The 121,896-nt window shown below is 41.1% G+C and overlaps 2 protein-coding genes and 1 pseudogene across 2 annotated transcripts; 1 reads left to right on the forward strand and 2 right to left on the reverse strand.

The window, feature by feature from the left end:
* The first annotated feature begins 13,406 nt into the window (after positions 1-13,406).
* Positions 13,407-20,288, forward strand: LOC129074720 (40S ribosomal protein S15a-like; annotated as a pseudogene).
* Positions 20,289-24,870: 4,582 nt separating this feature from the next.
* ROPN1L (rhophilin associated tail protein 1 like) lies at positions 24,871-42,348 on the reverse strand. Its single transcript, XM_054578204.1, has 6 exons — positions 42,270-42,348; positions 41,925-42,079; positions 38,277-38,400; positions 36,845-37,006; positions 27,907-28,082; positions 24,871-25,044 (listed from the first exon to the last, which is right to left on the reverse strand). Exons 2-6 carry the CDS (start codon positions 42,053-42,055, stop codon positions 24,981-24,983), a joined length of 657 nt encoding a protein of 218 aa, XP_054434179.1. The 5' UTR covers positions 42,056-42,079; positions 42,270-42,348; the 3' UTR covers positions 24,871-24,980.
* A 4,631-nt stretch (positions 42,349-46,979) lies between these two features.
* On the reverse strand, positions 46,980-114,865 carry MARCHF6 (membrane associated ring-CH-type finger 6). Its single transcript, XM_054578331.1, has 26 exons — positions 114,612-114,865; positions 101,508-101,604; positions 100,519-100,592; positions 98,106-98,249; positions 91,373-91,445; positions 87,443-87,611; positions 85,550-85,739; positions 84,073-84,134; positions 83,232-83,264; positions 81,034-81,085; positions 77,217-77,275; positions 75,890-75,970; positions 75,571-75,639; positions 75,417-75,491; positions 74,445-74,579; positions 72,512-72,631; positions 71,427-71,527; positions 70,305-70,442; positions 69,092-69,296; positions 65,451-65,520; positions 62,129-62,310; positions 60,372-60,506; positions 56,595-56,684; positions 54,296-54,428; positions 53,077-53,212; positions 46,980-50,933 (listed from the first exon to the last, which is right to left on the reverse strand). The coding sequence occupies exons 1-26, from the start codon at positions 114,628-114,630 to the stop codon at positions 50,843-50,845; spliced, it is 2,733 nt and encodes a 910-aa protein (XP_054434306.1). The 5' UTR covers positions 114,631-114,865; the 3' UTR covers positions 46,980-50,842.
* Between the last annotated feature and the right edge of the window lie 7,031 nt (positions 114,866-121,896).

The following is a 121,896-nucleotide window of genomic DNA, read 5'->3' on the forward strand; positions in this document are numbered from 1 at the left end:
CCACTGCTCCCGCAGCTCCTACACTCACCTTACTCTGAAGGTCTCTAATAGAGTAAGCAAATGATTCACTTTGGCCAGTGAAGGTTTTGCCTGGAAACAGTAGTTGTAACACCAGGAATAAAACTCTATAAAGAAAAAGTGTACTCTAGGCTGAAGCAGCCTCCTGAATTATGACATTCCCACCTTTAATGTTCATTCCCTTAGTTAATATGTTTGCTATTGGGAATCAATTAAACCCTTGTTTCTCTCTGAGAAAAATGGTTTCGGTGGTCCCGCTGTTCTTCCAGGATGCCAGCTTCAGGTGATTCCAAGCCAGAAGGAGTCGAAGAGATGATGAGGGCTGGATGGAGCAGCTCTTACTGGCGGCCCACTCTGCTCAGTCAAACCCCTCCCAAGCCACAGGGCTGGCATTGCTCAGAAGGACACTGAGTCTCTCATCCAGTTGATGTGACATAATCAGTGCCACACAACTCATCATCATCCAAACAGTAAATCCAACCTGACAGATCCCAGAGCCCACTTGCTTCCCACTCTGTCCTCCTTAATTCTATAATTAGAGACAATAAATACGGACCCCATCCCCAAAGGAGGATAACCCACGGACTTAAATTTTCATTATTGCGTAAATGAATGACATGAGACCTTCTCCTGCTAGAAGGTCTCCTGAGGTCAGGCTGAGCGCAGAGCAGGGACCATTGGGTCCCTGAAGTTTGAAGGGAACCACAGACAGAGGAAACGGGATAGTGCATGTGTATTTCATGATATTGCCAGGGGCTGGCCCTTTATTGGCTGTGAACCAGGTCCCTTTTTGAGGGAGTTGGGACAATTCAGAGGCCACATTCCACAGATACTTCTATATTGCCCAACTGCCTTTCCTGGCCCATTTTGGCAGAATCCCCTCAGTGAAATCAATGGCATCATGGACTGAAGGCTAAGGATCTTCCAGTCCTGTGGTCCTCAAACTCTGCTGCCTGCTTCAGTCACCTGAGAGCTGGGACAATTCCTGATGCCCAAGCCACTCTTCCCCAATTAAATTAGGACCCCAGTGGTGGGACCCAGGCATCTGTCTTTTCAAATTCCCCAGTGATGTCGACATGCAGGGGCCTCCTTGCTCTGTGGTCTAGCACTGAGTCCCATATTCTAATGTGCATTCAGGTGACCCAGGGATCAAGTGATTGGGGTGGGCCTGAGATTCCACATGTTGGGCGAGCTCCTGAGCTTAGAACAATGTGCAATGCTTGGATAGTCATCACCTGAGAGCTGGTTAAACCTGCAGAATCCCAGGCCCTGCCTGGGACCTACCTACAAATCAGAATCTGCATTTTAACCCGGCACAGGTGAGTCGAATGCATGCTCAGGTTCCGGACACTCTGCTCCAACCCTAATGAGGAAAGGACGAGAGCAGGGCCCGGCTCCCCACAGCTACTCGAAGCAAAGAGCTCTGGGAACCCGTGCTTGCCAACCATCCCACCGTGTGATGATCTCACCGAGGAGCATGGATGTTCCTGGCATTTTTCTTTCAGGCAATGTATAAAATTTTCCTTTGCCATTAAATTTAATTCAGGCACAAAACCAAACAAAACCCAAAAATGTAGGGAGGACAGAGCAGAAATATGGTGAAGAAGATATAAAAATGGGACAGGAGCAAGGTGCATTTTTCACCTGTCTTTGATTACTAGCCTCTGTTAACTGGAAGCCTGCAGGCAGGGGACTGAAGAAACACAGAGGAGGGGAATCTCAGTGGAAAGTTTTGGGTCATTCCTGTTGGGAGCAGAGTCAGGAAGTGAGCCCAGCCCAGGGGAAAAAATGTGAGCTTCCTTTGCCTCCCTCACCATGGACTAGCTTCAGCCTGGGAAGAGAAGGCATTAAACAAACGGAAATGCTCATTTCCTTTCTTTCCAAGACCACAAAGAGGTGCAGAAGCAGTTGAAGCTGCTTGGTCAGAGGCTGATTAGTCAGAGGCAGCCCAGATGGGAGCCACCAGAAAAATGTGACGACTTTCTTAATGTCTCCTAAAGGGCAGCCCTTCACCTTTCCAGCCTGGAGTCGGTGTTTGGAAGTGGACAAAAGTTACTTGGAATCAAATCAGGTGACTGAGGTGGGGAACCAACTCAGTTACACTTTAGGAGACAAATTCAAAATGTGGCCGTAACGTGACATTCCTGGTTTTCTCATGTGGGTTGTTGCCTGGTTCTAAAGGCAGTTCCTTACAAAACTCCCAGCCCGGATTGGGGCAGAGACAACAGCACAGGGGAAAAGCCTGGAGTTTCCAGGTGCCTCCTTTGAAGAGCAAAGTGTTTCTGTCAAAAAGCAGGTCCCTGGTTATCATCTAACTCCTACCTCACCTTGGTTTGCTAATGGTGGTCACCCATTTTCAGGCACAGTACAGGGGGCTGTTGTGGGTACCAAGGAGGGAGAGAGGGTCACCCCTGGGGTTCTGGCTATGGCAAGGGGTGGAGGGTCAGCAAAGAAGGGGTTGAGCATCGCGGAGGGACGCTAGGTCTTGTAGCCCTGGGGTCCGGTGGATTTGGGGATCACAGAACGTGCTTAGTAAATATTGTGGTTGGAGCATCCAAACTCCATGAGTGGCTTTTGAACTCTGTGTCTGTGAACACCTTGCGTTTCAGTGGACATTTATGAATACTCGCAGGAAGGCTATACACTGCCTCTGCACCGCAGTCTCCAAATCTGTAAGAAGGGGGACCTCGTAAGTTTCACACCATAAGCTTGTCCAGACGAAACCTTTAGGACGGTGCCTGGCATCCATTGTAAGCCTCTCAGGGGATCTGCTTGATTATTTACATTTTCTTTCCTTCCCCCAACATCTCTTCCTTTTTCTCACCTTCTCCTCTTATTTCTTCACACCCATTCCTTGTCTCTCAGCGGAGGGGATTACTAGACACCACAGGCACCTGTGCCTGCCACGGGGGCAATGCTGGGGGCTGCCCATTCAGCAGCTGAGATCTGCTGAGATGCCCCCCAAGTAGAAAAAAGCACCCCCCACAACTCTACTTGTCCATTCTGCTTGCTTCAGTCCCCCGCTGCCCTCAATGTGGAGCCTATATCCAGCCCGGTGACCCAGGGTGCTGATGCCCTTACCTTCCAGACATAATCCTCGCTTTATCCCCTGCGACTGGCAACCCTAAGACCCTGTGGCAGAAGCTCAGCAGCTGTGATGTCTGAGGGGATCGGCACAGGAGTCTGTCCTGGCCCCTGAGTAAGATCTCCCCTTGGAAGATGAAAAGATGCATTTTCTTCTGTGCAGTATCTTTTTGGTCTGACTACTGTATCCCTCCAGTCAGATTCACTTAGTAAATATTAACATATGAATAGTCATCGCTATCCTCTGTCTCCAAGAGGACAGGTGGGTCATTAAATTGCCCTCAAGTGGGCAGCCCAGGGACCCCAAGTCCAGGCACTGCTCAGGGCAGGGCCCTTCCTGGCGGACCCCCAAAGTCAGCAGTAGACCACACATCTAGAATATTGCTTTTTCGCAGCTGGGTCATCCTGCTTAATCTTACCACGCTTAGCATTCAAAATGAAATTTACTGCTGTCACCCTGGCGTGGGGGGACTGCCACTGGCGGGGGGAGGGGCACATGGCAGAGATGTGGAGTACCTCCCCGTCACATGCTTCTGGTATTTTTCCCTGCCTGTATTTCTGTCTGCTCCCCTTAATAACAGCATTCTAATTTGCCTTAGCAAGGACCCCATCCCTGTGTTCGTTCAAGGGTACGAGTGGGACCCAGGTCTGGCCACTCAAAAGGCCTCACTTCCTCCCTGCTGTGACCCTGGAGGGGCAGGTCCTCAAAGCCAGGCTACAGAGAGCCTCCTGAGCTTGAGATACCAGAATCTCAAGTTGAGCTAAGAGATGGAGAAAGGAAGGTTCTAGATGACTATTTCTGAATGACCAGATCCAGCTGCTTCTGAAGCTGATACCCGCGGACCAGTTCAGATCAAGAACCACTAAATGCTCTGGGTAGCACAATGGGCTGGGCCAGGGCTCCTGACCCTGCAACGAGGAGCCCTGACTACTTCCCTCCCCGTCTTCACGTCTCCATTCCTTCCCAGACTCGCACATACTAGTCTCCTAGGGCCACCCTAGCAAATCACCGCAGTCTTGGGGGGAGGCACTTAAAGCAGCAGGAATTTATTCTCTTACAGCCTGGAGGCTAGAAGTCCAAAATCCAGGTGTCAGCAGAGCTGTGCTCATTTAGAAAGCGCTAGAGGAAGAGCCTTCCTGCCTCTGCCAGCTCCTGGGGGCTCTAGGTGTTCCTTGGCTTCTGGCCACATCACTCTGATCTCTGCCTCCGTCTTCATCTGGACTTCTCCCCATTGTGTGTGTCTCTCTGTTTCCTCTTCTCTTCTTGTAAGGACATGATTTTAAACAGACATTATTCGCTAATTACATCTGCAAAACCCCTGTTCCCAAATAAGGTCACATTCATAGATTCCAGGTAGACAGAACTGGAGGGGAAACTATTCAACCCACTACCATGCCCCATTCTATACCCCCAGGGTCCTGGTCCTGTGATCCCCCAACTTTGCCTTCATGCTCTTTGAGGTCCCCAGCACTCGAGCCCATTTGGCTCAGGGTCCTCACCACACGAAAATCTCATCCCCCATTCCAAGTACTCCTATATACCACTTTAAAATTCCAAGGGTTTACGGGAAAGAAATGTATGTAATAATGATGTTATCAAAAGGTCATAAAGTGGCACCCACTTCTATCTGTCCCCCAACCCCTGGAGCAGGTCTTTAATAAACCAGGAAGGCCTGATGAGAATAACAGAAGAGAATAACAGAAGCCTTCAAAAAGGTCTGTCTTTTAGGAAGTTTTTGGTTTTGTTTTGTTTTTGTTTTTAATTGCGGTAAAATACATATAACATAAAATTTACCATTTTGGCCACTTATAAGTGTACAGTTCGTTCAGCGGCATTAAGTCTATTCACATGTTTTGGAGCCATCATCATCACGTGCCTCCGGAGCTTTCCGTCTTCCCAAAATGAAATTCTATACCCATTAAACAATAACTCCCCTGTCCCCCAACCCCTGGCAACCCCATTCTACTTTCTGTTTCTAGTCATTCAACTCCTCTAAGTACCTTTGTGAGTGGAATCATAGTTGTGTTTTTGTGGCTGGTCTCTTTCACTTAGTATAATGTCCTCAAGGTTCATCCATGAACCTTGTAACAAGCGTCAGAAGGCTAAATAACATCCCCTGTTTTATGCATAGACCACATTGTGTTCATCCATTCATCTACTGATGGACACTTGGGCTGCTTCCACCCGTTGGCTATTGTGAAAAATGCTGCAAAGAATGGAGTGTACAAATAACTCTTTGAGACCCTGCTTTTAATTCTTCTGTGTATATACCCAGGACTGGGATTGCTGGATCACAGAGTAATTCTATGTTTAATTTTTCTGAGAAATGACCGAATTGTTTTCCATGGTGACTGCACCATTTTCCATTCTTACCAACAGTGCCCAAGGGTTCCAATTTATTCACATCCACACTAACACTTACTAATTTTTGCTTTTTTTCATTAGGGCCATCCTAATGGGTGTAGAGGACAACCAGGAGGTGCCTGGCTCTCCAGGAATGCCAGCACGATGGGTCAGTCCTGAACCACATGCTCCAGGTCCACACGGGACAGCCTGCACCAAGAACAACCAGTCTGGTGGGGCTCTGAGCAGCCAGGCTTCCAGTGATGTGACATTTCGGCGAAACCCACAGAGAACAGAGTGTTTGGACGTGCAAAGATAGGAGAGAACATTTCCCCCAGGCAAGGCTGGTGAGTATCAGGGCAGCCTCTATCCGGGCAGCCTCCAGGAAGCTCAGGGATGCCCGGTGAAGGCCAAAAGACTGACGTGAAGTCAGGAGACCAGTGATGTGGACGTGATGTTGGACACGGAAGCTAGGGTGAAACCGTGGTTACTATTAACCCACCGCCACTATGCGGGAAATTCTGTCCTGCCCACATCATCTTGTCTGTCCTCACAGGAGACTGTGGGCAGGTGTTCTGTTCTTCCATTTACAGACGTAGGCACCAACACTCAGAATTAAACCGTGAGCTCATGCAGCGGCCTGGATTCATATCCAGCTCTCTCTAAAACCTAGGCTTTTGACTCTAAGACAGCCTGACCTCTGTGAGTGGGGACTTCTAGAACTTATTTTTTAGTAATTAAAGACAAGGTGAAGCATCAGTTTCAAATCTCACCAAAGGGAAAAACGCCTCACATTGCACATGTACAGTTTACGGAAGTACTAGCAAAAGCAGGGAAGGCGACATTGAAAATACAAAACTTCCATTGACTTCAAGCTGAACTGAAACCCTTTGAAGGGCCCCTGAGCCTTGTCGGTGCAGGACGGCAGCGTGGGTAAGCAGCACTAGGTTCCCCAGGAGCCTGCCGCACGCACAATGAGCCTGCTGCTGTCCAGCCCTGGCATCTGCTACCCTAGCCTTCCCTGCCCCTTCGCTCCCCGAGACTCCTGTATTTCTGGAAGGAAGGAGGCCCCAGGCCCCCTAAGCAGCATCCAAGAATTGCTAAACCAGGAGATGAAATATTTTTGGCAGCAAAGTTTTTTTCAGAAAGGTACAAATGCTGAAGAAAATTTCAGTTTGTGTCAGTTTACCACAAGGATGAGTCGCAGGGCTTCCGGCACTTGCACTTCTGTTCCCCCTGCATGGCCCCTGGTACCCAGCATTCCTGAAGGTTCTTGGTGACCCTCTTCATTGCTCTGAGTCTCGGCTTTTCCGCCTTTAAAGCCAGAGGTGGGCTGGTTTGCCTGAAACCCATCCAGCTCACTCTGAGGGAAGGTCACTGCAGGCATCCCTCTGTGGGGGCAGTAGCTACTGTCCAGTAGAAGGGAGTGTCCAGGGCAGAGACCGGCATGTTTGCTAACTGCCCGTTAGAAGTGTGTGCGTCCCCTGAGCTCGGGGCTCCCTGCTGCAGTGCAAACCCACGCGTGGCGCCCTCCTCCATGGCAGCCCCGTGGGACTTGCGGACATGGGAACCAATGCGATCACTGAGTTTCTACTCACCACCTTGTATTTTTAAGACATTGATGCTGTGACATCTGGAGCCTTGCTAACCCTGGAGGGACCGCCCCTCCCAGGGCCAGCCAATTCCTAGACATAGTAAATGTCTCTGCTACGAGCATGCTATTCCAATACAAACCAACCACTCCAGAGCTGACCCCTCGCAAGCACCTCTTTTATGGGGGTCCCTTACTCCAGGCCATTATCTGCCTGCCCTAATCACCCAGGGCCAGGTACCAGCTGACTAGGGACACCCCTGTGCCCCAGATCCCATGGGAGCTAGCAAAGCAGCCAATCCTAAACCGGCTTACCCCACCTCTTCCTTCCCATAGAAACCACAACTCATGCTCTTCTTACATTTTTCCATGGCTCTCTCTGCCCCGACCTACTCTGGTGCTTCCCTAAGTGGTGCATGTGATGTGGCACATTCCCCATTCCTTGGGAACTGGGAACAACAAACTACCTCTCTGGTCTGTTGGCCTTCCTATACCTCCAATTTTCTATTAATAGGCTACATTTTAAAGCTTATGCTTTAAATGCTTGTGCTGCTTGCTGTGCTCTGAGTAACAGAGTTTTCTGTCCCTGACCCGGGAATCCTGTGTCATCTGGCAGCATCTATGGTGCTAACAGACCAGGCTACCTTGTGAACTTGGAGGCAGGAAAAATCTCAGACTCCTCAACGTTCTGACAGTACCCAGGCCTGATACACAGTGGGTTCACAGGCGCTGTGGTGTTTCAGAGAAGAAACAGAAGATCTGGGAACAAACAGGACGCGTACCCCAACCTTGTGGTCAAATTGGATGCGAGAAAGAGGATTCTCTTGAAAGATCAGTGATCGGAGAGCAGGGTTCTCTGACGTCTCCAAAAGGCAGAGGGAAGGATGAGGCCAGAGGGGATTTGTCAGTCACAGCAGCGGCCGCTCTCTCTAGGGCAGGCCCTCCCAGCCTTTAATGCTCACACACGAACCCCCAGGGGGCTTATGAAAAGGCATTTCTGATTCAGGAGGGCTGGGCTGGCGCCCGAGACACTGCAGGTCTCACGAGCTCCCATGCTGCTGCTCCTCGGACCACACTCGGTGCAGGGGTCTTGGGACCCAGCCATCGCCAGTCTCACATTTACCTGTATGCCTGGAGGGTGGGGACAAAGACTTCCTTAGGCCTCCCCCACATTGAATCCCGCTGCCCCCCTGGCCGCTTACGGCACACACAGCCTCTTTTCCAAAGCGTGGATTAATTCAGCAACCGAAATGGGACACTGGAGGCTATGACTCCCAGGGGGCCGCAGCGATTTTCCAGAATGGAAGATGGGGTTCTCACAATGGCCTTGATCTCCGTTCCCAGGAGAGTTTGTCTCAGGCGAGCTCTCGTTTCTCAGAAGTCTGTATGCTGAATCAACCCCTTGATGGTAGATTGGGTCTAAGAAATGTTTTTTGAATTAGTAAAAAATCTATCAATCTGTATTTGTGTATTTTGTAGCTCCAGGGGGCAGCTGAAAGAAAACTCCCAACAGAGTAACGACATTTGTTTATGTCTTGTTTGTTCATTTATCTGCTCTTTTGGAAGCTGAGAAGTTCCTATTTTTAGCACCTCCCATACTCAAGCATGGATTTTCTTTTCCCCCTTCAAGTTCCTTTCAAATGTTTACATCTACACAATGGAATACTACTCTCTGTAAGACAGAAGGAAATCTTACCTTTTTTGACAGCATGGATGGACCTGGAGAGTATTATATTAAGTGAAATGAGCCAATCAGAGAAAGATGAGTACCATATGATTTTACTTATATGTGGAATCCAATGAACAAAATAAGCAAACAAACAAAATAGAAACAGACTCATAGATACACAGCTGTCAGAGGGGAGAGGGGTTGGGAGGCTGGGTGCAAAAGGTGATGTGATTAAGGGAAAAAAAACCCCTCATAGACACAGACAACAGTATGACGCTTACCGAAGGAGAAAGGGTCTGGGCGCAGGTAGAAGAAGGTAAAGGGGAGATAAATGGCGAGGGAAAGAGACTTGACTTGGGGCAGTGAACACACAGTATTATTGAACTGTACTCCTGAAACCTACCTAATTTTCATTAACCAGTGTCACCCCAATGAACTCAAGTAAAAAAATTTCAAAATCACCTTTCACATTTAAAAGAAATTGGCTTTTCTTTCCCTGGCCAGTGTAGCTCAGTGGACTACCGAAAGGTTGCTGGTTCCGTTCCCAGTCAGGGCACACGCCTGGGTTGCAGACCAGATCCCCAGATGGGAGCGTGCGAGAGTCAGCTGATTGGTGCTTCTCTCACATCAGTGTTTCTCTCCCTCTCTTTCTCCCTCCCGTCCCCTCTCTCTAAAAATAAATAAATAAAAAAATTTTAATTGGTATTTCCCACCTTTAAACTGTAAAGTCATGTCATATCATGTCATGCATTCAACAGGAGGAGGCAGCGGGGGCGGCAGCTCAGGGTAGAGGCCTTCTTTCCCACAGTGCCTAGGAAATGTTCACAAGACAGAAACGGGGGATGAGGGCAGCCCCGAAGTCAGCAAGCCTGTCCCCGAAGCGCTCTCCCAGCAGAAGTCCCAGCATGTTAGGGGAGACGGGCGGGGGGTTGGGGGGGTAGGCCCCACCTCCACACACCCTGTCCTTTTTCCATTCCTAGAGAGAAACGTGTAGGTGTTAACTGGAGAGCCTCCTCCCTGGCCTTGCCCCTCTGCCAAGTGAACTTGACCAAATACTAGTGTATAGCCCACTCACTAAAAGACGCAGTGCATGTGAGCGGAGTGCGAACCTGCATTGTACTCCTATGAAAGTATTTGACAGAGGATCCTTGTTGCAACTGGGGTCCGGGCTCAAGATTTTTCTAGCCCTTACTCACTGGAAGAACATGGGCAAGTTGGAATTCTCTAGGTCTCCATTTCCCCATGAATGACATGGGAACCATAAGTGTATCATATACATGCACCCTACATACTCCTGGAACCTGAAAGAACCATTGCACACTCCAAGTGACTGATTTATAGCTTAATCATTCATGAAATCTAATATATCCACACAAGTTACAATAATTGTAGCAGCTCCCTCAAAAACGGGAACACCAGGAAACCATAATAACAATAATGCAGTACTAGAACATAGAAGTTTTCCAAGGCATTAATCTTCATAATGCCTGTGTGAGGACCAGGGGTGGCAAATATTAGTGTAAATATAAATATCATTGTGTATCTTTAACATGCACTGTGTTGTCTTTACAAAACTGAAAATATTCTACCATCTTTTCTTACTCCTGAAATAAGTAGAAAAACTGCTCTTTTTTCCCCCTCCCAATGAGAACATTTTTAGGTGTGAAAACCTTGCAATATTTGGGTGGGGAGGTATAATGAGTTGAATCGTGTCCCGCCACCCCAAATGCACATCCATCTGGAACCTCTGAATGTGACCTTATTTGGAAATCGGGTCTTTGCAGATATAATTAGTTAAGATGAGGTCATCCTGGAGTAGGGTTCTAAACCCAGTGTCTGGTGTCCTTGTAAGAAGAGGAAAGGACACACCAGTGTACACACAGAGGAAAGAAAAGGTCATGTGAAGAGAAAGACAAAGGATGGAGTGACAAAGCCACAAGCCATGGTACCTGCTGGCATCCTCCAGACACTGGAAGAGATGAGAAAAAATTCTTCCCTAGAGTCTTGGCAGGGACCCCAGCCCACAGACACCTTGGTTTGGGCTTCCTACCTCCAGAACTGTGAAAGAATATATTTGTGTTGCTTTCATCCCTCAGTCTGTGGTCCTTCATTATGGCAGCAAAGGGCACTAATACAGAAGGGGAACGAGGAACTGGAACCAGAGGCGCAGGAGGGAGCTTGCAGTGGCTGTGCAGACACTCAGGGGCTGCCACCTGGCACCTGGAGAAGACCCAGGACTCTCTGGTCCCCTCTGATCCACCACAGGAAGCAAACGCTGCACACTCAGAAAGCCAGGGTGGCTCCAGTCCTCTCTGCCCTCTCCATCCGACAAGCCGCCAGCACCCCCGTCTCTGCTTATACCCGTGGAAGGAGAAGCCTGCTCTGACCAAGCTGATGGAAGGCCGGGTGAGGAAGCAGTGAAGCTTCTTCCCCACAGGCTCACTTTGGACCAAACCTTCCTTCAGCTGTGAGTTCTTTTGACAGGAAATTAGGGAGACGATCAGGCACAAGCATCCTTTCCTCCCAATCGCCCGTACCACGCACACTCCCTCTCCTCTCACTCCTACAGCACTTGCCTAGTGACTTTTCCCCCATTTTTCTCAGATCCTATGAGCACCTTGACTGACAACCCAAATTCTTCCTGCCAGTCCATCAACAGTTCTCAGCACTGGTCCTCATCAGCTGCAGGTCCCAGTCCTGCCATTTTGTGGGGGCACTGCACTTCCTTCATCTACCAAGTGTGAATGACAGTACGAGGACCTTCCTCCAAGGCGAAGGTAGCCAGTGCGGGGAGCAGGAGACAGAGCACGGAAAGTCTTTCGCAAAGCACGTCTGGTACAGACAGCACTCAGGAAGTGCTTAACATCTTTAAGATTCTGTAGGAGTCAAGGTCAGTGGCGTAGACCAGGAGTCGGCAAACACCCTGAGAGCTAAGAATGGTTTTGACATTTTTAAATACTGAGAAGAAAAGAACATTTTGTAATGTGAAAATTACATGAAATTCCAAGTTCAGTGTCCCTAGGTAAGGTCTTCCTGGGAACATACCATACCCATGCATTTCCTCATCGTGCGTGGCTGCCTTTGCCCTTCAATGGCAGAGCTGAACAGCTGTGACAGAGACTGCATGACCCACAAAGCCTAAAGTATTTACTAACTGATGATTTATGGAAAAAGGTGGCTGGCCCCTGGCACAGACTCTAGAGCCAAATTATCTGACTTCAAATCCTAGGTCCACTACTTACTAGCTGTATGATTTGGGGCAAGTTATCTGTCTGCCTCCAATTCCACATCTCTAAAATGAGTATAATAGTCCTTATTTCAAAATATCTTTTGTGGGAATTAGATGAATTATCATTTTTAAGGTTTTAGAATAGCGCCTGGCACATAGAAGAAGCACTACAGATTAGTTAATATATTTTCAGGTCTTTATTTTAATCCTCAGTCTCCCTAAATCCTTAAACAGCACCACCCTGCATCAGAGTAAACTGTATAAAAATTCACAAGCCTTTGTGCTACTTGACATACAAGGGTCCTTTAAACTTACTCTTTTCTTTACCTTTTATTATTGTTTCATAGGCAAACAGATCCGGGAAACCTTAGCTCAGACTTCTCAAATCCCAGATGGGTTCTAATTTGTTATGTTGGAGAAAAAAAATTGTATTCCCCAGCAGATGCACAAGGACTGTGTTGTTTGTCACAACTGCCACCTCCTCACTTTTCAGCATTAAAAGACATTTTTGCCAGTGCTAAGAATCTTGACTCGAAAAACAAAAGAACAGTGAAGCCGGGATTTCCCCCGTGGACAAGGATGTTTTCCTTCTTTAACTACTGGCAGCTGGGGTGCCATGTGGCGGAGGCCTGGTTGAGGGGAAACAGGCATGGCGGACATTGGTCCTTATCCCCCGCTATCCTCTCCCTTCTTCCATGTAAGCAATTGTGGCTGGCCATGACTCCACGTCCCAGCCTCCTGTGTACTTTGGTGTGGTCCCGTGATTAAGCATGTCTTGCGGGAATGCAAGTGGAGGTGACAGGCATCACTTCTGAGCCTGCGCCTTAAGGCACCGAGCAGTGCTCCTCCATACCTCCACTTTCCTGTGAACTGCAACCACACAGATGAGGGTGATACCCTAAGTGATGTCAACGCCACAAAATGGACAGAACCCTGAATGGCCATGTCGGGCAGAGCAGCCTGTCACCTTGAACTCTTCGTGAAAGGACACTTACTTGAGAAAGAGTAAACATCTGCATTCTTTAAGTCACTCTGTCACAGCAGCTTAGCTTGTACTTTAATTAACACAAGGCCATGAAGTCCACCACCTTCAGGTCACAGATGAGGGGACTGAGTGCCGGGGTGACCCCCCCCCCAATCGCTACTCATCTGCAGAACCAGCCTAGAGACAGCCTCTCACCTCAGAGTCCCGTGCTCTGTCCACCTCACGTGGGCGTCATGTTTGCTCCTTGGAGACAGGCCCATGTCATCTCAGGTCTTTGCAGTTACCCACTCAGCGCTTAGTACCCAGGGCCCAGGTGCCGCTGAGAATAGTGCCTACATCTGGGTCCAGTCACAAGGTAGAAACCATGCAGTAAGTCACGCAGGGAAGTTTAAGCAGGAGTCAGTAACTATACCAGGACTGGGGAACAGGCTGGTAAGAAGTAAAGAGAACACTAAAGAACGTATGATAGGTATATAAGGAGCGGCCATGACCCTCAAGGGCAGGGAAGTGCCCCCCAGTGCTGAGATCCAAATCTCCCTGGGGAAGGTGTGGCTGTGGTTAATGAACGGCAGAGAAGTGGCGGCACTGCCGGAAACGCTCTTCGTGGAGGGACAGCTCAGTGGACGCACTCTGCCGTCAAGCCAGTGAGGGGCTTATGGGGGACTCGGCCGGCCACACAAAGAGCAGTGAACAGGCAATAGCCAAGGACATTTAGGACACATTTATGTAAACACAATGATCAACTTTTGCTCATCTTTCAAACTTTTTTAAACTAATGTGTGATTCATCTAAAAATACAACTCAAAAATACATGTCCGTTTTTAACATAGATCCATAAGAAACATAAAATCCAGGCTCAAGTTCAATGGTGTCTGTTCATTTACAATTTGGGAGAAACTTTGGTCAGAAACTGCCGCATAACACATCATCACAAACTTAGCGGCTCAAAACAATCCACATTCCTTATCTCAAAGTTTCTGTGGGTTGGGCACGCAAGGTGAGTCCTCTGCTCTCGTGGCAGAGGCGCATCATCGAGTTGTGGGCCGAGGCTGCGGTCTCATCTGACGCTCAGGATTCACTTCCAAATCATCCAGGTTGTGGGCAGAATTCAGTTCCTTGCTCTCATAAAGCTGAGGTTCCTATTTCTTTGCTAGCTTCAGCTGGAGGTGACTGTCAATACCCAGAGGCCACCCACATGTCCTCGACACCTGGCCCTCTCACAATGACAGCAAAGTTCTTCAAAGCCAGCAGAAAAATCCCTCTCTGATCTGCCACGGCTGGGTCTTATATAATGTCACACAATGCACAGTGTAGCTCTCCCATTATTCTCACAGATCTACCTGCACTCAAGGACAGAATGTTACACAGGGTGGATACAGCAGGGGGCAGAATCTTGGAAGTCGTCTCAGAATTCTTTTTTTAAAATTTATTGGAGTTACATTGGTTAATGAAATTATGTAACTTTAAGGCGTACGGTACTATAATACATCATTTGTATATTGTATTGTGTGTTTACCACCCCAAGTCATGTGTCTTTCCAGCCTAACTGATCCCCCCTTTACCCTCTCCTGCCTCCTCCCACCCTCATTTCCCTCTGGTAATTACCATACTATTGTCTATGAGGTATTTTGTTTTGTTTTGTTTTGTTTTGCTTAATTTCTTTATCTTTTTCACCCAGTCCCCTACCCCTGCCCCTCTGACAGCTATGAGTCTGTTTCTAGTCTGTTGGTTGGTTTATTTTGTTCATAAAATTCCACGTATTAGTGAAATCGTATGGTACTTGTCTTTCTCTGACTGGCTTATTTCATTTAGCATCATATTCTCTGTGTCCACCCATGCTGTTGCGAAAGGTAAGATTTCCTTTCTTAAGGCTGAGTAGTGTTCCATTGTGTAAGTGTACCATAGCTTTTTCATCTCAGATTCCTGCCTGCCCCCAAAACTCAGAAGGTTTGTGAAAACTGGGGACTTTATTGAAAGCAAATCTATCTTATTCCTATTCTAGAAATCTCTCTGATCTTTTAAATGAGCCGAGATTCCCTTACTGCACTTCAACTTCCACCATTTTTCAAGCCCTCCCTCCTCACTTCTGGAATCCGTAAAGGGCTTTCATCTTTAAGATACACAGAAAACCAAGCCTAGATCTTGTTTCAGATCAAACCAGAGCTCTACTCCATTTTTCATGCCCCTTTGTACTCTGGGAAATAAGATGTATTTGTCTCCAAGGTGGCTTAAAATAGCAACAATCTATTCTCTCACAATTCTGGAGACCAGAAGTTCAAAATCAGGGTGTCGGCCAGGCCATGCTTCCTCTAAAGGCTCTAATTGAGGATCCATCCTTGCCTCTTCCAGCTCCTGGTGGTGGCCAGCAGTTCCCTTGGTTTGTGGCAGCATCGCTTCACTCCCTGCCTCCATCTTTATATGGCCTTTTCCTCTGTGTTCGTGTCTATGTCTCAAATCTCCCTTTGCCTTTCTCTCATAAAGACACCAGCCTTAGGACTTAGGGCCCACCATAAATCCAAGGTGATATTATATCAAGATTCTTAATTACACCTACAAAGGCCCTTTCTCCAAACAAAGCCACATTCATAGGTTCCAGGATGAAGACTTGGACTTATCTTTTGAAGGGTCACTTACATGGGTGAAAGTATAAATGTAGAAGTCCAGTTATATCGTTGCAAAGACCAGATGTTTTCCTTGACCTTGAAAACACACGGCAGGAGCCTTGACTGCTGAGTATTACTAATTTGAGAGCCTAGCGGAGGTGGTGCTGCCTTTAGGACCAGGGTCCTACCCCCAGGGCCCTGCTGCTCAGCCTCTCCCATGCACTCATCCCCACCCCAGCGTAGCGAGGGCGCTCCACACTGGGGCACCTGGCAGAGGGGAGCTCAGGTGCACACAGGTGGCCTCTGCAGCCAGCTGCACAGTGTTGGACCAGTTATTTAACTTCCCTCTTCCTCACTTGTCACATGTACAGTATGAGGTCAATAACAGTAACACGCACTTTATGGGGTTACTATGAAGATGAGTTGAGTTAATGTACACAGCATAGGCAGAATTCTAAGACAGCCCCCAAATTCCCACCCCACTGGTGAACATGCCTGCATAACCCCCTCTCCCTGAGAGTGTGGCATGTATAGGTTGCACTAGATGAAATTTCCTTTGGGAGATGAAAAATGTAGTCTATCAGTAACTTATGTGTTTAACAGAATGTAAGTTATCATGTAATCGTTAGTTACTATTATCAGATATATCTCTAGATCCACATCCTGATGGCTCCTCAGCCACAGGAAAGGAAACAAACCTCTCTTCCTCCCAGCTCCAGACTGGGCTGACAAGCTCAGGAAAGTCTCCGATTGACTGAGTGTGGGTCATGTGCCAACCACCTTTGACAGAGCACTGCGGCCAGGAGGGGGACACTATGATTGGTCTAGCTTAGATCACACGCATGCCTCTATTGGATGGATGGATTGAATATATAATAAATGCACACGGTAAATATTAAACAGTAGATAAAATTACACAATGGAAAGTAGGCCACTTCTCAAAAGTTTCTACCAGTTTCTTTTGTGTGCATAACATTCCAGAAATGCCTGTAACTTACACACATGTAAGCATGCATATAAATATATAGAGATACAGATATGAATTTCCCCACTTGTTTTCATACAGATGATTGCGTGCTGAATATTTTCTACGTCTTTGTTCCGAGCACTCCTCTCCTTGCTCCAGCCTGCTCCAGGCCTGAAGCAGCCGACCTCTGTGTCATGAGGATTCCTTCCCCGTGGCTTCTGGTTGTGCTTTGCCAACAGGAGGCCCTGGCAGAAGCTCAGAGGGTGGGAGGCAAATGAGAGGAGCTGGTATTTATTCCCCCACCTGCCTACATGTGGGGTTCTGGAGGGTGTCTACCCTTCTACCAAATCCATATCTCCTGCCATGTCTCTGAGCCCCAGTGAGAGCTCCCCACTACCCATTCTGGCCCGGAGTCACAAAGCCCCCACACAGCTGGCTCAGATTCCTGCACCCTCTCTCATGGGCTCCCCTTGGCCCTTCCCACACTTAGGTAAAGAGTTTTCTATGAAACCTGCCTCTCAGACTCTGTACGAGTGGCCCACACAGGTGGCCCACTATACACTTTTCACTTGAAAATCAAGAAACAAATTCTCCCTAACATCCTTTCCCCAAGAACCACATCCCTCTTTACTCTTTTATTCTCGTAGAGGCTCCCCAGGCTCTGAAGTCCAACTGCCAGTGTTCAGTCACAGCCCAACCACTTTCCACCTGAGCAACTTCAGGCAAGGCACTGTGTCTTCACGGGTAAAAGGCAGGTAATGATAGGAGCCTGTGTGCTGTTGGTGTGAGATCGGAATAAGATGTAAGGCCCCACCAAGGGCTCAGGCTTAACAGGTGTTGGATGAATGCATTTTTATCTGAGCTGGAATGTCATTCCAACCCAAATGTCCCTGAGCCCCACTGAACTGTGTTTGCTGGGGCACTTTGTGCCTGCTGTCTGGCCACCTTAGTCATGTCTCTGGCAACTCCACGGCAGGTTAAGGTTGAGCATGGGGTTCAGGTCTGGGGTGCGAACTGACTAGAACGTGTACTCAGAAGGAAGCCATCCTCTATCCCAGGCCAGCTGGCTCCATCTCAGCACAGGGAAGTAGGGGACCCCTGATCTATGTTAGTGGGGTCACATACCAAGAGCCCCTGAGGCTTCTGGAAAAACCCAACCATTCCAAGAAAGATTGCCCATTAACACATCAACACCAGTTCAGTTTACTTTGTGTGTTGGGTCTTCTGACCTCATGGAAAGCCAGCAGTTGGAAAATGGGGCAGATACTGGAAATATTGTTTGATGTGGAGAGAGTCCAGAGGGACGGAAGTGTGAGGTTAGCGGGGCGGGCCTGAGCTCTGGGCCAGGAAGGGGACCCAAGATGCCCCTGCCCTCTTAGTTCTGATTTAGTCCCCTGGAAAAGGGGATTAATTATACTTCCATAGCCCACATCTTGGGCCTCTGGTGAAAATCCCCTTTGATAACAATGGAGAACAAATTCTGCAAAGTAACAGAGTTAGGATTTTCCTTAGGGAGTGTCCGAATGCCTTTCTTTCTTTCTTTCTTTCTTTTTTTATTGTCACTCAGTTACAGTTGTCCCCATTCCCCCCCTCCCCGCTTGCTCTCCCCTGCCCCATCCAACCCCTGCTCCCAAACACACTCCCCACCCCACTGTCCTTGTCCGTGGCGCAGAGCTTCAGGCCTACCGAGTGCTTCAGGGGCCTATGAAAATGCTTAAGGCTTGAGAAAAAAAAAAAACACCAGAGGCTGCAAATTATGGAAACAGCAAAATCAGAATCAATGATTAATTCAAACGTTTATTCTTTGTTCATTGTTAAATTGAGTATGCATAAAAATGTCGCTGCATTTAAAAACCATTTGTAAAGCTAGATCTTCTTGCAGCGCGAGAATTCACAAGTATGCCAGAGATTGCCAGGAAGTAACAGCTAATAGTAAACAAAATGAACGACGTACAGCCAGCTTATCTCCTGTATGAAATAATCAGCCCAGCCCCGCCTTGGGAACCCCCGTCAAGCCAGGTAATTACCTGATCCCAGTATCACCTGTGTTTCTGCTCTTTCTTCTCCTTACACCTCATGAACGCCAAGCAAAACAAAGCAACCACTTTCTTTAAAGGTGAAAAACACAGAAGCTGACAAACAAGAGTTAGGTTGAAAGCCAAATAATTCACTGGTTGCTGCTGCAAGGACCAGGACTTTGGACATATACCTCAGTGGGGCAGACAATTCCTACAGTCATAGGCCAAAGTCGCCATTGGCTGATTCGCATCTTATGGCTTTTGCAATCCTGTTTTCCTCTAAATCACTCCCCTGGATCAGAGAAAACAGATTATCTTCCAAACTCATACCTCACAAATGCTAATGATTTTTTTTTTTAATGCTCAGTCTCCATCATTGTCAAAGTCTGTTTTTCAAGGCATGTTAATTTGAAAAGTTTTATCTTTCAAGGTGCTGAATCCATATGGTCTATCCTCTTCCCCCAGTGAGTGCAGAACAGAGCTTGGTCCCCCAAACCCGAGCCCCTGCCTGTCCCGTCAGGTCCCCCATCGGGTCCTCATGGACCCCACCTCCGTCTCCCAGCAGCAAAGAAGTGTTTTTGCTGGTCTCCCTTTCAAGTTCCTTTGTTCAAACATTCCAGTCACTTGAATGGTTTGTGTTCTCCAGCACTCTGATTAGCTAATAATACTTGCAACAAAGCTTGTGGTTATTATTTAAACCATTTGAGTGAGCTTCCCAAAGACAGTTAAGAATTCGATTGAAAGCCAAATTTCCTATGGCTATTTGTAAAAGAAATAACTGGGTCTGAAGGAGAATAAAGATGATTCAACTATGTCCCAGGAAGAGTCCAACTCAGCATGAGGAGGGAAATGCGTTCTCTTTAATGAGAGGAGGCCCTCTGCCCGAATATTAAACATCTCATTGATGAAGGGTAAACTGACCAGTTTGGGCACAGAGCCACAGAGGACCTTAATTAGGTGGTAGAACAAGATACTACAGGCTCCCTGACACAAATGGGTCAGAAAAGCGCCTCCCCCGTTATGCTTGGTTAATTACAAAACTGGTTCATATTTCACCACCACAGAGCCCAGCCTCAGTGGGCACCAGGGACCCCAGTGGTGCCAGTCAACAGAAAGGCTCAGCCTTCGGGGCTGGAGCTAAGCTGAGAGGGACCCAGAGGCAGATTCCACACTGTGCTGTGGGAGGGACCGCAGGCACAGAGCCCCAAGATCTCAGTGTGGGGTCAGACCTGAGGGGCTGCCTCCATATCCCTGGCAGGTGTCAATCAAGCGTAAATGAATCAGGAGGCTTTTCTAAACTCAAAAAATGACCGTTTCTCTTTCTGCCATCTTTTCGTGCCACCAAACTGGCACGTGTGAATGTCCTGGCTAATGCTCTCAATAGCAACAACAATGCCAAAAAGAGAGCCAAATGCCAGGTTTTTGTCAGGCTGTGCTCCAAAGTCCCCGTCTGTTTCTAACTGTGATGATGAGGCATGGTCACATTGGTGAACTTGAAATTACTGATGTCCACAGAGCTGGAAAAATTGTTGTAGACCTCACAGATGGATTAAACAAGCATGGAGTAATCAGCCCCAGATTTGAAGTGCAACCTGAAGAGCTAGAAAAATGGCAGAACAATCTGCTTCCGTCCCCTCAGTTTGGTTTCATTGCACGGACAACCTCAGCAGGCATCATGGAAGCAAGACAAAAACATTCAGGAGGGGAAATCCTCAGATTCTTTTTTGAGGGATGTAATACTTATGTGCAAATAGAATGCCTCTGTGGACAAAAAAAATGACCATTTTATTCAAGGGCCTTAGGATTTGCAAATCAAAAATGCTACCAGGTAACACCCACAGTGGTCTGAAGAAAAAAGCTGAAGGTTCTTAGAGTAAAAAGCACATTATTTAGAACAACTTGTCCTGCATGCTTAGGTCCTGGGTTGGCTGGAGATAGGGATCGTCCAGATGCCAGGAGGTCTGGGCACATGAACACTCTTTCGTAAGCCCTTCAGAGGGTAATCTAGAGGAATTTATATATCTCTATTGCATTGCTGCACGGATGAAAAGTTCAGATTTTTAAGTTCTCAGGCTAAAGTAAAATAAAATCATTTCCTCCTGCCTTGGCCCATTCGGTCTGAACCAGTTTTTCCGGCTTGACTACACAGACTCCATTTTAAGTCAGCTTAGCTCCACTGACTCCATCTTGTTTTCTTCACTGGACCAGCCAGTGGGCCCCCATTAAGGGGACAGGATTGGGGCGGACAGCCACCTCTAACTCTGCTGATCCAGCGTTGACTCTAATAACATTCTGGAAACTTCGCTTGGATCCAGCTGTGGAGTTGTGTGTTCTTCCTCTGAAAAAGAATTTGCATTTTGGCCCCACCCTGACCCCACCCCACAGAGATGACCTACTGTGTTCAGGCGGCACCAGCTAAACAGAGGCCAGTTCATGTTTCTGTGTCAAGTTCTTTTTGAATTTTAGGGCCCTCACAGGACTTTAAATCAGACCAAAACAATTTGGGGGACTCCAATTTTTTTAAGCGAATTCCATTTCCAGTTCCATGGCCGTCACTCTTAAGAAAGATCTGCCTTTTGAGACCAGGGACCAATACCAGAGCCTGTTCGCCAAGAGGGCCTGGTTTACTCACACCGTAGAGTATATTCATTCTTCACTCTATACTCCTGCACAGACACTTGCACAGCCTCTCCGACTATCAAACTCCCCACCAGGGTGGTGCATTTGTTACAATTGATGAGCCTACATTGACATATCATTATCAACCAGAGTTCATAGTTTACTTAGAGTTCATCTTAGTATTTTTCATTCTATGGGTTCATACAACGGTATAATGACATGTACCCACCATTATAGTATTATACAGAGTATTTTTTTACTGCCCTAAAACCTCTGTGATCTGCCTGTTCATCCCTACCCCCTCCCCGCAACCACTCATTTTTTTACTGTCACCACAGTTTGCCTTTTCCAGAATGTTAGGTAGTTATGTAGTAGGAATCAAACTGCATGTGGCCTTTTCAGATTGGCTTCTTTCACTGAGTAATGTGCATTTAAGTTTCCTTCATATCTTTCCTGCTTGATAGTGCATTTACTTTTAGAGCTGAATCACATTCCATTGTCTGGATGGACCACAGTTTATTTATCCATCACCCACTTCATTTTCTTTCATTACCGAAACACTGTATGATTTTTTGATAGAAGGAGATGGTGCTCTGACTTATGTTTTTTGAAGTTCAAATGCTCACATTAGCAAGTTTATTTACAACAATGTTCATCTATTCTCATCTAATAAAAACCCATCCAAATATATCTTCTTGACCTAAGCCAGTTTGGCCATTCAGCAATTTGATGAGATTCTTTGGGTGAATGTGAGTGGCCTCTAGTTACAAGAGGATGAGAGGGTCTGTGTTCCTCCCTTATAACCTCCCTGAAACGTCATTAAAATGAAAGCAAGTCTCATCCTGATTTCATGCCAAGTGAACCAGGACAAGAGGAGGCTCCTGGCTCCTGGGGAGTGATTACACTTTCCTCCCTGAAGCAGAGTCTGTTAAAGACTCATGGACCACTCTAGAGAGTATATCTTGAGATGGAAATGGAGAAAATGGAGTAAGCCAGGATGGCAAGGCATGTGCTTGCTGGTTGCAGGGCAGTCAAAGGGATCCCCAAAGAGCAGGGCCCATGGAAGTTCATTCAACTTGACCCCAAGTCTTTTTGACATGAACCTTGATTCTAGTGTGACACAATGTTCGGGGCCTCATCTGATACATTCCCGACCCCAGATGCCGAGTCAGTCCTGCATCAAGGAGTCCCTGGCTCCTTTCCATGGAGAAGGGCACTTAGGGCCCACAATCTGGCTATTCAATGTGCTCCCTCAAAGACTGGATGGGTCGCTGTTCCTGCACTTTTCATGGGACAGAGACCATGATTTCATGCAGATACTCGCAGTCACAAACCAGGACTATTGGATTTTGATTTAACCTTATCTAATTTACTTTGTATCTTCATTTTTCCATGCCAAAAATCCAGGGTAATGAACCAAAATAGTTACTCATATTTTCTGTTGCAATCAATAAGGATGACTGAAAGAAATTTGGGATTTTTAACTTTTTTGTAACTTTTTTTCCTGAACATTCCACCAGGAATATTCAAATTACTGTGCTTTAAAGTCACTTGGAATAGTTCCTGTGGAGACGCCACCAACTGGATACACAGTTAAGTTCACTGGTTTCATTTTACTTTCAATTTTCAGTGACTTCTTTTAAATGTGATTTTGTTTATGATCATGTAAAATATTTACAGGATTCCCACCTCAAATCAACATAAAGGTATGTTCAGAGAAGTCCAGCATCAAGCTCTGACTCCTGTGTCCCACGCCTCCCTCCTCCTACACGATAACTCTTCTTATTTTGTGGTTTAGCTTTCCATTGTCCTATTTATCTACCTGTTTATATTTAGGTATTTAGGAAGGTTTGTATTGTATTTTTGCTGTAATGATTACCATATGTATCTTTATGTAATATCTTTAGTCTTTTCTTTCTTGGCTGCTTTATGATCAAAAATGAAATTTCCCCTACATCTGATGTAAACATTGCTTTAACAGATTCTTTTCATATAGCCATTGCATCCTCTGAATTTTTGACAGATGTACCTACATGGTCAGAGCATACATCCATTATGCACTATAGCATAACCCTTATAACCATCAACATGGTCTTAGTTCTACAGTAAACAATGTTCTGTGCTCCCTACTGGCTCTTATGTCAATCTCTTCCACATTTCTGGCTGCCTGGCTCTCTTTCTGTAGCACATTCCCCAGGAAGGGTTTGTTAGGACATATTCCCCAAGGACTTGCTTGTTCAAACGAGCTTCTTTGTGGCCTTTATGCCTCAGAGCTCTTTGCCAGCTAGTTCCACATTCGTCTTTGGCAACTGTCCAGCACTAGAGGGACAGGCAAGGGGAGACGGGCAGAACGCACGTCCTTTTCAGCTTTAGGCTTCACCTTTTGTTCACCCAGGGAACCCAGCAGACTGAGAGCTCCAGGACATCTCTGCACTGCAGAGTCCAGGTCCGGCCTTGGAGTTGGGGAGCTCTCCCAAGTCCTTGGTTCCTTCGCTGTCCCTCCTGAGCGGAAGCTGTTAAGTCATTATATTAAATTTTCCCTTTTCTGTCTCCTGATAGGCCGGGGTATCTTCATAAAGTGAAAACGCCTCATGCGCCCCATGCCACGTGTTCCCCTGAGGTGGCTGATTTTCTGGCTTAAATGAACACGGAGCCCTTTCCGTGCCTTCCGTCAGGCCTGCGGCCAGTGGACGGGAGCAGCTGGGCACCCTGTGGTTTTTCTGCAGCATTTCCCTCCCCCCCCCGCCCCCCGGCCCTGGCACATCCATTCACTGTCTGATTTACAGCTGCACTTACATCAACTTGGGGGTTTCTTTCCTTCTGATCCTCATGTATGACACCTCACAGTTAGGAGGAAAATACTTAAAATCTTTGGGACAGTCAAGTTTTTAGAAGGTTTAAAGCAATTTAAAAATTGTAAAAGCTTTTGAAAACTCTATAAGCTATTTATAAATGATAAATAATCTCTATGTGTTGCCTATTTACTGGGAGGGTGACCAAAAGTCCAGGCAAATGAGCATCTCAAATAAGGCAGTTAAGTATCCAGATGAAAATATTCTTTATACATCTCAGTGCAAAAAACAACTCTTATAGCTAACAGGAAACCATTTTTCCTAACTTTGGGTTTTTACAAGTCTTGGAACACCGATGGCATTGATCATGGTGGCCAACCTGCAGAGAAGCAACAAACCTAACCATTCACGAGCTCCCAGAAAAATGATCCAAGATGCATGTATTTCCTTACATTCAGCACTCTGCTGGTCCTTATGCTGTGTAGAGGCTGTATCTAAGGGACACAAGGAAGGGATCTTGGATGCTTACTCCTGTTCAATGGACCGACAGCTTGTCCAGTTTGCTTCGTAGCCATGGCTGCCCTTCAAGCAAGCGCGAGTTCCTAGGCCCCCCATTCCCAGAGAAGACCCTGATTCAGCCGAAGACGCTCTTCCTGGCCGGTCTTAGGTGCACCTGCCAGAGAGTAAAGAGCACCTTCATCCTGGGGCCAAGTTTCCAGTGAAGAAAGAGGACAGTCATTCTCAAGCTGCCCATCCCCCTGCCTTACTCTGTTGCTTCCAAAGAGACCATCTGACTCAAACAGATCATTTTACTGTTAGAAATTATTTGCCTTTACGTTCTGACAAGAACACAGTGAAGAGCAATCGTTAAACAGACTCCGCCCCTCTGTACGCACTGGTCACATTCCATTTCCATTACCAGAAAAACTCTCACAATGAATGTACGTGGTTAATGACAAGTTGTAATTGGTGCCAAGGTTTTAAAAAGCACTCTTTTGACATTAAAATGTGTTCTTCTCTGTATTAATGGCATGTCTTCTGAGTTTTCTTCTTGAGGTTTTTTAAGTTTTCCTCTTTGCAATGAAGAAATCTGAAAGTCCTATCATGCCATTCTTTCTAGATTCTCTAAAATGGAAACAGACAAAGACACATTAGTAATTTCTCACAACACAATATAAATTTTAAGAAACAATACGATTTAGTATAAGTTAATTTAAATATAATTTAAATGCAATGTAACTTAAAAGTATTACTTTAAAATATATGGTCTCTAATCAGTAATTCTTACCTCAAAAATTAAAACATTCTATTTTTTTTATACAAAAGTGGGCACTTATTTCTAGGTGAAATAATGAGGATTATACTTAAACACTTTTCTTTATTGACAACTCAAATTTTAGTCACTAATTAACAAAGGTATCCTTCTATTTAAAAAGTTGGTTCAGTGAAATTTAAGAACTGGGTTAAGCCTATGAAACTTTGGCACTGACAAAAGTATCTTTTGATTCTTTTCTTTATCTTTAGATATTTTTATTTCTTAAAAGATGGTAAACATGAGTAAATTTCTACTGTCAGCTTCAACAGATACACTGTAAAATTACTGAACTATAACAACGTTGATTTTCAATGTCAGTGGCAAAAATGAGATCTGTCTTTAGGGCTCATGTTTTAAAAGTAAAAGGGACACAGTTAGGAGTGGTTCTAAACCGTATTTTACTGTAAAAAGCAACCATCTCCTACAGGCCCCGGGGAATTACACTGTGGAACGGCCTCGGGCGGCTGCTCAGAGAAGAGTGGAAGGCCGGAGAGCGACGCCTGTCACCGCGACGCCTGTCACCGCGACCACTGGCCACCCTTCTCCCCAAGCTGCGGAGGATGACGGCCAGCTGGATGGAGCTCCTGTCCACAGCTGGGGAGCCACCATTTACCAAGTGATGAAAGAAAATCACGGAGTGGAATTTTATTTGGACTTTCACCTTAGGTAGAGTCCAGTGGCTTGAGAACAAACTTTGCCATGAACACATGAGGCCAGAGTCCTTCTGGCAACAACAGGCAGCTCTAGCCTTCCAGTGGCTTCCCAAGCCTCCCAGGCTGTGACCTGGCAGTGCTCTCCCATGGTCGCATGCCCCCGCCACCTCGGGCACCTCCTCGGCCAGTGCTCCTGGTTTTCCAGCCCAGCCAGGAGCGAGGAGGAAACGGGTGGTGTCCCAGGGGCAGGCACAAGTGGGGGCAGTTCTCTGTGAGGGCGGGGACTGCCCCCCATCACTCGAGTGGAGGGAAGCAGGCAGAGGGGATGGACCCCTAGTCAGGTGTGGGAGGCCGGTAAGTCTGGCGGTGGGATGATGCCAGTCCCCTCCTGTGGCTTGTCACTGGCATGAAGGGCGGGCTACGGGAAATTGGTGACGCATTGGGCAGGATCCAGATCGACCTGTGCTCCAGGCTGAGCTGTGTTTGCTGAAGGCCTGGGGTGGGGGCAGGGGCGCGTGCCAGGAAGACAGCAGTGGCTGCGGGGACAGGCGTGGGAAGAGAGGACCTGGGAGGAACGCCGAGGGAACGGAGGCTGTAGAGAAAGAAACTGAGCCAAGATGGAGATCTGAGGTGGAGTGTTGGGCCGCCCAAGGCCCTGCCAGTGTCAGGAGTGACGGGGAGAGGAAGAAATAACCAAGGAGCCACAAGGGAGTGCTTCCAAAGTTGGTGGATGACAGACTAGAGGGAAGACAGCAGACTATGGAGTCTGGAGGCACAGGTAGGTGGCAAGGGCCTCCGAGGGGATGCAATTTTGAAGGAAGGAGGAGAGGAAATGGCTTGAATGGGACAAGGAGTGAGAGCTGTGGAGGCAGCCAGGGTTCTGTCAGGCAGGAATGAGGTAGGAGCTGGCCCAGATGTGGGCATCCTGGATGCAGGAGGTTCGGGGGGAGGAGGGGATGGGTGCCTGGCCAGTGATGGTGCCCCTGCCCGGTGGGGCTCCTCAGGGGCCCAGGGGGATGTGTATCTTCCTAGCCCAGCGCCCCACCCCCCAGGATCTCTGGTCCTCATGGCCCTCGAGCCCACCTGCCGCCTGGGTCTGTGCATCTGGTCCCCCAGGATTGCAACTCTACAGGGCCTGGGCTGATCTGATCCATGGACTGCATCCCTGGCACAGAGTAGGCGCTCTGGGAAAGTGTGCTGGGGGCACACAGCTCCAGATGGAAGGCGTGAGGCTTGGGGATCCCTCACACAGGCACTTGGGGGCGGTGGCCAGGAGCTGCTGGAAGGCCTTGGAGCACAGCCTCTCTCTCTCTCTCTCTCTCCTTCCCTCCCCACCTCCCTTCCACCTGAAGCCTGTGGAAGCCAGGCTCCATCTTGCCTCACCTAGACCCCCTCACCTGTAATTACCAGGCTTCCTGGGCTTAAGCCCATGAGGGGCATCAGCACCACCCTCTTCTGTGAAGCTACGGCCCCCTGGATTGGGGGGGGACACGTTGCCACTACTGCCCCACCTCCCCCATGCTGCTCTTCCTCTGCACACCCCCGCCGGCTAGCACCGTGTGGGGCGCACAGTCAGCACCCGATAACTGTTTAAGGAGCAGAGGATGAAGCTGTACCAACGGGCCCAGTCATGCCCTCCACCTGTGGCTAATCCATTTCTGTGTTTCATTGTTGACAAATGAATTCTTCTTAACGTGCTATGGTTTTAACCCACTTGACATACTGTACTTAAGAATCAAGATAAATTTAGATAAACTTTTCTTAAAGACAGGACAAATTTTCTCCCTCTGAAGTCTGAAAAGAACAGAACCCCAGGCTGCCCTGAATCCCGGGGGAAGAAAGCTGTCCCCTGCTGTAGCTTCCTCAGCACTACTTGATGACATGTCTGTGGGGGGCCCTTCCCTCCTATCACAGCACAGCAAGATTAGCTGGCACCAAGGTATCAGAGAAAAGAGGTGAGGGAGGGGAAGACCTCTAATTAATGACCAATATGCCCACAAGCCCCGGAGGGTTACTTACATGTTTTCCTTTAGAGAGTTGAGATAGATCTCCGTTTCCGCAACAGGGATATCCGCGTCCAGCCCCGACAGGTAACGGTAGACGTAACAGAAAGTCTCGAAGGAGATGCGTGCAGGCCCCCCCTCCGGGTCTTTGGTCAGAATCTCACACAGGTGCTTCATTGCAGTAGTCAAGGACTAGAAACACCACAAAGGGGACAGGGGGACAGTTACTGCTTGGGTTTGCTAAAGCTGGCCGCAAAGATACCAGCAGAATAAACACTCGATTGTATTTTAAAGAAATTCTCCCAAAGAACACTACGTTCTCGGTTTAAATTAAGAACTAGGTGAATCTATACTTGCCATAAAGAAAGAAAAAGGAAAGATTTCATCAGGGTGCAACTGGTCTGAAAAATTTTAATCCACTGATTTTATACTAAAATAGGAATAACTTTTAAAGTGAAAACATTCCTTAAAGATACACCTCCTCCCACACTGTTGTCCATGTCCATGGGTGATGCATGTATGTTCTTTGTCTAATCCTTTCACCTTCTTTGAACCCATCCCACCCTCCCCATTCCGCTTTAACAGCTACCAGTCTGTTCCTTGTTTCTATGCCTCTGGTTCTACTTTCCTAATTAGTTTATTTTGTTCCCTAGATCCCAGTTATAAGTGAGATCATATGATATTTTCTTTCACTGCCTGGCTTATTTCATTTAGCACAATAGTCCCTCCCCAGGTCCATCCGTGCTGTCGCAAACGTTCTGCAGGAAGAGCTGCAGTATCATCATCATTGTCATCACTCTCTCCTTCACAATCTTCATCTTCATCTCCCTGATCTGTTAGAGGATCACCTGCACTGAGGTGCAAATATTGGCTGAGCTGCTATTGTCATCTCTCATGATCGGCCGACACTGGATTCAGCAGCCTCTGGAGGTCACAGGCACCATGACTCTTGGCTCCTAGAACCCTTATATCTTTGTTTCTTAAAGATAGGTTAAGGCCAGGTGCAATGCTTCTGTGAAAGGAAGTAAAAAACTTCCTTTCATTTTGGGATGTGCTATTCTGTAGCCTCATGTACATATAAATGATCATTCCATAAAACAGAGTGACTGTGGTGAGGCAGGAACCACGGGTATTATGGACTTCACGCTGCCTGGCTGATGAATTTGATCCTCGCGACAGTTTGAGTGATAAGTCTGTATAAGAGAATTTGTGATAGAGGCGCTAGAAGAAATACCACTCCAGAAGCAAAAACAAAGACTCTATTATTTTTTAACAAACCTAAGCCATCCTGATTAATGGTAGCATCTTATAGGAAAAATTATCGACCTCCCAGTGTCCACATCTTGGTTGCTGCAAAGTCAAGGAGCAAACAGTAAAGGCGCTGCCCAAGACCACAGAACTGTGAGCATTATCTTCCAGCAAAGCCAAGGGTGCATTACGACTGCGTAGTGAAGAGGCTGACAGAGAGCCACATAGTGGTCATAGGCCATTATGGCTAAGAGAAGACATTCTGTGACTCCCAGGTCAAGGGCAAAGAGGTACTATGGGAGCATTATATACACTGGTTATATAATAGACTTTTTTGGACCCCCATTTATTTAGCCAGCATCTGGGGGACCCTGCTAGTTATGTAACAGAGGTCTGAAAAAAGATATATTGGACAAGAATAAATACACGGTGGTATGGAGTTGGGTGTCTAGGTAAGATATAAGAATGACGGTTGTGTTTCCTAACAGAGTCCCAATACAGAAGGTGAAGACAGAGATGATGCACTCTGACTGGGGCTGATGGGAAAACCCCGGGAGGCTCGTGTCTATTCCTGAAAGTCCATTGCCTGTTTCCATTGTTCCTCATGAGGGGCTGAGAGGCAATACCACGGTGACCGAAATAATGCCAGTCTTCGGCAGAACTAAAAACCTCTGAGGTTTGCCATGGGTATTCAAAACTCACTTATTCTCATGGTTTCTCCCATTTGAAACATCTCTTAATATTTCCTCTGTGTTCAGTGCCCAAAGCCTCTCCATATTTAATCATATCCAAGGTCATTCTAAAAATAATGTCAAACCAAGTACACTGAATTTTAAATCATTAAAAAGGCTAAAGATGCTATGTTTCTATATAATTTGTTTAATAATTTCATAAAGTTGTATATGTACATGTATATGTATATATACATATACAATCAACTTTATGAAAGATACACCTCCTAAGCCAATGCAGAACCCTCCAGCACCTTTGTCCCCACAACATACCTAGGGACTAAGTACACTGTTACCAATTAGAGGTGCCACCTGTGAAGGGTAGGGACTGGCGGGGTCCTGCCGATGTCCACCTGCCCATTGGACTCTGTGCAGGGCCTCCCTTGCTCTGGTCCTCGTCTCAGCTCTGGAAAGCCCCACGCCTTCCTCCCCCGTGCACTGTGCACCTCGCTCATGCTCTCCCCCTCTGCCTGCACCGATCACCCTCACATCAGCCTGGCCGACATCCTCAACTTGCAGCCCAGATGCCCATCTTTGGGGAAGCCTTCCATCCCACAGCACTAAGCTTCCAGAGCATGTGACCCATCCCAGACGCCCCTTCAAGCCATTCAAGCCATGAGGGCATGAGGAGATGCATTCAGGGTGGGGGTGCCATCGCCTGTATCAAAGACAAATGTTAAATTTCCAGGAGTTTCGTGAGATGGTTGGCCATCTGTTGTTAAGTTCAAAGCAGCTGTAGTGGGAGCAGTTCTACTGCACCCATGAGCAGGCACTGCAAATGAGGTCCTTCCTCCCAGGGGAGTTTCCCAGGGCCATCCCCGGGGCGGGGGAGCTCTGGGTGTAAGGAAAGTCACTAGACCTGCCTGACTGGAACAGTGACTATGTGGGGAGAGCACTCTGATCTCCTCAGGGACATGCAAACGACTGGTGCCAGGCCTGTCTCTCTCTCTTTTTCCTTCTTTGTTTTCTCTTTTTTTCTTCCTTCTTTTTTTTTTCTTCCTTTCTTTTTTTTTCTTTTTTCTTTCTTTCCTTCCTTTCTCTTCTCTCCTTCCCTCCCTCCCTTCCTTCCTTCGTTCCTTTTCTTTCTTTTTTAAAAACCACGCATTTGTTTTCTGGCAGTTTCTGGGGCCAGGAGTCTGGGTGCAGCTTGGCCGGCCCCGTGTCAGGCTCAGGTCAGGGGCGAACAGAGGCCCCAGTGCTGAGCGAACCACTGGCAGCCTCACCCGGGGCGTGGGCGGAACTCGTTTCCTCGTTGCTGTAAGCCTCCCGGGCCTCATTTCTTGCTGGGATTGGCTGGCAGCTGCCCTCAGCTCCTAAAGGCCACCCGCGGGGCCTGGACGTGTGACCCTCTCACGACGTGGCAGCTTGTTTCTCCAGTGCTCCAGGAGCTCCACCAGGTCCTCCCAGTACATACATGAGAAAAATCACCTTGTGCTTGCCGCGGGTGGAGGAGGAAAGGCAGCCGGACAGAAAGGAGGTTCTTGCACAGAAAGAACCATCTGAGAGTTTGACAGGGCATCTCCTTTCCTCCTCACAGTAGCCATGTGAGGTAAGGACAGTGGGGCCCAGAGAGGCTACGTTACTTGCCCAAGGTAAACCAGCCCGGAGCAGAGCACCACATTCTTCCCCTCCACTGCCTGCCGCCTGGGCTAACCGCCAACAGCCGCCAGGCTGGCTCAGGGACGGAGGGACAGGGGCAGACACGCAGCCACATTCCCAGGATTCCAGGCATTGGGCCACAGGAGGTGAAGGCCTGAGTAGAACAGCTGCCTCGTCGCTGACAGCTGGGACTCAGGGCCACGGAGCACTGGGTGGGGAGCAGTCCTGACGATGCTCCACTGGAAGGGCCTCTTGTTCGCTGCGCTTCCCCAGGGAACTGCAGAGCTGGCCTCCAGAAGGCCGTGCTGGAGAGAGGACGTGCTGAAACTGAAGCTGTGTGTTTTACAATATGTGTTTCTTGCTTGAAGCTTTGCAAAGACATATTGCTATGTTGGATTTTGCTTTTCTATCTGAACAAGGGAAAAGCGCCCCCGCCCCACACCGAGGGCGGGGGCCCCATGAAGGTAACGGGGAGCAGCAGCTGGCAAGGAGCAGGCAGAGGAGACGAGGTCTGTGTGACAGCAGGTTCGAACGCTCCCAGGGAAGAGGTATTTAAGGAAAAAAAAACCCACATCAAAACACTCTAGCATCACTGCCTTCTGCAAAGGCACGATGACATTACCGGTGTTAACATTTCTGACAGTAAAATTTGCAGCAATTTTTACATCCAAAAGAATTCACACAGCAACTTGCATGGTTTTGCACTGAGAGTTGTTTCTAATAAACAGATTTCTCAACGCCAAAGGGCGGTAGGTAGTCAGTCAGGCTTCTTGCTCGCTCCCCTGGCAGGTGGCCCCCCTCCAACCTCCTGCCATTGCCAGTTCACTCTCAGATACCTAAGACTTGGGAGGGCGGGGCACCGCAGGGGACTGACACGCCCACTTTGTTCGTGGCCAAGCACTCCCGCCTGACCATCACCTGCAATTAAAGTGCAGACGGGTGAGAAACGCAGGCACAGAGGCACCTCTAGTTCCTGAGCCTCTTCTACGTGCAGCTCTGTGGCATTTTTCAGTTCCAGAGTTTTAGCTGCTATCATGATGACACACAGAACCTCCTCACACAACCCCCCAGAGTGTCTCTTTAAACGGGCATGGAAGTGAAAATGAGAACAATGTCTTGACTGACCCCTTTAGATAAAATGAGAACAAAGAAGTCCTTGCTCCCTGCAGTGTGGCCTGACTGTGCTCAGGAGGCAGGCGGATTTAATGTCAAATGGTGGTATTTACCCCAAATCTCATTTTTAGAAAGCCTGCAAGCCTTTTCATTTTCTTATCCTCCCAAGATTTCTCATTTCAAACGTGGTTCTGGGGCTTGTGGCAGGTGAGGGTGGGAGACCCACATTCTCCAAGGGGCTGGGACACGCTCCCAGAGTGAAGCCAACCTGTTCAGGCCAGACACTGCCCGTGGCATTGTCCAGGAAAGAGATGGAGGGACCACTGCGTCCAGCAACCACCATCGTGCACGGATAGGACGGGAGCACAGCGACAGCACCAGTGGAAAGCGCACCCCCTCTTCCCCACAGAGGGAGAGACTTGGAGCCAGTAATGAGCTAAGTGGTACTGGGGACAGGTGAGCCCAGAAACCCAAGAGCAGCCCCTTTCTCTCCGTTACCAAACACGTCTGGCTGGAGGCCCTCACTTATGGAGGGCAGCTTTGTACAGAATAGGCTTCAGACGCCAACTGGGGAAAGCTGAATGGAAGGCAGCGGGGAGTAAGCAAGGGCGCCCCCTCCGCCCTGGGACAGCAATGTTCTCAAGCATGAAAGTGGTGGAGGAACATTTTTTGTTGTTTTTATAAGCATGGGGATCATTTTTAGAACTTCAAAAAATTGTGAACCAAAAAAATGAAGTTGCAAACCAAGTGCCCCAACCCCTACACACACTGACTGAGAAAGTCCATAATTACATTATAAGACCATCGATGGAGCTGCAGAAATGTAAAGCTACAGGTCTCGACATAGAGGTGTGATCATTTCACCAGGCAAGCATACCAGGCACTGGGGAAGAGGATGAGAATCACTACCACACCCGACCTGCCTGGGGCAGCCCACGAGGCCCCTGGTCCCCACCTGCAGCTTAAGACACAATGGCCAGAGCAGCGCTCAGAGCCTCAAGGAGGTAATGGTGTCAGCTCTGAGGGCGCAGGAGTGTTGGTGTCTCTCGTTCACTCTGGAATCCTCAGCACACAGAGCAGGGCCCAGCACAGAGCAGGGATCCATACACACTTGTGAAAGCATGAAGGAATGGGTTCCAGTCTTCGCAGAAAACTTAGACTTGGTTCATCTGACTAGAGTGACTGCTAAGAGAAAACCTAGAGTGCGGAAAGAGTACCTGCCGCAAGCCAGGCAAGATGGCAGCCGCAGGAACAGCGCCCGCCCTGGAAGCAGAGAGGCGAGATTCCAACTTTACAGAAATCCTACACGCAAAAAGAGGCAGTAATCCATTCTAAATTACTCCTCATCATCTCGCTTCACTTCTTCATTTCCTCCTTTTTGAAGCTCTTTTTTTTAAAAGCATAAAGATTAACGTTGAGATGCCAAACTACACCAAGAATCATCTTCTGGAAGTCACAGCTTCAAGTTAGCTCCAAGCTACCCTGCCAGCGTGGATATACAGTGGCGTCAATAAGGCAAATCTCTGCATCCACATCCGAGCCTGGCTCCCAGGGCCTCCCTGCCCCTGCTGCGCCCCTGCCGCCAATGGCTGATTAAACTCATGCTCTGCACTGTGTGGGGCGGGGCAGGCCCAGGCCAGCCAGCACCCTCTTGAGTCTTAACACTTGAACTTTATCCCTGGCAGCAGGCAGGGGCCATGGCTTTCCACAGCAGGAAGGGGCTCGAGGAGAGAGGTAGGGCCAGGGCCAACGGTGAACACAGCCACTGAGACGGCTTAGTTAGGGGGCAGAGCTGGACCCCACAGAACCTATTACAGGCTTGCATGCTGTTTTTCACATCCCTTCTCCAGTATGCAGTTTAGAAGACAAAGCTCCATTCGTGACAAGATGTCTCCATCTAGTGACACACTCTGCACACGGATAAGAGATCTAATCTTCCAAACGCGACTCCTTGTGGTTTCAAATCTGGTGCTTCGTTTTCACGATTCGAGTGATAGGAATTACAAAGATGGATCCCAAAATACGAACTATTCCGCTTTCTCATCACAACCAAGTTTAGAGGCACAAACCCTAAACATTAACTCAACTATTCGGTATTATTTTTATATTACTAAAATCTTGCTTTCCCAGAATTCCAGAGAAACAAAGCAACATGACATTTTCTCCAGTACTTAAACATGCTTGCCTTTGCCCTTCCCTATATCTCCCTACTGAGACCCTGCTCCCCTGGACACCCCTGACCCTGCCGTTCCCACTCATCAGCCAGCGTCCAGCCCTCTCTGGAGCTGACCCAGGGGGCTGCCTCTGGGCGTTCACACAACCAAACTGGGCCATATGAGGCGGCCACCACCTGACACCTGACCTCGCTGGGCTTTCGGGGTTTCTCACAGGAGCCTTTAATAGGCAGTGGGTTGCAGTGTGCTCCCCCGGTGAGGGGGGCACGGCCCAGGAAACGACCGACAGCTGTCTGCAAGGATACAAGCGAATCAGTGGAGAAGTCTAACTGGGAATGAAAAAGTTCCAGATTACTAACGGCATCATTATCTTTTCATAAATATAAACCCAACTACAATTACATAATGGGTTTCGCGGGGTATAGACAAAGTCTGTCCAGAAAGTATCCATCCATGCACTATGAAAAAGAGAGACATCTCTTGTAGAAGATACAAGATACAAAAAACATTGTACATAGGACAATGACACCTCAGTTCCCTTCAAAGTAGGCACCTTGGGACCTCCCACAGTTCTTCCAGTCGCCATCAGCTTCGTCGTAGACTCCTGAATCTCATCGGTGGTCCAAAATCTCTTCCCTTTCAAAGGTGATTTTAGTTTTGGGAAAAGCCAGAAGTTGCAGGGCACCTAATCTGGGCTGTAGAGGGGCTGGGTCACCTGGATGATTTGATGTTTCACCAAAAAGCTCTGCACAAGACTTGATGCATGAGCGGGAGCATTGTGGTGACGAAGCTGCCAATCACCAGTTGCCCACAGCTGTGGCCTTCTGAATCATCCAAATAGTTTCCGTGGAGGAATGTTCAAGCTTGATGCAAAATCTGATGCAGATTCATTGCTGTACTTGCTCAGTCATTTTGAATGCGATGGCCACAAAGTACACATGCTCACTCAGCGGCATCTACTGTCCCCCACTGACTAGTACAGCGAAGTTCTCATTGTTCACGCATGTGCATTCCAGTTCACTCTCCCTGGCTGCCAGGTCACATCGATGTTGTGCAAACCATTCTCATTATATTAACAATGGCTGGACTTTTTCTGGACAGACCTCATATATGTGATAAAAGGGAAGTAAGTGTGAAATTCACGACAGCCTGGCTCCAGGTGGGGTGGGTTACTGTCAGTGTTAGTGATCATGTCAGGTAGTATTCCATAAAGTAATTTTTAAAAATCAAAACACAATCAAGGAGGCTCATGCATGGACACAAGATGAGTGTGCACCGTGAAGTGAGGGATATGAATTATCCAGTTATGTACTCTGGGGGCCAAAAATCGAAGGGGCGGGGGTAAAAAAAATCACTCATCTCCACAGTAAAGGAGTTCTCTCTTCTCAACCTCCTTTCTTCAGAGCTTAACGTGGTAACTCTGCCTTCATTCGATCCAAACCCGTAAGCTGAAGACAGAGAGGCTAGACTTCCAAAGGCAGCCCTGCCACTGTCCCCGCAGCGCCAACCCCGCCCCACCGCCCTGTCCGCCTCAGCTCACAGACCCCTCACCTCACAAACAGCGGGGTTGGCGGGGCCTTCACTCCCAAGTCCTTGGGTTATACTTTAACATCAGCAAAGCTGTACTGTATCTGTTAGTTACTAATAATAGATTTTCACCGAAGTATGAAATAATTCTGTGCTTCTCTTGACAGATTAGAGAAACAGATATTATCTTTGCCAAATGATGTGTAGTTTAATAAAAAGTCGATGCATTCTCTTCTAAAACCTAAATACAGTTTAATAGTATCCATATATTATTTTATCTACTGTTGACACCTTCTGGTGTTTTCGGGATGACGTGCTAATCAACTGAGCTACCTGGCCAGAGCTACTGTTAACATCTTTTAAACTGAGGTATTCATAAGTATTTAACTTCTGTAAGTAAAAATAACCATAATCCTAAAAATACATTAGATATCTCAAAAACATTGCTTTCCTGAGACAAAGTTACTGAAGTGTTTCCTTCAGTCATTGAAACACCTAAGTTATTTTTCAGCCAGGCCTATGATTACACAGAATTATCGAAATGCTACTTCTAGGTACGTACCCCACCAAGCATGCTACATCCAAGGGCTAAAAATTTTATCCACTCCATTTTGTCTTCACAAGGATCCAATTGCAAGACAGCTCTGAATTTTTCAACTGGCAAGCACAAATTTTTCCATTTCTGCTCAAGGTCACCTAATTCCACATATTGCTTGTGGCTACACTGTTTAGAAAACACAGTAGAATACAATTTATGTAAGTTTTAAAACCCACAAAATAATATAATGCTATGAATACTTAAACATATCCCAAGTACCTCACCCCACACAGGGACAAGTACACGCTGAATTCATGACCAGTTCGCCCTGGGGAGGGAAGGGCAAGGGGCATGTGGGGGGAGAGGCCCACATGTGGGGAGCGGGGCAGGGAGCTCAACAACAGTTTACTTCTTAAATAAGGACTGTGAGGCAAACATGGCATAGTGTTATAACCTAATAAAACGGGCATGCTGACGTTGGGTATATGCTCCTCTGTTATCTGTCTGAAATACTTCACAATAAAAAATTAACTTCAATAAATAAAAACTTTTAAAATCCAACCCCATAAACATGGTAACAGTTACATGGGCGAAATCTTAAAACTGAAAATAAATGTATACCTTCTACTATTTTAAAACAATCTATAAAAATGGGTAACTTCTGTGATCTGCCAGTACGATTCTGTGTGAAGTTTTGAGCAATACTAGCATGTCTTTTCCCAAGCTACACCCTTTCAATGGCTATTCATTTTCCCTTACCTCCAAAATCTATAATGAGCACTATGTTGTACACCAGAAACTACCATAATATTGTATGTCAACAGTAATTTAAAAATAAAAAATTATTTTAAAAAAATGTATAAAGGGGGCCGGTCACTTTACAAATCAAGGCAATATCATTGGTGTCATTTAGCAATATGACCCAATCACTGTGAACGCCGAGCCTCAAAGCTGACATTCATGTTAACTCCTTTCTCCAAAAGCGAGCCGATGGGTCGGGAGAAGACTCGCCAAGGGCTGCCAGGGCAGGGCCAGGCCCCAGCTGCTCTGGAGGGCTGGACAGCAGCCACCCACGGGCGGCGGTCCTTCAGGTGATCACGGCAGCATGAACGCAGCTTCCATAAGCACTCAGTCCATGCTGCAACCCCCATGTCTAAAATGTCATACTTTCACGTTTTTAGACTTTTAGTCCAGCAGCATCCGTGCATCTCAATGTGATATTTAAAAGAAATTCCATTTCATTTTTCTACAATCTAATCCTGAAGATCTATTTTGGGTTCCTTCAACTAGAGAAAGGCACTGAATACAACAGATTCCTCTTCAAATGAAACTCAAAGGGTTGTCGCAGGGAAAGCGCCGTGTGAGGATGATGGTGGAGGAGGTTTCTGCCAGGCATTAGGGGGCGGCTGGGCTCTTGCTCAAGTTAAGCTGACTGATCAAACAAGCCCTCTGATACCTGCTTGTGCAAAACTTTAAGCAATCCTTGAGTCAGGCCAGTGTCTGTCTTCTGAGTGGCCACAGGCATTTCAATTCTGTCCTTTACAGGAAGTGGATCTCCTCTTGACAAAGCTGAAAAATACCTAACAAACAACAGACATCTCTGAAGACTCATCCATACACCAAGACATGAATAATTAGAAACATCTCTGAATATGTAATAAAATGTGGAAAAAAGATAGTTGATAGGGTAAAACAAATTTTAAATCTCAGCCCCTTTCTCTCCACTTCTCAAAAGCAAACTGATTAACAATCCATGCACTTTCTTAAACCCTGCGCCCAACAGTGACTGAGGAGGAGAGTGCTGGAGTCCGAGGCTCGGGTCAGTCCCCAGTCCTGCACTGAGCTCTCCTGCTTAACCCTCCCTGCTGCCTCTGTCGGTGTCTCTGTCCGCAAACCTGGGATAATGACAGTCCCTGTCTCGGGGCTCTGGGGAGTACGGAGCAGACACAACACTGTGTTGTGTTGTTCTTATCAAGCAAACACCATGAGTGGTCCTGAAATGCGGCCAGAGGAGGTAGAAGATGGCAGGCCACAGTATCCAAAGGTGATCATGATCCAGTCATTCCACTTGAACAGCTGAGGTTCGGTCTTCTCTTTTCTGGGCCATTGCTGCCTGTTCAACTCTACGGCACGCAGATCAGGGATGCCCTCTGTTTTCTCCACTGGGAATGGGCAGCGCCACTATGCTAAGCCAGAGGCTGCCCCTCTCCCACCCTTCATTGTTCCTCCCGGGTTTAGTTTTATTTATTTATTCATTTTTAGTATTTTTTCCCTTAATTAGTTCTTTCTGGGCCCCAGATATTGCTGCTTATACAGGGGACAAGGAGGGCCATAGGGATGCTTTGAGGCAACAAGTCAAGAGAAGACACACACCCAGTCTCTGGCTAGGGGGCGGGGGAGGGGCGCCAGGCGGGTTCTTCTGCAAAACTCACTGCCCTTTGGGCCTGCGCGTCACAGGTGGCCGCAGTCATGGTTTAAAAGACATGAATAATTAGAAACATCTCTGAATATGTAATAAAATGTGGAAAAAAGATAGTTGATAGGGTAAAACAAATTTTAAATCTCAGCCCCTTTCTCTCCACTTCTCAAATTCAACTTCACTTTCATGCTTTTAAGACAACCCCAGTCATGTCCTGTTTGTTTAACGGTTTGAGGGAGAGCCACAAAGGCAGCAGCGAGTTAGACAAATGTGGACCTTAAGGCCTAAAGTGCCAGGCTGAAGGACGGGAGCTTAGTTTTGTTCCTAATTAGAGTTTTCACCTACCTCATAGACTTTATTCTTCATAACCTATTGAATCCACCCCAAGCTGGACAGAGCCTGTCGAACAGCGGTTCTCTACAAGGGGTAATGTGGGTCCTCCCACTTCCCGAGAAGGCATTGACAGTACCCAGGGGCATCTCGGTTGTCACCACAGGTGGTGGATAGTGTTACTACCATCTAGTGGGTACACACTAGGATGCTAAGGATCCTACACCCCCACTTCTGTAACCCCCAAAATTGTCCCCACCAAAGTGTCAAATAAGCCTGTGAAAGCCTGCATTGGTGGCAAGACCAGCTTGTGTTAGACTCTGCTAATTCCTTGGAGACATATGTGAGCAAAAGTAGTCGTTTAGCACTCAAACAATTCTGGCTTCCATCTTACTGCATGAAGCACAATTACTCAATGACACACTAAGGCACAGCTGACTAGCTGTGACATCACAACAAAGTACACAGGCTGGAGGGCAAGGCTGTCCCACCTTTGCTGCTGGAAAATCTCATTTGAAAAGAATGCTAACCCGAATCTCTGCTTGAGTCCTCCACAGCAGTTACTTCCATATGCACCCTGCTTTTCTGCTCTGCTTTTATTTTTTATTTAGTTCTTCTTGACACAGCCTCTTTGTTCGTGTGCTGCGTCCTCTTCTTGCAATACCAATCTCTGCCTATGAAATCTTTCAAAGACCAATTCACCTTCTTCTGAACAACATCCTAACAGATTCTGTCCTGAGAGAGCTAGAACATATCCAAGTCCATTACACACACATTGCTTACTGAATAATGTGTCTTTTCTCCTAAACTCTGAAATTGATCTTGAAATTAGTTGCATGGAACATTCAGAAAGTTCTTGATTAAATCTTTTAAAGTGAAGCTTAAAATATTAGTTGTCTCTGAAGTGTTACCAAATATAATTTAATGTTCCAAGAAAAATGATTAAATCTTAGAATGTACAAAAAAAAAATCCCATGAGTTCTGACTTTTATTTAGGCTTGAATAATGGTTAAAACAAGAGGCCATGATTTTGGGGGCAAGAACCTTGAGAGAATTTTCAGAAGCAATTGACGGAAGTATTTGTCAGAAAGCAAAGCACCAGACATACAAGTAGGAGCCTTGTATGTAAGGGTTCAGTAAGGGCCCCAAGGATATCTAGGTCCAAATTGTGGAAACTGTGGGTCTTATTTTGTATGGTAGAAGGGACTTTGCCTATTATATAAAGATTTTGAGGTAGAAAAGTTATACTGGATTAACTGGATGGGGCCTAAATGTAATCTCAAGTATCCTTAGAACAGGGGACTTGACGATGCCACACTACGGGCTTTAAAGACAGAGGAAGGGGTCAATGAGCCAAAGAATCCAAGGAATGCAGCTTTAGAAGCTAGGGGATCCAAAAGATGGATTCTCCCTTCAATCTCCAGACAGAGCAACACCTTGCCAACATTTTGGCTTTAGCCTGGTGAAACCAATTTTGATCTTTGAGCCACTAGACCTTTAAGAGAATAAATGTATTGTTTTAAGCCATCAAATTTTGTGGGATTTTGTACAGCAGTCATCGGAAACTAATTCACCTTGATTATATAGTGTACAGGTCAGCAAAATGTCCCGTGTTCGTTACTAAAACATTTTAGTGGCATTTTTACACTGATTCTTATGGTAATAAAATTGAGCTTCTAAATCTGTTTACTGAAAAAGGGCAAAAGGCTTTCCTGTAAAATCCAAAGGGCTTATTAAACGGTTCTAAGATCTGCTGACTTGTAACTTTAAAATTGGGAATGACTGTTTCTGGAAATAGTTATAAAGTTTGCCCCAAAAAAAGCTGTGAAAGCTCATTTGCTGCGAACTAAGCTGAGCAGAGTTTAGCCTCAACGCAGCCTTGGGCTGACAACCCCAGCGTGACTTCAGTCGTTCTAATTTGACCAGTGCTTACCCCTCGGAGGATTCCCTGAGGAGGAGGATCATGACCATAAGACTGTAAAAATCACTTTACGAATAAAAATAAAGGGCCTGTAATAGTTTTATAACACAACGCAGAAACTTTATACCCTAAGCAAATGCTTTCTAAATTTTAGTCTATCTGCATAAATGCCATTCCAACAATAGAGTTGTTATTACTCCAATGTTGATAATTGAGCGTTGTGCAGTAATTTCTGATCCCATGGTCTATAAACCACGATGCTTCCTAGATAGATACTTAGGTGTAGGTAACACCGATGCTAAAGTGAAGTCTTGCCGATACTCGCAGTGTCCTGGGAGTTGGACCGCCGCTCCAGGAAAGAGGATTCACTAGCGCGCCTTGGTACGGTAGGGACCTCCGGCTTTTCCAGGCGCTGGTCCCTCCCGGGCGCTTACCCCGCGGACCACTGCAGCACGTCGGCGGGCTGGGTGCGGATCGCTGCCTTGGTGAACTGCTTCAGGATGTCCGGTAGTTCCGGGGGAATGTGGATCTGCTGCGCGCAGAACATGGTGTCGGGAAGCGGCATCTCTCTCCAAAGACCAGGACCAGGCTGGAAAGATAAAGGTGTGCTGCGGTGGAGTAACCCTGGGGCCTGGCTGGCCGTTCGTTCTCTCCCAGGTTTGGGACCGGGCCGGGGACGGGGTTTGGGACGGGACCGGAGTCCGGGACCCGGGACCAGGCCGGGGAGCCGGGTTTGGGGTTGGCCAAGGGGCTGACTTCGCCGGGCCCGGACCGCTTACCGTAGCTCTTACCCGCTCCTCCTCGGGCTCCTCGGAAAATGGGGGCCAACCGCCCCCTCTAGTGGCCCACACCCAGCTACTCTGGAGCGCAAGCCTGCGCTATTGTTGCGCAGCAGTATCCAGGCAACCGGGACGCGTGCACGGGCCCCGCCCCCGGGGCCCGCCCCCAAGCGCTGCGCACGCGCACACGTCTCAGGCAGAGGGTGGCTTGTCGCCCGTGAGTTGTCCGGGCGGTAATACAGGTGTCCAGTCTGGCTCCGGACCAATTGCAAGAGCTGAGCGTTTCACTTAAGAAAGGGCCTTTTGACCGCTTTCCCACTACCGACTGTGAGAACCGAATTCACAAAGGCCATCCACTCCCCCCTTCTCCTTCCTCTAGCAACGTGAAACTTGGGTACTAGGTGACTCGGGTTCTCCTATTTTGGAAGCCGTTAACGTCACAAGGGCTGATACGCACAGGTAGTGTGAGCCTCCCTGAAGGAATCTGGACCCTTCTTCCTCCACTGTCTCATTCATTCTGCACGTGCCCCTGGCAGCTTGTCCAAAAAGACGTCTAAGCCTCGCCATCTTGAAGGGCTTGCTGTTCCCATTGCCCAATTTTTTCCCCTTAGTGGGTTCATTCTTCAGATCTCAGTTTATAAGCTACTTAGAGTTTAGACAGTGGGCAGTTTCCAGCCATAGATTCTGTTTAACTCGTTTTTTAAGTACGTGGTTGAGCCCTAGCTGGTGTGGCTCAGTGGGTTGAGCGCTGGCCTGCGACCCAAATGGTCGCTGGTTGGATTCCCACTCAGGCCAGGTCCCAAGTGTGTCGGGGGGCGGCCACAAGAGGCAACCACACATGGATGTTTCTCTCCCTCCCTTCTCTCTAATACAATCACTTTAAGTGGAAGAGTACTGTTCCGTTCTGGTGGATGCTGATCAGGGCAGCATGCAAGGTGTGAACCCTGGTTTAAGGGAAATCCTGGCTGGCTGCTGCAGCTGCCCCTAACGCTATCCCTCACACCCATACTGAGTGAAAGAGGCGTGGAGATCCACCTCCCCTTGCTCACCTCTATCCAGGAAGATGGAGAACTAGAATGAACTATTTCCAGGAGGGTCCGATGACAAACCCTCCTTCCTTCCCCAAAGTGATCAAGCCTCAATCATGACTCCTCTACCTGGCCAACTTATCCACCAAATAAAGATACACATTTTCAAATTAACAGCTTTTTCAAAAACTGAAAATAGTCGCTAATGTTGAGGACGATATGAGAAAACAAGGAATCTCACAATAATGGATGAAAGAGGAGTGTTAATTAGTACATTTTGGGGGCAATTTGGCACTTGAAAATTTTTTGATGACAGCAATCTTCTAGGAATTTATCCTACAGAAATTCTAGCCTAAGTATATAAAGTAATAGCGACAAAAATGTTTCCCACAGCATATAATGAAATGGTTAACTAATTCAGAAAAGTTAAATCATAGTCTTATCTATATAATGGAATACAATAGTCAGAATTTTAAAATGGGATAGCTACTTACGGGCTGATGTAAGAAGATGGTTGTGAAATTCAAAGTGAAAGAAAACACTGTGCAGAGTGGTCTGTGGAACATGTCCCCTGTTCTGTGACAAAAGGGTCTGTGGATGTATGTTACCTCTGAAGAATGGTACAGGACTTTCAGATTTCATTTTAATCTTAAGACCTTATTTTGATTCTGATTTATTTATTTACTTAACAATATTGAATGACAAATAAGTCCCAAGGACTGTTCTAGAATACAGTAGTAATCCCCAACTAGTTTTTGTGTTTCTTTTTTAATCTCTGGTGCTTACATCCGAGTGAGGGAAAACATGCCATTCCCAACAAGATAAATAAACCGTATAATATGTTAATAAATATGAAAGAAAAAATACACCAGAAGAGACAGAATGCCTCACTAAAAATGATGCCTCAGTAAAGAAATGAGGAGGTTGGGGAAAGCCTGGATAAAGAACATTAAGGCATGGCAAACATAAGTGCAAGGGTCCTGAGGTTTGACCTGTTGTTCTAGAAAAAGGAGGCTGGAGCAGGAAACACAGGGTGCGATGTGTCAGAGGGGGTGTGGATTTGTGAAAAGTTCTGGTCTGAGTGACTCTCTCTTCTCAGTAAAACAGGAATAACAGCCATCAGCCAAAAATGAGAGAGGAGAAAGTGGCACTTTGAAGGAAAAAAGGTATGAAATGTTCCAATAGAGAGTCAATATGAACACAGTATTACTTTTTGAAATTGAGATGTATTTAACATGCAATAAATTGCATAAATTTGAAGTATACAACTTGGTAAGTTTTGACATATATAGATGTGTCACACCAGGACGCCATCAAGATAGTGAACACGTCCATCACCCCCATTTCTTCAGGTTCCTTGGAAATCCCTCCAAGCTCCTCCTCACCACCCCCACTGATCTTTCTATAGATTTCTGTACGTTACTTTGCATTTTCTAGAATTTTATGTAAATGAAGGCATACAGTACAGTTTTGGTCTACTTTCACTCAACATAGAGATGTGTGCATGTTATGTATATCAATAATTAGTTGCTTTTCATTGTATGGATAATCATTTACCCATTCACTTGTTGATGGGCATGTGGATTGTTTCCAGCTTCAGGCTATTACAAATAAGGGTACTATGAACACTCGTGTACAAGTATTCATATGGACTTACGCTTTCTTTTCTTGATAAGTAACTAGAAGCGGTAAGTACATATTTTAACTTTTTAAGAAATGCCCAACTATTTTCCAAAGCAGTTGTGCCACTGTATGTTCCTTCCAGCAGAGTATGAGAGTCCCAGTTCCTTCACATCCTCACCCACACATGGCATCGTCAGTATTTTTAATTTTAGCCTTTTAAATAGAAATGTGGCGGTATCACATTGGGGTTTTAACGTGCATTTTCCAAATGACTAATGATGTTGAACAGCTTTGTGTGTGCTTATTTCCCACCTGCATACCATCTTTAGTCTTCTTAAATACCATTTTTTGCCCATTTTTTAAATCAGCAAATAAATTTTCTTACTATATAGCATTTCAAGACTTATTTTGAATGCATGTCCTTTACTAGAAATGTTTGGCAAATATGTTCTGCCACCCCATGGCTCGTATTTTTTTCTCTAAACAGTATGTTTCAAACAGCAGACATTTTCAATTTTGATAGAAGTCCAATTCATCAAATTTTTCTTCTATGGATTGTGCTATTGGGGTTGTATCTAAATCGATGATTAACCCAACGTGGGGACATTTTCTGCTTTGCTTTTTGTAGAAGTTATACTGTTTGGAGTTTTATATTTAGGACTATGATCCATTTTCAGTTCATTTTTTGCATATGTTGAGATACGGATCAATTTTTAATTTTGCACCTGCATGTCCCATTATTCCAGCACTATTTGATTTTTGTACCTTTGACAAAAATCAGCTGTCCATACATATGTGGGTGTGGGTCTCTTTCTAGATTCTATTCTGCTCCATCAGAGCAATGAATTTGTGCAGCCAGAAGGGGCTCATCCGTTTCGGCAAATAACCAAAGTGAATGAATGGGCCTCCTGGATGAAGCTTTCTGTCCTAGAGAAGTTACTGAACAAAGAGTAAGCAGAAAGACACAACAGTTACCTATGTAACATTTCAGAAAGGTGATTCAACAGTGTGAAGTGCAAGAAGGGACCTCTACCCAAGTTGCTGGCTATTGACTGATGGGCAGGGAAGTGTGGAACTGAATGGAAGCTGACTGAAGGAGGTTGAAAGAGGAATTGTGGGGGGCAGGGGGTGGGGAGGGTGCCTATATATACAAAACAGTAATTAAGGACATACTTAGGTCATCACAGACTCCTCTCCAGGCAGATCCTGTGTGCTCCATGGCATTTTATTCCTATACTTCATTCAATGATAGTGTTAAGTGCAGGGCAACAAAACAGACACCCGAAACGCATGGGGGGCACAGGGGGCATGGTTAGGGGGGGAGAATGTTACCTCCTCGGATCCTTAATCCACTCGTGATATGGGTTCTATGTTTGCAACACGACTGGCTGCCACCTGTGGGGTGGGAAGGGATTAATGGCCACTGAGACTCACCATGCCATTTCCTTTGTGTAAAATTTCAGCTTCACAGATTTAAGATGCTCTATGGTTCGTATAGCATTTTGCCTACCACATTTAAAATTTAAAAAAAAGATTTTAAAAAATAGTAGGAAAAAATGAACCTAGAAACAAAGAAAAATTAGAAATAAAAGGATCTCTTCATATAGGACACTTAGCAGGAAAAAAAAATCCTCAGGTAATGCTTTCCATTTTCTCTTGAGACTTATAGTCCATTACCTAAAATGGATTTGTTTGGTTTTACTCTGTCCAGGTATCCACCTAAAAGAGGCAACCTGGTGAAGCTTCGTCACCCAGATCTTGTAGCTGAGGCACAGGGCTGGGCAGCACAAGCCAAGGGACTTTACTCGTGGTTCTGAAGATGGTCCACCATTACAGTGAAAGGCAGAGAGGAGGGGCGTGTCTTCTGCAACTATCGTTTTCAGTTTATGCTTCCAACAGAGGGGCTGTAACCACACATAGCTTGAGTGAACTCTTTTTCTTCCATAATTATGTTTTTAAAAATCTGGATTATCTACTTATGCTAGAAATACACATTTATGTAATTCCGAAGCGATCTTGCAATGAAGCAAAAACCAAAAAAAACTAGGCTACAACTAACATTCACTTTATTCAATTTTGTTCTCTCAACTCAGAAGACAACAAATGACCACATAAAAAGGGGAGCATTTTAGAATATATACATAAAATTGGTCTGGGTATCCAAGGTATTTGCTTTAATAGAAAATGGGCACCCAAATAATTGCGTTCTATTTAGCTTCTACAATAGTCCATGTCTAGGCCTATATATTCACTTAAAGTACTATATTACTTTCATGACTATAAATTAAGGCACTTGTAAGAAACAGATGGGAATAAAAATTGATATACACTGTCTTTATGCTGTATTAATGCTGATATGTTGTCAGGAACTATTTGAAAGTAGCCCTTGCTCATGCTGGCTGTTAAAAAACAAAACGAAACAAAAACCCTGGCCAGTGTCCCAGTTGGTTGGCGCATCATCCCATAAACCAAAAGCTCACGAGTTCAATTTCCAGTCAGGGCACATACCTAGGTCGCAGGTTCGGTCCCTAGCTTGGGTGCATTTGAAGCAACTGATGGGATGTTTCTCTCTCACATCAATGTTTCTCTACTTCTCTCTCCTCTTCCCTTCCCCTCTTTAATCAATAAGCATGTCCTCAGGTGAAGATAAAAAAAATTTTTTTTGAAAGACAGAGTGGTAAGTAGGCTGAAGGAAAAACATTTGATTGAGAAAGCAAATTAGGTAAAAGGATACAAGAGAGCTTCAGCAAGTAAATCAAGAGAATCTCCACAAATGAGACTTTTAATAATACTTTAGAAGGCATTTTACTTTTCTATTTTCTTGATTGTGACTCATTAGGTACCATTCTACAGGAGAATTTTAAACACTGTCACTTAATTTTACAATGTTAAAAAAAAGTCATAGTAAGTAGAGGGCTTCAAATACTCAACCCTGAAAATAAGTAGCTACCTTGTGAAGTTTTAATAAGTGCCAGTGTTCATATACTGGTGCTACATTCGTGTGTGTGCGTGTGCGCACGCACGCGCACGTGTGTGTGTGTGTGTATATGCAATACAATGTAGAAATGTCCACTGCTTCTTTGTATTGTTTTTAAAAGTCATCGATTCAACCTAAATTCAAGAATTATCCTTTAATAATAGCATTTTGCCAATAAAGAAATTACATGTCTAAGATCAAATCATTTGACAAAAAGTTATTCTCTATTTCTTAAGGGCCAGAAAAAAAAAAACAAACACAAGACACAAATCCACAGTAATAACAGTTATATTAAATGTTGAAATAAAAATTACTTTTGTTTACATCTGGAATTGAGATGTCCAATCCCCACTGTTTCTCTAAAGAACAGGAAAAGATCACCTAAAAACATGGAGCTTTTTAAAGCTAGCTATACACAAACTTCACATTGGCATTTTTCTTCAGTTTTCATCTCAACTATTAGTACTTAATAGTTTAAAAATCAAACATAATTTGCTAATGATAAACAACAGCACACCTCATACTATGACCATTTGGTAACTGGCCATGTAAAACTAACCCTAAATTTTGACTTGTCTTCAATTTATAAAAGTAAAGCAAAAAGGTCGTCTTTCCTAATTAACTTCCTTGAAGACTATTTTAGCCCAATGTAAAATGAAGCAAAACTACACTATTATTAAAAATAATTTCTACATGAAGAAGGGCAGCAATACTAACACTTTCTAAACTAGAGATTTTAAACATCTGTAAGACTGGTTAATAAAATCTTGATGCTACCCAGGTAAACAGTATGCCAGCAGATGCTTTCCTATGAAAGCATTCATTTTTTTGAAAACAGAACGAAGCACAACTGAAAAACTAGAAGAAAATCATTAAATAAGACAAGATAAAGTTATCTGAAAGTGAAATGCAGGGCAATCTTTTGGCCATTCATGTATATATTTTACAAAATATCTGGTAAGATTCATTTAAAATTTTGTAGAATAACAATTTTTAATCTTCTGTGGTATCTGCCTATATCTTTCTGGTAAAACAGATAAATATGTTCCAATGAGTTTATATCAAGATCTACAAAGTCTCTGAAAAATTAAAAAAGAAACCTAAATATAATCAAGTTATATACCAAATTTTGTAGTATATTTTTCTACTGTATAGACATATGCCAGGACAGGTGACATTTTAAAATGCTCCGTATTTTTCACAGTAGGACTAAATTTCTAAGTGAAGGCAGGGCTCGCAAAGGCCTTATTTTAAATACAAGAGAAAGGCCTACTGCAGAATGCCAAAAAGTGTAACACTGAATCCTATGTCAAGCTGCTTTTTTTGGTTTGTTTTTTTTTTTTGATACTGATATTTTAAAATATATTTTAAAGTAATTGCTTACCACTTTGCGAAAAATTGTTGAACTGTAAAACCACCAGAACATGTTGCTTTTGCTTTTGGTAGCTTATGTTTGGCTGACTTTCAAATTTTAAAAATCCCCAGATTTGAGTCTATGGGTTTTAATACTATATGGAAATTCTTGTACGGTTTCTGAAGAACTATGCTTTTCATTTTCTCTGAGAACTTTTGATTACCATTAAAAAACAGACACTATCCATACAATAAACCATGATCATTAAATATTTGGATCATGTGTCCAACTGTTCTATTTCCCTAAACTTCTACTTGAAGCTTTGGTTGTAAGGGAAAACCAAGTTTGTATGTTCAGTTCTCAGATTTTACAGCATGTTTCCAATAAAATACATTCTGCACTCCTATATTAAACAGCCGGCTCAGTCATGTTCCTTCTGGACAAATAAAACCAAGTTGGTTTTGTTTGTGGTTTTATTCTGTAAACAAAAAGCTCTGGAAACCCTGGAATTTACTCATGGAAAAGTAGAAATGTACTCCCTCATCCTCACCCGAGAGTGCACTAACCAGCAGGACTGAGTGTCCTAACCAGTCTTTTTTAATGCTGTTGAACTCCACAAACCATGTCTACACTTAAGGGGCATCTTAGTATGCCCTGATTCCAGTAAGATGCAGCATCACTGGTGATGTTATTCTATAAGACTTATGATCTTGCATGACTTATGGCCACTGCTGCCAAAAACAAAAACAAAAGAGACAGGTGTAAGGGGGGAAAGTAGGGGTGAAGGGACCAGTGAAAATCTTCTTTTGGACTTTTTTCCCCTCTTAAGTATAGGCATGCCCCTAACAAGCACAAAAACCCAACTCCCAATGCTAATCACTAGGAATATTAAATTATCAAAATTAAAAATAATTTCCCCACCTAGCACAAGATACAATATTACAAACACAGACACATGAAAAAAAAATCAGGCAGTAGAAAATGTACAACAGCTTTGGTGTTATACAAAACAACTTCCAAAAACGATTGACAGTGAAGCACAAAGTTCATGTTTTCTTACCACAGACACTCCACTGCTGATTTCTATTTGTTTCTTTTTATGTTCTTGGTAAGGTCTCAACAGCCAAGACAGACAGAATGTACAGTTTACTTAAGAAGAACTGCTAGGAACACCGTGACATGATGCTCCAAGAGATGTCGTTAATAAGTCTTGCCTCTGCACTGTGGCTCTGTGGCACGTTTCCTGTCAAGATCACAGCAGGTCCAAAATAAAGTGACAACTAGATTTAATAAATTAATATACATTTGTTTAAAGATGTACAATGCACATTCTGTTTAATCCAAGGTTTTAGGGTATCCAGGAACTTCTATTTACACATGTACAGATCTCAAACAGCAGTGATGTCAGAAGATGCAGAAAGGCAGCAGAGCCTTAACCTGCTGCTCTCTCCAAATGCTGAGAACACAAGTCAAATACATTTAACTTAAAAAAAATGCTGAGAGATCACAGGGAAAAGTCTCCAAAGAGAGAAGTCCACAGAAAAGGACACGTAAAGGCAAGGGGAAGGTCAAGGTAGTTGAGACAACCACTTTATTCTTGGGATGACTGTGGAGGTGGTGAAGATGTGCCTTGTTTGCCAGATTTCCGTTCATAATTCACAAGGCGTTGGCCCACAAGGTACCTAGAATGTAAAAACAAGGTGGTTACTCTCTTATATGATCTCACATACTAAAACATTCTTCCAAAAAGCAGTCAATAATACATTTTTAAAAATGCAAATCAGATCACCTCACTCCTGCTTCCACGGTTAGGTAGGCAGAAGGGGAATCCAGAATAAATACCTGCCAAAGGCACAAAAGCAGGCACCTTCTAGCAAGGGGCCGATATGTGGGAAAGCCTGAACAGTAAAGGCCAGAAGGCTCAGAAGTGTGCAATGGAGCACAGGCCCCAGTCCGTAGGTTGGGGCTTCTCATGAACTCACACACTCAGTGGACAGAGGAGTAAGGAAGAGTAAGCTTACACAGGGGATTTATCTGTATGGATAGTATTTTGTGAAACAGCTTAGTAGACTGATCTGAAGAAATGGACCAGAAATACCTTAATCAGAAAGCTGATTAGGGAGGACTTACCCTACCCTTTTCAGTGGACCTGAACAGCTCTAGTTCTAGAGAAAAGGAGAAATTAAAGGACAAAGATTTCGATGATGTCAAAGGGGAGATGACAGAGAAGTGACTATATGTGAGTGACAGAAGGTAGGGAGTTATGGTGCAAGAGCAGAACATGAAGTGTTCCTAACTCATGTGACATGATGACAGGGAGATTATGGTCAAGAGTAGAGGACGGCAGAAAAAAAGACAAGTAACTGTGGTTGAAATGACAAGACTAGAGGTTCTCCACCAGGACACTGCACCCCATGACAATGGCAGGGGTTGCCAAAAAGCAGCAGTGATGTGCCTTACTGTTGAATGGCCTGAAGCTTGACCCCTGGAAGCCAGTGGGTGACAAAACTTGGAAGGGCCTGGAGTACAAGGGTGCAAATGCCCATTTGGAAGCATCAATGCAAATCAAGGAGTAAGACTTTGCCAAAACAACTGAAGTGAGAAAATGGACTTTCATCACTGAAATCCCCCTCCCCCTTCTTTCACGTTTGACAGAACTTTGTACTCTGATCACCTAAAAGTGTTACTTGTGTTTTCTACTGTCAGTAAATGCTTTGGAGAAACCTCTCCAAATGCTGTTCCTACCACTCTTAAATGCTATTCCTAAAAACATTACTCTTACGATTCCCCAGAGTAAATGAGGTGAGCACATACAGTGTGCTGTCTAACCTGGGGCACTCCTGAGCCAAGAAGGTGCTGTTAATGATGATACCAAGGCACCGTGCGTAAACTGGACTCTCCCAAGCGTACCAGGAAGGATAGTTATGGACTCGCTTTCTTTGCTAGACACCACTGAAGCAGAGCAGAATTCAGCTTTCCACGAGGACGCGGAAGGTCGAATGGATGTTATCCCCAAAAGCTATTATCTATCCTTAGTTGTCTTCAATCTCTCACTAAACTCAGGTCACCATTTCCTCAAAATAAAGGGCTTGACACTTTTGCAGTAACCTTGCCTCCTCTTTCAGCAGTGGTCAGAGTAACCTAATGGCCCTTAATTGCAAGAATGGTTTAGGGAGGTACTGCTAATTCCTAATGTAGGCTTCTTTTTATCTCAGGCTATTTAATTTATTGTCAGGCCAAAACATTCAACTGAAAACTATATGAAATGGGCATTAAAAAAAAAAAAAATCTTCCTGTCCAAACCAGTTTCTCCCAGGCTTTTCATCTGCATCAGCAATTTTAAACCTTTCTCATCTCATGTCACTCATAAACTAATTACTCAAATTCTGCAGCACACCAAAAATATATATATTTTTACAATCTGACAAAGAAAATAGGTATAATTTTGATTCATTCATACCAGACGACTATTGTTGTGTTGCCTGTTTTGAGTTTTTTAATTTGATAATCTAAGGTAAAAGAGGTCGGTGGCCCCAACTAAGCCAGGTATTGCAGGTTTTAAAAATTCTTGCGGAACACGAGTTGAAAATCTCTGCTCTACATAAATGACAACCCTATGCTGCCAGTAGCTCAGCCCAGCAGTCTCTGATAATGCTTTCTTTCACACCCTCATCCACTCTGTTACCAAATCCTACTAATTCTACTTCAAAATACATCCAGAATCTGAGCAATTTTTTCTCCTGTGATTTTATCACATTAGACACAAAAATTAAGGGATGAGAAATCTTAACAAAAGTGGCTAGACAAATGGAAGTCTAGACTTACTTGTCATTTTTAATATGTTCATAAAGGCGCTTAAACTGGCGGACCTGGAAGGACAAGATCCCCATCAATACCACAACCATCAGTAAGAACGGATAAATCCGCCGGTGGACCAAGTTTTGCATTTCCGCAGTAACACCTGTAAAACCAAAAAAAGGAAAACTCTTTAAATGTATATGAAATGACAGTGAAATAAAAATATGTCCTTTCATTAAGAAGAGGGGACTGGGCTGGTGGTGCTTAACTGAAACATGTCACGAACGAAATGAAGAGAGGCAATGAGTGAGGTCAAACTGGAGCTGTTCGCAGCATGAGAAGGAGCCTTGGAACTAAGCCTAGGAGCTGAGTTATATTCTAAAGCCACAGAGGAACCAAAGAAGAACATTTACTAAAGAGAAACAATGAGATTCAGTCACCTGAAAGGTCACTGTGGCCACAGTGTAGAAAATGAATTAGTTGTCAAAGCTGGGAAATGAGACAGGAGGCTGCTGATACTAAGGTGGGAGATAATGTGCACCTCAACGAGCCATGGGCGAGGGCACCAGAAATGTGAGAATGGGTTCCAGCAGTCAGATCGGTGAGACTTGAAGACCATTTGAGGATAGAGAGCAGAAAGCCTCAGGTGGTATGAATGACCTTCAAGGTTTCTGACTCATGTAATTTGTTGGATGGTAACACTAATCACTGAGAGGGAATTCAGAAGAACAACATATGGAGGGGAAAACTTAATGCTTGTAACTGAACATATGTGGGGTTTAAGGTCCTGTGAAGGTTCTTCAGTACAAAATTGATCATTTCTGGTTAATCAATTAGTATCACAAATTAGCAACTTCTCTTTGGTTCTCCTTTTATGCTAAAGAAAATTTTTAGAATTAATTATAACATGTCCTTAATTTTATAAGTATGTGATCACAGCACTTCTAGTCAAGAGAAGACAACTTGGAGGAAATCTGTTCCCACCAATTATAGGGAGAGTGTAAATGTCAACACTTTCTCACCTGCCTGGAGAAAAAAACTGTACCAAAGGGCTTTATGATCCTCTTAATCTTGCCCTGAATAATCAAATCTAAGAAAAATGATTTTTTGAAATCATTGTTTTAGTTGTATTTGTATTTACAAATAAAGCATTTGGGGCCAGCCAGACTATGATGCCATTAATGACAATAACGTAATGATGTCAAAAAAAGGTGTTCTCTCAAGATCCCCAGCCAGCATTACTCACCAAGTAAAGGAACAATGCCAGATGCGATGACATAAGGTACGCACAGGGAAAGCAAGAGCACAGAAATCACAGGTGCTGCCAGTTTACGAATGATATAGTGAAGATCAATGTTTCGGATACCATTTGCATAAACCTGAAAGATGGGGAAATGTATCAGAACAAGGACACAAAACAATTCTCCCAAGTTAAGAGAACAATCTACTGAATCCATGCTACAGGGTATTGAATTGTCCAGGCCCAAAGGATTCAAACCAGTTATTTTTTTCCATCCAAAGTCAAGGCAAATTCTGGAACACAAACATAAATGTGGTGCCCACGAATTTTTAAAGAGGTGCATTTAACTCCTTACATTTTGCAGTTAACTCTGCTAAGAAATAAAATAATAAAACACTAACCTATAATCATAATTATACTAACCTTAAACCATATAATACCAGATGGCATCTAACAATATTAGTTTAAGACCACATGAACTTGAATTAACTTCATAAGTCATCTGTTACTACTCAAGACTGCATGCATTTTTTCTGAACATAAGAAACACCAACCCTGGCTGGTGTGGCTTCTGCGCCGGCCTGTGAACCAAAAAGTTGCCACTTCAATTCCCTGCCAGGGCACATGTCTGGGTTGCAGGCCAGGCCCCCAGTTGAGGCATGCAAGAGGCAATCGATAGATATCTCTCTTACACATCAGTATTAATCTTGCTCTCTTTCTCCCTCCCTCCCCCGTCTCTAAAAATAAATAAATAAAATCTAAAAAATTTTTTAAAAAGTATAAACAAATAGCATTTCTGGAAAACTCATATGAATCAAGTTTTAACAAACCAAAAGATATTTTATGTGAAAATTTAACGTAAAAGAATTCTACAATGAATATATTTAATTCAAAACTTTCTAGAGCATTTCCATAATCTTACCGAGAAAGTTCTACTGGATAGCACTGCAGGGGTAAAAATGGATGAAAGTGGGAAAACCTTGGGAATAATGGAAAATAAAGATGGCATGCAGAGGGGGGACAAACTGGTTGGAGTGTTATTCTTGTTTTCCCCTAGTACTTCAACCTCGTTTTCCCACAGTCACACCTCATGGTACAACTCACTCTGTCCCTGAGGAGAGGGCCAGAGATAATGACAAACTGGCTTAACCCCCTAACGGCAGCTTCTGATCCCAAAGAAATCTATTTAACCCAAATGCACTTACACTCATGCAGCAAGGCATCCCAGCGTTTCTCAACCACTTTAAACTTACACATATGTATGAGAAAAGAATACATCAGAGAGCAAAATATTGAATATTACAAAAATGCACAATGCTCCACAGCTGCCAGCTGTGATTAAACCCTTATTCTCCATACTCCTTTGCCTTTTCTTACCTGGAGACTCTAAAGGGGCCCAACTCCCACCCTGAGTGGATATGCTGCCATGCACCCCACAATCCACCTCACCTGAGGGCACTTACAGAAAAAGCCCACACTTGAGAGATACATGCAAAAGCAGAGCAATGCCTGGGCTCTCCCCACCCCACAAATCTTCAGTTACAGGAATTTTTCTGACAATTTTCTTGTGCAGACTGGGCTGAAAGCTACTGCCTTTATTTCCTATACATCAGAAGGAGATGTGCCTTTTACTGCTACAGAAATGTAACATCTAATTTATTTGGCACTGGATAAGGATAAGAGGATTGCCCACAAGAACATTTTCTAGAAAACTAACACTTAAGTAAGTACCAAAATCTGTTATGTTGGCTACTTTGGATAGAAATCTTCCTAAAATGAATTGCATAGTTCTTAGCCTTATTATCAGAATACAGAAGCACATTTATCTTTTTCGAGGTTATTACCACAATGATCAAATTATCTGATGGTTCCATAATACAATAAAACTCTTAAATGCTACATAGCTTAAATATTGCCAAACAACTCTGACTTTTTAATGTATTATTTTTTTCTGCCTTTTATTCATTGCTTCGAATAGCTTTTCCCCTACTACAGGTTTAGAAACCTGAACAACAAGCCTCCGTCAGAACTCCTGCCCTGAAAAAAAGCACATGTGCAAATTTTTGCCTTTCCTTTCTAGGTTTACTTTCTAGTTCTAGGTACTTTAAGCTACTGGTTAACCTTCAGATAAGATAAGTGTTAAAGAGTAGTTGATACAAATTCATGGTGATAAAAGAGCAAAATTAACTTTTTTTTAAAAAAGAGATATATACGCTCATAAAAGTTGAAAAATGAAAAATGGGTCCCATCAGCTAAATGTAATCAGTATTACTCCCAGTCTTTTCTGAAAAATGATTTTGCTTACCTGCTCAATTACAGTTTTCAACCACCACTGAGGACCCATCAGTGTTATAGCTGCAATGATTTTGGCGTGCAGGACTCCGAGTGCCCAGTCCTAGGTTAATAAAAAAATCAACACATTTGTGTTACTCTTTTTAGCAATAAACCCAACATAGAGGCTACGTAATTTTCTTAATTATTTCATTTCTAAACAGACGTCCTGCAGGATAACTAAGACTTTTACAGAAGACTAACATGCTAGAGAATATAGGAAATTTTTTTCAAGGGCTCAAGTTCAACATTGAGATCAAAAATCATATTTGTATCTTTCAGAAATCTACATTACTTTAGGCAAAGAGAAACAGGAAAAGTAGGAACATTAATGGAGAGCTCAGGGAACAAATATATAAAACAATGCCATGATTTGATTTCATCAAACTATTATTAGGCTGTTTTATTGGTTTTAGCTGAGCTGATTATATCAAAATAAGACTGTGGAGCCAAGTTTGGCCTACATAAACCATCTCAAAGGCTCACAGAGAGCTTCTAGCTTGGTGAATTCATAATTCTGGGGAATCGTTACTAGAACCTCCACTGCCACACCAGCCTCCTCAGTGGGAGATGCCTCACTGAGGAGATCACTGAGGTTCAAGCTCTTTCAAGATCCACTGCTTTCCAGTCTCTTCCCACAGCAAGGACACACCACACTAGATCTCTACTGAAATTCCTTAGTCTCCCACAGATCTGCAGCCACATGAGGCAGGAAAGGCAAGTAGCTTAAAGAGTCAGAAATCAAGAAAAAGCAAGTTGTTCCATTTTCAAAGTTCAGAGTTTTAATATTTAGGACATCATACTGCACATATCTGTCTACAGCTTGTGTTTTCCCCCAACTCAAAAACATACCTGAGAGATACCTATAACAAAACATACAGCTCTACTTTATTCATTTAACAGCTGTGCTGAATTCCAAAACAAAGATCTACCACATTTTATTTAGTCACTCTACTGATGGACATCTAGGTTGCTTCTAATTTTTTTGACATTATAAAAAAAAATGATATAATAGCAGAAACAGCCTTGTTCTTTCCTCCTCCTACATTCACATATGTAAATATTTCTTTGCAGCAGATTCTCAAGAGTGAAACTGCTGGGTCACAATATATCATCATTCTTAAAATTGAGCATTTTCAAGTAGTTCTCCAAAGTGACAATGTTGGGTACTGTCAGGACCACCAAGAAAACACATGTAACTGAGTAAGTTGCATTTAGTGCTCACTGAGGTGAGGGAGAACACAGCATGGGGAACTGGGGGTGCTTAGTAACAGCATATTAGAAAGGGGCTGATACAGGCAGGGGAAGCCCTTTGGCTTATGGGAGGTGACTTAAGGAAGCAGGGCTTTGCTCTGTGTCAGATGTTATTAGAAAGCAGAGAATCTATAATTGAGTTTGTTAATAAATCAGACTGAAGGACAGATTGAAGCTAAAACTATATATTGGTAATGAAGCAGCAGCCAATCATGTTTGCAGGGGCAGGAATATTTTGGTCATTTCTGTGGTTTGGACAATACTCATGTTTTACCTGTGTTCAGACATGATTATGGCGGGTGTCTTATTTTTGTCTGGATCCATCATGGTGATCAAGAGTGACCTTATGTAATGCTAATGTTCTGTGAAATCATTTATGCCCAACAGAACACCAAGGCCTAGCTGACAGTGCCAGGACAGCTCCTGGATGCTGGGGTTACCTTGCTCTTTTTCAGTGCTGCATCCTGCATCCTGCATCCTGCATAGTATCAGGAGGCGCATACCATCTCTGATGCATTTTCAGTGGTAACTGGGTTAAGGCAACATCCACCTGACCCCTCAATGTAAAGTTTTATTTCCCTTTGAGACTATCAAGTAATCTCTTAGGTAACACTTTGCTACCATGCACTGTGCTGGTATCAAACCATGCCAGCAAATTCTTTTCCCACTGAGGGGGAGGGGTCTACTTCCCCTTCCCTTGAATCTGGACCAACCTCTGTGACTTGTTCTAATAGAATACAGTGAAAAAAATGAGGCTGCAGGACTTCTTAGATATGGTCCTAAAAGGATATGCAGCTTCTGCCTTACTGAGTGGGATGGTTACTTCTCTGAAGCGACACGTAAGAAGCCCAACTTCCTTAAGGTTACCAAGCTGTGAGGAAGCCCAGGTACATCCAGTGGCTCCAGCCAACAGCTCAGATTGGGTGAAACCAACAACCAGCATTGACCCTCACAGGTGAGCGATTGCATCTCCAAATGATTCTAGTCACCGCCGTCAAATCTCACTCAGCCACTGAGTCTTTCCAGCTCAGGCCTAAGATAACATAAAGCAGAGACGAGCTGATATGCCTGTCTTAATTTCTGACCCACAGACTCTCTGGACAATATACATACTTGTTTTAAGCCACTAAGTGTGAGGTAACTTATTACGCAGAAATAGTAACTGAAGACGCACTGACTTTCACTTGATGGGTTCAGCATTCACTAACAATTCTTGCTGGAATCTATTATTTTGTTAACTATCACAAAACAGTGATTTTCTAATTCCGTTAATCCCTCTACCTTTATTAGCTGGTGTCATTCTGTAAAAAACAGCTTTCCTTCAAGCACTGATGCAATCCGACTCTCACAGACAGCTCTCACAGACAGGTGTCACATACGCCCACTTCCTTTCCTCTACTCTCGTTTCTCTCCTATTCTAACTTATGATCACACCGGATTACAGGCACTTCACTGTATATGCATCCTCTGGCTCACTCTGAGGTCAGCCCATCTGCTCCTTCCTAGAACACACTTCTTCCTTTCTTACCCACTCCCCTCTACTCTACTAGGTTGTCTAAGACATTATTTCCTACAGAAAATCGTTACTGGAAACTCCCAAAGCTCATTAAGTACCTCTCCTGCAAGATGCCATAGCTCCTCGTGCTTACACCAATCACAGCACAGTCTACAAAGGTACCTGTCTATCTTTCCCACCAGCCTGTAAGGTCCTCAAGAAACTCCTGCATTAGCCTTATTTCCATCTGAGTTATGCAGTACAGGGTTTTGGCACACATTAGAGCACTCAACTACACATTTGCTTTAAATGAAGTTTGTAAAGGTCCATTATCTGGAAAGTAGAAGAAGGGAAATACATACCACATAATTTTCATTTCCAGGAAATCCACTGTAATATACTAGACAGAGGTAAAAACAAGGCTGAAAAGCCTTTGAATGACTGAAGTCAATGGCTAGTCCTTTCCCCTAATATCTCTTAAAAACTTGAGGTCCATGACATTAACTTCAGGCCCTATGTACTACAGTAAAATTTCACTTCTTTTTCTTCATTTCATAAACTTTGTGACCTTTGCTGTGAACTACGTAAGTTTCTCCAAAATGCTCTTTTTAATAAGCTCTATGACTTTGTGAGATAAATGCTATAATTATTCAAAAGGATCAGTTTTTGCTTAAAGTCTCAAAGCCAACGGAACTAGATATCTTACCCTAACTAAAAGGCAAAAAGATCAGCACACGTTAGTTTGTATCATTAAACATTGGTGAAGCCTAAATGAATAGTGACATTTACACCTATGAAATAAGGCCTAAAGGACTTATATAGCCTGCATACTTTGAAAGCCATAGATTAAATGTATTATTTAATAAACTTTAAAAAGGTCTTTCCTGAGATAGAATTAAGGAGTCTTTCTAAATGAACTGCTTAAAATTGTTTTAAAAAATTAAAGATTTTTTTGATGCTAAATCCATAAAATAGTATCAAGTGCAAAAGACAGGCACTTACCTGCCATGGGTAAAAAAGAGGAGTCTGATCCAAGGGCACCCTCAGAGGAGCAACAATAACCAGCTCAAACAGGAGCCCCAGCAGGAGTGGGACGACTCCAGCCAGCAGCACCGCAACTATCAAAGTCTTCACTATCTGTGAGGAAATGAGAGGTTATGTCATTCATGAGTCTTTCTGACTTTTAGCCAAGCTCTTCATCCCATTGGTAAGTTTATTTTTCTTCTTTGACCTTATGTCTGACAGAATATATTATCTTAAACAACTTAAACATACTTTATGCTATATGTTTAAATGAGATTTGAATATATAACTGTAAAAGCTCAAGCTGTAATGAAAACATACTATTACTATGCTTTGCTGCTACAAAATTTAAGAATTTCATTTTATTACATGTATTTACCAGGTGGCTGCGCTGTTTTTCTCAATCGCATTCTCACTGGTAGGCTTTTGTTTTTCCGAGAAAAACGGCTGATCCAAAGGTGACCCACCCACAAGCTGATCTGTGACCCCTGAGGTGAACCGGTAGGGAGAAGCGCTCTGCACAGCCCTAATTAAGGTAATTAAGTAAGCTGAACAAAGTGGCCCTCTCTAAAACAGTGTGGTCCATCAGAATTAACTATGCTTATAGAAGTAATGTCTATTTCTGTATTGTCTAATATAGTAGTCATTAGCCACATGGCTAGTGAGACAGTGCAGCTCTAGAATTTAGACAAAGTGGCCACTATGAAATCCTGACAAAGAAATCAGTGTTTATAGCAGCAGCCTTAATGTCTGATGATCTCCCTATTCGTAAGACAGCCTCAGTGAGTACATTTGTTTCAATAAGAAACTAATATGCTGTGCATGAAAGCACAGTACACTGTTACTTTAAATGGCAAATTGACGATATGGAAGAATATCAAATGAAAACTAGAATTAGCTGATTTATTTTCAATATAGTTAAATGTCTCATTATCTTACAGATTAGATTTATCCCTCCATTCACAAAATACAATGAATTTCTTGTGATTTTCTTTCAACACTAATATTAAATCAACATAAAACTTTCAATGAGACCAAAATATAAATTTAGACACAAAACAAGAGTTGGTTATACAAATGAAAAGGCATAAGCAGTTACCTAAACATATTTTACTAGTCATGGCCAACATTACAATCAATCAGTAAATAGTTACACTTGGATTGCCTTATTAAAGCGACATTTCCCCCCACCTTTGTGGCAATTAAGTTCTTCATTCAGAGTAAAAACTTCCATTATTTACACTTTCACATTAGCCAAGACATTCCTGAATTAGCAATATATTGCATGATTAAAGGAGTCCCAATTATATGAAAAACACTGACTCGATCCTGAAGTCAAGATTTTACATATTCAAATTGATCCAAAAAATCGAATTTTAGGGAAAAAAATCGCTCAAGAAAATTTCTATTAAACAAACTGATTTTAAATTCTACAGAATATCTTATTCCTTGAAAATGTAATCAATCTCCAAAATAAGTTTTCTATTATATTATTTACTCAGGAGCATTCCTGGCTCACTTAATAACATAATTTCTTTTACCTCTCACATACTGTGGTTGTTAGAATGAACCAGAAAGCTGTTGTCTTAAAGGACTATCCCCTCTAATTCAAAAAAATCAGCTCCTGAGACTATCAGGATAATGAGGAAACAAAAGTGAAAAGAGTTAAAGAAATGACTGAAAAAAATATCCACTACTCCTACCAGAAAAGATCAGTCTTTATTAGAAAAACCTACCATGAGGGACCACTCTTTAACCTTCTGAAAGATCACTCTGCGCCCCTGGGGCATCCATGCCACCAGCACTGTCACCGCCCTTATAGTCAGCCAGCAAACATAGAGACCACACGCAGCTGTGTAGAGCTCATGAATTTTGGCAGTCCCCGTCCAGAATGACATTAACCAGCGGCCGGCAAATACTGAAAATAGAAAGGCAGATAAATGAGACACTTGGCTACAAAGAGAGAACTACAATCTTGATGTTGATGTTGTTCTGGTATTTTCAATAATTTTAAGTGATTAGTCAAAAAATAGCACATTTTGATGTATCACTGCCTCTGTTAAAAGCAAACAAACCAAAGCCCCTGCACCCCCCCAAAAAAACAAAGAAAAAAAACCCTCCCAAAACTTCACAAACGCTAAAGAACACAATTATTTGATTAAAACACAACCAAAACACAGCTGATCAGTGGGGACTAGCCCTCCTCCTTACTTGCTATGCTAGTAACTTGTTTTGGGACTGAAAAAACTTGAGGGGGTTGTTGTTTTCACCGTTTTTTATCACCAAATAAAATCATTAGGCGCATTTTAAGACAAAAGTTAAAGAATTTATTTTCTATTACTTTTGTCAATACTTTTAATATTTAGGAATATTACAAATAATTTAGAATAATTTTCTTTCAAATGATTTTTTTTGTCTAGCAGAAAACTAAGCTTATTTAAATAAGAAGTGGGAAAAATTACCAAAGAATACATTAATTTTCTTGGAAAAAATGAGGATCTAAATATTCTGAAACTTAGGAAACAGATTTGAAAGTTTTCTAAAGAACAGTCTCAGATACAGAGTTATTACAAATCAAGTCTACAATGTACTCACAAAAAAAAAATCTAACTCTTAGGCAAGATCATTTATTTAGTAACAATTCTTTACATGGTTACTTCTTAATAAAACTAGAGAGAATAGCAAGACCCAAATTTACAGTGCATTTTTCTATGAACCAATTTCTACTTAATACAGAACTGTTACTTTTGAATACCTAAAAGGAGCTAGTAGCTATCCTAAGCACCTTCCATCTATTACCTCATTAATTCTCCTTATAACCCGTGAAATGTAGCTATTACTTCCACTCTGAAGAGTTAAGAAACCTAGGCTCAGCAACAGAAGCTTGCCTAATTAAGGTCACACAAGGGCAGAGGCTGAATTTGAACTCATGTCTACATGACTAAAGGTCATGCTCTTGACTACTGAAACCACACTGTCTCCAATCAAACTAAACCAGCACAACTGTTAAGTCTTACAGGACATAATGCTGATAAGCAGGCTTCTTTGCAGCCTTACAGAATGGCTTGGATGGGAAGATAATTTTTTTTTTTAATTTTTAAAAACATTTTAATTTATTTATTTTTAGAGAGAAAAGGAGGGAGGGAGGGAGGGAAACACTGATGTGAGCGAGGTGCATAGATCGGTTGCCTCTTGCCTGCCCCCCAGCAGGAAGCTGGCCCGCAACCCAGTCTGGGACTCAAACCAGTGACCTTTCAGTTCACAGGCTGGCACTGAATCCACTAAGCCATACCAGCCAGGGCAAGATAATTTCATTTTTAAAGACAAATATATGTAAATGTTATATGACATGAACACATGTGCATATTAATTTGAAGTTATAATAATCATCACTAATAATTCTGTAGAAATGTCTTGAGTTTGTGTGTGTGTGTATGTATATATATGTATATATAGTTCTACTCCAAGGTGATTTTTTGTTTCGTTTTTAAAAATTTAAAGGCTATTTTCCATTCCATACTTCATATACTTCTAATCAAAAGTGTTTTTGAGAGGACAGAGTTAGATTTCAGTTTGCAGTTACCATCAATTAAATTGTAGCTACAGAAAAGTAACCTATGCGGGGGAGGCGTGGGTAGAAAACAGCATCCTCACCACCTTAAATGTGTACTACAACAGTAAGCATTTCTATGATTAAACATAACTGCATTCTTCCCTCTAGATGGGGGGACTGGATTAACAGAGATATTTAGTGAACAATCTTCAGTGCAAAGTACATTTATTGCTGAATTAAAACACTAAAACTAGGTTTCCTTCTTTTGTTAACTTTTTCTTAATATTTCTGATAAAAACATAAAAATGGAACATAAAAACCGTAAGTATAAAACTGTCCAAAGTTCACCTAGTTTTCTCAGCAATATGCTTACTACATTATACCCAATAGTTAATTAAACTTTGTCATTTTAACAGCTATAATGAGTAGTGAGTTTAAGAGCAAAGTTCTAAAGGTCAAAAATTATTATGCAGAAACAATTTATGGCAAATCACAATTCCTACAGATTAGAAAATATAAGTTTTTTAGAAACCTTCCTTGAAATTAAAATTTCCTAGTTGTTCCTTCCTGGCCTTAGCCCTCATAGAAACACTCAAGTACTTATTAATATAAATTTGATTCATAAAATTGTATTGAGTTAGTGTTATAATCAATCAAGACAGTACATATACATTCATATGCTTTATAAGAGCTCAAAACAATCACTGGGGAGGGTGAGGACAGCAAGCTGTTCCTGCCACTTTGTCACTGCCTTTAGGCACTACCCTTATCTACCCCTGATCTTTGGAGAAGATGACAAACTACTATATGCATCTGCAGCTTCTTATAAAATAAAGAAGTGTTGTTTAACTGAAATTTAACACTGAGTATTTGAGAATACCAGACGATAAAAAGGAATAGTCTGGCTTCATCAAGGTCTCCAGCAGCATCATGCAGTGGATTGGAAAGATAATTACATAAGGACAGCAAACATAATTAACATCAAAAGAGTGACTTGAAAAAATGACTTAAGCTGCAAAGATGACTGTCAAAATGTCCATGAAAATTGAGTGACCACTAGTACTTTACCTCTAAAAATGAATCACAAATGATATCGACTTTGCCCCCTCTGCTCCAATACAATGGGGTCCAATGACACGGAGAACCTTAAATAGATCAATATCCCATATTCAATCAGAAATGAGGGGAAAACTATTTCAATTTTATATGTGATGAATGGTCACATCTCACTCAGCAAGATAGATGCTTTAAAACAATTTTTTTATTGATTTGAGAGAAAAAGAGGAAGGGAGGAAAGGAGGGAGAAAGGGAGGGGAGAGGAGAAAGAGAAACATCATTTGTTATTCTACTTATTTATTCATTCACTGGTTGATTCTTGTATGTGCCCTACCAGGGATCAAACCTGCAACCTTGTCATATCAGGTCCTAAGATATACCATTTTAAAACACAGCACCTTTTTATGATGTCATAATGTCATTAATGGAGAACTAGGATAAGTTCATACCTGGTAAAGTAAGACAGATGAGGCTGGCGATCAGTAAAGTTATGCACATGAAGACAATCAACAAAAATATCTGCAAGGAAAAACATGAGAGTGCATAAATGGCTTCTATCTGCTCCACACATTTTATAACACCCCTCAAAGAATCAACACAATTTTCCAAATAAAAAAAGAAATGGTCTATTGGTTATTTCCAGGTTTCCTTCCATTTTACATAAAAAAGATATTTGATTTTAGGTAAAATTACCTACAGTTTCAGTCAAAAGGAAAATAAATGTCCATTTTCACATAATCAGATACATCAGCAAGTAACTGGTAAATATATTTTTTAAGTTATCCACCATAAAAATAAAATACAATCAGCTTAAATTTTCCCTCACTATAAATTAAAAGTAAAAATATTCACTTTTTAAAATCAAATTCTCAAAAACAACTCTTCACAGAGGGAAAGCCTCTCTCTAATTAGTACTGTCCAGCTAGAACTGTGTACATCTGCACTGCCTGACAAAGAAGCCACTGAGTACTTGACATGGGGGTCCATGTGCATGAGTAATAAATTTTAAATTGTATTTTTAGTGTGTGAGTATCCTGCCTAAAAGAATATTTTTCCCTTTTTTCAATTTTATGGCAGTATGGTTGACCAATAAAATTGTAATAAATGGCACATGGCTTCCTGAGCAGAAAAGCAGTGACTGTTGCTAGCCTTCCACCAGACCCAGACCAGGCACAAGCCTTCCTAAGCCCAGCACGTGGGAAGGCTGGAAAGGCAAGGCATGATCAGTGCTCCAAGGAGGGCTCTGAGGCTTGGTCAGCTTTCACTGCTTGAGAAATCCATTAACGATCCTCTCTGGTCTAAGCCAGAAAGCACTTTTTTCCAATCCAAGAACCTCATCTCTCCCAGCCATCCCTTATCTCTCTCAGTTCCCTCCATTCCTCCCCACTTGCCTACATACACCCCACCCTATAAATCCATTCAATCCCCTGTAATTTATAACCTACCACATCTCACCTGCCTCTTGTCCTAGCACCTGCCTTTCAATGGTTCTCTCTGCCTGGCCTCCTAGCTTTAAAGACTTAGTTCAGGCATCACCTTCATGAAAATTCCTGAACATCTTTGAAAAAAGTATGTTGTAGAACAGCAGTGACCAATTATGTAACATGCTACTAACATAGCAAGTGAGATGAGGACCAACACCTGACCATAGGATTTAACAACACTGGTAACCCTTATCAAGGACAGCTTTGGTGGGTTTTCTGCCAAGATGGAGGAGTAAGTGGATATGCTTTGTTTCCTCACACAACCAAAAAGAAGGATAACAACTAATTTAAAAGCTAAAAACCACCAGAACTGCCAGAAAATCGAACTGTATGGAAGTCTGACCACCAAGGAGTTAAAGAAACAGTCATCCAGACTGGCAGGAGGGGTGGAGACAGGAAGTTAGGGCAGAGAGGATGAGTGAGAAGGCCACAGCTGGCTGACCAGGTAGACCAGCATATCCCACATTCTAGTGCTGACAAGCTGAGAGGAACAACTAGGGAGCAAGACAGACCCCTCAACCCAGGGTTCCAGCATGGGGAAACTAAAGCCTCAAAACTTCTGGCTGTAAAAATCTGTGGCGGCTGCAGTGGCAGGAAAAGCTCTGTTTCACAAGAGAGTCCTTTGGAGGGGCCCACAGAATCCTAGAACGTACACAAGCCCACACATCGAGGACTCAGCACCTGAAAGGACATAATCCACTTGTGGGAAGTGAAGGTAGTGCCTGAAAGCTGAACAAGAGTCAAGAAAACGGCATTGCTCCTTCTCTGACCCCTCCCCGACATACAGCGCCACAACACCGTGAAGTGGGTTGTACCACCCTGGTGAATACCTAAGGCTCCGACCCTTACAATGTAACAGGTGTGCCAAGACAAACAAATATCGCCCAAATGAAAGAACAGATCAAGACTCCAGAAAAAGAAAAAAAAACAACTAAGTGACGAGGAGATAACCAACCTGTCAGATGCAGAGTTCAAAACACTGGTAACTCAGATGCTCACAGAAATGATTATGGTCACAACGTAGAGGAAGAAGTGAAGGCTACACAAACTGAAATAAAGAAAAATATACGAGGAACCAACAGTGAATGGAAGGAAACCAGGATGCAAATCGAAGATTTGGAGCAGAAGGAAGAAATAAACATTCAACTGGAAGAAAATGAAGAAACAAGAATTCAAAAAAATGAGAAGCTGAGGAACCTCTGGGACAACTTTAAACATTCCAACCTCTGAATCATAGGGGTACCAGAAGGAGAAGAGGAAGAGCAAGAAATTGAAAATGTGTATTAACAATGAAGGAAAACTTCCCCAATCTAGCAAAGGAACTACATATGCAAGTCCAGGAAGGTCAGAGTCCAAAGAAATTGAACCCAAGAAGAAACACACCAAGACACATCATAATTATATTACCCAAGATTAAAGATAAGGAGAGAATCTTAAAAGCACCAAGAGAAAAGGAGAGCGTTGCCTACAAAAGAGTTCCCATAAGACCATCAGCTGATTTCTCAAAAGAAACCTTACAGGCAAGAAGAGGCTGGAAAGTAGTATTCAAAATGATGAATAGCAAGGACACACAAACTAGATCACTCTATCCAGCAAAGCTATCATTGAGAATGGAAGGGCAGATAAAGTGTTTCCCAGATAAGGACAAAGTAAAGGAGTTCATCATCACCAAGCCCTTATTATATGAAATATTAAAAGGACTTATGTAAAAAAAAAAGGGGGATGAAAACTATGAATAGTAAAATGACAACAAACTCACAACTCTCAACTGAACCTAAAAAAACAAATAAAAATAAACTAAGCAAACAACTAGAACAGAAACAGAATCACAAAAATGGCGATCACATGGAGGGTTATTACTGAGGAGAGGGTGGAGGGAGAATGGGGGAAAAAGGTACAGGGAATAAGAATCAACTGGTAGGCACAAAATAGACAGGGGGATGTTAAGAATAGTATAGGAAATGGATAAGCCAAAGGATGTATATGTACAACCCATGGATATGAACTAAGGAGGAGGGGGAATGCTGGAGGGAGGGGGGTCCAGGGTGGAGGGGGATAAAGAAGAGGAAAAAAATAGGACTGCTCTAATAGCATAATCAATGAAATAGACTTTTAAAAAAAGAACAGTTTGGTGGAGTTTGGAGGAATGTCTCACTCAGACAGGCTCTTCCTTAACCAATCTGATCTTCAATTTCATCAGATGTTAAATATGAGATCACCACTCATGGCTTGAAGTATTTGGATGGGAATTAAATGGGAGAAAAATATCAGACTGCCCACTCCAGTTCCCGATACATAGTTGAAATGTATCAATAATATTAGTTTCTATTTGCTCTAGGAGTCTTTTAAATCCTTCCTCTCAAAGAGCATACAGCAAGAGCACATGAAATCCCAACTCTATGATCCATTTCTACAATTTGATAAACTGATCTGACATTAACATATATTATGCTGCATAGAATGAGAGGTCTAAAAACATGAGTTCTTGTAAGGAGACTGTAAGACATGTTTACACAGAGGATCACATGCTAACAAAAACAGCACCAAAATGTCTCAATAGAAATATGGCAAACCTTGACTTTTGGTTAAGTCTGTGGAGTACCTACCCTGAGTGGAAAATTTAAAGGCCGGCGATAAGGCTGAAACCCAACAGGCCCTCCCTGCTGGAGTATGGCTTGGTGGGCTGCATGCAGGCCTTCCCCCACCACAGGAATAGCGTTGTTATTCCGAGCATGCTGGTTATTGTTAACTTGCTGGTTTGCACTGTTCTCATTTTCTTCCTGGTCTCCCAATAAATAGGAATGAAGATCCCTATGTAAAAATTACATCAGTGAAAATTCTTTCTTCAGGATCAGCATAAACAGCAGACATAAGATTTATTTTTTTTAATAATTATTATTTAGGGTAGAAAGTGTACAAGTAGAATCTGTACACGCCACTATTACCTCAATCTGGGCTAAATGTTGGTGCCTGCTTTAAATTAAACCTTTCCAAATTTAACGTTAATTAACATACAGAATATCCCATAAATTCAATTTTTTAATGTTTTCTTCAGCCAGCATCTGAGAAGAAATCAGTAATTGGGAAAAAAAAGTACAATGTACAAGATATTCTATGCAAAAATCTTAAGGAAAAAATAACAACTTCTTTTCCTAGCTACAGGTGGCTACTATGTCTGCTGTGACATGTATCTCAACTAAAACCTCCAATCCACACATCATTTAAGGCAAAAATGAGTTGGGGGGAGGAGGCTCAGGGCAAAGCATAGGGCCATTAGAAAAGGATAAACGATCAAATACAACCAAATAAATAGGTCACATTACAGTATATACAGAATGCTGAATTTTCTGAAAAAATGTTTAAATCACAAAGATTCAGTTTTTAAATAAGTATATAACACATAAAGCATGAAAAAATCAATGCAATGTGCTGACTAAATAAATGACCAAGAAACTAAATCTGAGAAGAGTTTGTATCAGGTTAAGACTTTTAAAATTAAGGGTAGGTCAGTTTGTTTTTAATGAATTTTTTTTAATTTATTTCTTACCCTGTATAATAAAATAAAAGAAACTAGGCCAGCAACAAACCCCTATAAGAGAATAAAAACATGCATACATTCTCCATAAAAGTATGCACAATGATTTTTAGAATTTTTTAATTAAAAGTTTTTAGAAACATGTACTACATATACCTGTAAATGTTACTAAATTTATTGTCTCTTATTAAAACTAATTTTTCCTAAGGAAGGCACGAAACATACTTTTTCAGAAAGGTTATTACACTGACACATATGCCTACAAGTCACCCGCCCATACTTACAGCAAGTATCCGGCAGTAACAGTCCAAGCTCGCACAAGCCCCTTCAGCCACTGCCGCGTGTGTCCCTGTTCAAGTAACGCTGGCAGGACAACCTGAAGCAGAAGCAGCTCAAGGGACAGTTCACTCACTGGAGCATCACTAAGGCAATTACAAAGAGCCATAATTTATAATGTGCATTGTTTTCTATTGTAACTATAATGGAAATATTTAAAGGGATGACAGCAGAACTCCTTCAAGAATTCAATGAACCCACTCCACTGTCTTTATCAGCTCTCCTTCATTCTCTCTTGAGGCCGACAGGGCTTACTGCTCAAGCTCCACAAAACTGTTCCTTACAAGGGTTACCAATGACCTTCATGTGGTTAACTCTGATGGTCAGGTCTTATCTTCACCTCACTTGCTATATTAGCAGCAGGTTACACAACTGGTCACTCCTTCCTCCTCAACACACTTTCCCTTTTATCAGCCTGATCTGGATTATCATGTAGATTATATAGAGGAAGGAAGAGGGTACAAATGATGGATTATGGATTATTATTGGAGAACAAGAGGAAGGACGAAACTAAGGTAGTAAGTTGTAAATTGAGTGGGGAGTAGATAAGATCTTAAAAGACTAATTAGAAGTAAAATTCAGGAAGAAATCCAATTTGCCTGGCAGATTTTTGCTTTAACTGACTGAAAAGGTATGCAAATCACTGAAAAGGGGAATGTAGGAAGAATGAGAGACTAGGTTTCCAGGTGCCTTAAGTTTTTATATCAAAAAAGTTTTGCCATCTATAAAACTTATATCTTATTTTTAATCCATAATTAAATGTGCAGCTGTGGCTACATTGCTTATGATATGCTTTTCATATAAAGATGATGCTACTAACACTCTCTCAGGTATGGCAAACATCTCAATGCTAAACAAAGGCAAATTTCATTTGCAGGAAACAGCAGTCCATCTTCCTTTTGAAAATGTAACTGCTAAACTAATGTTTATGTGATCTCGAATATGGCAAAATTTAACTATCAGATAATTTTCAATACCTGTAAGAAATGTATGTTTTAGGAGTATGTACTCTGGCTATCAAATCCTTAACAGAGCTAAATTAGTAAAGCTTCCAAATTTCAAAAACTCACCTGTAGAGCATGACATTGTATGGTAGAAAATGAGGCAGCAAACTCTTAATTATACGTATAGGAAGCCAAAGCATCAGGAGGACAATGGAGCCAAAGACAATCTGCAGTATGAAAATGGGCATACATCACTGTAAATCATTCCTGTGAAAAACAGGCTAATTTCTGTACATACTCAACCAATACATTATCCAAATCTATACCCACCCAGGGCCTAGTGTTCTCACTCAACACACTATACTTGGATCATTCTGTGTAAAGAATGCATTCCTGACTGAGATGGCTACTCCTCTATCTGTGTGTCTGTCTCTACTAATCACTGCATGGTATGTGAGGAGAGAGCTTAAAACTCACAATGAAGGATCAGATTTGTCTGCAACTTAATAAATCACCTGTAATCATATAAAACAAGACACATATTAATGCCTACAAAAGTATCCAAGGGAGCAATATTGCTGTTAGAATTTAATTTTGGAAAAATTTAGATTTAACTAGGTAATTTCTTCTAGATGGAGAAAAAGCTGGATTCTCTGTTAACAGTGTTTTACAAAACTGCTACAAAACAAAAACAGTTTTGTTTTTAGTTTGTTTTTTTTTTGTTTTTTGTTTTTTTTAGTTCCTTACCGAAGGACATTTTTTCAATATTTTTAGAGAGAGAGGAAGGGAGAAAGAGAAACATCAATGTGAGAGAGAAACATCTACTGGTTGCCTCCCATATGCACCTGAACCAGGGATCAAACCTACAACCTTCTGGTTATGGGATGATGCTCCAACTGAACCACATTGGCCAGTGCAAGAGTTTACTTTAGAAGCTATTAACAAGTCTCCATTGCTTTAATGCAAATTAATTGTAATTCAGAAACTCATAATTTGGCAATTAATTTACTACTAAAGTAATAGAAGGCATTTTTTTAAGTAAACAGTTTATTAAATTTATCAAAGTAACCAATAAAATTGCTATTTAACAATTAACCAAGTTTCACGGCTTAAACATAAGTTATTCAATCTATTATACCAGTACCTCTGACCAAAAACCAATCTGAAGGGTAGCATGCTTTACTTCAAAAACAATAAAAAGGTATGCTTACCACCGACAAAATAAATCTTCGGAGATGCCTATAAATGGGCAAATGGATCATTTCTTGAACTGGATTAAAATCTGGATCATTCAAATTCCTTAGAAACCATAAGACACCAGGTCGAAGTACCTGCAAATATATTTTAAATGTTATAAATACTCAGCAATGTCTTCAGGGTTCTATACATCAGCTAAGACATTACCAGAAAAATAAGATCTTAAAATTATTTTGGCATCTTAAAAAATAGGCCCCAGAAAATTCATATGGCTTTCCTGGGAAAAGAAGTTCCTACACAGAATCTTTAATGAAAACTATCCTGTGTTTGACATCCTTCGATGCTTTTAATCATTTAATGAAAACTAGATGTATTAAAGGATAGTTTGTCAAATCTAGATCTCCTAGATGAAAAATAAGTATATTTTTAAATTGTCACTATATTGTATCATTAGGTTACAATTTTAAATGTCCTAAATAGATTTAATTATAGTCTTACAGTTTCTGTAAAGAGTCATTTTAATTAAGAATCCTACCACTTCTTAGTATACATCTTGATTTTACTACCTACATCTTTTCTCTTCTCTCAGTGGAAATCATCAACTCAAGAGTCTGTGGGTCATGGGGCAATGATGGATGAGTCCTGGGTAGTAGAAACTCACTGAGTTACCCTGTATAAAACATCCCATATAACCAAACTCTATTTCCCCAGCTTCTAAGTGAGGGGGTTATAATGTCTGACCTCTAAGGTTCCATATTACTTACAAATACTAGGATTCTGTATCAACAAAAAACCACATAAACTGAAAACAATTCACATTTACACAGTATACACATTTTATCACTTAACAACATACTTTGGAGGGCATATATAATTACAATTTTTAAAAAAATTATTAGTTTAGTCTCAATCACTTGTTTCAAAGAAAGAATTCAAGCTTAATATGAAAACAGAAGTTACTAAACTTATAAACTTATACTATATAATTCAGGAGAACATGTTGGCCCCTAGCCCCCACCTCAACTCCTCAAACTTTTCAACAAGCAAAGTACACAAAGAATAACATTAAGCCTCTATGCTTTTAAATTCCACTCACACTGGATTAGTCAGCATATTCCTTCAGGCCCTTGCACACCTCCACTGCCACTCTCAAAGCACTCTCAAAGGAGTAAACTTACTTGTTCAACAGCTGTATTCCATCCCAGGGCATAAAAAAAGCCAAGGAGAATGGGGATGATGTCTTTGTTTTCACTATTACCCCAGCAGATAGCACAGTGACTAACAGAGCAAGTATGCAGTAATATTGAGAAAAACAATGCACAGCGGCAAGTATACTTATCAGTTTTATACTTCCTATTGCACCAGAATGACTGAGCATGAGATGTATACTAATCTAATACCAATCCCAATGTCACTGTCTTCAAATCAATAAAGACTATATTCCAAAAATAGACTAGTAAGGTATCCATCTAGCAAGTGAAGTAGAAACATAAAAGACCTTCACTCTAATTCTACGCTTACGGTGCCTGCTTCAAGACCATTTTACATATTTGATCCTATAAAACCATAACTTTTGGGTGTATCCAGCATTACATTTCCTTCAATGAAGTCCAAGGCAGGCTCAGGTCCTATAAAATTCCAATAATTTGTACTAGAGGACAGATCAAAGTAAAATACATGCTTTTGTTTAATTTTCCCCCTTGGTCTACTCATCTGTCAAATTTGTAACTAATTATAGGCAGAAATACTAAAACTTGTCAATTTTTTAGACAAATAACTGAAAACAGTTCAAAGCAATAAATTCAAACTCATCTATGTTATTCCGTCTTAGAATAAAACAGAGGAAGTGATTTAGTTAGAAAATCATAACCTTTGAGGCATGACTTGTGGTTAAACAAAAGTCCTTTTCATGAATGTATAGCATCAGCATATCCCTATAGAACTTACCTCTCTCAGTAAAAGAATGAAGGAGGCAAAGTAGAACACATACACCATTCCCACTAGCCAGTGCAGAAACATGGTAGTCCCTGGAGCTGACTGAAAGCTCAGTTCTCGATCTTTCAGAGTAGCATCAAACATTTCCTAAATCAAAACAGGTGAGCAAGAGTTGTAGCACCTACATTTGCCAAATTAACATCTCCACTTTCTAGGAAGTGAATACAAATTACTGTGCATATAGTTTTTGATGTTTTAGGACCTCAGTTCTCTTAATACCACTTTGTGGTGTCACAGAAAGATAAATGATATAAGGTTAAATACTATTTCAAAAATGTATGATACTTCAAAATTTTTAAATATAAGCAGCAAGACTGATAAACTAATTGCTAAGTAAAAACTTTACTAGTATACTACAGTAAAAGAACCATTTTTGGTTAACATTAATGCCTTCCTTTATTAGTTACAGATCTGCATTCATGACAAGTTTTAATGGTAAAGTACGGGAGAAAACATTATCTCAGAACCAAAGGTAGCTTTTCTTATAAAATATTTTTTGAAAAGTCATAAAATGATTATCACTGATAGCCATTAAAGATTATAATAGAAAATGAGCATCTTAGTTAAAACAAATGGTTAGGGTTGAATTTACTACTACAAAGACTGTCTTCTTATCAGACTGCTCTTTTTATGTATATAGTGTCTTGGCATTATCATAACATGTAAAAGAGTAAAATAAAATTTTCAGATTAGGAGAACGGTTCCAGTCAAACTATGATGACATCAAAAATCTGCACGAAGCCTCAAAAAAATCAGGTACTCAAGAAAAATCAGCCACAGGAAGACGCCACTGTGATACATTCTCAGAAAAAAAATAAGCAGATTATCAAATACTGGCTTTCCTTTAAAAGAAACCCATTCTAAATATGTCTTTTCTGAAGGCTTTAAATTATTCAATTGTATGATAATGAACGATAAACTCACCAGGGAACAGATATCGAGCCACCAGCCACAAATGAGAGGGAACACTCCAATTTCTACTACCACTAGCAAAGAGACCTTAAGCAAAAACAAAAGTCATCAATATCACCCAAATTGGGCTAAATCACTTCCAGGTTCAACTTATAACAAAAATTACCTTAACAACAATATAGCAGACTCCCAGTAAGCGACGAGACCTATGAAATTTAACAAGAGTTGCCAAGCCCTACAGCATCGAGTCAAGGAAAAACTGAGCATTGCATTTCAAGGTATTATAAAACACAATTATTTAGGCAACACTTATTATTACTTGGCAGACAGATTTAATTTATTTCATATTTTGTCTTCCGTTAGCCTCACTACAAATGCTTTTTACTAAGAGGATAAGGGGAGAGAAACAGTTTTGTCAATAACGGGAACAAGTCTTTAGCATGAATAATATCACGAAACAACCAAGTTGACTTGTTAAAGGATACATGACAAATTATCAGTGTTATTGCTAAAAGTATATACCCAACTATGGTTGTGATTAGGCCTTCAAAATGAGATGCTTGAACCTGGAATAAGATAAAAAATTAATTTTAATTGTACCACATGGCCTCCACCCCAATTTAACAATGTATTAAACAGTTCTAGTACACTAGAAGTGAACCATCTAGGCAATTTGCAACTAGAAAACAACCATAAAATCCCCTTTGAAAAGCAGATTCCCCCACTGACTGTTATGTATTATAAAAGGATAGGAAAAAAATTAAAGAATAACACGTTATTCAAGCAGATAAAATACATTAATTTTACAAAAATAAGGAAAAAGATGTAATGCAATAGTCTGCACTCTGCCCCACTGTGAGTGAACCTGCTGAAGGCTGAGCCCTAAAAGCAGCAGCACACCGCCCCGGCTGCCGCCCTGCCCAGGGCACCCCAGCCGTTTCATTTCCTACCACTGGAAGGAACTGCTTAAGTTTCCCTTGCTCTCCAAATCTGTCCCACTGTCAACTTACAGAACCAAGAGTTTGGACAGTGACAGATACTGCCCATCTTTTTGTTCCTATTCCAGAGGGCAAATGGCAATAGCTTGGAAAGTCAAAATTTATCAAAGAATTTACCCTAACTTTTCAGGTTCTTGCATTCAACGAGTGAGAATTCAGAGAGCTGGTATCAAACGCTGAAACACCTCTTTGCCCTTTCAGAACACTTCAAAGTGTGCTCTCTCAGGAGTCACATACACAAACTGACCAGAGTAGGCAGATAAGTCAGCTCTTCCTTAAAAAAGCTAAATCCTTCTGTACCCCCACCAAAACAGTCGTTGTCCTTCCAAATATGTATACATCCCTGACAATGATTAAATGTTAAAAATAAAGCAAATTCTTTAAAAACACTACAGCCCATCATTCCAAGATTGACTAACCTTTTTATTTTAATCAACTGATACACTGTTACTTATCTAAATTCACTAGGGCAAAAAGGGTGGGAAGGGCACAGAGCAGAGGTTTATTGGAATGGGTCATAAATCAGCCTGCAAGAAAATTTTCCCACAGAATGCCTCTAGCCAACTGAACAAGGAGGAGGATAGTGCATCATGGGATTTGAGAGCAAATCTTTCTTAGCTGGCAACATAACCTACTGTGTCTTGATATACCGTCAGTTTTTAAAGAAAAGAACAAAACAGTGCTAGATAACTATTCCTTTGTATAAGGCAGATTGAGAACTAAATTAACTCTTTATAACATTATTAATTACTAAACAAATATCAAATTTAGGGTGTTATCAATGAAAGTAAGTTTGTAAAAGAATTATACTCACATGTTCTTCAAATCCCAAACCAACAAGGGAGAAATGGCCAATGTGGTATGGGCAAAATGCTAAAAGAGAGGAAAAAACTCAATGGAAACTTCAAAATCAAAACAATGAACACTCCTAGTACCATCTCCCACTGAAAAGAACCAGGGCTTTTTAAAGAAATGGAACATTCCAGACCTGGAGATAAAAACATATATCCAGGGACATTCTCTATAACCAAAGAACAACAAAGTTATCACAGTCTAATAGCAAAGAACCCAGAAACCACTGTAAAGAGGGTCTCACAAGCCAAAAAAAGATACAAGCATCAAAAAATAATAACCCAAACCAATGGAAACACACTGAATACATAGAAATCCACAAGTTCATTACACTCAACAAGTGATAGGCCAAACAAAAACAAAAGGGGAAAAAAAGCAACATCACAGAAAACACTTTTATCACCAATGGAAGTAGTTAGTTTATCAATTCCTTACCCTGAAAACTGGTAAGTAAAGGGAAAGAACTGCTCACCTGTCCTGCTGCTTCTGAACAAACAAGTTCAGGTTAACTAAACGGCTCTAGCCAATAATATGTTCTTCTGATAGAAAAGCCAGCCAATAAATGTGAAAAATGACAATCTGAAAAGAACCATTTTGAAATGCCTAATAAAATAAATTATTTCAGGCAAGTATCATCAAGGGATAATAAAATCATTTGGTGAAATGTTGATGAAACACTAGATATTTGCATGGTACTAAAATCTCCTGCCCTGGCCAGTGTGACTCAGTTGGCTGGAATGTTGTCCTGTGGACCGAAAGGTCACAGGTTTAATGGCCAGTCAGGGCACATATCCAGGTTGCCTGGACAGGGCACGTACAAGAAGACAACCAACTGATGTTTCCTTTTCTCTCTCTCTCTCTCTCCCTCTCCCTCCCTCTCTCTCTCTCTCTCTCCCTCCCTCCCTCCCTCTCTGACCAGTGGAAAAAAAAAGTCCTTGAGTGAAGATTAAAAAACCTTTAAATAAGTAAGTCAAATGAGGCCAGCATTAAAAGAAAAAAAAATACCACCTCGACACATTACTTTCTGATGGTAAAGGAAAAAATGAAACATACTAATAAAGACTTCAAGGTGCTATCACCTGAATCACTAAGAAAGGTGAACAACCAGATATCATATATTGCCTGATATGTTGCATTACTAGGCAGAGCATATCAGAAAAGGATTTGTCCCAAACATATTGAACCTGAATCTAATCAGGCCCTTGGATACATAGAGTCAAGGTAGCAGACATCATCAAGAAGCATTTGGACAAATGTAGAACATGAGGCACTTACAGGACAGCTGACCTAAGTCTCTTCAATAAATCAATTTTGGGCAGTTATCAATGAAACCCCCTGGTTCCTTTCAGTGGGTTTCACTGAAAAACAGGGGCGGGAGAGCAGAAGAAAATTCTACATCAAAAGGATTAACAACCAAAAGTAATGTCTGGACCTTATCTGGATCCTCATTCAAACAAACCAACTATAAAATGACATTTAAGAAGACAATCTAGGAACTTTCAATATTTTGAATTACTAGGAATATTAAATTCTGGTGATTTTCTAAGATGATAATATGGTTAAATAAGAAAATATCCTTAAAATTTTCATTTTTTGAAAATTTTTAGTCTTTTTCTCATCTTTCCTATGTTAATAAAAATTTTAATTTGTTCTTAAAAATAAAATCCAATTATCTTTTACTTCTGCCAAAAAAAAAAGAACAGTATAGATTAGAGAAGTGGGGAAGGGCACTCAATCATTAAGAAAAAAGTCAGAGTGAATCTATAGGAATTTGTACGCCAGTTTTGATCAAGTAATCTAGACGTAGAAATTTTTTTATGGGTCTAAATCTATTGAGAATTTATTTACAAATTAGACATGTGTATTATTTTACTAATATATTGTATATATTATAAAGCACAAGAAATGTTTAAATGATAAGGAAAAAATACACAGAATTTTTCCAATTTTGTTCTCATACCCAACTCTGAGGATGACTCAAGAAGGTACCTGAGAAAGATGAACTTTTAAGTTTCATCTCTATTCATATATGTAAATATTAACTTGACCATCAATTATAACAATTAATTTCTCTCCTATTCCACACAACTACAGATAAGTATCCTGAAATTAAGGTCAGTTTCTCAGGATCATCCCTTCTACTAGGAGACAGCAGTGCTGTAAGGTGACATTTCCACAAAGTACATGACCACAAGAGTCAAAAACTGACAGAAGAAAACTGCATTAGAGCAACCCAAGTAGGAAAGAAACATGTGTGCTTAATCCCACTGACTGTGTTTACCTAAAAGGAGAAATACAGTATATTCCTAAAAAGAAGAAAGCTTTTTGTTTCATTTCAAGAGACCCTAAGTATAATGTATTTAAGTTTACTAAGACAGAGTTTTTCTTTACAGAAGCTTATATAAGCTCAGGAGATTGGATTAGAGAAATATTTACTTAGATGGTATTTCCTTTATATAAATAAGAATTATTATTTCTATAATTCAGGTTTTAAAGGGGACTTGTTCCTCCAAACATTAATTTAGCATTAAGCTTTTCTTGCAAGAGCAAACACATACAGGTCATTTTATCTCTCAAATAAAAGTTGGTCAAGATCAAAACAGTTTCACACTCTATATATTATTTTACATACAAAAAATAAATACAGAATAATCTGCAGATACATTTTCACCCCCATATGCAAGTGGAAACAACAAAGAATGAGCTTCCTGTTAATTTGCACCATCTTCTTTGCAAGACATGTTGTTTCAACAAGTTACCTGTAATTTTATTTTACTCTTTACCAATAATATTCAGAAATTAATTTCTGTCTCATCCTCAATCTACATGTTTAGTGTCTTTGTGACCACATGGCTTCCTTCCTGTTGAAGGCAACTGCTTTCTGGGTCACAACGTGGTCCACAATACGCTGGAATTCAGTGGAAGAGACTTTGGGAAACCTACCCCTCTCTCCTCGGTAGATCTGAGGAGTAACTCACATGGACTAAAGGAAGAAATTTCTCAAAGACCATCTCCATGGAGAGATCTGTAGTCGGAGGTCTCTCTAAGAGACACAAGTCATAGCACTGCCCAACAATATCCTGATTTTATCAGGCTCCACACCTTCCCTCCCTTCAGGAACGCAGGAATTGACTTATATGGTCTTGAGTTAACTTGATTCAGTTTACCTTTCCCAAAGCAGAAAAATCTGTCAACTACATTTCCTCAACCCTACCTTCCTTTCTCTCACTGCTCCCAATGGGAAGGACTCGTGTGTGTCATTACAGAATCCTCCCACCTGTAGTTATGAAAGTATCTGGAAGTGAGTTTGCATTTACTAGCATCTAGGTCTAAGGGAAATTCACACTTAGGGAAGGGCCACTGTCTTCCCTCAAGCCTACACCTGCCTCTGGTGACAGCTCCCAAGACAGGGTCTCTGGTAAGGCTTTGGTGAAGATTTTTAAAGACAGCAACAAGATCTTCTGCCACAGGGAAGAGCACACAGATCATCAGCACAAAATCAATTCCAGAGGAGGAATACTGTATATTCTCAAGTCAGCCAAATCAGCTTCTACAAAGAGACTGAAATCCCCAACAGAAGCAGAGATGGGGGGTAACTACAGGTTACTAAAGTCAATGTTGCTCAGGAAAGAAAGTATCTGTACAGGATTCCTATACAGGATACTATCTAAAACTGTTTTATATATTCCTGTTTAAAAACAAAACAAAAATCTATACAAGAAGACTCCTAAAAACTAAATGATCATAATACAATAAACAAAAGCATAAACACCACTTACCAAAAACAAGAATGAACAGTGTATTTAAAGACACCACCCAGAAGACATGTTCCTAAAGGAAGAGAACATAAATAAAACATATTCAATTCTTATTTGATATATGTTTAGACTACTCTACTTACTCAATTAGAAAACTGAAATTTTTACCCTGTAATTGAGACTTCATTCCAAAAAGTATGTGCAACTTTTTCATTAGCTAGCTCATAAAAATAAACCTAATAAAACTCAAAGTTCATAATGTTACATGTAGGAAAAAAATAAAAGAAATTCATCCATAAACATTTCATCTTCAGAAATTAATAATCCACCACAAACTACACAGATTCTCATAAATAACTGCCAGACTACATTAAGTAAAATGACACTGAAAAATTCCTAATGAAGAAAAATCTGAAAACCATAATAAATTCCCAACAACGTATTAATGTGAAAATGCGCAGTGCTTCTTTCAGTATCTATTTTGTTCTCACGACCTCTGCAAGGTCACTTTTTCTTCTCTGGTCCCTTTTGTCCCTATGGTGTCCTGGCTTTCTTTGTTCATGCTTTAGAATACTCATTGATCCACTTTCACAGTTTTGTATTATCACCTCCAAGATGACGGCTATCATCTATTCCTCCAGCTATGTCACATATACTTTAATCACATACCATGCTGACACTACAAAGTCCAAGCCCATTTGTCTAGGCCCACCATCTCCTGCCCCAGTGAGTTAATGATCCTTTCAAAGGGGCAACATTGTAAGATTTTCTTTTTAGAAAGATTATTCAGATCAAGTCCCCAATCTGCTACAAATCCAAGTGGCAAGAAGGGTGGGTCGTCTAAAAGATGACTGCTATATTCTTACCAGGACAGCTCATATCACTTGAGTATTTTCAGCTTCTCCGCCTTAAGAGCTCCCAAACTGTCATTATCCCCAACATCTTTTGTGCCTCAACTTCTAAGTTATCTTCTCTAAAAATTTCCTACTGACAAACTACACTAAGAAATACCTAACCAAGCCCTCTTTCTGTTTTTCTTATGTCCTATACACCTCTTCTGTCACTGAGTCATTAACATAAAGTACCTCTAAATTTTCTTGTTCATATGTTCATTTCTTTCTACTAAACTACGAAGCATCTTTGAAAACAGGGTCCTATTTCATTCATGTCTGAATCTCCCAGTAACTATCACAATAGCTGGTACACGGTAGATTCTAAAAATATTTTTCCATGAATGAAGTCACCCTGTAAATGTTTTTTCCTAAAAATTAGAACGGGCTTGAATCAACACTACTGTCTCAATGATTTCTGTCACTCATCCATGAGGGACTGACCAGGTAAGAGATATAAATGAGTAGGTAGCCAAATAATACCTTATATACTGACTGTTCAAACTTTGAATAGGAGCTAATTAACATCACATTCTCACTCGTCTATGAATTATCACCAGGTACATCCTTCAGTACAACTACTAACCTCAATTCCCTATTCTGGCTCCCACCTGGAGCCAGACTGGGAAGGAAGCCAACATTGTGGACAGCAAAGGGGACAGAACTTATCTGGGTCTTTAATGACACTATTGGGCCTCTGGATCAAGCTCTCCTCAAGGCCATCCTTCTTCTGGACTTATGTTATGGTTTTGGTTGCTGGGGACTCTCCTACCTGCAGCCAAAGTCATCTTGATACCCAAAGCCATTCAAAATCCCAAATGGCAAGTGATTTTGTATTACAGAATCTTCAAAAATATCATTTCTCTGTTAAAGAACAGGTTTGTTAAAGAACTGTTCCTCACCTTTGAGTTGTACTCATTACCAACAACGTAAAGATGGGAAGGATTCAGCAAGAAGTGAAAACTTATAATAAGTTGTCTCCCTGTGAACATTGCAAAACTGCTGTTTTCACCAGTTTGGGCATTTAAACATCACAGGGCAGAATTTTAAAAGACCAAGTTCTTAGCTACTATTCATTTTCTTTTCCAAAAATCAAGTATTTAATAATTTTCTTTTAAATAGTATTACCTTTATGCTTTACCAATATTTTCAGTGCATGTAACAAACTTACTCCAAGGTGTCAAGTAATCAAAAATTAAAGGGTATTTTGATCTTTCATATAAAAAGCCAACATATATTACAAATTTGAAGGACTAATTTGAACACTGAATCACTAACACAAATAATTAAGTCACAATTCTATTATTTAAAAATATTAGCTTTACTTACTAGAAAAACTAGTGATCCATCAAGTCCTAGCATCTAAAATGAATAACAACATGCATTAATTCAAGATAAAACAGGATTTTTTTCTATTTATCAAAAAGGCTCATTTTCTTTTCCGTATCTTTAAATGTTATCTTTTCCCACTACTTTCTAATATAGCCTATCATTTTCAGAGAGTAAAAAACCCCTGTTTATGGGAGTTTTATACAGGGTCTGGCAAAAGTAAGGCCTACTTGAATGTGGTTGGTAGAGTAATGATATGGGTGTAATATTTATAGTTTTCAAAATTATAAATATTATAGTTATAATTTGAAATTTCACCTAAAATGTCATGACATCCTTGAGCATGATATTGTTATATTTCAGAATTACGAGCTTATGATTTTGTAATAAAAAGGGGGCATTATTTGTGCCAGGCCCTGTATTTTGGGTTTCCTTTTAATCCAAATCATGATTTTCAAGTCAAAAAAATTCCATCTTGGGTTTCATTCTTACATTAGTTATGGAGCCAGTCAAGATTTCATGATACAACTCTATATTGTCAACTGAAGCATCAGAATAATACTTAAAGCTGTTACTTCATTTTCCCTAAGTAGAACATTCCTTACGTAGAACAAGGTTTATTTTAAACACCAGAAGACAGAAAAACACATTATCAGTAGATCTGTATCATGTTTTTAGTATTTTCAACAGAAACAAAACATTTAATTTTCTCTAGAAATTGAAAGTTCTATTAAAGTTTTCATCAAATGTAACTACAAAATTAGTGTATACATGTAAATACCCCCAACTTTAAAATAAACTTTAGAATAAAACACTGATGCTTGATGGAAAGCAGTCTTACTCTTTCCCATGTAAGCTCTTCTGCAGCTCGGTCCCATTCTAAAGCATTCCAGTTCATGTCATCTGGAAATAAAATTGCAATTTAAAAGATTACTGATGGACTGTGAACTATAAATAATAAAATGCAGCCTCTTAATTGTGTTGTATGCTGTTGTTGAGAAGCTAAAAACTGCATTTAAAATTTTTCCCATATTAGTATTTACTTGTTAGGCAATAAATAAAAATACATATACATAAATACAACATATAAGATAAATAAGGTGATTTTAGTATGTGGTATAAGTACTAGAAAGGAAATAAATAGGGTTATGTGAAAGAGGAATTTTGAAAGGAATACATGAAGAGCTCTCAATCAGGAATGACTCAAGGATTTGAGAAAAGGAAGCCAGGGGGCTAGAATTCTCTGGGTGAGGAAAAAGCAGAAGATATAGTATGAAAGTCAGATATGGATTAAATCACACAAAAGGAATGTGAAGCCTGAATTTTATTTTGTTCTTTAGTATCTTGGAAAAACGACTGAAGATTTTTAAACCACAGGAGAGCAATCCAAATTCTATGTGGAGCAAGAATGGAAGAAGGAAGACCAGTCAGGAGCTAATGCATGAGACTGAGATAGAAATGGTGGGCAGCACTATAGTAGCAGTAGTCTGCATTCTTGGTTTTTGAACAGATTCTTGCCTCTCCTTGGCAAAGGCACTATTACACAACTCACTTTTCATCCTTCGCAGCTCAAATAATGCTTACTCTGAGCTTCTGGGGCATCTTGTTTAAATAAGTCTCTCCCCAATAGCATCCTCAGAGCAACGTGCACAATGTTTATCACAATGTGTAATAATAAATTTGCTTATGTGGGTATTCTTCACTAGACCAGAAACTCCACAAAGGCAGGACCCTGGTGTTTGAGTACCTGGCATATAGGAACACTCAGGTAGTAGCAATATCAAGGGGGCCCAGAGACAGTGCAGTGCTTGACAGGAAAACTCTGGGCAGAAATAGGAAAAAGGAGACGCTGACATACTAACAGGTGACTGAGGGGCCTTGTCTCAAATCTTCTTTTACATGGTAGAGTTACACTGCTAGAAAAGGAGAAACTGGGTTTCTTTGGATGGTATCTGGCCTACAGTGTACACTTCCAGAATTCTTCAAAATACTGACTCAATAGAAAGGTAAAAGAGTAAGATAAATCTGTTATCAAATTTCTTTTTAAAAAAACTATGATTGATATCAACCTAAAGATGATTTCTTCCTATCTATCCTACACAAGTCCTGCTGAAGATTTTCAAACACAAAATGTGCCCTGCTTCAGAGAAAAAAAAAGTATATCTATATACACAAGTTTGCCAAAATAAAGTAAAAACAGGTTAGGACAGAATTTTAAACCCATTAAATTTTGAAAACTCCAATCCTTCTCCCCATGGCAGTTTGGGAATGGACTCATGGTGGAGAAGGAGGGGTAAGACCAAGTCAGCAGCCATTACCCTGGGCCCCATTGTTGGCTTCCGCTGCATCTTCCCCGCCTGCCTCATCTTCTTCCTCATTCTCTTCCTCCTCCTCCTCCGCCTGATCATCCTGAGCATCTGGGTTTTCCCCCACCACCGCATTCTCTGCTGGTGGGTTGGCAGGCTGGTCAGGGGCAACATTTTCAGCACCATTTCCTCCTGCTGGAGCCTAAAATGACAGAAGAGCCCAGGTATTCGACTAATCTGTCTCAGTTTTGCTTTATTTCCAAATCAAGCTCTTCCTTCTAAAAAAATCAAACTAGTAAACAAACACAAACTAATAAAATTCCAAACAAAAACACCTCTCCAAGTCATTTTTCCTAAATGTTTATTATTTTGGATCAACTTGGTATATAAGGACATAAACTCACTTTATAGTGTATATATTCGTTCAATATAATTTAGGGATTACCATTTCATAAAGCATTACAAACCATGAGTTAACAATCTGACCATTCTGAATATATCATTCCATATACAATATTTCTTTAAAAGACCTATCTTTAATGACCACCTCAGGGATAAAAGTATATTTATTTATGGATCTATTTGTTTATTTATACACATAAAGATATAAAACTTCATCCTCAGTTAACAGTTAAACACTTGAGGAAAACATCACTCTGTCCATATAGACTTGACCAATTTCCATATGCATCTCCCTCTGGCTCTTCCTGAGTGAAGCTATTCTACCAAACAAAAATATAGTTGTAATTAATTAAGACACTCAACTCCCATAGAGTTAATGAAGATTAAAAAGGAACTACATTAAATGCTTCAAAATATGAGATACAATAATAAAAGTATTAATGCTAGGTAAGAACAGTATCCTTTCATTGTAGCCCCATTTTTTATACATATAGTTTTCAAAGGAGAAGCTGCACACTTACATAATTCTGTAGAGAAAACAATATGGCAGACTTTGATGAAATCAATGTACACACTGACAAAAGCAGGTCATATGAAAAATTAAGTTGTAATTCTGATTCTGAGTGTCTTATAGTCTGTTTTTTCATAACATAATTTTATGAAGTATGGACTGTTTTCATATGTAAGTAGCTAACTCTTTGACATTTTCAGCTCCATAATTTTTCAGCAAGAAAAATACTAAAAATAATTTATGTTCTCCTCTTCTTAATGCTTCTAGCAAATGCTCTAGCATCTAAGCATGTCAACTCTCATAAATAAAAAGGAGACCTGGCTGGTGTGGCTCAGTGGATTCAGTGCCAGCCTACAAGCCAAAAGGTTGCTGGCTGGATACCTAGTCAGGACACATGCCTGGGTTGTGGGCCAGGTCCCCGGTTGGGAGTGTGCAAGAGACAACCAATCAATGTATCTCTCACACATCTATGTTTCTCTTCTTCTCTTTCTCCCTTCCTTCTCCTCTCTCTAAAAATAAATAAATAAATAAATTCAAAAAGAGAAAGTAAAACTGCACACCACTGTTATAGTGTTCCAACTGGTAATGTTCCAGCTGGGAGTAACAAAGACAAGGAATTTTACAAACAAAGAAACTGATGAACAAAGAGAGTAAATTGCCTCCTTAATGTTATACAGCATATCAGACACATGTGTAAGAAGTTTGTGTCTTAACTTCCAGGCCAGCACAAAACAGTTACACCAGGCAAAGGCAATGAAAGAGTACTTTAATATACCCCTAACACTGCTTCCAATCCTGCTAAAAAATTACGAGGCCAAATCGCAGCAGCTTCCTTTTGATTTTTTTTTTCACATCTCCTGTAATCTTCTCACAAACCTTTTCACTATTCTGCTTTACAATAAGAGACATGGGAGTCAATGACTGCGATCTTCGAGGATGATAATTCTCATACCTTGCCCCAATAAAATGAGTTCAAGGGTGGGGGGAGTTACCTCATTTTGGTGGTGTCCAGCAGCATTGAAGGGCGGAGCAGCGTGCTCCAACCAAATCGGTGCTCCCCCATGGACGATCTGCTCTCGCAGCCACACCAGGCTGATGAATGCACATAATGTGCATGTCACCACAAAACAACCCTGCAAACAATCTGCCAATAAATTGTCCCTAGTAAAAAAAATAGTAATAATTATATGAAATTACTCCAAAGAACACCTAAGAAAACCGAAGAAACCAAAGTAACATTTCATTTTACACTAAAATCTCACAGACAGATAAAACAAAAAACACAATTTTTGGGGTGAAAGTCAGTTTCTCAAAAAACTTTTATTTTTGAGGATGATGAAAATCAATCTATCTTACAAGCCTGCCGACTGTACTTATTTATATATATTTTTAGTATATGTGTTTATATTATAATGGGCAAAGAATATTAGAACTACACAGAAATGAGCTATCCATTGCCTTTGTTTGAAAATGGCTTAGAAACAGGAAGGTGGCAAGCAAAAACCCAAAAGCAGCCAAAACTAGACAAAGACCAAGAATGTATGTAATTTACTAAAGATTAATGGCTTCTCAACCCTAAGAATTTCCCTGTCCTTATTTTATACATAAATTTAACAAATGTGGTTAGCTAATACCTGAGCCTACACAAATGAAGAAAATCAGCAAATCAGAAAAATGGAAAAGCACCTCCAGAAAGGCCTAATGACAACATAAAGAAAGGAGGCTGGAAACTGTTCAGTATGCACATGTTAAGACATAGAAGTCTGTAACACACTTCAGAAATCTGTCACTTAGAAAGCAGATTCAATTTAATTCTGATGTTAACTGCCACGTACACCAAAAGTACACAGGGTCCGGCAGAAGTGACACTTGCTTGAGTGTGGTTGTTTGGGTAGTATTATGGGTATAATAATTTATAGTTTTAATTTGAACATTTCATCTTAAGTGTCACATGGCATGCCTGAATGTGATAGTTATGTTACAGAATTACATGCCTATGGTTTTGTAATAAAAGATTTTGTAATAAAAAAAGACGTTATTTGTGCCAGACTCTTTATTACAATAGTTCCTCAACAAACTCAGACATACAAAGTATGATTCCCTTATAATCATACATGAAAATATATGGAGTATTATGATATTGAAGAGCTCTTTGTTCTTTTCCTCTCTGCAAGGGTTTATCCCTCCCTAGTCTATGCCTGAATTCAGAATAATTCCAGAATGACTCAAGAATCCTGGCAGCCTTTGGAAATCCACTGTCATAAAGGAAGGGCTTTTTGCCTCTACGGAAAACCTAAGGGAGGATCAATTTGGGAGACCTTGGAGTAGCAACTCCAAACTAAACTGATGTGGCCATTATTATCTGAAATATACCCTGATCAAAATAGGAATCTTAACTATTCCCTTTCTGAAGAGCCCTTCAAACCATTAAAACTTTGATAGGTTGGACTAAACTACCCCCTTCTCTACTCCTTCCCTGTCCTCACCAGTAACAACTGCTCGTAGTTTTAAGTGACAAACTTTGTAGGTCCTTTTCCCTCAAGCCTTGAGTCTGGGCTGGTTTTGTGAATTGCCTGGACAAAAGATGATGTTACCCATGATTAAGAGCCTAGAAGAGAACTTGCTAACTTCCACTCTCACCCTTTTTAGAAAGCTGCCCTGAGACACAATGTAAAAAAGCCCTGCTAGCCTTCTGGATGATGAGAGACTACATGAAAGAACCAAGACACCCAGCTGGGGCCATCTTAGACCATCCAACCTTAGTTAAACACATGAGTAACCGAGGCAAACCCTCGGCTGAATTGGTCAGCTGAGCCCAGCCCCATTTACTGACCACCAGAATTATGAGCAAACAAAACAGCTATTGTTTTAAGCCACTAAGTTTTCGGGATAGTATATTTTGAAGCTACAGTTAACTTACATGCTGTGCCCTGAGATAACCTGAAGAACTGGGCTACAGAATATGTAGCAGCTGCTATGCTATTAAAAAATTTAAAGTAAAATTTCAAAAGTAAAATTAATATTACGGAGAAAATGAAACAATTCTCAGGAAAAAACATAGTTTAGTTACAAGCACTTTCAGGAAAAAACTGGCTCAATTCAAACTGTGAAAGGCAGCATGGGATTATAAAACCAAACCATATTTACAATTTCTTTTGACTGTTCCCACCATGCCTCTGGCATTCCTCCCATGTGAATGACTAGTCTCATAAAGACAATTCAGGAGGCCCACTAACCAGCCAGGTCAGAGAGAAAAGGGGTGTCTGCCAATGTAAGGCAAGCAATAGTAAACTTCCAGGGTAATTTTGCTGTACATTAACCAAGTGCTCAAAATCCGCAGACAGTGTTTACATATACACATATACCTCTGCTTTATTAAGCAACACAGATGGAAACTCAAATCACCTTTTCTAGACAACTGAGATACTGACTTGCTATTACACTGTACTCTTTAAACTACAATGATATTTGGAATTTTAGCCCTGAACAAAATGGAACAAGACTGCTGTTTGAAATGGTTTATAGATGTTAAAATATAACTTCCATCACTCTAAGCAGTCACCCTTGCTTTTTTTCTGACCACCCTCACTACTTCCAATATGCACCTCTGTTTCATATACAACTCCAATGATTAACAGCAGAGCCATTTAAGACTGATTTTTCTTGCTTCAATACTAAGACTGTGTACAGCCGAGGTGAAAATATGATGTTTAGAAATAGGAATGTTGTCCAATTTGTTTCTGCTGCATCACTTCACAGAAGATCTATATTTCTGTACAAAGTGTTATCTTCTTACACCATTTCTAATCTTTAAAATAGGCCCAATTACTGCTTCTCCTTTTTGTCATGGCCAGGTAGTGCCCTAATTTCAAGGCCCCTGTCAGCTTCTAAATATTAATCAAAGCTGTTCTTCAATAATGAAAACAAAATACTTTCTAATGTAAACAAGGTTGAAGTTCAAAAACTTTTATGTTACCTATTCCCTACACTGTCAAAAAAACAAACGTAATAGAACTCACCTATTCTATGCAAAAAGACATGTAAGCAGCCAGTAGATGTGCTGCAGAGGTAATGTTTCTAAGTATTTTCAATCATAATTAAAATAACATAGACACAAGAGACTTAAAAGACCTCCTCCTCAATTTCTGTCCTATCAGAAATGTAACATGCTCTCCAGTCTCCTCTGTTGCTACATGGCTTATTTTGATGGTGCTATATTCTGAATGCTTCTGTTCCACAGAAAAGTCTACCATTGCTCTTTGCCTTTAACTGACATAAGGATCAGAACTCTAAGGGCAGTTGGACACAGAAAATTTAGCAAATCTCGTATAATCTTTTGCAGGCTTAATCTAATGATCTTGATATAGTCAATCATTTACAGCATTTCTAATTCTGACATCAGTAATAAATAAAACACATGTCTTTCCCAAGAAAATACAATTACAATGCTTAATGTCAAATTACAATACAGTAATTACAACAAATTACAATACAGTAGAACAACAGTGAACAAGTTTTTTAGAGTTCATACTCAATCACAATGAAATTTTAAAAATAAATTTGAATGCAAATGTCTATTCTGTTAAAAACACATTTAAAAGAACTCTCACCATGTGAATGAACAGTCATACATATCCTATGTTGCATGATGTCCTATTTAACAAGCTATCTCACCATTACAAAACAGTCCTTTAAGACAGTTATGTTTAAAAACAAACATTTGTGTGTATGTGAGAGAGAGAGAGAACTACTTCTACTGTACCTGTAACTATTAAAATAAGATTCAAAAATGATTATTTACCCTCTGAACAGAAAAACTTCTCAAATCATAACTTCTCAAATCATAACAAATACATGGAGCAAAAACAAGCGCCATTTACATACATCATGCAGCCTTCCACCATCACAAGGTCCATACTCACGTGGACAGCATGTCCAGTGGCAGTGTCAGTAGTGAGCTCACGGAGCCAGTAAACAAGCACTTGTAGATGCGGCCTACGAAAAAAGTCACAACTCTTGTCATGAATCACATGGCTGCTCATTTGAACAGAGGTGAAGTGTAATACCATGAATGTCACTAAAATAAACACTCAGTCTTTGCAAGGCTGACTCTCAAAATACGAAATTTTTTTTAAATAGTCAAGCATAAAAATATTAACAGTGAAGAGTAAAAGTTACACAAATATGTTTAAAGGTTAGAATTTAGATTCCCTTGCTTGTTTTTATTGAATGAGCTTAAATGTCTGAAAGAGAAAAAATCTAAAGTACGGATTCTCCAAAAACAATATGGAGAATTTTTTTAACCTAGAATTCTAAAATCCTTGAGTCTGCTTGTGAAATTAAAAGGTTTCAGTTTTGGAAGTACAGGTTCTTTTACATTAAGAGGACTTCTCAATAAAGTACGTGCTCCAATGCCATGAACAGCAAACTAACAACTATTTTTTTTAAAAAACACAGATTTGAGTGTCCTCAAAAAGAGAAAATCTTAAATCTGGCCATGAAGGGAAAAGATAAGGTATGGATGAAGCACAGCCATCCTCCCCTTACCCTCTTACTCAGAAAAAGCAAGAACAGATTTGGAAGTGGGGGCCAAGAGGAAACCAGAAATTTTCTTTAAAACCAGAACTTGTATATTAGTTTAAACTTTACTGATAGCCTTGTATCAGAAATTTTCAGTGACTTCAATGGCAGTTTTCAAAAGTCAAGTCAAAATTTTCCATAACAAATTACTTACATATGTATATAAAATATTCAAAGCAAGTACCCTTGTAACAAAGTAAAACTGACAACAAACTACATGTCTGTAGATCAGAAAATGAATTCATAAATGATAGGCTTCCTTATTACAGAGTTCTATGCTTTCATTAAAAAGATACGGTAGCTCAACATGTACTTACATAGAAGGACAGCCAAAATACATTGCTAACTTAAAGAAAAAATAAGTTAAAGAGTAATACTTGTGTAATACAGATTTTGATTGTGTGTGTGTATAAACAAGTCACAAAAGAAATCAGGATTGTTAACTGTGTTATTTAAATCCTCTAAGTCCTTAAATAATTTTTGATTACTTGATCTACTGATTTTGGAGAGGAGTTTAGTCTTCCACTATGACTGTGGGTATTTTTTACATGTTTATACACACACACATTTACATATGTGTATATATACACATACACCAAATATATTTTATTGATTATGCAATTAATTGTCCCAATTTTTCCCCCTTTGTCCCTCTTTACCCAGCATTCCCCAATCCCTCCAACAATCCAACCTCCTTAGTTCACATCCATGGGTCATACACGTAAGTTCTTTGGCTACTCCATTTCCTATACTGTTCTTAACATCTCCCCTGCATATTCTGTTACTACCAATTTGTACTTTTTAATCCCTGCACCTTTTCCCCCATTCACTCTCTTTCCCTTCCCAACTGATAACCCTCTAAATGATCTCCGTATCTATGATTCTTCTTCTGTTCTGCTTGTTTTCTTAGTTTGTTTTTTAGATTCAACTGTTGATAGTTTTGAATTCATTGCCATTTTAATGTCCATACTTATGATCTTCTTTTTCCTAAATAAGTATCTTTAACATTTCATATAATAAAGGCTTGGTGATGATGAACTACTTTAGTTTTACCTTGTCTGGGAAGCACTTTATGTGCCCTTCAATTCTAAATGATACCTTGCTGGATAGAGTAATCAAGGTTGTAGGTCCTTGCTTTTCATCAATTTGAACACTTCTTGTCAGTCCCTTCTAGCCCGCCAAGTTTCTCTTGAGAAATCAGCTGACAGCCTTATAGAAACTCCTTTGTAGATGACTCTCTGCTTTTCTCTTGCTGCTTTTAAGATTCTTTATCTTTTAATAACGTTTGGCATTTTAATTATGATGTGTTTTGGAGTGCGCCTCTTTGTGTCCATCCTGTTTGGGGTTCTCTATGCTTCCTGGACTTGTATGTCTATTTCCTTTGCCAAATTAGGGAAGTTTTCTTTCATTACTTTTTCAAATAAATTTTCAATTTCTTGCTCTTCCTCTTCTCCTTCCGGCGCCCCTATGATGCAAATGTTGGCATATTTGAAGTTGTTCCAGAGGATCCTTACACTATCCTGGCTTTTTTGGATTCTTTTTTTCTTCTTGCTGTTCTGAATGAATGTCTTTTTCTTCCTTATGTTCCAAACCGTTGATTTGATTCTCAGCTTCATCTACTCCACTGTTGGTTCCCTGTAAATTTTTATTTCACTTAGTGTAACCTTTGTTTCTGATTGGATCATTTTTATGCTGTTGAAGTACCCACTCAGTTCCTTGAGCATCTTAATAACCAGTGTTTTGAACTTTGCATCTGACAGGTTGCTTATCTCCATTTTGTTTAATTCGTTTTCTGGAGTTTCGTTCCATTTTTTCCTTTGGGCCATGTGTCTTGGTCTCCTCGTTTTGACAGCCTCCCTGTGTTTCTTTCTTTGTATTAGGTACAGCTGCTTTGACTCCCTGTCTTAGTAATGCGGCCTAATATAGAAAAACCACTGTTAACCACTTGGGTGGGCCTGTGAGTTGGATGAGGCAGAGCCTTAGGCAATTGCCAAGGCAGGGCAACCTGTTTCAACCAGGTTGACGGAGTCTCAGATATGGTACCACCACTCTGTATGTGGGAAGGCTCAGAAAAGGAACAATGGCCACTGCCTGAACTCTGGAGTTCTGTCAGGGAGGATGCAACCCTGGCTCTCGTCCTGATATTAGACTCTTCAGTTCCTCCCTGACTGCCACTGATGCCCTTTCAGCTGCTGTCCTCATGCTGGAGCCTAAAAGGAGTAAGTCTGAATAAGTCCATTGCAAGCCCTTTAAGAAGAGATGATGGAGAATCCCACAGTTTCTTACACCACCCCAACCCCCACTGGTTTTTACAGCCCAAAGTTATGGGGACTCATCTTCCTGGCACTGGAACCCTGGGCTGGGTGGTCTGATGTGGGGCTGGGATCCCTTGCTCTTGAGATGTTCCTCCCGATTTTTATCCACCACACATGGGTATGGGACCAGCCAGCTTCACCTCTCCATGTCTCTGCCCCTACTACCCATTTGAATGAATGTGACTTTAATTCTTTGGTTGGCTTCCATTCGGCCCCATTTTCTGATGGTTCTGAGTGATAGTAGTTTTGTAGTTTGGTTGTAATTTTTCCTGTGGTTGTGTGAGAAGGCAAGCCATGTTTACCTACACCTCCATCTTGACCAGAAGTCCTACTTTACATGTTTCTTAAGTCCTGTTTTCTGGTACATAAAAGTTCTTAAGTTTTATTTTATTAATGAACTATACCTTTTATTAATATGAAATATAAGGCTTTTCCCCATTTAGATCACAGATGTTGCAATCTCATCCTTTCCTCTCTTTTACTTCCCTTCCTCTGCCCATCCTCCCTGTCTTTCCTGTCTTTTTTGGACTTTACAAATTTTATTTACTCCTTCCTACTCCCACTCTACAGTATAAAAACTGATCATCTTATTTCTATTATTCTAGCAGTTACCTTTAAGCTTTGTTTTGTTACTTTTTATTATGGTAAAATTTACATCTTAAATATTATATTTCGCTAAGTTTTTATATACTGCATTTTGTCATGCATAATGTGCACTTTTTTGCCCAAATTTCTGAGGGAAAAATAAGGATGCACATAATACATGCATAGTACTAATTCCGTATCTATATAAATGCTTTTAATTTTATGTATGCATTAGAAGTGTAACTAGAAAGAAATGATATCCATATGCAAAATAACACCCTAGAATACAATCATAGGTTTTATTGTTAAATATAAATAAATAAATAATTGAACTTAAAAATTAAAACAAAAGGTATTTTTTTCCTGAAAGTCTGGGCCAAAAACACGGGTGCGCATTATCCTTGGGAGCGCATTATACATGGCAAAATATGGTATGTATGTACATAACTGCCACCCACATCAAGATATTCAACATTTTCAGCTCCCTAGAAGGATCCCTCAAGCCCCTTCCCAGTCAGTATCTCTGGCAAGAGGTAACCTGATCTCTATTACCATAGATCAATTTGGCCTATTTTTAAATATCACATAAATGCAATCATACAATCCACACTCTTTCATGCCTGGCTTCTTTTTCTCAAAGAAGTGAAATTCATCCATGTCATCCCATGTCACAACAGTAAGCTCTTTTTTTCACTGCTATGTAGTATTCCACTGTATTGGATAAATCACAATGTGTCCATTCTACTACTGTTGGTAGGCATTTGGGAGGTCCTAGTTTTTAACTACTATTAGCAAAGCTGTGATAATTCTTATATATGTGTTTTTTAGTGGACACAAAGATCTCAGTTCTGTTAGCTATACTCCCAGGAATGCAATGGCTGTATCATAAGGTATTTGTAATATTTATCTTTGGTACGTACCACCAGTTTTCAAAAAGAGTTATGCCATACATACTCCCATGATCAATGTACACATGTTCTGGATGTTCCACATCCTAAGAAATATTTGGCATTGTCTTGTCTTTTAATTTTAGCCATTCTGCTGAGTACACAGCAGCTCTTCTTGTGCATTTCCCTGATGACCAATGATGAGTGCCTTTCCTTGTTTTTATTGGCTATTTAGATAATCTTTCCAGAAACGTCTACTCAAATCTTCTGTCCACTTTTTAACTGGGTTGTTTACCTTTTTCTTACCGATTTACAGGAGTTCTTTATGAACTCCAGATACAGGTCCTATGTTGGATATGTGTAATGCAAATATCTTCTCTCTGTGGCAAGCCTTTCTCTCATAAAAGTATCTGAACATGAAATTTCTTTTTTTTCCTTTTTTTTTAATTTTTAAAATTTATTTATTTTTTATTGTTCAAATACATTTGTCTCCACCTTCCCGTGAAATTTCTTAAAGTCCAATTTATGAGTATTTTCTTTTACGGTAATTCTATATTGTTTTAGTTTTTTGGTTTTACACATTTAGGCTAATGATGCATCTCAAATTAATTTTTGTGTGAGGTATAATCACATGGTTCATTTCCCCCATATGGCCATCCAATTGATGCTGTATCATTTCCTGAAAAGTTCTTTTCCACTGAACAACAGCAGCACCTGTTGTTAATCAAGTAATGGTGCAGGTGTGGATCTAGTTCTAAACACTATTTGGTTACCCCTATATTTTTAATGTATAGTTACACTATATTTTCCTATCTACAGCTAATGCATCACCCACAAAAAAGACAACTAAAAAAGCTCTTATTTTTCTCCTCCCCTCACAATTTCTCCCATGTTAAAACATCTCGAATTTTAGTTCCAAGCTGTCACCTAAAAATTATTAATTATTTTAGATTAATAATAATTACAATTTAACCGTAAGATGCACTTGTTTTTTTTTCTTTATAGATCACATCTTTCACTCTTTTTGACTCCTTACTCATTTTAGGCAAGTACATTCTCATATACATTTTTCATAGAGTTTAACGTGATAAACTTTTTAAGCCCTTGCATCTATTAAAATGTCTGTATGTAGCCCGTCCATCTAAGAATAATTTATAAGTAGAAGATTTTAGGTTCAAAAATTTTGAATTTGTCTTCTAGCATTTAATTTGAAGTTTGTGCTGTCTTCTAGTTTCAGGCAAAAAAAAAAAAAATCATCGATTTTAAGGCTGATGTTAATCTGATTTTCATTTCTTTATGGGATAATCTGGAAGTGAAACATCTACTGAACACTCTACTCAGCACTGGAAAACTTCAGAATGTATTTAGATTTTTGAGTCTCTCTTTATCATGGTCAGCTCCCTCTCTTTCACTCTATAAGACGTCTATCATTTCCTCATCTCCATTATCTCTTTTATTCTGGAACAATTTAGTAGACAGATACTAAAAAAACTTGATGTAACCTCTATCTCTCAGTTTTTCCCTCATATTTTCAACTTCTTGTCTTTCTGAGTTACTCCCTAGAGAACTCCTTGCTCAATCTTCTAGTTCACTAATTCACTCTTCTATAGTACCTACTCAGCTATTTGGTATATCTCCCAAGATTTTCATTTTCATAAATGAGCAAGTTTATGTTATTTTAAGGAGACATGAATATATTAATTGTATTTATTCAAAAATCTCATTTGCATTTAACTCAAAAGACTCGTATCTACACACTCTGGTATCATATATCCGTCTCCATGTCTTTAAGAACAACAAAGAACCAAAAAAGTAAAAATTAAGGGTTAGTATACCAACCTTCCAGAAAGCTTCTTGTATTTCAAAGGCAAGTCTCCCAATTATTCAGGACCATTTGATACGTGAGTAACTTTTAAAAAAGGGCGAAATATCAAAATAACCCATTTTGCAACCCCTGAAGGCTCTAACAAACTTCAAGGAGTAAAATTCAAGTTCCTTTCAACTATGGTCTGATTTTGCTTTTTCAACTCTTTCATGAACTTTCATTATTAGCCTCTTTATGCTGTAATTTTATTTCCCACATTCATTAAGGAATTGACCTGTTAGAAAATACTTGATAATTCAGATGAAAAATATTTTTTCTTAAGTGAGGATTTCCTAATATTTAACACTATAACATCAAATAATTAAGCATCATTTGAACAAAAATATAATGCAATATTACTCTATATTATTAAACAGCTCTGCAAAGTTTAACTAACTCCAACCACAGAGGAATGAATACTCACATGCTGTAAGAGGAACAACTCCCAACCATGCGAAGGCCACAAGTGTATAATGAAACCAGTATCGTATTGCAGTGCCAATACTTGTAACCAGTCCAGCAAATATGTCTTGGATTGGTAGCCGTGAAGGCATATCTGGGGAATAAACTATTATAGGAAAAAAGTACATATAATTTCACAAAGATTGAAAAACAGCTTAATTCATAAATATAAAATAGGCATGTAAAGTTAAAGTTATCTTAAATTTCTTTTTTTTTTAAAGAGTTTACTTATTTTTTTAGAGAGAGAGGAAGGACGGGAGAGAAACATTGATGTACCAGAGAAACATCAATTGCCTGGCTCTCCCATACCTTCAACCAGGGACCGGGCCCTCAACCCAAGCATGTGCCCTTACTGGAAATTCAACCAGCAATCATACTTTGCAGTATGACACCTATCCCACTCAGCCGCACCAGTCAGGGCTTAACTTTCAATATTTGTATTATACTTAAATATTTTTCCTATAAAAAAAATGAATCAAATACTTGTAATAATGTGACATTTAGGTAGAAACCAACAAAAAAAGACCTATGAGCAGGAAAAAAGATTCAAGAAAAGTCTGCATCTCTCATTCATAGCTATGAACTTCATGAAAAGCTAATTTACACATATTTTAGCATTCAAACACTATAATTATCTGGTTTCCCAAATTATAAAAAAATCAGATAAAGCAAACAAGAGTAAAAGGTGAAGCTGTTGACACATCATCAAGAACTCTCCTTTCAATTACAAGCCTTAGACACAGTGCTCAAAAGCACAACAATCTGCAGCAGATTCATTTTATGTGAAGCAAACAGACAACTGGCTACCTACCTACTCTTCAATTTTGGCACAACAATTAACACTGCAAATGGAAACTCTCTCTCTTACATCCAACTCTCTATAAGATGTTGTTCAATACACTCAGAGAAAGAGGTTTTGCCATATTTTAGAAAAATTTCCTTTTTAAATGGTCAAATGTAAGCCGCTGCTCAAACACAGGTATCTCCAAAAGAATATAGAAGAATATGTCTTTCTCCACTGAGGCCAAAATAAGAATATAATATGTAAAGTTTTAAAATCAATGTCTAAAATTTATGAGCATACTGTCACAAAACTGTTGCCAGCTATACACATTAAGGAATAAACAATTAACAAACAGCAACTTTTTACAATACACCCACAAAGATCACTTACTTTAAGAAGATACTTGATACACAGTAACAAGTCATTAACCCAGGACAGTTTTTGAGAAAGATAAAGAATATAGCACATGACTGTCAAGTGAAAACTAAAATTTATTGGCCTCAGAGTAAAAAAGCTCACAAGTATTTCTAATGAAACATCATGAAGATATTCAATTATTTAGTCTTACAATGTGCTATAAAATAAAGCTGTAAAGCCTTTATGCCCTACAAAAAAAGACTATGAAACACGAGAACTGACATTTTGATGGTGATGATTATAAAGCTCCAAAAGTAAAATTGTGTGACTTTAATAAATTGTACTCACCACATAAAAACAAAGTAAAACTAATACTAATTTACACTCAGCAACTCAAGATACTAAAAACAAACAAATAAAAAGCATTTGGGGGGAGAGGGTAATGTACTAGAACCCAGGAATAAAAATTATGCTTCAAACTCTTGATAATATGCCAGTATAGTCCTTTAATTGTTTACAATGAACAACATTAAATATCAATCAATAGGTGCAGGAATTATAAAATATAACTGAAGTTTTAAAGACCTGCAAAATATTTACTCTAAACTTAACAAAATATTGAGGTGAAAAGTTTCATTTTAAAAAGTGAGTTAAAACTTTGTCTTTATTATTATTTCAACCTACATACTTTTAACTAAAAGATGTCCCAAATTTGTACACTGATATATTTGATAATATCAAGGCATTATTATAAATTTTCTGGGTAAATAATGGTATTATAGTTAATGTCTTCCAAAAAGAACCCTTACTTTTTAGAGATACATACTAAAATAGGTACCAATAAAATTACAAATAATGGCATTTGCTTTAAAAAGGATGGAGAGTTGGAGAACAAGAACGTAAGTAATACCATGTAAAGGCCATGAGATAAAAACAGGTCAAACTGAGTGATGTGTACATGTGGGCTCATTATAGCTTTACATACATTTGAACTTGTCCATAATAAAGAAAAAAGAAAAAATATATACAAATTAAATCAATCAGTATCTCTCTCAATGTGTGTTAAGAACTGATATGTATTTTTAAAAATATTTTCTAAAACACTATAGCAATACTTCCCATTACTATCAAAGACAAACCAATTGAAAATAGGAGTTATTATATATACTTGTTAAACATTCTCATGTGGCCAGTTATAACCTCAAAAAACAGTGAAGACTTCTAAAGAACTTACTTGGTGTGAAAGCAAATCTGTGCTTGCATAATTCACAGTATTCTTTTCGACTGTGTTTCAGCCACTGAACTAAGCTGCAATTACAAATATATTCATAAGTACAGTATTTATATCAAGGAAACGTTAAGGTTTCACTGAAAGCTACCATATTTTGCCATGTATAATGCGCACCCACATTTTGGTGCCCATTATACATGGGATCATTATACCCATGTATAATGTGCATCTTTATTTTTACCTCAAAAATTTGGGCAAAAAAGCACATTATACACAGCAAAATACGGTGATGTTCTGTTTTATTGATACATTACATTTCATAGAGCTTTTACACTTTAAAACATTCCAAACTTTTAATAACAGATGCCTTCTAAGGTAAAAAACAATAACAGTAAAAATAAAAACAATATACATTCCTACTATCAAAACAGTTAGATTGATTTAAATTGTAATCTCAAAGCTAACTGCATATGAAAGAATCTCCATACACCAACATGAGTTCTAATATTGGTCTGATAATACCTACCATGAGGTGTAGGTCTGAATTCTAGTTAGCCACTAACTTGCTGGCTGCGTGATCTAGGACACGTTAGTTAACCTTTCTACGCTTCGGTTTCCTCATCTGTATAATAATAACAACTCCACCTCTGTTTTTGTTGTAAGGATTAACAAGTAAAGATATGTAAAAGCACTAAGCACTACCTGGCCGAAGCACTTCACTAAGTTGTTTCTGTGCGAAACCAAACTAGAAAACCTTAACAGTTCTAATGAACAAAATCTTTCCACGGTAGAAATAAATGAACAGTACTCACATACACCTGGAAAACAATATACTAAATGACATAACACAATAAGGAATAGGAGTAACTTACAAATTTCACAACGAAAATTTCTTAATAACAAATTTTTACAAAGTTCATTGAAACAATCCCCCTTACAGAGAAGACAAAAACCAAAGCTCAGACATAAAATTTTCTAAAAGGATGACTCACCATTCTTGATGGATAAACTTAATACTGCCAGTACATACACAGGGATGATAAAGAGGTTTCTCAGGTGTTCCTTCTGACCGACACACTCTACATATGTCTGTTAATGAAAAAGAAAATTTGTATTATCTTTGGTTATAATTTTTAAAAAATGACAGATTACCAAAAATTAAAATATTTCATGTTAAAGCAAGAACATACCACTTGGTAACACATTAGTCAAAAGCATGGAAAACCAAAAAATTGTCATTAGGATGATAATCAATATATATGTGAACTAAAAAATTTCTTAATATATAAAAAAGTCAATTGTTCCTTTGTATGAGCTCTGTAAGTATATCAAAGTTGAAAATGAGTTTTTATGTAAAGCTGCACTCTTCCATAACTAACAAATGCTAAGTAAAAATATGCAAAATCAAGTCACATTAGAGTCCTAACATTTTAAGTCCCAAGTCTAGTCCTAAGAGTTAACACTGTATAAACACACACATCTAAGTACTTAACATAGTAACAGTAGTGGGCAGCACGAGGGACATTCCTTTAGCTTTACCTCATTCCACCAGAGGGACAGAGAGAAAGACACAGGAGCATAGGCAATTGGGGGGAGAGAGGAGAGTTACCCCAAGAACAGGAAAATGCCAGGTCAGGGAGAGGCAAGCCAGGGGCCACCTTAAGCAGAAGCTACCTGACTGCAGAGCTACTCAGAGCAGGGCTACCGAGTCTGCAGCCAGAGGGCAGCAGCTCATCCCCCACCCCTCCCAACCAGTACCCCAAGAAGCTCTCTGGCACATCTGCGCGTCTTCTGCCAAGGCGGCCCGGGGTGTTCTGATACGCACAGAGGAGTAATCACGGAGAAGGAATCACAAGAGATTCATCATGCTCACTCACTCCTTAACGCTCGTCCTGCAGGACCACCTACCGAACTTTCGACCATTTTCTCTGCGATCTGCCAGGGCCAAGTGCCAACCCCAAGTGGACAATCTGAGGAGTGACTTGACAGTGTGTACAAGGAGCGGGGACTTAAGGTAAGGTAATCTTTTGATCTATTCTCTTACAGGAACTCCCCTTAATGCAGGATAACTGCAATCCAAGCCCATTACCAACGGATTTAACTGCCCGGCACCCACTGAGCGGTGCGGCACGCAGTCCCAGACACGTAAAAGCATTACAGACTTACGACTGCTCAATCCCGAGCAGCTGAACGCAATTTGTCGAGGTTGAGGACACTGAGCATTCAGCGTAGCCTAAATGGTGTAAGGAGACAATCCTCCTGGTTATCAAAAGCCAGACAAATCACTCCGCAAACGAAACACCACACACACCACCACCCATGGAATTACACATCCATGTGCCAATCCTGTCTCTGCCAGAGTGGGGTAAGGGTTGTCTAGACCAAATCAAATTAAGCTCAGACTCCATTTCCGTGCCCTTCGGTACAGCTTTGGAACAAGAATCTCCAGCTACCACCACCTGAAAGACATTGGTTTCCTGGAAGCTGCCGGCAGGTCACGTGAACAATACCAGCGGTCTGCATCCTGTACAGTAAGAACTACACGAGATCTGCACCTCTTCAAACCTCCCACTTTCACCTTCATCCTTGATTAATTAAAGCATTTTTGGCAAACAAACAAACTTTCACTCGGGTCCATCTTGCACTGATCTAAGACTTTGAGCTCCAATGGTACAATACGAACAAACACTCCAGCCATCCCGCCTAATCGGCCTCCGCGAAGTTTCGACACAGAAAAAAACAGAATCACGCTCGCACTGCGTGATGCCCAGCACCAGCATCCAGGCTGCTTGCGCGTGTTTTGAGCACTCTAATTTTCTCCTAGTGCACATTTCGGTCCATTTCGGTCCAGGGAAACTCGGCTAAGAGCCCAAAGAGCGCAGAGGCAGGGGGCAGGGATTAGGACTAAGGTTCCCCCACCATGGATGGGCACCAGAGATCCAAGCATGGCAATTTAACTGCACCAAATTCAATACCCTACACTGAAGCCGGGATTACCCCGCTGCCGGCATCAGATTTGCCGTGCAATGGATCCTCCTTGAAAGGTTTAACGTGGATTCATTCCAATTACAGGATCTCAAAGGAGTCCAGTATTGTTTTTCACCACTGCTCTCCCGAGTCGTAAGTGGGTAATTTGTGCGTCTGCTGCCTTCCTTGGTTGGAATAGTCGATTATTAGGCTCTCTCCACGGAACCAAACCTGGATTCCCGATCAACTGGACTCCGGAACACCTGAATCCCTGATCATCGTAGTCACCGTAAGGCACTACAACTTCCGCCTAAAGCAGCTTACAGGACCACGGGATTCTCGATCGATCTCGATTATCTCAAACAGCCGCGGTCCGGAAGAGGATGTTTCCTCGGACTGGGACTGGGGCGGGGGCGAGGGGGGGTGTGGGGAGGGGGTAGGTGGGTAGGCGTAGCTTCACTCCCACCGCTCACCTCCTGCTGTGCAGTCCAGTTCCTAACAGGCCACGAACCAGTGCCGGACCACAGCCCGAAGGTTGGGGACCCCGGATCTAGACTCCCGATCTAGACTCACCAGAGCCAGTGGTACCCGTGGGCATGGATTTGTTCTAACATTACCACAGTTATCCAGGTGGGAAAGGAACAAGCGCTCAAAGCCATTAGCAACATCACCCAACCAACCACAAGTATTTGAACGCCCGGGGTTAACTTCAGCAACAGGCACCGGCTATTACCACAAGATAGGCCATACAGGATGGGTTGGGTACACATGTGGGTGGGCCAATCAAACACGGAGTGAAGCAGTCCCACCTAGACTGTTTCCCCAGCCAGCTCTCGGACAGCTGTGGATGTAGGTAGAGCACAGCAGCAACAGCGTGTCAAGGGGGTGTCCCGTAGGCAGAACGCAGTGCAGAGAAAGACAACGGGACACTGCGATCACATGAATTAGAGTCGCCATGTAGCCCCCCATAAACACAATCACTGAGGCCACCTCAAATGAAGCAATGGAGTAAGGCAGGGATTGTCCTTGTTGGCACACTACTGTCAGAATGCAAGGGCTACACTGGGAGCAATATCTGCCTGGATGTGAACCATACCCAGGTGGGCTCCTTCTATGATATGGACCAGCCCCACTAGGGTACCCAGCCTCACCTGGCTGAGGGGAGGCTAAAGCAAGGACCATACAACAGCCAGCTTGGAGCAAAGAGGTTGGAGACACTGGATCTGCACTTAGAGGGACTGAAGAACACATCTAAATAAAATGGGACACAGATTTTCAGAAGACCCTGCCCTGAATGACAAACCAACAAACCAAAACTAAACAAACACAACAAATCTAAATCAAGCCCAAAGCTCTACCTAATGCAGTCCAGCTAAAAAAAAACTGGGACTCACCCAGCCTCTGCAAGGTCAAAACTATTTTCGTTTTAACAGTAAGACATTGTCTGTCTTCTACTGTCATTGTTTTGCCAGTGTACAGTAGAGTTTTCCCAATGCCACATAAGACCACTGATTGAATACAGCCACAGATGAAAAAAAAAAAAATCCAGATGCCTCCCATTAAATCAGACAGTTAAGAGATCTGCAAATATAAAATCCACTCTTCTCACCAATATTTAGGTTTTAGAATATAATTATTTTCATTTTTTAAAAAAGGTTTTATTAACACATAATGAGTATGTTAAGTGAATTAATAAATATTTCCAATTTTTTTGTTTCACTTTCTCATATGGAAAATTAAAATTCTTTTTAGTCCTCATGTTTTCAAGTGTAAAGGAATCCTGAAACCAAAAGAGTTCAGACAAAATTGGGCACATTCAGGGTGGTATGACAGTAGACTGAAATCAAGAGTCCAAAAAACCACTGCTCCAAGGTAGTGATTCAAATACAATTTTTTGTTCTTGGAACCTTTGGGGAAAAAATCAAAGTAATTATGGTTCTCTCAAAAAACACACATAAGCAAATTTTTTATTCTTTTATCAAGGGCTCCACAGGCCTCCACTGAGTCAATAAAAGGAATGATAAGGGAATATTAGCTATCTGAATCACCTTGCTTTAGGACCATGGAAACCTTTTATATAATTATAAAACATATCAAAATGGATAATAAGCAACACCCAAATCAATAACAAATCAAACAAATGAACCTATGCATATCAAACTTAACCACAAAAGAAAATTACTTTAGAGACTTTAAAATAGTAATATGATTGATCGTACATCCTTAATAGGTTGTATCCTCAGAAGGAACTACAAAGAAATCATAAGCCAGATTCAGTCATTATCATGTTAGTAACATTGATGGGCATTTTAAAACTTGAAGGATAAAGATAATAAGCAGTATGACAGTGGTATTGTGGTTATGTGTTTAAGGAGTTATTTCTTAGAATACGTATGTATTTATAGTTGAAAAGACAGCATATCTGGGATTTGCTTTAAAATAATCCAAAGTGGGGAGGTGTGTGAGATGTGTTTGTATCTGCTGAATCTAGATGCTGGTTACATGAAGGTTTATTCAATTAGTCTGTTTTGTGTTAGAAAATCTTACATAAAACTTTTTCTCTATATAAGCAAAGGTTAAATGTGCAATCTGCAAATACCATAGCTGAACTTATATTTTATTGACACCACCAAGTCTGATTTTATCAGTGAAGTTCTTTAGCAAGAGGGCTTAGCTTGTGATTTATATAACATGCACACAAATTTGAAAATTCACATTAGCAACTTTCTTATTTCACTGGTCATGTTTTCAAAAATGTGATAAAATTTTCATGGCCTATATCTTCATGTGGGGAAGAAAGCAGAATCAGATTTAAATATCTGTCTCAGCATTCCTAAAAGCCTACAGAAGTACAACCAATAACCCAATTCTAATTTAAAACCATTTACTATAGCCTTGGCTGGTGTGGCTCAGTGCAGTAAGCACTGGCTTGCATTTGGTTCCCAGTCAGGGCACATGCCTGGGTTGCGGGACAGGTCCCCAGTTACGGGCATGTAACAGGCAACTAATCGATGTAGTATCTCATACATCAATGTTTCTCTCCCTCTTTTTTCTTCTTCCCTTCCCCCTCTCTAAAAAGAAATAAAATCTTTTTTAAAAAATAAATAAAATAAAACCATGTAATGTGTCTCAAATATAGAATTCATTCTAAAGAACAGTATCACAAATCTCTATTGCAGTATCAACTGTTTTTCCCACATGATGATGTGACTAAATGAGTTTTGTTCAAGAGCGCTTTATGTATAAATATTCCCCTAAATGGAAAAGCAAATATTGTTGGTATAAACCAACTATAATGGTGATAAACCCTAGCTATTAAATACTTGTAAGGCAAATATTTGGCTGTTTTGCAGGCCTCAAGCCTCTGCTTAGACTGTGTCATGGGCATATCCATACCTTAGTAGGGAACAAGATGCCAGGAAAAGCTGCTGAAGAGAAGCTATACCTGCTCGTGCTCTATATCCTCAGCTAAATTTCTTTAGCTAGTCTGTGTATACTCTAGAAGGAATGGAAGCTGCTTCTCTGCTAATACATGTTCCAGCAAAAATATCTGAAATAAGGCATAAGTTTGCAGAGCTAAACTACATACTGTATGATTCCACTTAATGACATTCTGGAAAAGGCAAAACTATAGAGACAAAAGCAGATCAGCGTCTGGGGTGGTATTAAGTATAAAAGGATACACGAGTATTTTGGAGAGTGTTAGAGCTATTATACACCTTAATTGTGCTGGCTATGTGACTATGCATTTGTCAAAACTCAGGAACATTAATAAGGAAAATTTTACTTAATCAAAATTTTACTTCAATGTAAAAGAGCAAGACTTCCTACTGTAATGTCTAAATATACATGTGGAAAGAAATAACAAATGACATCATGAAAAATATTATTGTTCCCTCTCTAAAAGGCAGTCTAAAGCTGTAGAATGAACTGTATCCCAATGAGCACCTTTATTGCACCCAACCAGGTAGGAATTAACAGGACTGTCGAAATTATTAGCATTGGTCATCAAGTATTTCTGGAATTCCACTTTCTGGGTACATGCTAGGCCAAAACTCTGCCACCTTGAAATTAGGCATGGACATGTGATTTGCCTCCATTGTGGCCATTTTAACAGGTATGCAGTAATACCTCATAGTTTTCCTTCTTAACAGCTTCACTGAAATATAATTTACATATATAAAGTTACCATCTACTTTCTCTTTATGAAGGTTTGCCTATTTTGGACACTTCACACAAACTGGATCATATAAAATGTGTTATTTCATGAGTGGTTTCTTTCACTTAGCATGTTTATTAGATTAACTCAAGTAGTAGCATTTCATTCATTTGTATTGCCAAATAATATTCCACTTTATACATATAGCACATTTTGCTTATCTATCCATCCATCAGCTGGTAAACAATGTGTTGTGTCTACGGCTTATGAACACATATTTTGAGTTATCTTGGGTATATGCTTAAGAATGAAAGTGCTAGCTGGGTCATACAGTAACTGAGTTTAATGTTTTGAGGTTAATTAGCTGCACTACTGTACATTTCCACTAGCAATGAATGAAGGTTCCAATTTCTCCACACCCTTACTCACACTGATTATCTGTCCTTTTTGATTATAGCCATCCTAGTAGGTGTAAATGATCTTATTGTAGTTTCAATTTGTATATACCTAATGATTAATGATGCTTATCTTTTCATGTGCATATTGGCCATGTATATATATTCTTTGGTGAAGTGTCTGTCCAAATCTTTGAGCCATTTCTCAAATTCAGTTATTCATGTTCTTATTAAGTTTTGAGAGTTTTTTACATAGTCTAAATAAATCCTTCATCAGATATATGTTTTGCAAAGACTTTCTGTGACCTGTCTTCAATTCTCTTAAACGCGTCTTTCAAAGAACAGATGTTCTAAATTTCTATACCATCCAATTTATCAATTTCCATTTTTATGGTTTACACTTTTAATTTTGTACCTAAGAAATCTTGGCCTAACCCAAAATCACAAAGGTTTTTCTCCTATATCTTCTTCTAGAAGTTCTATAGTTTTAATTTTTTTCATTTAGGTCTAATATCCCTTTGAGTTCATTTTGGTACATGGTACAAGCTATGGCTCAACGTTCATTTTTTGCCACTGGATATTCAATTATCTAGCACCATTTGTTGAAAACCTATACCTTCCCCATTGCATTGTTTACCTTAATCAAAAATCCATTGTCCATATATCAATGGGTCTATGTCTGGACTTTCTTTCCTGAACCACCAGACCAATCAATGTATTTTAACTTACGTCGATTTAGTTTTTAACAATTTATTGGTATGTTTTCAGAAATAATGCTGCTCAAGAAACTACTACATTTTGTGTTTTGGTAAAATATCAAACTATCCCAAATTACCTGAAAATATGCCCCCCTTTTCAAACTACCTGTGTGAGTTCAACTCTTCACCTACTTGAACTGAAACATATGAGAACACAGTAACTCTACAGGCAGATATTAGAATCCAATTGTCTTCTAATACATACAGAAAAAAGATTTCAAAGTAATTAAAACAGCACTACTTTCTCATTAAGGTTTTTTCCTTAAAAAACACATCATAACGTTATTTTTAACATGTATCGTGTTTAAAGTTGTTTTCATTTATAATACAGTAAAATACACACATTCCCACATCCCACCTAAACAAAAGTCCTTTGGGTCTTCAATTTTTAAGTGCTAAGGAATCCAGCCCAAGCTGGTGTGGCTCAGTGGGCTGAGCGTGGGTCTGCAAACCAAAAGGTCACTGGTTCGATTCCCAATGTAGGGCACATGCCTAGATTGCAGGCCAGGTCCCCAGCAGTGGGTGCATGAAATGCAACCACACTTTGATGTTTCTCTCTCCTCTCTCCCTCTTCCCCTCTCAAAAAATAAATAAATAAAATCTTTTTTTTTTAAGGTGTAAAGAAATTCTAAGACCAATGATCTTCAAATTCTACCATTCAATAAAATAATACTAAGGAGGTCTGCAGTGTCTAAGAATGGGGGAAATGAAATTTATTATGAAACACTGTTGGCACAGGGCCTAAGTACATAGCAGGTATTCAATACTTGGTAAATGAAAAAGAAAAGACAAGGAATCTCCAAATCCTGTATTCAGAAGTTGTGTAATAAAACAGCACACGAAAAACATTAAATTTTGTCCCTGCCCAGGTAGCTTGTTGGTTAGAGCATCATCCTGATAAGCAAAGATTGTGAGTTTCAATCCTCGGTCAGGGCACATACAAGAAACAACCAATTAAAAGCATAAATAAGTGAAACAACAAATCAATGCGCGCTCTCTCTCTTTAAAATTAATAAATAAAAAGGTTTAATTTAGACAATTTAAATTTTAAAAAAGTAAATTTTATTGTGCATAAATTACACCGTGTTAACCTATCATTAAAGAGTATACAGTCAGCCCTGACTGGAGTGGCTCAGTGGGTTGGGCATCGGCCCACAAACCAAAAGGCTGCTGGTCAGATTGCCAGTAAGGGCACATGGCTGTGTTGCAGGCAAGGTCCCCCACTGGGGACATGGGAGAGGCAACCCATCCACGTTCCTCTCCCTTTCTTTCTCCCTCCCTTCTCCTCTCTCTAAAAATAAATAAATAAAATCTTTTTTAAAAAAAATTTTAAAGTGGACAACATAAATATTTAATATATGTATATACTGTGCAATGAGTCTAGTTAAATGCATCACCACAGTTAGAAATTATTTTTCTTATTTTGAGAACGTCTAAGATCTACTCTGTTTTCAACTGTCAAATAAGTAATACAGTATTATTTCTTAACTATAATCACTATACATCCACAGGATTTATTCAAGTACAGTAAGTCTGTACCTTTGGACATGATTTTTATTCTTACATTATCTTTCCAACTATCAGCCAGCTAGCTACCTGGGTCATAGGTAGGCACCTGACCCCACATGGGCCAATCAGATTCCAGAGCTCCCGGAAATTTAGGTTTAAGAGTTGATCAGAAAAAAGGTACAGAGGAACCTCAGTTCTCAAACTTCATTCATTCTGGAGGGCTGTTTAAGAAGTGATTTGTTTGAAAACCAAATCACGCTAAAAGATGCGTGACTGGTCATATCGGTATCAGCATGAAAGGACTGAGACATTTTTTCCGTGAACAATTTGGTTGAGAAACAAACTGTTCAAAATGGGAGACATTCAAGAACCAAGGATTTGACTATATATTCAGGGAAGTAGCCAGTGACAAAGCGGCAAAACATTAATTGCCTTGCCTCTGCTCAAAACCTTCCCATGGCGCTCTAATTCACAAGAGTCGACTAAGTCCTACTTATTCTCCCTCTACAGTCCCCACTGGCCCCATGATCTCTCTGACCTCGTACTTTGCTTACTCTTTCCCCAACTCATTTACTGGTCATCCTCCTGGTTCTCTCTTGGATTCTGCCTAGAATGTGCTGCCCACAGAGCATTTATTTGCATGTCTAACTCCCTCTCCTCCTTTGCTCCTTCCCGGTGGGTAGGAAACACATTTCAAATTGCAAACAATTCTTGTATCCTGACACTCCTTATTCCCTCCTGATCTACGGTTGTCCACAGCACTTATAACCTTCTAGTTTTGCCATGTAACTTCTTCCATGGTTTTTTTTTGGGGGGGGGGGTGTTTTTATTTTTTGTCTTGGATTGTGTGTATTTTGTTGTCTGCCTAGCCCAGATGTATAACATAGTGCACCTGGCTTTTAACAGGTGCTCAATAAACATTGGTCAAAGAAGTGCGTATCTGTTTGGTCATAAGCGTGCCTAAGCAGGGAAAGTTGATCTGTGGTAAGAAGAATGAAGCAAACATGTCTGGAAGTAGACATGAAAGACCACGTGGTTCTAGAAAGACAGTAACTAGCTCTCTGGTTCTGACAACTTCCCATCCTTTTAAGCCTCCAAATCAAAGTCATCTCAAGTTTTCCCACAGTAAACAGAAAATATGATCCACTGCAATACACTTCAGCTTCATACCTTCCCAATTAATGTGTTTCATAAAGCATAAAGAACTGATTCGACATTTCATTTTCGTAAAAAACTGCTGATATGATTTTATTATGTCCTGCTTGCATAAAGAGCAATTTAGCAAAATGAACAAAAAAAAATCAGCTCTATGTATCACTGGGTTGACATGAAAGCACTTTATGATGGCAAAATGTTTAATATCATATGAGAGTTTCATACATCAATACTTGCTTGAAACAACTATTCCAATAGCGTGATGATTTAAAAAAACAACAAAAAACAACAAAAAACAAACAAACAAAAAAAACAGTTATCCTTGAGCAAAAGATAGCTTTACCCCTCTGAAACTGAAAAATCTCACTGCTTTGCAGGACCAGACTCCTAATCCATAAAATGAGAAAGCTGCATAGCTATGGTCTCTTCAGCACTTAAGTTTAAAGTTTTGATGATGAATAACAGTTTATGTAATACATCTGCACTCACACAAACAATAAGAATGATTCATCCACCCTTTGTATTATAAAAATATATTATAAACCTGTTGATTTTACAAAAATAAATTTTAATACATTAAACACTTTATAGAGATATTTAAATCTAGTAAACAAAATGAAAGGCCAAACTCCACTTAGCAAATAACCAACTTTCTAACAGAATTCAATACTGTCTATTATAAATACAAAACAGTCTGAGCATTATAAGATAATATATGGTAGCACTAGAGGCAAGCAAATGCTATTTTTAAAAGAGAGAAGAGTTACATTGTTTGCATGGTTGATATTTTAGTAGCATTCTTATTGTCTTCTGAAGATTAACATATTAAAAAATAGAAGAGCAAAAAAATATTATCAGTGTTTTTAATGAGGTACGAGAGGATTAAAAGATGTTTTAATTTGCTTTATGTTGAGGCATATTTTCTAAGTCTCCTACAAAAAGACTGTTTCTTTTGTAATCAGAAAAAAACTCAACTGCATTTTTTTAACTTAAGAAATAATCTGTGTCCTGGCCAGGTAGCTCAGTTGGTTAGAGCACTGTCCTAACACATTAAGGTTGGAGGCTGGATCCCCAATCAGGGCATGTACAAGAATCAGCCAGTGAATGCATAAATGAATAAATACATGGAATGACAAATCAATGTTTCTCTCTCTCTCTCTCTCTTTTCCTTCCCTCCCTCCCATCCTCTCTCACTGCCTAAAATAATAAATTTGAAATAATTTTTTAAAAAAGAAATAATCTGGCCCTGGCTTATGTGGCTCACAGGATTGAGGGCTGGCCTGCAAACAAGATAAGGCAGGTTCAATTCCCAGTCAGGACACATGGCTGGGTTGTAGGCCAGGTCCCCAGTTGGAGGTATGTAAGAGGCAACTGTTTCGGTTTCGCACAAAGAAGTTTCTCTCCCTCTCTGTCTCATTCTCTTACCCTCTCTCTAAAAATAAATAAAATATTTAAAAAATATGTTAAAAAAGGAAATAATCTGTAACTTAGCAAATAGAACAGTTGTTTCCAAGCTTTAGGGTATCCTGACTAATATTTTTATAATGAAATTCTCTGTAATCCTCACTTTTCTTCCAATGTTTTTCCAAGTTCAATTTAAATTAATTTTGAAGAGTTCAGAAGACTCCCAATTTAGAATTTTGCAAAAGTAGGCATCAAAAGTATTAAAATTCAATTTTCATTTTTTTGTCTAGTAGTTTCATAAAACAAATACAAAATAAGGGTCTGCCAAACAACTGAGGCATAATAAAGGGGAAACTCTATTTGTAAAAAGAATATTTAACTTCAAATCTCTTACTAGGGTGTGAAACTTTGACAACCTATTACAATAACTAAGCCGGAATTTCCACATCTATTAAAGATAATACCTACCTAATCCAAAGGGCTCCTGTGAAGATCAAATGTGAATGCATGTGACTATGCTTTGTAAGCTGTGAAGTGTGACATGCAAATGTTATTACAATTGAGGTTTCATTGATTATGAAAGGAAAGACTTCTTTAAAAAATGATAAAAGTTGTTCCATTAGCTCATGACATATATAGACAATATCAAAATTTTTACCACTCATTATTTCACTCCATGACAGTGCTCCATGAGTTTCATCTAAAACCACGAAAATCACAATCCATAAGGCTGAAAGATGTTTATCATTTCTCCAGATAAATATACCCAAAGCATAAATGTATCTTCACTAATAACCAAAACATCGAGAAATGGGACAATTTAGGAATTTCTTGCTAAATTAGCTGACAGACTCTAAAAAGGTAACTGCTTAAAAACAACCTACCACCTTCGTTACCCGGATAAGCAAATGCATTTCAACAGTTAGATGTTTATACCTATGTATTCCGTTTACAAGGGTTTGCTTGTTCCAAAACAACCACATCCAAAACACACGCACTCACAAAACAGAACACACACACACTTCAAACCCTGTGTCTTGGTGTCAGGAGGATTAAACACAAAATAAACTACACCAAAACAAAAGAATTCTAAAGAGCCTCTCTCCTTCGAATAACCTAGCTGGACCTTCCTCTTCCTTGTTTAGTAAACAAATTCTATTAGAACACACAAACAGAAGGCAAGCTTTTCAAACAGGGGTCAGTTCAACTCCGCTCGGCCGTCGCCTGACGGCTATTTTTCGCTAAGTTTCAGAGTCAACAAAGAAGTTTTGTTGTGATGGGGTAGGGCCTGTACAGAGATGGGCAAGACGACAGAAAGACAAAACCGAGCTAGGGAAGGGAGTGAAAAACGCCCCCACACTTAGAGCAGCCACGACGGCCTCGTCCCCCAGCCCGGGCCTGGAGGGATGCAAGAGGCGGGAGAGCCGGGCCAGCCAGGGTCCCTGCTGCACAGACGCCCCCAGCCCACAGGGTCCAGACCTCTGCAGGTGGGCGGGAAACGGCGGGGGGCGGGGAGCCCAAGGGGTCACCTTCCCCAGCCCACCGTGGTCCACAGCCCCTCGTGCTGGCTGCTCCGTGGGCAAACGGCTCGGGCGCTAGCCCGCTGCTGTCACCGCGCGCCCCCGCCCCGAGGGGAGGTGCCTCGCCGCTCAGCCCGGGCCCAGCGGTACGTCTCAAGCCCCGCGGACGGGGTGCGAGCCGGACCGGAACCCGGGCTCCGGTGCAAGGGCGCGGACGCCGCCGACTTACCTTCCTCGGCGGTGTCCATCTTGTCTGGCAGGGCGGTGGTGACGCAGCCGCGAGGCTCCCGCGGTGGAGGCCGGAGCCTTCTGTCTAGGGTAGGGAGGGAGGGAGGGAAGAAGGGAGGAGAGAGCGGAGCTGGGTCCGGGCAGGTGCGTGTGTTCAGGTGCGAGCGAGGAAGCTAGAGGATGGAGTGAGGGGGAGAGGGAGAGGGAGAGAGGCTGACAGAAAGCGGGCGAGAGTGGGGAGGGGGGAGGGGCTGGGAGACCGGCGGGGCGAGGCCTGGGCGGGGCATGGGACGGAAGGGGCGGAATGCTCCTAACGACAAGGGCCGTCACTTCCGGTGGCCACCATCCGGAGTTGAGTGCAGTTCGTGGAGAGCAGCACGGGTACCTCGGAGGCACTGAGCCATCTGGGCATTGTCCCGAGGGCTGTGTGGCGCAACAGGGCTGTAACCTAAGTATGGCTGAACCCAGGTGGCCCCGTCGGGAGAGGACAGAGAATGCGACGCGGGGGGGGGGGGGGGGGGGGGAGCAGCGTGCACGAGTACCTGACGGCAAGGCGGGGGAGCCGCCCAGCGCCGGCCCCTGCTAACATGCAAGCAACCACAGACCAATCGTCCCTGGGGTGCTTAAGAAGTCCATGGGCGCTTGTGAAAATACGGGTTCTGCGCCCTTCTGCCTCGACTCCGAGATTCTGGTGCCGGTGCCTGGAGCGGGCCCAGGAAGATGCATTTTTTTCACTGGTGTAGTTCTGAAGCACGTTTTGAGGAAGCACAAAAATAGTAATTTTCAACCTTTTTCATTTCATGTCACACATACACTAATTACTAAAGTTATGCAGGAACACCAAAAGAATAGTTTTTGCTGAGCAGACCAAAAAATAGGTATAACTTTGATTGATTCACACCAGATGGCTACTGTTGTGTTGGCTGTTTTTTTTATTTGATCTAAAAGGGGAGAGTTCCCCTGACTTAAATAGGTATTGCATGGTTTAAAAACTCTTGCAGCACACTAAAATATTGCTGACATGTAAGAGGAAGTACTAAAATATAGCTGAAAGCAAAAGAAGCATTAACTTTACCAAGATTCCACCCAGGGAGACTTCTGCTTTTGGTTAGGATGCCTTCCATAAACTGCTGAGGTTGGGGGTTGAAATATGAACCTAAGAGAAATCAGTTTGGACCTGGACAGGGCCTGATATACTGAGTTATGGATGCTTACCTATATTGCTTCGGCCTGATAAAAGATGGAGCTCTGCCTCCATCAATACACCAGCCTTCCTCATTGTCTTGGGTCTTTCTCTAAATGAATAACTATTTAGAAAATACAGATTAGGACGTCCACCACCTTAGAATTGCCTGAGTAGAAGCAAAGATGTCTTCAACCCCAATAAAATATATTTTAAACAATAAGCAGATAGATTCAAGAATGCTAGCAAGCTTTTTTCGATCTTGTGTGAGTGAAGAAATTGGGAAGACTTCCCAATCCTCATCAATCAGGACAAGACTAAATAAAAATAATTTAAAAAGGGGAGTCCTCCGAAAAGAGAGCAGCCCTTGAAGACTAATGTCACTGATTTGACTAATGTTAACCAAGGCAGGAAAGCAAAGTGGGTTTTGTTTTGTTTTTTTTTAAGATTTTATGTATGTTTAGAGAGAGGAGAAGAGGAGAAAGGGGTAGAGAAACATTAATGGTGCTAGGGGAATGTCTATTGGTTGTCTCTCACTCTCCCCCAACTGGGGACCTGGCTGGCAACCCAGGCATGTGCCCTGCTTGGGAATCCAACCCGGGACCCTTTGGTTCTCAGGCTGACACTCCTTCCACTGAGCCAAACCAGCCAGGGCGAGAAAACAAATTTTTAACATGATAATGGAGACCCACTGTGTTTAATAGCTAACCACTGAAATGAGCATATTTAAGTCCTACATGATGAATTTGAAAGAGGCTCATTTCCTGAGCCCCATCTCTCCCACCCAACCCCAACCTGAGTTCACCCCTACCCCATGAGATTAAAGCCCTGTAAGGCCTGTGGCAGAGAATGTCTCAGGTCCGGCCAGGGGAGAGGAGTGAGAGAGAGATGGACTTTTAGAGATGCTCAAACGAAAGTTACTTCTAGAAGTGAGAATTGCCCAATCTTTTTTCACTTGGAGTTTACATATGAGAGCACTAAACCAACATTTGTGAGTCCCTAGTGCGTGCCAAAAACTGATCCTCACAACATCTCTTTGAGATACTTAAGTCAGTCATATCTCTTGGTTGCCATTGAAAGGAACCCAACTAAACTGGGAGGCAAACAGGAGGAACGCACTGCTGATATGAATAAACTTCGACTAAAGTAGTGGTCCCTTGGGCCTCAGGGTCTGCTCTCTGTCAGAGTCGCCCCCTCGTTGCCCCCATCACAAGGCCCTGCTTCTCTCTACACATTAGCTTCATGCTCTCAGACCAGCTTCCTCCATATGGCTGGAGAAAAGGCCACTGATGGGTCTCAAGGTCACATCTTCAGCCTCACCATCAGACAGGCTGAAAGTGATAATCTCTTGTCCCAAGGTAAAAATTCCAAGGGAAGAACAGTTCATTGATTCAGAGAGGTTTTTCTTCCTGAACCAAATGATTTTGCCAAAGAGCTAAGATCAGTAAGAACATGGCCACTGCCACTGAACTACATCATTGAAGTGGAGAAAGAATATTTCTCATGAAAAAGGAAGGAAAAAACAATAGATGTCTATTATATTAGAATTCTCATTGTTTTCAAATGAGAACACCAATACTACACAGAAATATTTTAATTTGCCACACTTTTATCCAATAAAACCAATGTTAAAATTGCTACAGAATTTCAATCTGGGGAAAAAAATGTTATTTTGACCAAAAGAAATGCTTAAAGGTTTAGCATACACATGCTCCAGCCTTATTTGGGTGTATGCATATTTACTGTATCATGAGGATACTATAGTAATGCTGGATTTTTTATGGTAATAAAATGAAGAAGAGCGTATGTATATCAAGACAATACAATTTTTTGAGCACTACCTATAACAATAACAATAACCAAACTCACTATTATGTCCATTGAACATCAATGACAATCCTGTGAAATAAATATTATACCCATTTCACAAATGAGGAATTTGAGACTCATAGCTGTTAAGTAACTACCTCTTGGCTACACACCTAGAAGAAAAACCAGAATGAAAGCAGAAGTCCTTCCTACTTCAGGCCTGCAAGTGTGAAGCCTCACCAGTTTGCCATTAGCAGCCCCCCTTTTAACACTGCCATTTAAGTTTTACCTGTGAGCCTATGTTTATATAGGAACTCATGACCTTGCAACTGTTGCATAAAATTGCTGCTGAACACACATAGATATGTCAATTAGGCAAAGTGCCCTAATATAAGCTTAATATTTCTAACATTAACAAATTACTGAAAACAATTTATAGCATTATCTTAATGTCCAACTCTTCCCTTCCTATTTTCTCTTTCCTTTTCACATTCCCTTCCTTCCTATCTTCCCTTCCTTTTCCATCTTCTTTTCCTTCCACCTTTCTTTTCTATTTCTCTGCCCTTTCGTCACTGAAACACAACGGTGATGTGGGCAAGAACATGAGGGCTGAAGAGAGAGGCATGCAAGTGGGAGAGAGAGGAGAAGATTGGTTGGACAGCTGATTACATTGAGCAAATGAGTAAAGATAATAATAATGACCAAATTTCCCACTGTTGAAGAAAATACTAACATGGAAAGCAAGAAAGCTAGAAAGAACTCTAAAGTATTAGATCAGAAATGTAAGTATCATTATGAACTCACTTAAGAAATATAAACAAATATAGAAATATATATGCATGTGTGCCTATATATTATATATTAAAAACATATACTGGGAAATATGTAAATTTCCTAGTTCTGTCCTCTGACAGGATCTACATGCAGTGATACCCCAGCAACTATGAGCACACTGAATACATGGATTTTGGTTTCTAATACCATCTCCACTAATAGGAACCATCATTATGGTATCATACAGTCATTATACATTTTTCCAAAATCATAGAATGGGCAACACCAAGAGTGAACCATAGTGTACACTAGGAACTTGGGTGATCATGATGTGTTAATATATGTTCTCCAATTGTAACAAATGTACCACTGTGGTGGAGAAGATTGACCGTGGGGGAGGTATGCATGTATGGGGGCAGGGTACATATGAGAATCTATATCTTTCTCTCAATTTTGCTGTGAACCTTAAACTGCTCTAAAAAATAATAAAGTCTGCTATATTTTTAAACTATATCAGAGAAAAAGAATGAAGGCTTTTTGTGGAAATACCAGATTTTAGGGCTAGAGCAGGAAAACTATGAGATGAGCCTGGAACATTTTGTGACAGAAATTAAAGGAGTGCTCAAAGACTAATAGGGACACGTTAAAAGGACACAAAAACAAGATCATATGGGCTCTCATTGACCCAGTTGGTGGCAATTTGAGCATGAAAATAAATATTTACAGTAACAGATTATAATCTATGGAGTAAAATAGGAATCCATATGCTCTTAGTGCTATAAATAAACGAGTGGGGAGGAAGAAAAAGCTCTTTCTTTGCAGTATAATGTCAACCAATAAATGTGAAAGGAATGATGTAACTAGAAAATCCTTTGCCAAACATGATATTCAGACTTAAGTTGTCAATGGAGGCTAAAATAGGGTGAATTCGATGGAGCACAGGATTTTGGCATATTGTTGAAACATTTTCCAACAGTTACAAAAGAAAAATAGTAACTTTACAGTGAAGTCATCAACATGACTAGATAATCAAGGGTAACATCACCAGTGAAAGAACAGATTGACATGGGAAAAGCAAAATTTTCCAAGAATACATGCCTGACGTTGGTCATGAAGAAACATCAGATGAACCCAGGTGGAGGCTCACCCTACAGAATATAAGGCCTGTATTCTTTCAAACTGTGAAGGACATGACAGAGAATGAATGACTAAAGAATTATTCCAGGCTGGAGGAAATCAAAGAGATATGACAACAAAATGCAATGTATATTCCTGAAGGGAATCCTGGACCTGATAATTTAAACAGTTTTTTGGGAAAATTGGCAAAATTGAAATTTGAATAGGGTTTTTGAATGGTAGTGTATCAATATTGATTTCCTGATTTGGGAATTCTTGGTGGTTCAGAAAAGACATGTGAGTGTGTGTGTGTGTGTGTATGTGTGTGAGAGAGAGAGAGAGAGAGAGAGAGAAAATGGGGGAGAGAGAGAAAGGTGTTAGATTTGGATAAAGTTAATATGAGAGTTTTTTGGTACTGTACTTGCAGCTTTTCTATGAGCTTAAAGTTATGCTAAAATCATTTTTTTAAAATTAAAATTGCTAAGTGCTTTTGGAACTCCAAAGCAATAGCTCTCAAATGTGGTTTGGAGTCATAAACACCTCTGACAAGATGATAAAATCTATGGACTTTTTTCCCAGAAAAATTTCATAAACACAAAATGTTGCATACAATTTCAGGGGAGTTCATGGATGCCTTCAAGTTCCATGCACAAACCCCAGGTTAAAAGAACCTCTCAGTTTAAGTATTGATAAAAAATATTTATATAACAGGCTAGATTATTTAGACCAACAGTTAAAAATACTTGATAAACTATAAAAGTATATCCTTAAAAGCACAGAAGAGTTGGTAAAAATAGCAAAGCAATTACCTGGCCAAAATTTAAGGACAAGAGGTGAATAAAACATGAAAGTTACGTTTACTCTGCTGACTCAGGCAAACTTGAACTTGTGTTTTGACAGTTTCCAGGGGCAAGAAGAATAATGATCAAAGCCCAGAGCCTGCCCAAGGTAAGGCATCTGTTAAGAGACCTCCACCAGGATCCTCCTCCCAAGACCTACAGGACTGCTATCGCAGAAGACTGATAAGCCAAAAGTAAATCTGACCCCTTTCTGAAACTTCTAGAAAAAGTTGTCTTAGCTGAAACTTATTGAAACTGTTTCAATGGTACCCATGGACGAGCCCTGGCATGGATTACACCCCAAATTATCTTACACTCTTAGGACCCCTAGCACATGATAGAAGCAAGCACAGATTCTCTGCCATAACACCAAGCAAGATCAGTAAGCCCTGTGCAAACATGAACCCTGCAAGAAAGCAAAAACATCAGCTAGTGAGCGGGTGCCTATCAGAGACCAGAGCCCATTAGAGCCCGCAGTTGCACCAGCCCTGGGGTTGCAGATTGGGTCAGAAAGAGGCATAATCTGGCATTCCCTCATTCTGCCAACCCAGAGAAAACAATGCAAACACATGCCTATACATTTCCTTTTCAGTGGTCTCCCTTTCAAAGCAAAGTATGATTTATGAGTTATAAACAGTTGCAGGCAAGTTGGGAAATACTAGGCTTCTCTACTATAGGATTTCTGGGTGCCTTTAATCTACTAAAATGTGTTGAGGATCTACAAAAGAGGAATATGGTCACCAGTGGTGCCCACATGTCCTCAGCCACTGTAGTACCCAAGCACGCACTACACAAAATGCTGGACCATACCAACCTGTAGACCCTAAGGATAAATGAACCCAGAGGTCCACCCTTGAAAGTAGAAAAGCATATAAATTGGCCAAGGAGCCCTAACCAGCGTGGTTCAGTTGATTGGGCAACCCCCTGCAAAGTGAAAGGTCACAGGTTTGATTCGAGTCAAGGCACATGCCTGAGTTGCGGGTTTGGTCCCTGTTCCGGGTACATGTGATAGGCAACTGATAGAGATTTCTCTCTCTCATTGATGTTTCTCTCCTTCTCCCTTCCTTCCCCTCTCTTTAAAAATAAATACATAAAAGCTGATTATACTGGAACTTCCGGCCAAGATAGAGGCATAGGTAGATACACTTTGCCTCCTAACACAACCAAAAGGACAACAACAAATTTAACAACAAAACATAACCAGACTGCCATAAAATCGAACTGTATGGAAGTCTGACAACTAAGGAGTTAAAGAAGAAACATTCATCCAGACCAGTAGGAGGGGCAGAGATGGGCAGCCAGGACAGGAGGACACCTGGTAAGGCAGCAGCTGGCAGACCAGGAGGTCCCATATTTGCATGCGAATTAACGGAGAGGAACAACTGGGGAGCAAGACAGACCATGCAATCCAGGGTTCCAGTGTGGGAAAAGAAAGCCTCAAAACCTCTGAAGGTAAAAACCTGTGGGGGCTGCAGCAGCAGGAGAAACTTCCAGCCTCACAGGAGAGTTCATCGGAGAGCCGCACAGCGTCTTAGAACTTACACAAATCTACCCAGGTGGTCCCA

Source organism: Pteronotus mesoamericanus, unplaced genomic scaffold (genome assembly GCF_021234165.1).
Source record: "Pteronotus mesoamericanus isolate MK-2021 breed Mesoamerican mustached bat unplaced genomic scaffold, CSHL_Meso_final contig_50, whole genome shotgun sequence".
Classification (NCBI taxonomy): Eukaryota; Metazoa; Chordata; class Mammalia; order Chiroptera; family Mormoopidae; genus Pteronotus; species Pteronotus mesoamericanus.

Excerpts from the sequence above, each read along its gene's own strand:
- MARCHF6 (XM_054578331.1), bottom strand. Across the intron at positions 100,593-101,507 it reads AAGTTTATCCATCAAGAATG|CTTAGTTCAGTGGCTGAAAC; the intron begins GTGAGTCATCCT and ends TTGTAATTGCAG. Across the intron at positions 69,297-70,304 it reads GTTACTGCCGGATACTTGCT|GGATCTTCATTCCTATTTAT; the intron begins GTAAGTATGGGC and ends ATTTTTACATAG.
- ROPN1L (XM_054578204.1), bottom strand. The coding sequence starts at position 42,055 with ATGCCGCTTCCCGACACCATGTTCTGCGCGCAGCAGATCCACATTCCC. Across the intron at positions 37,007-38,276 it reads TTAAAGTTTTGCACAAGCAG|TGTAGCCACAAGCAATATGT; the intron begins GTATCAGAGGGC and ends TTTTCTAAACAG. Across the intron at positions 25,045-27,906 it reads AACTCTCTAAAGGAAAACAT|AGAATCTAGAAAGAATGGCA; the intron begins GTAAGTAACCCT and ends TTTCCATTTTAG.